This window comes from Thunnus maccoyii, chromosome 24 (assembly GCF_910596095.1).
Source record: "Thunnus maccoyii chromosome 24, fThuMac1.1, whole genome shotgun sequence".
Classification (NCBI taxonomy): Eukaryota; Metazoa; Chordata; class Actinopteri; order Scombriformes; family Scombridae; genus Thunnus; species Thunnus maccoyii.
Window position 1 is genome coordinate 19,856,241 of NC_056556.1, and position 121,896 is coordinate 19,978,136.

Consider the following 121,896-nt stretch of genomic DNA (forward strand, 5'->3'; position numbering starts at 1 on the left):
TTCTGGCCTGAATCCCAAACTGGTTCTGGTTTTGAGCTGTTTATTGTTGATGCTGTTGTTTCATTGGTTGGTAGTAACAAGTATGTTCCAATTAAGGTATTGTGTGACATAGATGCTAAACACTCATTTATTATGGAGTCAGTGCTGCCTTTTTCACCCACTATAGAAATGGGGGATTTTGTACTGATGAAGAGCATGGAGCTGGGCTTAATTCCTGTGCCACACCATAATATTGTGCTGGATTGTGAGCTGGTACAGGGCATGTTGTTGCTGTTGGGGTGCGCCCCATGTTGCCACTTGACGATATGGTTATGATTTTGGGCAACAACCTGGCTGGTAGTCCTGTGTGAGCTGATATGCCACAGTCTCCTGTGATTATTTCCAAACCACTAGCGTCTGGGGAGCTGGATGAGAGTGGTCAGAGTGATCCAGGTGTTCTTGTTGTCTGTGCCGTGACGCATGCACAGAACCCTAGGGTGTCTGCTCCAGACCTGCCTGATCCAGGTGTTTTCTTAGAATGTCCACAGAGCTGTGACGTATCTGATCTAGACCTGCCTGTGTCGGGGTGTAGCCAAGGAGTGGTGACTGCACAACATGCAGTTTCCCTGCATCTTCCTTCAGTTGTTTCAAGGGAGGAATGGTGGAAGAGTCAGTGGTCTGATTCATCTCTGTCTGATTTGTGGCATAATGCTTTGCTGGTAGCAAAAAGAGACTTTGCTCATCGTTATTTTGTCCAAGAGGTTTTGCTGGTGAGAAAATGGAAAGTGAGTTTTCAGGTTGTTGTGCTGAGTAACTCCCGTGATGTGGTGTTGCAACTGTGCATGATGGTTGTGGACATCTGGGGATAAAGAGAATGACTGTGGCCTGTGCTGTTTCTTTTGGTCTCAGTTGAAGCGTGATGTTTCCAAGTATGTCAGGTTGTGCCATACATGCCAGCTCACTGGGGAACAGGGTCAGGTTGTTGAGCCTGCTCCTCTTTCTCCTAGTCTAGTCATTAGCCAGCCATTAAATTGTGAAGTGGTTAGTTTTATTTTTAGTAGTTAGTTTAATTTGATTTAGTAAATAATCTTTTGTTAAACATTGACATGGTGTGTTTCCCTTTGTTGTGGCCACTTTAGCCAGGATACCCCTACATAGAATGATCAGAGTGGACTGGTCAAGTCTTACTGAAAATGGTAAAAGTCTACCTGCATCAGGGTGACCAGACACTGGATACCTACGCTGTTCTTGATGATCTGTCGACGGTCTAAACACATCATCCTCTTCTCCGCAGCTGCTAGCAAATTAGGGCTGCAGGCAACACCAGAGGACCTAGCTCTTAGAATTATAAAGTAGGATATTCAGTACCAGGAGCCACTGTTTCATTTCACATCTCATCTGCAGCATGGCCCACCACAAGTTTCCAGATTAGCAATGCCTTCACCGCAGAGACACTCAATTTAGCAGACCATTCTTACCTTGCAGCATTGTTACAGGAACGATAGAAGCACCCCCAACAGCTGCCCATACCATCCTCTGAGTATACCCTCTACTGCTCATTGGACCAGATCATCTGCATATTACCACATTGATTGTACCTACACACTTGGGATGGCCTGGAGGGCCAGCAGCCATAAAGACAAGGCTTGGATGGACTCTGCAGGATCCTTCAAGACTAGTTGAACAACTTGTCCCAAATCAGCAGTATCTCCTCAAATTGACAGATCCACTCAATGTCAGACTTCACCAAGACATTGGGAGTATGGCAGATGGACATAATTCCATGCCACAATGAGAAGCTCATGACTAGATCCAGAGAGGAGCAGGCAGCCCTTCACCTGCTGGAGGAAAAAAACTGTTTGCATGGTTTACGATGCTGCACTTGAGGCCAAGACGAGATTTTTATGCCCCTTTTATGGAGTACCCAGCAGTGCTTATCCAGAGAACCACACAAGGCAGCCATACATAATGCAGAGATACAGAAATTGATTGATGCTAGATATTTGGTGAAGCTCAAGACAGAGGAGGCCAAAGTAGACAGTCATTCATGGTAGATTGCCCACCCCATGACAAAGTACAATGGGAAACATTGCACTGTCTTGCTCTTTCCAGTCCAAGGGTGTGATCCTAATTGTGTACCTGCTGCCAGGATCCAACTTAGAACAATCCCTCCTGGGAGTATTCCTTTGCTTTAGGAACATACCTACACCATTAGTGTTATATATAGGCGATATATAAAGGCGATATTCAATCAGATTCATCTCCTCCCTGATGATAGGTCTTTCTTCAGATTCCTTTAGCATGGAAAGGACACAACTGCAGCCCCAGAGATACAGACAGGTGACAAATTAAAGGAAAACCCAGTACAGGCCTGAATGCCTGACCCCTACAGTGAGGGGATCCAGTGGCTCTGTTATGCTTTGGGGGGCATTTTGCTGGCATGGTTTGGGTCCACTTGTCCTCTTAGAGGGAAGGGTCACTGCAAATCTATACAAAGTTGTTTTGAGTGATCACCTTAATCCTATGATGAAACATTTCTATCCTGATGGGAGGGATCTCTTCCAGGATGACAATGCCCCAATTCATAGGGCATGGTTTGATGAGAATGAAAATTATGTGAATCATATGCTATGGCCTTTGCAGTCACCAGATCTAAACCCACTTGAACACCTATGGGAGATTTGGACTGATGTGTTAAACCAAAACACCAAATGAGGGAATATTTTTTTGAAGAATGGTGTTCATCCCTCCAGAGGAGTTCCAGAGACTTCTAGAATCAATGCCAAAGCTGAGGAACACCATTTTTCAAAAAGATATTCCCTCATTTGGTGTTTTGATGATGGTGGTGGAGAGTGCTGTCTAACATGTACATGTTTCACCATAGGACTGTCATTAGGCTTTTTCACAGAATGTGCTGAGTCTACATCAATTAAGAAATCGGGACTGGTAACAAAGCTGGCTGCCCCTAAAAGGGCGTCCATCACAGACACTTCAAAATATTAGTTCATTTCAGACCTACAGTCCCACTTTTGCCTGTCAGTAGTTTTCAGTTGGTCCCTACCTTTGTCAGTCACCTGACTCTCCACTTTTCTGCACATGTGTACCTTACGTGTTGCTTCTCCAAATCTACCCATTTTACACCTTTTGTGAGCCACCCTCAGTTAAAGAGATGGTTCAAAATGTGCTAGTCAAGTGTTTTGGTTACATGGCCTATCTAAAGACAATGGGCCTCATGCAAGAACCACTCATACCAACACATTTGTTTTCAGTAGCATGTAAAGAGAATTTGTCACACTCACCATTTTTTTTAGCCATGGATTATGGTCATAGATGTTCAACATTTTTTGAAATGAATTAAGCACTACATTTACATATCACACTGAAGTCACAGGGAGGTCAGGGTGGATGGCGGGTGTATAGCACACAGGACTCTAACACCAGAGACCAGGGTGCCTGCTTGTGTTTAGGTTTAGGCAATAAATGCACTTACATTAAAGTGGAAATAGAAAACTTTTTTGCTTTAACTTAACATTATGAAGTAAATGTTGATTGCACAGTGTAATCGCCATAGAATAATGACACTATCAATGTTTAGATTGGTTTCCTATAAGCAATGCTTTCACTATGCAAGTCAGCTATGGTAGCTAATGGGAATAAAGTCCTCTAGAAATCAATTAGCCAAGCTACCAGCCCTACAGCCATAGAATACCGGATCAGTGGATTTTTTTTGCTAATATGCATAATATGAAAAACAGTAATGTTACATCTACTTTTTGGATTTTGACTCAACAACAGCCTTGAGGGATTGAGATACACAATTCTACAATAAATGGTCAAGATTGGTCAAAAAACATGGCAGCCATCAACCAAAATATCTTGCAAAGGGTAGGGCTTAAAGAATTGGTTATAACTCATTAACCATTTGTCCAATCATCATAAATCTTGGTACATAATTTCAAGCAATGTTTGAGAATAGGTCTACCAAAGCATTTTGAGCATGACCAATAGGGGGCACCACAAATGCCAAGAACTTGTATCTGAAAACTCAGTGGACAGAATTTCACCAAAATGCTTCAAGTCACTGCAGACTTTTTTCTGTATTAAACCAAGAATGTTTTCCTGACCTTAACCAAGTGTTGACAATACCTAAATATAACATAAAGGTAACTAAGGGATAACTAAAGATAATTAGTAGATATTGTACTGCAAGATCAGATATTTTGGAGGAAAAAAGAACTGTGTTTTCATGACAATTTTGCTCATACATTCAACATCTTTGCAACTTGCCAAATATCTTAAACAACAATCTGTTATTATGTTGAGGACATAATTCAGCTAGCACTACGTTTTGCTGAAAATATAATTGCAATTTAGTATATGAACATCATTTCTAGAAGACAGGGTTATAGGAATAGCATGGGCAGAATATGCCCTCAAAACAGGTCATATTTCCAGGTCTACCACTGAGTTGTCCCCATTCCACAAATATCATCTCACTCTGTTTCCAGAGCTTCAAGTCACAACTCCATCCACTATTCTTCCACACATCTTGCCTTCATCTTTCTTCTCCACACTTCTGCTTTCTACCAGAAGCAGACTAACTGACATAACCTTTCCAGTCACTCATTTCTACCCAGGACAGAGATTGCAGCTGTTCACCTATTACCTGCCTCAACCAGCTTTACTGCATCTGCACCTGCACCCCACTTTCCTTATTGTCTATTGTGTCAAGAATGTTAAGGAAAGTCTTCAAGTTTTGCTTGTGCTTGGTTCTTGGCCTGTTTGCTTTTGCCCCTTTGCCCATTCTCACTGTTCCTATTGCTGACCTGTTAATCCATTAAGTAAATGTTGTCATAACCCTCCTCAATCTGCATGTCAAGAGGGTTTAAACCATGCTAATCAGACTGTTGCAGTGTAATCTGGTCAACATTGAGGCTACAGGATTTCTCCAGCCATCATGAGCACATCAAAGGGTCATTCTCCTAGCAGATTCAGCTGTATATCTCCCAGGCTCAACACCCAGGGCCTAAGAACCAGCCTCTTCTCTACTCATCAGAGCTCAGCCACTTCTGCTACAATGCCAGCAATTGGACCTTGCCTAATCTACTTTTAAATCTACACCTTATTCGCCAGAAATGTCACATTAGGTTAGGTTTATTCATCACAATGGTATTTAAAAAAAACATTATTCAGCATTGTACTGTTCTATTCCTACATCCTCTGGAGCCATTTTGACAGGATATACTTAATGGTATTAATGTGTGCTTTGTGATTAACATCAGTACTAACAATTCCATCAGCACAAATTATAATGGAACAGATTACATTTGTTACATTATTCCTTCCACTGAATTCCCTCTGTGTCACATAAGATATTTGCACAGATGCACTTCCAATGAAACTGACCTTATCTGCATTTCATCAGCGCAATGCTGGGTATAACATATCTGTCTCCTAAAAAAAACTTGTACAGAGGAAATAGTTATGTCTGTTGTCTTTATTTCTGTGCATTATACAGTGAAAATGATTAGGCACCATCTCATGTTGCCCAACATCTGGATTAGAAACTTTTAATGTAGTGAGTGAGTGAAACAACATTATAGATAGTCAGGTTTCAAACATACTTACTGGGCATACTAGCATGTGCAGAGAGCCCAGTATTTGTATTTGTATCTATATACAAAATTATTTGTATTTGTATTCGAATAAAAGTGGAATTAGGAAATGTGCGTCGAGGCAGATTGATGTGACTCCCCTTGTTGAGACCTGCTGCTAGACATAACAGTGGAGCAGAGGACAGAGACTGAGATAGCGATGTAACCGACCTGTGCTCTGGTATTTGAGATGGGTTTTTTTCTTCCCAAAAACAAATAATTTTTAAAACGGTTGTACGAAATAAATGTTTTTTAAAAACCCAGTATATGTGATTTTTTGAATAATGGATTTGGATTTGGGCACACCCCTAATACTTACATTACTACACTTATCCACACACATACAATGTCTATATAATATAAGAATGTACTGCTGTATAAAGGATATCACAAATTATCAATTAAAATAATAATAATAATAATATTACCAGCATTAGCTTGTATGAAAAATTTTGCACAATGTACATTTCCACACCGCTAATCTGTAACAGAATTATATCATATTTCCCTCTCTGTCACTCTGAGAACAGAATATACTGTTTTCCTTTACCTCTCTTTTCCATTACAGTTTTATCACCATAAGGCTACTGTCAATGAAAGTCAACACATGTGATGTATTAATTGATTTAGTGCTGTGGAGTGAGTTTATCAAGACAACAGGTAATGTTGGAGGAAATGTTAAGTATCATTACAGTCTTTTTTAATTAATGAAGGATAAATGAATTAATAAAATATCAGCTATGTAAGCACAATCAGCTCTCTCTCTCTAGCTTTGAACTGTTGGCATAAATCCTCATTTGCCTCTCATCAAACCACTACCCCCTAATTCCTCTATCGCTCCTCTGCATCCTACCCTCTCCCTCCAACTTTACATCCCTCTGTGCCTATTTTGATGCCAGCTCACAGGGCAAGTGCCAGCAACAACATCTGGGGCTGACACATACACATTCAGACACACACATACACAGCCACACACTACATGCAACATGGCAACTGCAGTATCCTCAAAAACTAGGCCATTACAGGGCGGAAACAGAGTAGAAGATGATGGCAAAGCTACTGGTTGTAAGGGTTGCTGATGGCACAGTAATATTATCATAATCATTAGGATGTTCAATTGTTTCTACATAAAGTTTTCTAGTTATCTAGTCTTCCAACGCTTTGAGTGGTCGGAAGACTAAAGGGCGCTATACAAGTACAGTCCATTTACCATTTATATATAAAAAAACATTCCCAAGAAAAGTGAAGCAGACAACTGATGTGCAAAATTTGGAACAAGTTAAAAAGAAGGTGTATGTCAAAGCCAATAAGGAGCAAGGAGATACAGATCATTTGTTGGATTTGAATCGATCAGGTGAATACATCAAATGAGTCCAGAAAAAAGATCCAACAAGAGGTAAAGGAATAGAGTAGTGACGCTTTAAATGATCTGTGATCCATATGTACACAAAAGGTAAGCCCCACATCTGAATATGCTCTCACGCTCAGAATGATTCATAGATCTGTGGATATGTTTTCTGATGCCATTTAAGCTTTTTATTTTAAAAAAGCAAACATTACTTTAAGTCCCCCTATTAAGCAATAATAATAAAAACAGTATAAAAACATTTAATAAATTGTTATCACCATCTCCATTGCACAGTTATCACACACTATAATGTAGGTGTAAGCATATGGTATAAGGATACATTTTTATTCATGTACAATATTTGTCAACAATTATAACCTCCCCTATGAAGACATATCTTATAATATGATAAATCTTGTCTTATGTGACACTGTTGGTAGAAAAATGAACACTACAAAACAAATGGATTTGTGCCATTGTACTTCTTTTTAAAAGAAAAAGCAACAAATCTGCAGCATTGCTTTTGTAAGCAGGTGTCACTGTATTAAATAGTGTGCGTGGAGGCAAGAGACTGTTTAAATATGGAGCCTTCTGCCAGTAATTAACATTCAGCAGGCTGCAGATGGATGACAGTGATCTACATCACATCTGCACAGCAGTGTTTCAAGTGTTTTCTTATCAGCATACTGAACAATGGGAATATTTTGCAGCTGACCTCCCTCACACTACAGGAAGACGCTGAACCTTTGTCTACTGAAAAAATAAATTCATGGTAGCCCTTGGCAAGTTAACACTACCGCATGATGTAGAAGGCAGATGATATGGAAGGTACAGGACAACAACCTGCCCACAGTGCTGACCTATGGATTCTGACAGCTGTCTGCAGAATCAGTCAGAGGGGAGTGAGCATGTCAACCTCTCAGAGAGAAGATTCAGGCAGAAAGTTTGATAAGGAGCAGCCCCAGGAAGAAGACAAAATGCACATTTCTATAGTATTTGTCTGTTTTCGGCCTCTATTGCAATGTGTGACATGTAGATCCAGTGACTGCATTTTATCATGTTTACTCTAGAGAAAGATTTTCAACTTAACACTCATGAGTGATGAGCATTAAGCATCAGCACATGAGTACTAAGCAGATGAACAAAGACCAGGTAGACAGAATTGCCAAGGAGATCACAGTATAAAAGGGCTGAAGGTTAGGGTGGACCCCATTAATCCAAACCTCTGCATATACACCTAAAAGCATAATCCATCTCTCAATGGACTTGACCACATGATTCCAAAGTGACCACAGCCACAACCTCTGACAGAGCTGAGTACAACTGTTTTACAGCCACCTTTCAAGCTTGAGTGACTGTTCGATACTAAAGAGATGTTTTATAAGAACTTAAAGGAATATTTTGACATGTTGGGAAATACACTTACTTGTTTTTTGCCAAGAGTTAGAGGAGAAGATCGTCCTTTCAATATAAGGCATTGAAGCCATACAAAAAAAGTGTAAAAATGACAATTTGTGGTTTTATAGTTGGTTATGTGTCAGACTATTTATAGACCAGGAGCCATGACTTCCTGGAGTCTCCACTGGTTGCCTGGCAATCTTGTTGTGATCAATTACATGTACGCATTGTTTGCTGTGAATCTCTTTAACTTCAACGTGCACCTTGTATCCTGAGCAGAAAAGGCTGAACGGCCTTTGCTGCAAAAAAGACTTCTTGTGTGGTCCCTGGGTTGCAGCCAAAGGGATGCACAGGTTGGCACAGTAAAACATTTACTGTAAGTTACAGTGAATTAAAACACATTGTGCCACGTCTCACACAAAAAGACATAATTCATACAACAAAAATAAAAAACTGACCACAGTAGTTCTAAAGTAACGAGGAAAATGAGTTCAGCAAGAAAATCTCCACAAATCAACATGCTACGTCATGCAAATGATATAAATACCAAGATAAATAATTTGCAATAAAACGAGAGAAGTTGTGCAGTACAAAAATACTGGTGGAGACATAAATTGCTGATATTTGATTATGGTGAAATTATATGGAAGGTTTCATATGATAAATCCTCATACAGTAGATACATACAAGAAATGGATGCTCCACACACTGCTGCTCAGTCACACAAACACACATTTTCCTTCTTACAGCACATGCATGTAAAACACACCCACATCCAAAATTCTTTATCCACAAACAATAATATACGTGCACATACACACACACACACCTTTACACCTCACAGATTTGTTCACAGCAGGAGCAAGAATGTAAATAGGATAGAATTAAGATAGCAGAGGGAGAGGAGACATAAGAGCTGAGGAGATGGAGGCGAGAGGAACAGACAAGTTGCTGATGGAAGGGAGGAGACATGGAGGAATCAGAGAAAATGGAGAAAAGGGAGAATGTTACATCAACCCCCTGATATTTTATCTAGAACTCAGAGCTGTCAATTATTCATCTTAATTCATCCATAACATGTAAATATTCACAGGTTTAAGATCTTTTATTAAGTAATATTCCAATACTATGACATATACACACTAAGCGGCCAGAAAAATTTGAAGGATTTGGCTGGCGTTGTTCTATATTGTTCCTATCGTCAACAAATCAAAAACATGTTCCTGCACATGCATGGTGGTGTCTTCCCTAAAAGGAAGCTCTCTCCTGAGGGTTACAATCTATCGCTGTTTTTACAGTTATTAAACAAACTACGGTGACTACTCTCTTCATAGACAAGGAAAATGTCACCCCGTGTAGTGGTGTGGCTCACTGACGTGTGTTTAATAGTTTTTGGACAACAACGGAGGGCTACGGCACAAAGAAATACCATATATCAGGCTTTGGATACATGCATGTTGGTTTGGCTCTGCACATGAGATTTGTTGACAATGAGAAAAATATAGAAAATTGCCAGCCTCATCCTTTAAACCCCCATTCAGCCAACCAACACTACCTCTGAATTGCTGTTCACAGTGAGGTGTCAGAGAGGGTCTCTTCAGCTTTGAGGCTGTTGTTTTTGTATTAATGTGTTGGACTGCACTACATTGAAGGACATGTCTAATATTTTACTTCTCCATATATGTAAATTAGTTGAAAACATCTTAGAAACACCTTTCAGTATCATGCAGTCTATTACAAGAATACCATTAAATACATACTTCAGTTATTTGTGTGGTAACTCCATTCTGTAGTAAGCTATGTTTTGAGTAGCAGCCTCAATAAAAAATGAACATTAATAATAAAAAAAATTCCATTTTTCTAGTCACCAAGAGTCTTCTAATGCTTTACAAAACTAAATTTCCTATATTTCTCTCCTCCTCCTTCCTACTATTTCTCTCACTATCTTTCCCTTCAGGTCTGTGAGTCTTTCACAACACACACTCAAGCACTGTGGGATCTTCACAACATGTCAGTCAACTGCTCCGGGGGGGATGTGAGAGCCGCACTACCTACTTACCATTTATTTAGCAGTTTGTTTGTATACAGTATGTGTATGTGTGTGCCTATGCATGTTGTGACACTGATGTCTCTCATATTTCTCTCGCTTTTCATGCCCTGTTGCTTTTACATTCCAGTAAAGACATGAGAAGAAGAGGGAATAAAAGAAAAGCATAAAAGAGAAGAATGAAGTGGAAGGCAAGGAGGCGAGTACGAGTTTATTCAGGTTTTTTAATCTCTGAAAACCGTCTTCACCACCTTCTCTTTCTACACGCATTTTTCCTCATCTTATCTTTTTCCTCCTTTGTTCTGAGGATAAGCTGCTGCACTCATTGTTTATATTTTAAAAAACACAGACCCTTCCACCATTTACACGGGTCATAACAACAAAACCCCCTTAGTCTGACTAGTTTTATCTATTCAACATGATGTTGATTAATGATGCAAATATCAAATTATCACTTACCTGCTGAAAATAAAAGCAAATGCAGCCCTAATTTCATTAAATTTACTCTCATTCAAAACAAATGCCACAACATTATGTCTTCTCCACACCTTTAACCTGTCAGTTTAGGTAGGCTGTGAATATGCTGAACATTATTTGATTCACAATGTTCCTTTATAAAATCAAATGTTTTTTGCTTGTTGCTTCATGTTTCATATTTCCAGAAACTTGTTCTCATTTCTTAATGTTCTCTTATGCATTTGTTTATGTATTTATTATTTTTATATTCTCTTAACATTAATTAAATGAATGGTTCATAATTCTTCAAAATGTGAAGGGTAATCAAGATGCCAAGTCAAACTCACTTTAAGCACCTTTTTAGGATGGCATATAGACATGACATTATGTGACTATTTGCTAAAATCTATATGACAATGTTACATGCGAACAAGCATTAATTATTAGGTTTATGCTTTTTCCGTTTCCTTAAGTGGCAATTATACTCAGGGTCATAATTAACCAGCCGTCCTTTATTAACACTACCTGCATTAATATATGGTCAAAGTCAACTCTTTAGAAAATGAATTTAGCCTTTCACTCACCATTGAAGTTCCAGAGGGGCTGAAGCCCCCCAATTCCGTTACTGTCGTTACTCATGTTGCATGGCGCGCGGAGCACCAACAGCCAACCTGAGACCTCTCCTCCGTTATTTTCTCTGCTTCTTCTCTTCTGCCTTTTCTTTTCCTCTCCCCAAGTTTTCCGCCAGCTGTCGCACCAAAATTCTTCCTTCTATAGTCCTTCTTTAATTCTGTACCCCCTTATTTACCCTCTCTCCTCTTAGTCCTCCGCTGTTTACCGGAGAATCAGAGTTCTCTCTGTGTTTTGGATCTTGCTCCTATTATGGTTTATCGTATGGTATTAACCAATGTGTGTATTGCAGTTTTCCACTCTGGGGGTAGATGCTATATTAATAAATCGGTTTGTCATATGAATATAATGATAATAATAATAACAACAACAACAGGATACAGATCAACAGCAACTAATCATTTATACTTCTTAATTACTCATCCTTTCCCCCGAAAATAAAAATCTGGGTGCACAGCTTCTACCGGTTTCTCTGTGGTTCTCTATCGCGCGCTCCAGAGGATTCCGTTCATTGAGAGCGAGCAAGCGAGAGAGAGAGAGAGAGAGAGAGAGAGAGAGAGAGAGAGAGAGAGAGAGAGAGAGAGAGAGAGAGAGAGAGAGAGAGAGACAGACAGACAGAGAGAGAGAGACAGACAGACAGACAGAGAGAGAGAGAGAGACAGAGAAAGGGGTAGGGGTGGGGGTGGGGGGACTTGTGATGTCATTTTCTTCAGCCAACCCTTAGTAACAGAGTCTGTGTTTGAGGTATTTATTTCTTCACAGTGCCGGTGTTCGAATAGTATAGTCTGTTACTGTAGCATCACATTCATTAACTCCTAAGAGAACTGAGAAGATTAACACTTTCTGATTGTCACGGAAAGTAAAGGAGTAGGCATACTATTCTACTGTGCTTTTCACTTAAAATCACAAAATTCAGAACAAAAATTATTTTTAATTGCAGTCCTCTTTACTAAATTGGCACCTCCTCCCCAAATAAGATGGTCAATAGAGCATACACAATATTACCATCACAATTCCTTATAGTTCCTTAAAATTAATGAAGTGTGCGAAAATTTATGGGGTGGTATCTATTGTAAATTTAACTTTTGTCACATTGTTGTCATTTGTCATTAGATTTAGATTGGCTGCCAAGCTTCAACAGGTCTTATTATGAGTCAGAGGACAGACAGAGGAGAGAGATTAGTCAAGTCAAGTCAATTTATTTATAGAGCACATTTGAAAACAGCAAAGGTTTACCAAAGTGATTTACAGAGACTGAGAATTACAATAAAATAAAAACAGGATCAAAAGAAAATGAATAAAAGTGTGCAATTAAAAAAATAAAAATGGGATAAAATCAAAAACAAAGCAACATTGCAAAGAGAATAAATACATTATAAAAACAGAGTGTGACAAGTCATGTCTGACTGTCGATTTTATTTCTATAGCGCCAAATCACAACAGATGTTATCTCAGGGCACTTTTCACATAGAGCAGGTCTAGACCATACTCATCAACATCAATAATAATAATGATGATGATAATAATAATAATACTAATAACAACAACAACAATTATTATTGTTATTATTATTATTATTATTATTATTATCATTACATTCAAAGACTAAGGAAAAGTTATGGGTCTTCCCAACAAACATTGAGATGTATGACTGTTGTTTGACCATAATGGTTCAAAAGTAGTTCCAAAATGAAAGTTGTGCTAGCGTGCGGGACGTTACCTGGCTGTCAGCAGGACATGTCTTCCCTGGGTGTTCCAGCAACATCATAATATGTCATTACTATCACCAACGGGCCTCTTCAGCTATTCGGCTAAACATACAGTGTGCATTCTACATCTTTAGTTAATAGAAGAAATGACATTTTACAGAAACACGAGTCAATACTGACAGCAGGCTAATGCCAATGCAAACTCCAGGATGTCAAACAGCCCTAAATCATTGAATGTTTCATCCACAGGATACACGGTATACAACATACATACATAACGAACATAAAAACAAACTTTAAAAGCAAACCTACCCAACAGCATTATTTGTGCACTATTTTTGTCTGATCTTGTTCCTGTTGCATTTCCAACTCAGAGAGTGCAACTCTGCACATGTCCAGTGCTCATCTCTTGTGCTGTGAAAACTGTGTATTCTCACAAGCACGGATGATGCTCTACTCATATCAAACATGAATGAAAAAGAAATCATGAAGATATGTGACTCAGTAATAAATCCTTCATAACTCTACTAACCCAAATAAAGTTCACACCATTGCTTAACTGTTATTGTTACTGTTGTTAAATCTATAATGCCCAATGACATTTATTCTATGTGGAGAGGACATCCCTCTAGGATGTTGGCTCTCAACCAGTAAGACCAAATTAAATATTTTTGTGTGAAAAATAAAACAACAAAACATTCATAGATCAGCACAGTGAATGTTTGAGCAGTATTTTAGGGGTTTTGAAGTCAATTCAATTCAATTCAATTCAATTCAGTTCAATTTTATTTCTATAGCGCCAAATCATAACAAAAGTTATCTCAGGGCACTTTTCACATAAAGTAGGTCAAGACCGTACTCTTTAATTTACAGAGAGGTAACAATTCCCCCATGAGCAAGCACTTGGCGACAGCAGCAAGGAAAAACTCCCCTTTAACGGGACGAAACCTCAAGTAGAACCCAGCTCTAGGTGGGCGGCCATCTGCCTTGACTGGTTGGGTTGAGAGAGAAAGAAGACGGGAGGGGGAGGGGGAGAGAGAGTCACAGAGAAGAAGAATAACAACAATAATAACAATAACAACAATAATAATAATAGAGATATGACTAGTAATAATAATAGCAATAATAGCATGAGAAGGTGTCAAGGCAGGACACCCACAGGACCATGCCACCATCCCTGCAGCCATGCCCCTCGACGTCCCAAACCCGGACTCCAGATTTCCCTGTGAGACGAGAAAGCACAAAAAATTGTACATGAATGCGTACAGATAGAGAGGAGGAGGAGAAGAGAGGAACTCAGCGCATCATGGGAAGTCCCCTAGCAGTCTAGGCCTATAGCAGCATAACTGGGGGCTGGTCCAAGGCAAGCCTGGTCGGCCCTAACTATAAGCTTTATCAAAAAAGAAAGTTTTAAGCCTACTCTTAAACATAGAGAGGGTGTCTGTCCCCGACAGGGGACAGAGGGTGTCTGACCGAATCCAGAAGATGGATCCACAGGAGAGGAGCCTAATAGCTGAACGCTCTGCCTCCCATTCTACTTTTGGAAACTCTAGGAACCACAAGTAAGCCTGCATTCTGAGAGTGCAGTGTTCTAGTCGGTTAATAGGGTACTATGAGATCTTTAAGATATGATGGTGCCTGACGATTAAGGGCTTTGTAGGTGAGGAAAAGGATTTTCAATTCTATTCTGGATTTTACAGGAAGCCAGTGCAGCAAAGCTAAAATGGGACAAATATTATCTCTTTTTCCAGTTTTTGTCAGTACACGTGCAGCAGCATTCTGGACCAGCTGGAGAGTCTTTAGAGACTTGTTAGGGCAGCCTGATAATAAGGAATTGCAATAATCCAGCCTAGAAGTAACAAATGTGTGGACTAGTTTTTCTCCATCTTTTTGAGACAGGATGTGCCTGATTTTTGCAATATTATGTAAGTGAAAAAAGGCAGTCCTTGAAACTTGTCAGACAGTGGATGTTTATTGAACTAGTCTTACCAATTGCTACTTAGCAACCCTTTCATTATCAGAAACTGTTTACTGCTTGCTTTTAAAATTTTAAAACTTTTGAAACTTTTAAATTATGTCCCTTTATCTGTCTAATCAAATAAAGGAACATGGTTTCAATACGAATGGGTGGGCCGATGGGTGGGCACGCTCTCAATGATTGGTGTTTCATTCCAAACAATGTGTTCCAGCATCTATCCTCTTTACCTGCACCCACACACTCAACACAAACCTCTGTAGCAGTTTACATTCATTTTTTTCTACAACATCACCAGCTAACAGCATGCTGGCCTATTACAACCAGCAAACAACATTTCAAACTAGCCAGCATGTTGCTATCACCACCAGCATGCTGCTCAACCCACAAAGCAACAGCCAAATAATCACTCTCTGCTAGGGTTAGAGTTCCAGCTGTAAAAAAATCACCCGGACGTTGCTCACATTTCTGTATTTTTGGGCTCATAGGGCATGCTCACTGGAGACTTCTGTTCCCTCTGGCTCTTGGTTGCCATGGTTGGGCAACTTCTGGACCTCCCCTCTCTCTCCCTCTTCCCATGTGATTTCTCCATGGTAAAGAGGGATAGAGAGAGACCAAGTCGTCCTTAATCACAGCTGCCCACAACTGGTCCTGACCTGGACTACAGGCAGGGTTCAAGGCAATTTTACCAGCTTTCTGCTTTTGTCATCTGTGTCCTTCCTCCTCTGTTTAGCCTCTCTCTTTTTCCCACCAGCTGTCTTTCTTTTAAAAGGTATGGGTCTACCAGGTACAGGTATTCAGGGGTAATTGTCACATGTCCAGTGGTAGGAAATAAAAGCAGGCAGCTAAAATTTCAAACTAAGAGCATGCAAATAAAACCACAACAATAAAAACAATTTAAAACACGATATATAAAATCATGCAATATAAAAGCGACCACAAAGCATACAAATATAAATGTAAGAAAACAATTAAAACATACCTCACTACATGTGACACATTCACTTGAATGGGGATAAAATAATTTAATTGCATGGCTCTTCTACACTTGAGAGTCATTTTGCTAAGGTTGTGATGCTCAAAAATGTATTAACCATTTTATCGCTGCTCCTTTTCCGATGATTGTGCGTAGGGAAAAAACTTTTTGGGCCAGTGTGCATCACATGACAGGTTAGGGTTAGAGGTGGAGCGAATCATCCATTAATTGGAAGATAGGCAGTTTGATCCCCGGCTCCTCTAGTCTGCATGTCGAAGAGTCCCTGGGCAAGATGCCGTACCCAAAATTGCTCCTGAAGGCTTTGCCATCAGTGAGTGAGTGTGTGCGTGAATGACGATGAGCAGGTTGGCACCTTGCATGGTAGCCTCTTCCATCACTGTATGAATGTGTGTGTGAATGGGTGAATGTTGGCATGTAGTGTAAAGCACTTTGAGTGGTTGGAAGACCAGAGAGGCACTGTATAAATGCAGTCCATTCCGTTACAGTTTAGCCACTATGTCATAGCCCGGCACTGTTCTTGGGGGCTTGCCTGAACCACCATATAACGAATAATCTTCTACCCTGCCCTGACAATCAACAATTAAGAGACCACAGTGTGTTGTGTGTGACTCAAAATATTGATAGTATGACTGATAGTATGAAGCCGCCACTTAAGATGCCACTTGGAGACACATCTTGCAAAGAGAATGCTGTTGATTTCTTCAATTAAAAAAAACAACTATTCAACTGTCGTGCACAACAGAGTTGCTTTATGAACACAGCATCTGTGTATTCAAATGCTCAACTCAACCTCTAGCCTATAGAGTCATTCAGTGTAAAAAGCTGCACACTATAGCTGAGGAATTAATGCTTCCTTTGATTAATATGGTTTCAACCATGATTGATGAAGCATCATTGCCACAGCAAACAAAATCAAGACCCCTCAAAGCCCAGATTTGTTCCACATTGTGCAAGGAAATGGGATCCGAACACAGCTGTTTTGTTTCACAGTGAGTCGTGATGGCTTTCATGTGGGAAGGTTTTATCCAGGGTGTTTGAATTATTCTTTAACAATAACAACTTCCTCATGAAACTTGCATAACTCAGTGACATGTTTCAGAAACTCAATGAACTAAATCTGCAGATGCAGGGCACCAACACACCTTTCACAGCTGGCAGAAAAATCTGGCATAAAATCACATCATTCACAAGAAAAGCAAGTGAAAGAGGGGAATATAGACTCATTTGAGAGCTTGAAATCATTCATTGAGGTATACAAGCTGCAGAACACAGTGATCTCATGTGTGAAAACTCATATCTCTGCCCTACAAAAACATTTCCCAGTGCAGGATCCTGTAAAATATGACTGGATGTGAGGCCCCTTCGGTGCAACACCAGCTGTTAATTTCAGAACTGCAGAAGACCAACAGTTCATTGATGTCATCTCTGATTCAACAATGAGGCTGCCATACTCCTGCCTGTGTGAGGTTTTTCTGCAGTTGCCTCAAGCAAGACAAAATACAGATCAAAGCTGGACATTTAAAATGAGCTAAGAGAGGCTGTCTCACAGCCGATTTGAGAAGATCTACAGCACAAAGCAAGCCCACACAGGTCACTGAAAAGATTGCAGGACTAGAAGTGTAATTCTTGCACAGAAAATGCTCAGGTTCTTGTTTATTCTCAGGGAGTTGGTAAACTTGCAATTTTTTGTGCAGAGAGGAAATTTTGAGAAAATCTGTTGAAAGCAATGAATGCTGTTACACAGTAAGATTGATTCTGACTCAAATATATACATACATTTAGAACATACATGCTTCAATGTCAATGTGGGCTTGAAAATATTTTTGATTGTCAGGGATTGAAAGCCAGCCAATAGAAACTCTGGAGGTGAGCAAAAAGACTACATGACGAGGGGTTTTCCGGTCTGTCAGTGCTTTGCTCTGACCATTCTGTTCAAAACACATTGATGTCAGTTTAGAACCAAAAATGCTACCTGGGCAGTAAAAGATTCAGGGCTTTACTGGAAACATTCAGGACTTCATCATTAAGACCTACCAGAGTACACCTTCTCCAAAAACTAATATGTTATTCAATTACATCAGTTATCCTTAGTCATTTTTTATCAATCTTTTATTGAGAATCTCTTAATTTTTTCTTTTATTTGCTGGTTTAACAGTCTGACAGCCTGAGAAGTTTTGTGAAGACCTGATCAAAGATTATTGGAATTAAACCAAGAGATCTTGGTTCTTTTTAGGACCAACAAACCACAAGGAAATCAAAGAGCATATTGAACATACCTGAGCACAATTTACCTGGTGAATTCTTATTGCTCTACTTGCCTTTAAAACTAAAACTTTCGTGCCTCACCTGATAACAGGAAATACTTCATAATCAGCTCTTATAAATCATAGTATTCATAGTAAAAGCTCTGTGATTTCTTTGTAATAGTCATATCCGTCAACAGAATGCTGCATAAATCATTGGTTTAAATTACTACAGACCTGTCACCCTGACATTCATGGACATGGAATCCTTTATGGATGGATATCTGCTGGATTACATCTGACAACACCTTGACAGTGCAGGGACATAGACAAGGGTACCATCTGGACTTACCTCTTAAATTGCCTCCACCATAGCAGTCAAAAGAGAAGCTATACAGTTTTTGGAGTATTTTGTTATATTTTGTCATCACGCAGTGGACTTTGAGAACCAGACATAAATGGCCTATGATGATGTATGATCATAGGCAATAGGGAATTGGGAATGGGTCATCGATAATTACAAAACAATGTTCATATTGGTGCATTCTGAAGACAAAGTATTGACATCTTTAAGAAAACAACTAGTAATTAAAAGCTTAAATCACATTAGTTTTTGTAGACAATCAAATTGACAATATATTGTCCACTGTCTATCTAAAATAAATTGTGTTGATGAATCAAACTGTCGGCATGTCAATGCATAACACTTAAACAACCCTGCCTCAAATCCTGAAGGCTTCCATTTATTTCTGTTTTGTTCAACTCTTATTAGTGCTTTCTATCTCACACTCCCTCTGTCTCTCAGCCTCTACTCTGCACTGCGCTGAAATATTGCCATTTAAACAGACACACACAAAGTAGACTCTTGTGTACTGTTACTGTCACTTCAAAGCTAACATGTTAATTAATCCAATTAAGAGAGGAGGAGGACTAAGTGCAGAGGAATGGAAAACAGGGTGAGGTGGGATAAGAGACTGTAACGTCAGTGCATATACAGTATACATAAATACTCAAAAAATAATGGCAGATATACAGTACAGTACTAACAGTATTTACACTAGCTCCACACAGAACTGGTCACGGGTCTCAGCTGAACAGTGGCATTTTAAAGCAGAAGCACTGTTCACTGAGTCCGTAGAGTTTAGGTAGACTAGGAAAGTAAAAAATAAGCATGGTAGATAAATTTGATAAATCAATTAGAGAAGTGAGATAGGTTGTGATAACTAGAATTATTGGATGGATAACTGAGATAAAGTAAGTGGTTAGGTGAGATGGGTAATGGTCAGAGGGTTAGGTGAATAAAGCAGCTAGTGGATGGAGTAGGGATAAGACCAAATCTAGGATAAGAAAAAAAAAATACCTTCCCTGCTCTCTCAAACAAATGAGACTACCCTTTCTTCATCAAAAAGAAAAATTTTAGTACCCTCCCTGATTTCTAAAGCAACCTCCCACCCCTACTTTCTCTCCAGTACATTTTGTATAGTCCCTAATTACAAGGGTGACAGAGATATATCAAGGAATCCCCTGGTTGCACCTGATGTTGCTTAGATTAACAAAGTTTGGCAAAATGATGAAGTTGCTACTGCACACCGTCTCCCATACACATTTGTTGCAAGTGTGGAGTTTATACTTAAGGAGATACACTCTCCTTGCTTTTTAATATTGCATTTGAAAAATGGGTGTAGGCTTCAACACTGAAAGACACACCATATCCTATATGCCCTTAGCTAAGGAACAGGTACAATTCTCTGGGATGGCATACAACCTGGACTGGGAGTTCTTTGCCATGCTAGCGGCATCGCCCTTTGGATGACAAGGTCTGCCTGCCACTTAGGTCCAGATTGAAATTGTTATGGAATTTTCCATCTTTAGGGGTTACTAATTGGGTTACACTGGGTCAAGCCTGGGCCTTGGGGTCACAGTGTAATTCTTAAGCAGGAAGGGGACATTTTCTTCTCTCCTTGAGATTCCAGCTGTCTGTGATGTTTTGGGGAAAGCAGAAACCTCTCTGATAGGGAGTAAATCAGCATCGCCATGGTCACCAAGGTCGGGGGAGGCTTTCCTAGACAACATAGATAGGTGGAATGTGAAACCAGAATGTGCTGACAGTGACCTGAAGTTCCATGCAATGTGACCTGAACTGACATGGGTAAAATGCAGTTCCTTGTTTAGAAACTAGTGAACCAATTAGACTAATTTTTCAAATTGTAGGCTGATCTCCTTAGGTTAAAGACTAAGACTCAGACCGTCGGGGGCAGAACGGAAGGAGACAGCATCCAAAATGCAGATGACTTCGATGTTCGATGTTTCAGTTCTCCTTGGGCAAGTACTTCAATAAACATTTTCAGCTTTAAGACATCAAAGGCTCATGTGCACTTTTCTCCACTGAGGTGCTGACCATCGCTCAAAATATCCACAACAGAAATGTCTCAAGAACTACTGGATGGATTGCCACTGAATTATATGATGTGCAGATATCCATGGAGCCCAGAGGATGAAGTCTAAAGACATTGCTGATCCCCTGACTTATCCTCTAGTGCCACCAGCAGGTTGACAATTGTACATGGTAAAATGGCAGTCCACCCAATCCAGATATTGCATGGATTGCTGTAAATGTGGTACACACATCCAAGTCCTCTTTAGGATGAAATGTAAGATTTTGGTCATCTAACTTTTACTCTTGCACTATCATCTGGTCAAAATTTTAATTTGTCAGTTTCTTTGGTATGTCACCAAATACCTGCAAATCTAATAACATTCCCATCAGCTTCAGCTGAGCTTTGTCTTAAGTACTAATTAGCATGCTAACAATTTAAACTAAAATGGTAACCATTGTAAACATTATAGCAGTTAAACATCATCATGTTAGCACTGTCAGTGTTGTGTAGTGTGAGCATGTTGCCATATTGCCAGAAGCATTTAGCTCAAAGCACAGGTCTTCCCAAGTACAGCCTCACAGAGCTACTAGCATGGACTTTAGGTGAGATGGTTGACAGGCGGGTAGATTAGGTAAGTGACATAGGTGATTATAACTGGGTTAAGTAGATTTGTTAGGGGGATTAGATATAGAAGGATAGGAGATAGATGATTAGGTGAGATATGGTAGGAATTAAGGTGAAATAGGTGATGAGCAGAGGGCTGGGTGGATAATTGAGCCGACAATCAGTGGGCTAGATTAAGTGAATGGCTATGGGGATTATAAGTAAAATGAGGCAATTTCAATTTGGAGATTATGAATGGTAGTTTAGTTAGTCCCAATTTAGGAGAAGAGACACAGGCAAAAGAGAGAGCACAAAGAGGTAATTCAGTTAGCCACTTCTTACAGAGAGTTAAAGAGACATAATATTGATGGGTGAAGGTCAAGAACATATTTCTCTATCTTTCTGCTGAAGTGTTTACCTGTGTTGTGAGCAGGAGGGAGTAATAATGTGTGTTTGTTTGTATGTTTGATCAGACAAGCTTACATAAAAAATTCTATGCTCTACTCACCTCAACTCTGACATGCACACAGATACACACACAAACACACACACCGTGTGTGTCATTATGGATTGAAGTGGGCTGATTTTGGCTTAGCCATTATCTTCTTACACAACCCACTACAGTGAAGAGAGTCTCGGTGTGTGTTAGCACTCACATTACTCATGTGCTTATGTGCCATTTCAAGTCATTTCTAAAATTACACACTAATAAAATTGTGTGTTCTGTCTATCAGCCCTCTGACACTTCTCTTTGTCAGCAGGGCTGGTGAGCCTGATAGTTAAGTGTGTATGTGTGAAACAGAACTGATACAATTGCTATCACTTTGAAACCACTGAAAGAAAGCTTAAGCCCAAACCTGGTGGCTGGTGACTCTCTCTAGGCTCATATTGTCTTTATGAAAACATGGACACTAGCATGAACATTTGCTATACATTATGTTGAAATAAAATAAATCTGACAATGCTCGTAATAATGATTTCTCATACGAATGTAAATAATGCATTGTTACACAGAGCTTAGTCATGCCTTTCCAGTGCTGTTATACATACTTCAGGCCAATCACCAGATGGCGATGTAATAACCATAGGAAACTTAAGTATTGACTTTCATAATGCCAATGTCACATGTTCCAAGTACAGAATAGAATATTATACTGTAATAATACTGTAATATGTCCTTGGTTGCCCTGAGGTGCAAAACACAACAAACCAAAAATACAACAACAAAACTGAAAACACATTAACAAAACTGAAAATACCACAACACAACTGAAAAGCATAGCAACTTTTCAGAAAACATTAACAAATCAGAAAACACAACAAAGTCAAAAACATGAAAACATTCCAAAAAACACAATAAAACTGAAAATACAACAACAAAGCCGAAAACACAACATTTCAGGAGACTCATTAAAAAAACCGAGGACACAACAGCAAAACTGAAAACACAACAATAAAACTGAAAACACAACAACATACTACAAAGCAAGTTCAACATACCCAAGATATGTTTTTGTTGTCTGCCCAGAAAGCCAGTATCATGAAGCTGCTCAGTCAACTCTGGGTTTTCCTATCCAGTTACAAGCATGTTCATGTTCATTGTTAATTACAGTGACATCATCAGAATCATGAATGAAGTACTTCATATGATATTAGATGAAACATTGATACCAAGTAGCTTACCTGCAGAAAAATTCTGTTTTAGGGACAGCGAAAAGCCATATTCTATTAAATGAAATGTAAAAGATAGCCACTAGAAATAATTTCAACATATTAAAAGTAGACTAAGACTTTAAATACAGGTAGGTATTATTATATATGACTTAACCATAGAGTGAGTATTTTTACTATTTAGTTGCTATTTAGACAAAGAAACCATTCTGAATATGTCACATAAAAAAACTTAAAAGTAATGCCAGACTGTTTCTGCTACTGAAGCAAAGAGTGGAAAAGTAGTTAATGACTGATGAGGTCTATCTGATCCAAATGTTGCATTTATAATCATGGGAGCCAATTAACAGTAAACTCCAGACAAAAAATGAGAAAGAGACTCAGCAATGGTGTTGGAGTGACTGGGAACATGAGCTGCACGGAGAATATATTGGTGTCTAACAGAGTGCCAGATTATGGCAGCACATAAACGGCGTGATGGATGGGGAGCTGAAGTGTCTTTTATTGTTTATGTCTACGACTGTGAGGTTGTCTGACTGTATGAGGATGGACTTGCAGGACCATGAGTGGCCCCACAGAATAGCGGCAGATATTACGGGGTAGATTTTAAAGAGAGTGGATGAAGCAACCTGGCATTCATTTGCAAGCTCTGGGGGCCATTCTGCTGCGAACCATCTTCTGTTGTAGAAACCCTCAAATGGAAGAAGGAGCAGTATCGGTGTATAGATGGATGTCATGTAGGTCAGTCAGTTGATCATCATTAAAGAAGGTGATCCCATTCCAGTTGGTGAAAAAGTTGAGCCACAGATAATGTTCAAACTGTTCAAAGAGATGGAAGTCAAGAGTGATGGGATGGAAGAAGTGATGGATAGCAAGTGAGAGATAAAGGCTCACCCTAAGGGAATGATGCATAGAGTGAAGTTGAGGTGGCCTAGGAGGGAGAAAAGTTGGCATTTGGTACAGAATGGACCACAGAGAAAATTTGAGATCAGAAGGCTGATCCAGTTGAGCTTTTCGACTGGGAGTGAAGCCTGAAACAGATTGGGGTCAAGAGTGATCCCAAGGATCTCAAGAGATGTGGAGGGGCCCTCTGTTTTCTCTGCAGACAGTGGAAACCCAAAGTCAGAGAAAACTGGAGTCAGAGTATAACATTGTGACCCCGGAAAAGTCAAGGAGGACGCAGACACCAAAAAGTAGATTGCTTGACTTTTTACGAGCACATTGTATGGATCACAGACATAGCAAGAATCACATGCCATCACTTCCTGTATATAGACTTCCTGCCAGGACTTCCTGTCAGGTAACCCACACCTGGAGCCTAGAGTTCCCTCTAGATAACACCAGAAGTCTCAGGATACTACATCCCTCCCTTCTCAGGTTTGCAGACAACACTCACTGCAAGAGAAAATAAGACAACAAAGTTGAACTCACTTCAATTTAACTCTCAAATTGTAACTTACATTTTTGGTGTGTTTTAAACTTTAAGAACTTAAAATGCAGGACATGTAAATTTGTATCTAACTACTTAGAATAATTTTTAGCAACTAAATTTAATCAACAGTGGTATTCTCTGCAGAGCTGATAAATATTCTTTTTCTTTTCACTGTTTAATTAAGGCCTATAATAATCAGGAGGGCGCCTCTCTCTAGTAGAGCGCCTTAAGGGTGGTGTTAACTGTTCCTGCAATACATGTGGGGACTCACTCCCCAGCATAGGTGGGTCACTCTCAGAGTCTTCCACATGGGTTGGAGAGTCAGGATCCCGGACCTCAGGGGACTGCGCTTGTTCTGGCATCACAGGAGATGGGATGCTCACAGCCTGAGGTGTACTGGGATCTATATCAGGAGCATCACTTAGCTCTCGCTTCCTGATTTGGTCAGTATGTCTCCTCACGACCTGTCCATTTCTGATGAGGACTGTACATGACAGGGGACAGGGGACCAGGGGACCTGTATAGTCGTACATGACAGGAATCCACTTGGGACCATATCCATAGTTTTTTGTAAATACTGGATTCCCAGGTGAAAAACTTCTGAGCTTGGTGTGTGTGTCATGATTAACTTTTTGTTTCCACTGTTTCTTTTCCACTTTAGACTTCATGTCTGGGAGTGACAGATCAAAGGCAGACTTGGGCCTCCATGACACCAGCATTTGAGCTGGGGACAAGCCTGTAGTTGAGTGTGGAGTGATTCTGTATCTAAAAAGGAATCTGGACACTTTTACTTCCAAGCTCTCATTTCCTCCTTGCATCCTCTTCATCCCTTCCTAAAAGGTCCGAAGTGCTCTTTCAGCCAGTTTGATGAAGGATGGAAAGGGGCTGAAGTGACATGCTTTATCCCATTTTTAGACATGAAATCAGCAAACTCAGCACTTGTAAAACAGGTAGCATTATCACTCACCAACATCTGTGGCAATCCATGGACACTGAAACTTTGTCTGAGCTTTTCAATGGTTCCATGAGAGGTTGCTGTAGTCACCGGATATACCTCCATACATTTAGAATGGGAATCAACCATCACCAGAAACAGCTTGCCCAAAAATGGACCTGCATAATCCACATGGAGTTGAGTCCAGGGCTTCTCTGGCCATTCCCAGGGATGTAAGGGTGCTGTAGAGGGAGACATGCTATTCTGTTGACATGCATCACACTGGTTTACTTCCCTCTCAACATCTTGATCCATCTGTGGCCACCAGACATATGACCGGGCCAGTCCTTTCATCCTAGACATCCGTGGGTGGGACAGATGCAGCAACTTTAACAGCATTTTCCGTCCTTTCTGAGGAATAATAACACAAGCTCCCCACAGAACACATCCATCTCTCACACTGAGCTCCAAGCGTCGGGTGAAGTAAGGCATGAGTTCAGGCTCCACTGTAGAAGGCAATCATTTTAGCACATACTCATGCACACATGAAAATGTCACATCTTTAGCTGTCCAGTGTCTTACTTGTTCTGTGGTCACTGGTGCATCATCCATTCCATCCAGCATCAGCACCAGGGCCTCCTCTTCCTCAGCAGGAAATGTTTCTGGCAGGGGAAGCCTACTGAGGGCATCTGCATTTATATGCTGCCTTCCAGGCCTGTATACAATCTGATACTCATAAGCTCTGAGCCATACAGACCAACGCTGAACACATGGAGACATCTGAGGAACAGGTTTAGTTTCATTGAACAGGGAGATCAGGGGTATGTGATCAGTTCCAATTGTAAAGTTTTGGCCATAGAGGTATTTGTGGAACCTTTTAATTCCAAAGATCACAGCCAAACCTTCTTTATCCAGCTGTGAGTATTTCTTCTCCGCTGGTGCCAAGGTGCAAGATACAAAACCAATGGGTTTTTCTGTTCCATCTTCCATTCTGTGGGACAACACTGCCCCCACGCAATATGGTGAGGCATCGCAGGCTAATAGTAAAGCACTCTCTCCAGAATAATGCACCAAGACATCAGCTGACTTCAATAAGTCTTTGGACCTCCTGAGGGATTCCTCTTGATGTTCCCCCCAGCTCCAAACCACATGTTTCCTCAGCAGATGATGCAAAGGGGCCAGCAAAGTGGAGAGATTGGGAAGGAAGCGGTTATAATAATTCAACAAGCCCAGGTAGGCCTTGAGCTCTGTCACTGAAGTTGGGGTGGGAGCATCAACAACAGCTTTTACCTTGGTTTCCACAGTGTGAACTCTGTTAGCATCCACTTTATGTCCCAAATACTGAACTTCATCAGCCAGCAACGTGCATTTGCTTCTCTTTAATCTGAGACCAGCATCTTCTAACCGGGTCAACACCTCATCCAGGGTCCTGAGGTGCCTTTCTCTGGTTGCCCTGGTAACCAGGATATCATCCAGATACACCGCAACGTGGGGAATTCCCTGGAGAACCCCCTCCATGGTTCTCTGGAATATTGCTGGAGCGGAAACCTTTTAAAGTTCCCAGCTCCTCTTTAAACACTCCTTCATGCTTTTTAGCACTTGCTTCAGGGTCAGGGGCTGTGAGTGGTTTGCAGTGTGCACTTGCTCCAGGTTCAGGGACTGTGGGTGGTGTGCCAGGTGCTTTATTTCAGCCCAGTCCAGTTTAACATGCTTCAGCCACCATCTTCCCAATAAGTTTGGACCTGTGCCTTTAACTACTATGATGGGCAATATCTTTTCTTGCTGTTTGTAGTTCACTTTCACATACGTTTTCCCCAGCACCTTTAGCTTTTGCTTTGTATATGTTTTCAACTTCAGGCGGGTTTTCTTCAATGGAGGGGCATTTTTCACTTTTTCTTTGAATGTTTTCATATTCATTATGGTGAGTCCACATCCTGTATCCACTTCAAATGTCATTGGTTCACCATTTAGGTCATGCATACCTTGTAGGGTGGCACCGCCTCCTCTTCATCCTCGCCCAAGACACTGTATAATGGGAATGGCTGTTCCTCTTCATCACTCCGTTCTGCCACTCTGGGAGAACAATGATGCACTTTTCTCTCCTGTGTGAAGCATCTTCCACTTTCTCTGGGTCTTCTGTCAGTTCTCCTTTCAGCATTTAATTTTTTCTTATTGGGACACACTCAAGCTATGTGTCCAGTCATTCCACATGCATGACATTTTTCCTTTTTGAACCGACAGTCCTCAGGTGCATGTGTACCCTTGCAGCAATAACAATCTTTACCTTTTTCTGCTCTCCTCTGGCTCTCTCTCTTCTGCCCCATGCTCTCTGATCCACCAGCCCTCACTGCATTACAGGACATGGCTCCTGCTTTAGCCTGCAAATCCTGCACATTTTTGTTGGCAGATTCCATTGCTTGTGCTAGAGACAGGGCACTTTCAAATGTGAGATTGGTCTCTGACAATAATTTTCTCTAGATGCGGTCATCATTTATTCCACATACCAGTCTGTCCCGTAACATTTGTGAAAGTGTCGCTCCATAATTACAATCTTGTGCCAGTTTCCTCAACTCAGCCACATATTCAGCCACAGATTCAGTGGGTCTTCTCACGCATTAATTAAATTTAAATCTCTGGACAATTTCACTTGGTTTGGGGTTAAAATGGTTCTTTAATAAAGTTACCAATTGTGCAAAAGTCTTCTCTCCAGGTTTTGCAGGACTTAGGAGGTTTCTCATCAAACTGTAAGTTTGTGCTCCCACCACACTGAGCAAAATGGACTTCTTTATATCTTCTTTAGTGATAACATTTGCAGTAAAGAAGTGCTCCATTATTTCACAGTATTCCTCCCAAACTTGCACCTTTGAATCAAATGGTGGCAGGGATCCTATTGTTGTCATCTCACCTGCATGTGTCTTCCTCCCTTCCCCCAAGGCCTTTGTTCACCTGGAGTCCAATCATCCAATCAAGCAATCAATCCCCCTTCCACAATGGCCAGAGAGCAGGGCAAAAAACACAAAAACACTTTATCACTTAAACACAGATTATCCTCATCACCAATATAACATTGTGACCCCGGAAAAGTCAAGGAGGACGCAGGACACCAAAAAGTAGATTGCTTGACTTTTTACTAGAACATTGTATGGATCACAAACATAGCAAGAATCACATGCTATCACTTCCTGTATATATTCTAAAGTCTGGAGTGATTCCAAGGACCTCAAGAGATGTGGAGGGGCTCTCTGTTTTCTCTGCAGACAGTGGAACCCCGAAGTCAGAGAAAAGTGACCCGCTTAGGAAGCGGGTGGTGATGAGAGAGGGGAAATAGTGAGGAAGTCATCCAAAGGATGGACGAGCAATGGAATGTTATGGTTGTTAGACAGGATCCAGCAGAGGGCCTCTGACAGGGTGTCGAAGAATTTAGGGCTGCTTTTGCACTTGAAAGTGAGCCTAACAGCAAAGTAATATGCACATCACCAGCAGACGCCGAAGAAGGAACTTTGAAAGCGCTGATAATGTCAGCTTTTGAGAGCCAAGACCCTTTGCCAGCGAGTTTGATGAGGGCAATGGCATGGTTGATGGTGGTGTAGTGAAGGGAGAAAGTCTTTGCTGCTGCTGAAATCAAGCTATTAATGCTGGGAATGTTACTGCTGTGTGGTCGTGAAATATCAATAATGATATGTTTCTTTCTATCTGTTGGCATGGGCTGGTGGAAACTTTGGACTTGGTCCTGATTTCGTCCGAAAAGATCATCATCCGATGGGGATAGTGAGATGAAATCCATGCTCGAGATGAGGTGAGTATATGGATGATGTAGCTTCGTATGATAGGTAGTAGCTCCATTGTTTGAGTATGCTCAAGGCGATGTTGAGTGCTCTTGGTTCAGGTGCAGAATATGAGAGCAAAAGAGGAGGAGAGGGTTAGGTTGGTATTTATAGGAATGCTGGAAGTGCTGCAGTTGAGGTGTGGTCCTGCTCCTGAAACTTTGTTAGATGAGCTTCAATTAGTGTCATAAACAATCTCTCCATTTGTTAGAAGCTCTGTTTTAAAACCAGAGTGGAAATAGAAAGCCTGGAACAATAATATGTTTCTACTGATCCATAAAAATATACATTGCACTTTTTTATTTGTCACTTTATTGTAAACTCAGGACTTTTGTCCATGTCAGGATCCTGCAGGAATGATGAATGAATTTTTTTCCAGAAAATTTGAGATCAGACAGCTGATTTGGTTGAGCTTTTCAACTAGGAGTGAAGCCTGAAATAGATTGGGGTCAAGAGTGATTCCAAAGACCTCAAGAGATGTGGAGGAGCTCTCTGTTTTCTCTGCAGACAGTGGAACCCCGAAGTCAGAGAAAAGTGACCCGCTTAGGAAGCGATTGGTGATGAGGGAGGGGAAATAGTGAGGAAGTCATCCAAAGGATAGACGAGTAATGGAATGTTATAGTTGTTAGACAGGATCCAGCAGAGGGCTTCTGACAGGGTGTCGAACAAGTTAGGGCTGCTTTTGCACTTGAAAGTGAGCCTAACAGCAAAGGGGAGCGATCGGGGTGTTGACAGATTGTGATCTGATCCTCTGATGTTAACCTGCTCTGGAGCAGGTTAGCTATTCAGTGTAAGTTACCATGGTGATGTACCCTGGTAAGAAGTGAACCACCATCTTAGCCCTGAAAACCCAGAGTTAAACCTGAAGTTAACTTGCTAACCCCACATCCTTTTTGTAGTACAGACCTCTGGTCAGCAACACTAAACAGCAACCATGGTTGCACTGAGTGGGTCTGTATGGGCCAATCATTACATCTTGTCTTGACCCTCTTACTGTACAAGGTCATTTTCACTTTCCTCTTTGTAACTCCTCAGCTGTCTTGTCTTTGTCTTCTTCTTCTTTCAAGAGTTTTTTTAAGATTCAAAGGGACATTTTGACATTGTGATACGTTGAAAGAATATTGAGAATAACATCGCAACAACCTTAGTTGAAATATCCCCTTAGACTCGGCTTATAATTTGTGTACAGACACTGTGAAGAAAGTTACAAGTTTTCCTGAAATGTTTTTGTGTTCTCACTTTTGTTATTGTATTTTTTGATTTCTTGTTGTATTTTCACTTTTGTTGTTGTGTTTTCTGAAATGTGAAGGTGTTTTCTGTTACACTGTTGAGGTTTTCAAGTTTTGTTAATGTGTTTTCTAAAATGTTGTATTTTTCACCTCAGGGCCACTATAGTATTACAGGCTACAACATAAGTTACAGTATATACATTATGAACATGATGTAAATTAAAGGTATACATACTTTATGTTGATTTGTGAATACATATGTGGCAAAGTGTAAACCATTGTTTATTACATCATATCTGGATTTTATCTGCATATAAGACACTTGAAATGACAAGTGTAAGTGGGGTCAAGCTTTTAACAATTGACCTGGACAGATTTGTGCCAATTGCCAGACTCTCTTCAACTCTGAAACTTTCACATTAATGCTAATGAAGAGAGAGACAGACAGAGATACATCAGTCTGTATTATGGCTGATTTAATATTTATTTTTAGTCATTCTTGAGAGAAAGAAAGAAAGTAACCACATGAAAACAATGAACTCATCTTCAAAGGGACTTTGGGGGACCCCACTGATGACAGTAAAGCTTGGGACAAAACTGGAAGCCTCAATTGTGATCTATTAGATTCATTATTTAATGCTGAATTTACAGTGATATTTATCTGGTCTGGTGTCTTTCTTGTAGTGCATTTCAAGGACCATACACTGTAGTCATGAATGTTTATGAGTTAAAAATGTATGTATTATAATGGATGCCGTTTTGCTCTCTTTCATAGATTTAGTCAAAAGAATCGGTAGTAGTTTGTAATAGTTGACATAGGAGACATTTTCCACCTGCTTTGCCTTCTGTGATCAAATATTTTGTGTTTCAATACAGCTCATACACACACACAGAGGGTGTGTTACTTTATTTAACATGTATTTGCCTATATAACTTGCCCAAAATTTGACTTTAATCATGTTACATTTTGTCTGATTTTAAATTATTTCATGAGACTAAAATTTAGATATGATGCATTTTCAAAATAAACCATACAAGAAATTGAATGAAAAATAACCAGTAGTTGATGTGGTACACTATTTGAAATATATATATATATCAATCAGTCAATCAATTTTTATTTACATAGTGCCAAATCACAACAAAAGTCATCTCAGGGCACTTTTCACATGGAGCAGGTCAAGACCGTACTCTTTAATTTACAGAGACCCAACAATTCCCCCATGAGCAAGCACTTGGCAACAGCGGTATGGAAAAACTTCCCTTTAACGGGTAGAAACCTCAAGCAGAACCCGGCTCTTGGTGGGCGGTCATCTGCTTTGACCGGTTGGGTTGAGAGAGAGAAAGAAAGAGGGAAAGGGGGAATTCACCAATTCTATTCACCTTGTATATGCTTCCTTTAGGTAATATTATTAGGAAACACTCCATAAATTTTCATTGTTATGCAGATGATTATATTTATCAATGAAGCCTGATGAAACCAATCAGTTAAACAAACTCCAAGCATGCCTTAAGGACATAAAGACCTGGATGACCTGCAATTTTCTACTATTAAACTCAAATAAAACTGAAGTTATTGTGCTTGGCCCTAAACACCTTAGAAACACATTATCTAATGATATAGCTACTCTGGATGGCATTACCCTGGCCTCCAGCACCACCGTAAGGAATCTGGGAGTTATCTTTGATCAGGATGTTTCCTTTAACTCCCACATAAATCAAATTTCAAAGACTGCCTTTTTTCACTTACGTAATATCACAAAAATCAGGCACATCCTGTCCCTAAAAGATGCAGAAAAACTAGTCCACACATTTGCTACTTCTAGGCTGGATTATTGCAATTCCTTATCATCAGGCTGCCCTAACAAGTCTCTAAAGACTCTCCAGCTGGTCCAGAATGCAGCTGCACGTGTACTGACTAAAACTAGAAAAAGAGATCACATTTCTCCCATTTTAGCTTCGCTACATTGGCTTCCTGTAAAATCTAGAATAGCATTTAAAATCCTTCTCCTAACTTACAAAGCCCTTAATGGTCAGGCACCATCATATCTTGAAGAGCTCATAGTACGGTATTATCCCACTAGAACACTGCGCTCCCAGAATGCAGGCTTACTGGTGGTTCCTACAGTCTTTAAAAGTAGAATGGGAGGCAGAGCGTTCAGCTATCAAGCTCCTCTCTTGTGGAACCATCTTCCAGATTCGGTCCGGGGTGCAGACACCCTCTCTATGTTTAAGAGTAGGCTTAAAACTTTCCTTTTTGATAAAGCTTATAATTAGGGCCGACCAGGCTCACCTTGGATCAGCCCTTAGTTATGCTGCTATGGGCCTAGACTGCTGGGGGACTTGACATGATGCACTGAGCTCCTCTCTCCTCCTCCTCTTCTCCATCTGTATGCATTCATGTAACATCAATGCATGTCACTAACTTTGCTTCTTCCCCAAAGTTTTTTTTGTGCTTTCACTCAGGAAACCCTGGGTCTGAGCCTTCGCGGTCCTTCACAGTCCTGTTGGCATCCTTCCCTGGCTGCTGCTGTGTCATTGTCATTATTGTTATGATTGCTGTTATGATTGTTGTTATTCTGCCCCACCCTCGTTTCCCTCTCTCTTTCTCTCTCTTAACCCAACCGGTCAAAGCAGATGGCCGCCCACCAAGAGCCGGATTCTGCTTGAGGTTTCTACCCGTTAAAAGGGAGTTTTTCCTTACAGCTGTTGCCAAGTGCTTGCTCATGGGGGAATTGTTGGGTCTCTGTAAATTAAAGAGTACGGTCTTGACCTGCTCTATGTGAAAAGTGCTTTGAGATGACTTTTGTTGTGATTTGGCGCTATATAAATAAAAATTGATTGATTGATTGATTGATTGATTGAGGGTGGGGGGGGGGGCAGAATAACAACAATCATAACAACAACAACAACAGCAGCAACAGCAACAGCCAGGGAAGGATGCCAACAGGACTGTGAAAGACCGCGAAGGCTCGGCCCGAAACCCAGGGTTTCCTGCGAGATCATTAGAGCCATCTACGATGTTCTTCCCAGTCCCTAGAACCTGAACCAGTGGCTTGGGAGGGACCTTGGGCACTGGAGATCATCACAGCTGGTCTCAGGCTGGATTAGATCTTGTGGTCAGCCTCACAAAAGGCCCATCATAGAACTGACGGTGCCATGGGAGGATGCAGCTGGTGAAGCATACAAATGCAAAAAGCTGAAACACTCCAATCTAGCAACTGAATCTGAACAAAAGGGCTGGAGAACACAGGTGCTCCCTGTGAAGGTCAGCTGCAGGGGTTTTGTGGCCATGTCAACCACCAGGCTGCTGAAAAGTATGGGAGTCTGAGGACAGGCCCTCCTACATGCTATCGCAGAGGCTGCTGAATGAAGCAGCAACTGGTTCTGGCTTAAAAGAAACAACAAGAACTGGGTGGGAAGATAGCCATCAGTCAACAGGAGGGATAAAAACAAAGGGGGGTGCACTTGGATGTCAACGTTGACACCGCCCTCTGGAGGTGTCGTGGGCCTATCAGCGAAACGCCAAGGAAGGAGGGTGTCCACCTGATGACCCCAGTTAAGCCTCTACCCCTACCCACTGCTGGTTATGATTTATAGTCTACATAAACAGGACTGAATCATTGACAGAAGAAACCTGGATTCGACTGATCCTTTTGAAGTTCTCTTGCTATGTGAGCATATCAACAAAACACCAAGGAAGGAAGGTGACCACCTGATGAGGACTGCAGATTATAATACAGGATTGTTAAACCAAGTCCTATGAACTCAACAGAAATTGTTTAACAACTACTATAGAATTGTCTTCAATATTTTACATTATAATAATCACAATTCATTCACCTTTATCACCATCTCCAACATAATTATCATTACTACCTCCAATGAACTGTACTCAGGGTATGGTCAGAGATCAGAAAACCCCTCTGTGATGTTATGGAGTGCATGGACAAACAATGTATTTTGTTGTTTAATTTGGAGGACTTGTTGGTACATCCTGATATCAATGTTAGGTGTGGTTAAAATTGCAACACAGCATACTTCTGACCACAGCCAGCAACGCAGTTGGTTTTTGGTCAGAAAGTGTGCAGAGGTGCAACAGATTTGAAATTTTTAACCAGAAGAGTTAAGTGGAAAAATTATCAAGTTTAATTTTCAGTTACTCTTTAAATAAAAATCTTTTTGCAGGCTCTGACAAGAGGGCACGCTGTTCTCTCTGTTGGTCATGATATTCATGGACAAGATAAATGATTACATTTATATAGCGTTTTTAACCAAAGAGCTTTACAATTTTGCTTCTCATTCAACCCGTTCTACTTCCTAAATCACAGCCACCCCAAGATAGTATGGGTAAGCATTAAAATGCAAAATCCTCACCTGTATGGGTTTGTCTATTACAGGATTAGTGACCTCTCTGACAGCTATCCTCATACCTAAAGCAAAGTTTACCACTTTGTGAGCATGGGTTTTTGTAGGGACTGGAACACCACCCACCACCATGTATGCATCACCAATAGTCTCAACCTTTAGGAAACCAAGGCAATTCAACCAATATGTGATCAAGCAAACCGAAATTCAAATGTACAAATAACCATATAGATAATACCAAATCTGTAAGCTTTTAATCTAAACACAACCATCTACCACATACAGTATGATTCATCCATAATCACCACCAAATTAAGCATACACCAACAGAGACACTTCACCCAAAAACTCTTTCTGTTCATTTCTACCTCCCTATTTTTAGGGTTTGGGTTTTGATAGCTGATTCCTTTTTGGATCGGATTACACGTTGATAAAATACCAGAATTTCGTGCGATGTGACACTTATCAATCGTTTAAGGGACCCTTTATCTCTTAACATATTAGCATAAGCACATAGCAACAAGCACTGTACTGATGCTCATTTCATTTTCAGATTGAAGCTACATTATTAAGTACACAAGTAGTATTTATGATTTCTCTTGACTGTAATTTACCAGGAAACTCATCCAGTACAATAGTGCATTTTAGCGTCAATACAGTGCCTTCCTTTTTTGAACATGAGTAGCCTTTCATAATCTTATCTCAAAATATTAATTTCAAACACTACAATATCTGTCCTAAACCTTCTGTGGGGATAACTAATAAAATAAATTGTCCCTGTGATATGTCACAGATATGGAAGATTTTAAATGCCTAAATAAAAAGAAATAAATGAATAAAGTGAAATACAGTACACATTCATTTATTGTGTCATAATTAAATGAAAATCATATGTGAAATGACAGATAGTTTTTCATGTTGACATGAATTTTCCATTCCACACCCAAATAAAATCTCAACACAGAAAACTAGGTGAAGAGGAGTATTGTATTTCAGTGTTGTCCAGCAGAGAGCAGCATAGACATGCCAATACCAAACAAAAATCTCTGTCATTACCTTTCATGAGGAGGTTCAAGGGAGCTTTTTCTAAGTGGTGGAGATGCATCATCAATGCCAAAATGTAAAAAACTCAATCACAGCTTTGAGAGGAATGTGCCGTTTGAGACATACTGGTTGAAGTATACATGCCTCCTCCCATCAAGAGCATATTGATTGAGAGAAAATGAAATTTCCCTCACTGCATTGGTGCAATAGATGTCATAATACAGACCCCAGGATCATCTGGATCTCAATATTATAATTATTAAGGCACTTTTTCTACAGTCTTACTGGCCATGGCAGATGCTGACTACATGGTTTGTGTGGTTGATCTTGGTGCCTAGGGGCACAACAGTGATGTTGGTACACTTACCTCTCCAATATGTGTTTGTAGGAGATGAAGCAATTACCCTTCATCAAAATGAGGCCATACCCAGACAAAACCTTTCTGAGGAGAAGCAGATGTTCAGTTACTACCCGTCTCAAGCTTGCAGCATAGCAGAAAATGCATTTGGCATTTTCTCATCCCAGTGGCACATCTTATCTGTGAGTATGTGGTGTTAGCCCTGAAAAGGCAGAAACAGTTGTGAAAGCAACACTTGTGCTGCACAGCTTTATTCGCAAAGATGTGAGTTCATTGAGAAACAACCCCACCTCAAGCACCTGCCACATCACCACAAACACCATCAGCCTGCACCTGATAACTTGGCTGGGCACTTCTGCAGAGGGAGGAACACCCTGGCTGCATGAAACTCACAAACAGCACCACACCCGTCCACCATGGCACTACACATCAGATAATCCCATCCAGCTTTCTATCAGCTACTGACTCACCATCATCCATCATCTTGTAGTGTATATTTCAAGCTATTTATATCCTATATATATATTTTGTAGCTTAAATAAAGATTTGTAATAGGCATGAAGCATGAGTAACAGGCAAGTTTAGCTAGGTTAACTAGCATATTTATATTTGTTGGTCCATATCCTGCTAGATAATCACAGTTTGAAGCTGATGTTGCTCCAAGCCCAACTATCTTATTGATATCTTTGCATACTGGTGATGTCATATAATTCAGGATATTCAGACACAAGTTCAATTAGCAGTTTATCCTAAACAGATACAAAGTAGATATAAGGCCAGGTTAAGTTGTCGAGTATCTGCTCATTTCTTGGGTGAGAGAAAAATTGAGAAGCAGCTTAAAGGTAAATTAGGTCAGGGCTAGAGAATGGTGTCGCCTCTCAAGGGGCCTAATAGATTTATGGGACTCTTGATTGGTCAAAACATCATTTAACATTAATGCTGGGCCTTGGGTAGCAATGCTCACCCAACTTTTGACACATTTTACTGTGTATTGCTAGCTGATAGTTTTAACTGATTTGTTCTGTACGATTATTGTCATGTCACAAACTATTACATTTTAGAAAATTTGGTAAGCTAAGACCTAGAGTATCCTTTTATACCTTTACAAACAGCATCACTAGGCAAAACATCAAAGACCTTTGTGTTTCATCATAAGTTTACCTTTTCTAATCAGCATCGAAATAGGGGAGAACGGTGTGTATAGAGGCAGTGGGTAAAATGAGCCACCCCCTTTATCTAGGTAACCATAAACAAAAGTAATCATGTGACCACAAATTAAGAAAGTATAGTTCACATAACTCAATCCATCTCGGACTCAAGCACATGGAGAGAGTAGTCAGCAAAACAGAGCAAAAAAAAAAAAAAAATGTCATGCCAAGTGAATTCATCATGTTACTATCAATCAATCAATCAATCAATTTTTATTTATATAGTGCCAAATCACAACTAAAGTCATCTCAGGGACTTTTCACATAGAGTAGGTCTATACTGTACTCTTTAATTTACAGAGACCCAACAATGCCCCTATGAGCAAGCACTTGGCGACAGCAGTAAGGAAAAACTCCCCTTTAACGGGTAGAAACCTCAAGCAGAACCCGGCTCTTAGTGGGTGGCCACCTGCCTTGACTGGTTGGGTTGAGAGAGAGAGAGAGAGAAAGAAAGAGGGGGGAGGGAGAGGGAGAGGGGGACGGGGAGGGGGAGTGAACAGAATAACAACAATCATAACAATAACAATAACAGCAGCAATAGCCGGGGAAGGACACCAACAGGACTACTAAAGATATCAGTCTTGTATCTTAATTTAAAAAGATAAGTTTTGGACATTATTACATTTAAGTCAGTATAAGCTACAAAACAAAGTCATAAACTTAGCATAACTGTGGATCTGAGCCACTGTGTGAAACAGTTTTGTCAGAATGGAGGTTGTTGGGTAAAACGTGCCAGTTATGTTTGGGCAAGTTGAGTCAATGGCTCAATTTACCCCCAAAATTATTTTCTGATATTCTAGAGACTAGAGACATTGTTCATGTTTGATCCCTGTTACAAGTGCTACAATGTTGATGAATAAATACCTAATTTTAAGTTTAAGCCACACACAAACATAGACACACATACAGACAGGTGATAAATTAAAGGAAAAGCCAACATAAAGTAAGGTGTTGGGCCACTATGTGCTGTCAGAACAGCTTCATTGTGCCTTGGCATTGATTTTACAGTCTCTAGAACTCTTCTGGAGGGATGAACACCATTCTTCAAGAAGATATTCCCTCATTTGGTGTTTTGATGATGGTGGTGGAGAGCGCTGTCTAACATGCATCCAAAATCAGTCCAAAATCTCCCATAGGTGTTCAATTGGGTCGAGAACTGGTGACTGTGAAGGCCATAGCGTATGATTCACATTATTTTCATACTCATCAAACCATTCAGTGACCCCTCGTACCCTGTGAATTGGGACATTGTCATCCTGGAGGAAACCACTCCCATCAGGATAGAAATGTTTCATCATAGGATAAAGGTGATGTCTCAGAACAACTTTGTACTGATATGGAGTGACGCTTCCCTCTAAGGGAATATATTTATAATAATAATAATATTTTTAATTTTATAATTAATTTGTTTGATTTTGTTTAATTTTTAAATCAGTATTTAATGGTAGCACTATTTACCCGTAGAGCGCTCAATTTACCCCATCCCCATGCTCATTTGCCTACCTTGGGGCAAATTGTGCCATAGGACTAACTTTTTTTGATGGCTCATTGTTCTAAAACCATAATAATTAGATAACTTTTTTAATTTCCATGGGTACACAACAACCTGAGGTATATATAGTAACTATTATTTGAAACAAATACACTTTCACTTTGCAGTAAAATCATCAAATGTAAAAAGTGGCTCACGTTACCCCATTCTCCTCCTACTAACTTATCTTTTTCTTTATCAGCAAATAGGAAACAAAAAGAATAAGACTAATTTCAGGCTGTAATATCACCTACCTGTATCCTGGAACAATATTGGAATTTTAACAATTGTATTATTCACAGACACATTCACACAAACAACTTTATAACTTATTCTGACAACAAAATAAAGTGCTAAATTTCAGAAAATCAAGATAAGGGGAGACATGCTGTGAGTCTACTTTTGTACCTGTAAATTATTTATTTAAAAGCTAAATAAAAACTTCTTGCTTTCATCAATTGTAGTTAACATTATACACTGCAAAATTCATCCATTCTGTAGTCTAACATTCAGGTAATTCTAGCTATCTACCTTGCAGACATCTGTTAGCATTAGCTAGTCTTCCTCCATTAAACCAGCTGTTTACTGTAAGTTAACACTAGCTAGGTAACACAGCTTAGCTGTCAACACCAAGAATTGGGCCAAGAAGAACCTCTAGGTGTCTATTTGTGCAATTTCCTGCAGCACAATCCATAAATTTAAACAGCAGACAGTCAACACAAATATGACTAAAAGTACAGTCAATAGTGGTGTCCCTCCAGTCAGCTGGCCCACAGGAAACTGTTTTCATGTGAAAGGCTGTCTGTCATGGCTGCCATCAGCTTATGCCAGCCAGAGCCGTACAGAAGAATCTGCTGGCTGATACGCGTTCTCAGGCGCCACCACTATTACTGCGGTGGAACTGAACACATTTACACTGACAGTGACAGCAGAGATGTTTGTGTTAATTGCGGTCAGCAGTCACCCCCTCCGACAGATGAAGGTGGTCTTTGTGAATATGGAAGTTATTCAGTCTCTAACAATAGTCTGAAATTAATTAGGACGCAGTCTTTAAAAAAAAAAAAAAAAAAACAATAACACACTGCTTCTGTTCCGACCTCCACAGTCTGGATGTGCTGTTTGGAGTAACTTTGAGCTAATTAAACCCAGTGGGAATGACTTGCTAGTTTATGATTTAATAAATCAAACTCCATGATTTCTTGCATTTTAAACAGTATAAAAGCATAAGTTAATAAAAACATTAACATGGGGCTGATGGCAGCTCACCATCAGCTCCATGTAGTCAGATCACTCGGTCAGAATGTGATTGAAACATAAGGATTTATGGAGATACATAAAAGTACACCTGATTTCATGGAGCAGAGGCTTTGGATGTATACTTCCCATTTTTCAGAGTCTTGTTAGAGCAGCTGATAACAGAAGCTCACAGCAAAGTAAAGAGCTGTCTGTAAAAACTGGACAAGCAGTTAAATTTTGCTGAAAAAACATTAGCTAAATCTATTAATTTGCTAGATGGGAAGGAGCTTAAATGCTGTAAAACATAATGTTAATATGCTGTGATAGTTATTGATAAATCAAAAATATAATAGAAATCATAATTGCAGCTGATTTCAACTTCTTACCTTAGAAAAATGCAGTGAAAGGATTGCGATCATACAGCGCTGCTCCTACTCGCTCCCTATGTTTGGAATTATTCATCGTCTCCACGGTCCACTATTACAAAGGATTTTTAAAAAGAGATGTCGCCACTCTCCATTAATCACTCTGATGCCAGCGCTGTTAAACTCTGTCCATGGTCCTGCACTCAAAATTGTTATTGGACATTTGATTGTTTTTCATTTTGGCATTGATGATGTGTCTCCATCACTTGACGAAAAAGCTCCTTTGCACCTCATCATGAAAACTAATGATAGTGCGTTGTATTTAGTATCGGCATGTCTATGCTCTCTGCTGGAGAACACTAAAATGCAATACTCCTCTCCGCTTTGCTTTATGTGTTGTGATTTGATATTAATGTGGCATGGATAATTTATGTCACAATGAAAAACAATTCATTCAGTTATTAAAAACAAAAATCAAAATAATCATTACTTATGACCCACTAGAAGTGTGTGGCGATGTATGTATCTACAGAGACTCTGCACTCCTCTGGGCATCAACCCTTGGCTAGTGGGTGTGTAGCCCCCAGCTAATCACAACACACGGGATGTGAGGTTGGGACTCATAGCATAGCGACCAGGTTTCATCACTTTCTCCGTCTCTCTCCTCTGCTCCACTCTGCTCTCTGTCTCTGTGTCATGGATGTATAAAGAGCTGCAGGTCTGTGTGTCTGCTTGACTGAGGGTGGGGCTGAGCTACAAACACTCAGAGCGAGAGTGTCACAGCTGACAGGATGAAGCTCTGCAAGATATGTTTTGCATTTAATTATGACAAAGTAAATGCATACATTTACACAAGGAAATACAAATAATAATGTGTATTGTATTCCACTTTATTTCTTTGTTTGATTTATTTTCATTTAGGCATTTAAAATCTTCCATACACAGGAGGGATACTTCGCTATAATAATAATAATACCTTGTAGATGTTGTGTATATTGGTGAGTCGGTCGAACCTGGAGTACATGGAGTTTAGCATGTGAACAATATGAATGGGCTCACAGGCAGCACAGACGTTTGTGAAGGTTACCACATCACTGAACAAAATAGCGCACACCTCATATTCCCCTGAAGAAGACAGACACTTTGACAGAGCAACATATGGATATGATGAGATAGACAGCTGGGTTGATTAGACAGACAGACAGACCTGCCTCCACACTCTTAACATCTTTAAGCTGATTGGCTATGTGGCGTGGCAGCATGGCATACAGCAGAGTCTCTGTCTTCTCCTTTTCAGCCTCTAGGTGATGTGACAGGATTCTCAATTCCTCCTACAGACAAACATACACAATATGTATTTCCCTACATTCCCTACAAATTCCCTACAAATAATCTATAGCTGCCATACAAACCTCATATTTCTGCATTTAAACTGTAAAAACACAATACAATACAATACAATACATATATACAGTACACACACACACACACACACACACACACACACACACACACACATATATATATATATATATATATATATATATATATAAACTTAGCACAAAAAGTAAGGAAATTTGTGTTTGGTAGATTATTTCTTTGTTGTAACAATGCTTCTTGGCAAGAAATCTCATACCATTGGAAAGCCTGTTTATTTCCTTTTAAATGGTGCCACATTTGTGAGGAACATGCATTTGTGGGATGAGCAGCAGAGCTGAGTATGTGGCTTTCGCCCATGAAAAATTTGCCAAATCTTCTCTGCCAATGCCAAACAGCTTATTTTGCTGTTGCTATTGACTCTTGTTTTGAGCTTCTGGCACCTGTGAGCATGGGCCCTGCTACAGTGGTCAGTAGGTGTTTGCTCCAAGAATCATCATGCCACGTTTGACTGATCTGGATAGGGCCTGTGCGATAGGGCAACTTCAAGCTGGTGTTCTGCAAAACCAAGTTGCAGCATTATTTAGAGTGAGCCCTAGTACCATCTCCAAAGTGAAGGCCAAGTTCCATATAACGGGGGATGTCAGAGACAGGCCACGAAGTGGGCGTCCCAAGAAGACAACACCCCAAGAAGACCGTTTCCTCACCCTGTCAGCACTTAGGTACCGTAGGCTGTCTTCTACAGATTTGCAGTCAAGGTTTGCAGGACGATATCGCCGACGGCTATCTGCCTAGACAATCCAGAACAGACCACACGCAGCCAATCTCCTGTACGCTATGCTGATTGCTGCACCGATAGAGTAACATCTTTTGTTGGAGGCAGTGTGATGGTGTGGGGCAGCATCTCCCTCACTGGAAAAATGAGGCTTGTCATCTCCCTCCAGCTGGCCAGCTCCGCTGTTAGCTGATGAAGCTAAGAATGTCTCATATATTTGAAAATGAGCACGGGGCTGGGGAAGGTGGCCGTTATCATTCTACCATTTATATAAATTTCATGTGTAGAGACCTCCCAAACAGTTGACTGATTTTAAACAGCAGATAACAGGTTGAGCCATTTTCAACCCATGAAATGCCAGTTTTTATAAATTTGGTGTCATTGTCAATATTAACATCAGCACTGATGTGTTAATTGATGCGTTTGTCAATTGACACGTGTATCTGCCATTCTCCAGAAATAATAAGAAATTGGCCTGAACAGGCACTTTTTGAACAGGCACTGCACTAGTTTCATGTGAAATTCTACTGTAGCTCATGTCATGAATGGTCAGATCATATTGTAATTGATGTACCAGCAGAATTTGTACTGTTACAGACTAGTCAAGTCTAGGAGATTCAGTGCTGAGAACTGATACTAGTCCTAATCTGGAGGGTGTAGAAAAGGAGAAAAACGTGGAAGGACACAGAGGTAGAGGGACTGGTTTCCAAAATTAGAGAGAGACAGCTGGGAGGTGGGTTACCTTACTGAGTTCCCAGGCCAGCTAGCAGTTATTAGGTCCCTCCGACTCGGCCTCACCAGTGCTGGGCGTTGCTCTTGTGAGCAGCGAGCTCCGTCTGGCGTTTCAGTTCAGTTTTTGGTGGTTGGGGGATGGGTCCCCAAAGAACAGAGCTGGTTTTACACAAGGGTCCGTGAGCAGGAAAGGTGTGAAGCTGTAATGTCCCAAAAAGCGCTTCTAAAAGGACATGTCTTCCTTTTAACTCAACTCGTATCACTCACTCAACTGTTGCGCCTTTCCAGCTGAGCCTCATCACGTCATTAAGTTACTCCAGTGGCTGTGCGCGCACCTCACCATGACGTCCTTTTTGTCAACACACAGCTTAACCACACCTCCTTGTTATCTCCTCCTTAAACCAGTCCAGTGTTCAGGGAAAGGAAAAGGAAGAAAGAGGAACTATAAACCCCGCCCCCAATCACTCCTAACATTCCTCCCCCCTTACATCAAAAAAAACCCCATCTGGATCCAACCTGTTTTTTTTTCTTTTTTTGTTTTACCCTTTTTATTTTTATTCTTAATCATTTTCTCTTTTCTTAAAAACAATTATGTAAACATCACATTAGCACCCTCATTAGTGACATGTCTAGTCTCTGATCCTTAGTATACTAGTATATCTCATCACTAGTGACATGACTAATGTCTACTCTGGAGTTGTGACTAACTATCAATGTGAAAGACTACACCAATGTATAATCTGATCAGTCTCTTGACCATTGTCCATTAATACACATGCATTACTATAAATGCTGCACCCCACAACTTCTCAACACATGTTCATCCCCTTGACAGGGTGTTGGCGATAACATTTTCTTTGCCTGGCAAATGCACTACTGTCAGGTTATATGGTTGCAAAATTATACTCCAACGGAACACTCTCTGACTGGGTGTTTTGAACTTGGATAGAAATGTCAATGGGTTGTGGTCAGTGAGAACCACCAGATCACCTACAGCACTACAGACATACACCTCAAAGTGTTGAACTGCCAGAACTAGAGCCAGGGTCTCCTTCTCAATGGTAGAATAACGTTTCTGATGGCAATTCAGTTTCTTAGAGAAGTAGGCAACTGGCCTATCTATCCCTGACACATCAGTCTGTAGTAACACCGTCCCTACTCCAACATCACAAGCATCCACTGTAAGCTTGAATGGGACAGAGAGGTCCGGAGCCACCAATACTGGTTTACTAGCTAGGATGGCTTTAACCATTTCCAGTGCTTTCTGACAGTCTGCCGACCAGCTAAACCTAAGTCCCTTCTTCAACAAGTTTGTGAGTGGTGTTGTCACAGCTGCGAAGTTGGGGACAAACCGCCTATAAAAACCACACATGCCCAAAAGGCTCATTAGCTGACGTTTTGATTTTGGAACAGGCAGGTCTAAAATGGCCTGCACCTTGCCAGTCCTTGGCCTAACCGAACTTTGACCAACCTGGTGCCCCTAGTATGTGACCTGCCCCTTTCCAATCTCACATTTGGGCAAGTTGATTACCAACCCTGCTTGCTTAAGACGTTCAAACAACTCATGTGTTGCACGTGATCAGACCATGAAGAACTATAGCAAACCACATCATCTAGATAGGTTACAGTGTTCTGCAATCCAGAGGTTACCAAATTCATTAACCTCTGAAAGGTTGCTGGCGCGTTCTTCATGCCAAACGGGAGAGCCTGACAGCGATACAAACATTCCTGTGTCACAAAGCCAGACACATCTCTTGCCCTTTCCGTCAATGGGAGAAGCAGCCGGGTTCTGCTTGAGGTTTCCTCCTCTCTTCCCATTAAAGGGGAGTTTTTCCTTGCCGCTGTCGTCAAATGTTTGCTCATGGGGGAACTGTTGGGTCTCTGTAAATTAAAGAGTACGGTCTGAACCTGCTCTGTGTGAAAAGTGCCCTGAGATGACTTGTTGTGACTTGGTGCTATATAAATGAAATTGAACTGAAAAAAAATTGAATTGAATATTTGCAAAGACTCAAACTTGTGTGCTGTTTTGACAGAGTGCTCCCCAGTAGGACAGCAAAAAGAAACAAACTAGGGGTTTCATCCCATTACACTTTTAGTTACTGGATATTTTGCAAATGAGTCCAGGAGAAGAATGCTGAAGAAGAATCTGTTTTTGTTTCATTTTTTTTAAAAGAACAAATCTGATTAAGATAATTTTGGATATGTTTTTAAATTATTTATTTATTTATTATTATTATTATTGTTGGCTTAGAACTAGAATCTTGATCCACACTCCACACCAGTTTGTGGTGGTAATACACCAGTTCATTGTTTGCCAACTGAAAAAAAATGATGGTAATGAGTTTGTGGGGGCTGAATTACGCCATTGGAGAGAGAGAGAGATAACTGTCATTGGAACACATTTAGCTGAGTAAAAACCTCATGTTAGCTTCAGCTACAGAACGTCTGTAGCATAGATTTCATTTGAGCACCTACTTGACAGGTAACTACCCGACCACCACAGGTGGGTATAGTGTGTGAGGTGGGTGCGGTTAGTGTGGTGAGCCAAGGGGCATGGTTGCAAGTAGCTTGTACTGGCTCATGTGTAATTGTCACAGTCCATGTATATAATTTTCTGTGTGCTTTTACAAACATTATTCCATTGTAAATGTCGATTAACAAGGACAGAGGTGAATTTCCCCTCTGGGGCTCAATAAAGTTTAATCTTAACATTGGAAAATAAATCAGGACATGAAAACGCGAATGGATGCATGAAATCCCCACCCCATGACTACTGTTATGTCGCTCTCTCATTCACTACTTCACATACAACAGACTGTCAATAGATTATGGGGACCAGTAAATTGAGATTTTGGACATGTATAAATCATCATAATTTTGTGTTTTTTTTAAAGCCATTGTATAGAGCATTAATCTGCACCAAAGTTACCAACGTTTTTAGTTCCCACAACCAATCTTTCAACTTTTCCCAACTAATCTGCTTTTGACAAGATCTTGAAGACAAAGTAATTCTAAAAAACCTTTATAGATTGAGGTTAAAAAACAACAACAAAACAAAACAAAAAACAAAAAACAAACCAAAACAAAAAAACAACTTTTGAGTGAGAATGAGGAACAATATTTTCATTTGCAAAAACTTTTAACAGTGTTTACAGTTTAACATCAAGGTCTGTGTAAGATATAACTTTAAAAAGCAATATGTTATTGATGATAGATCATTTTTAAAGAACAATAACAGCGATAACAAAGAAGGTATAATATCTAATGGTAAAATAATTCACTTCGTGTGTTACACATTTTATAACTACAATTGCTCATGTTGCTACTCATGATATCTTTGTCTGTATCAATGACAGGCACAGTTATTAGTAATTTAATGTTGTGTGTTAACATGCTTATTATTTAACATACTTTACTTAATATACTTATCAGCTTTTTCCTGCAGGGACCACCTACTAGACCCAGTAGTGCCACCAGAACACTTTACCAAATTAGCAGATGGCCAACAAACAGTCCAGCAATTATTTCAAAGACAGGCACCCTCATCCAAAAATGCCAAAGACCTCAACTGAGCATTAATTTACTTAATTTCCAAGAACATGATGCCGATCCAGATAGATGAGAAAGCAGGATTTCTGAATTTAATGAGGACTGCAGTTCCACAGTAAAAAGTACCAACAAGGAAGTTATTTTGCAAGACTGAAATTCCAAAAATGTATTATGATGTGAAAGCTGATGTTGACAAGAGGTTGTCTCAGGGAACTACCAACCTGTGGACCAGCAGTGGAAGTGCTGGTCAGTCTTTCATTCACTTCACAGTCCACTACCTCTCCAATGAATGGAAACTGCAATCTAGCTGTCATTTAGATTCAGTTCTTGCCAGAAAACCACACGCATGAAAACATCTGGAAGTTTTTTGAGAACATGCTAAAAGAATGGGGCATTGACAAAGGTCTGTGTTACTATAGATAATGCTTCAAGCATGACTTTACTGAACTTTGGCTTGGTTGTTTTGGGCACAAATTAAACCTTGCCATTTCAAAAGTCCTGAAAAACAAAAGTGGACGCAGCTGTCATTGCATGCCGTCACCTGGTGCAGGGTTTTTCCTGGAGCTGGAGACAAAGGAGAGAGCTGAAGAGCAAACAAGCAGCTCTGAACATCCCTCAGAAGTTCCTCATCCATGATGTGGTGACCCGCTGGGGATCAACGTACAAGATGTTGGAGAGGTTCATTGAACAGCAACAGGCAGTATGTGTCTCGTTGGCCACAGAAAAAGGTGCTGATGCCAAAGGACACAGAAATTGCAGTAATGGAAAAACTGTGAATTTGTGGGACCCCTTAGTCATTTCACTGATATCACCTGTAAGAGTACGAGAAGAAGCTGTAGAGAGTTGCATCCAGTTCCAGTACTGCCACAACAGCAAGAAAAGGCCTGGCTGGGTTGCTACAGAAAATAAACTCCTCAAGAAACCAGCAGATGGCTGAAGAATACAGCGGCATCACCACAGAAGAAAGGGCTGAGGTCAAGGTCTACACATCTCTGCCCTTCATTCCACCAGCAACAGATCTGTTGTTATGGTGGCATAAGCATGCTGTGGAATTTCAACACCTGCTAGGATTGGACAAAAGTTTCTTAACATCCCTGCATCTAAAAGATCAAAACTGGCTCCAGAAAGACCTCAACTAGGCAGCCACAGCTGGATTATCACATAGCTAGATTAAAAAAAGATCTGACAAACCTTAAGTATTTAGGGACTGTAAATGACAAGGGTGTGAAGTACATACACTGTATAGGAAGGTTTATGTGAAAAGTTAGTAGTTTTACTGTAGGTGTCAGTTACACAACAGATGAATGTGAAATGAAACCAAGCACTGAATTATGTTAGTGCTGTTTATCTTATAATTGCACTTCCAGGCATTATTAAGTGTTACACACACTCCTACAGAAATGTTGATAAGTGGAGCGTGTATTTATTTTATTTTTTAGGTATGTTATTTTTAAAAAGGACATAATGAAGTACTTTGTTTAAATGCTCATTTGAGTTTTCTCTTACTTCGTCATTACTATTTATGCTGTTAATTGATGTTGTTTTAAGTCTGTTTATCTTAAGGCTGTTGCGTCCAGTCCAGCAAACACTGAAATGTTTAAGCACAGCTAAATTGAATTACACTCAAATTGAGCACATTTAACATATGAAGTATCTCTATGCCTGGGTTCACTGATCATTTGTTATATTCAATAAAATCCAATCCAAAACATTGTGTGTGATGAAATTTTACAATCTTTTGGCACGATTGTGTTTCAGCAAAATTTGGATGAAGATTGCGATTATACCATTTACCACATTATTTTTGGTCACAATAATCATGGTGTGAAATTTTGATACCTAAACATCTCTATTTACGGGTTACCCCAAAACCCTGCAAAACAAGGGGAATGTCCAGATAGGATATGCCACTGTCACAATGAGACATTACATGTACTCACACAAAAACACATATGGTCATCCCGGGACACTTCAACTGCAACTCTGCAGCATTCCTCTTCACAAAATGAAAACACAAGGTTGATGGACACCTTCAGCATACACATCCTACATCCATCCTGATTGGTCTCTTTGGCTCAGGGAACCATGTTCTGTAAATACTAGATATAATGGTAGCTGGTGGTCTTGTGGCTCCACATACTCCTATCGTACCCACTCTGGGTTTACTAGGCTTTTGTCTAGCTTTATCTGTCAGGTACCTTCCTTGTCCTCTGATATCTGGGACTGTACCAATCTCGGTCAAGCACTCCACAAAGTCTGAGTATGTGCCAAAACTTCATCAATAAAGCATGTTCATCTCATATTCAATTGGCAGAGTCTCATATAATTGAATTGGAAGATTACTGTAAGTATGAGATTGAGACCATTTTCATCCCTGCCTGTCCCTCTGGTTCAGCCTCTCCTCTCCTTCTCCATCCCACTTCATCCAATCACTGATGTGTTCAGACCTTCTATCACACATCTACCCATTCATTGACATGCCATTTTCAACTGTGTCATTACACACACTCTTGGTTCCTTCTCTTTCTGTCTTTTCCTTGACCCACCTATGCTCTGCTCTCCTGTCATATGACATGATGTGGCCATGGTGTTTTGGTCTTTATCTACATGTTCAGTCCTATGCCTGAGACAAAAAATAAAATTTAATCTCACAAGTTGAAGTATGTTAAGGCACAAAGGTCAGGCTTCTAACAAGTACAGGTAGCATATGTTCCTTGATGTTCATTGGTCCATTCAACATGTTTCTATCTTTTATACTTTTTTAAAATATTAAGCTTTTTCAACAATTTTTTACAGGAGAAGTGAAGAACTTTGGCAATATTACAGTTTAGCTTTGAGCTTTTTTAGCAATGCATTTTAGCTCATAGATTCCTTAGGTAATGCAGATCAGCTTCCAATTCTAGCTATTTATTTCACATTTCTGCATTTGCAGTAATGATTTGCAACTCTCAGTTCTTTAGGCCAACGCCTTTTCTGTTCCAACATGTTTAGCAATTCAGTTCATCTGTATGATATTAATACAAATCATTTGTTCTTTCTGTCTTTTCAAGGCAATGTATCCCAACTTCCATCTTTGACAGTATTGAAGTTTAGCTTACAGCTTTTCTATCAATGTATTTCAACCCTTAGCTTCTTTAGGTAATACAGTTCAGCTTTCAATGTTGCTAGTTTTGCATTTCAGCTTCCAGGTTTTTCAGCAGTGCAGTGCAATGCATTTGAGCTTTCAGCTTTTTCAAACAAATGTCTTTTCTGAGTTCTGCATTTTCAGCAATGCTTTGCGATTCATTTCAGCTGTCAGCATTCACATGCATTTTCTGCAGGAAATGCATTTTCTAGTATGAGCATCAGATCAACTTTTAAATGCATATTTGCACAAAATGACTGTGTGGACACACTGGATTTTGAACCCCATCACTTACACTGAAAGCACATTTGAAGGGGATCTTTTAATAGCCAGTATGAACAGGAGGAATGATTACAGTGAGGAAAACCTCTTTCACTGTTCATATGGGCACTGTTGTTTGACTGTTGACTGTTGTTTTAAGACATACTTGATAAATTGTGAATCTATCCTTTAATGCTGGGTGAAAAGAAGCAGATGCTTGTGTGTATTGGAGGACAGACGTGGTTGTCAGCACCCTCCCTGGTCTTATAATGGGAGGGACTTTGGGGACACTCCTAAGAAGCTTAAATCACATTTAATAGGAATTGTTATAAAGAAACATAATGTGGCTTCCTCTACTACATGACATAAATATAATCTTTATTTCTGTTTACACATTTTTGATGGTTAGTTCTATAACGTTCAACAGCCTCTTGTATGAGAAACATTTTGTTCGAGGCCACAAATGTAATATAAGGACCAACAGAAAAGTTGTTGACCAACAATACACAGTGATTTACAAATACAGTACAACTCTTCATTTAACAGCCCAACTTAGCTCTGCTTTGCTGTGACCACTGAAACAAATCCAGTTCAGAGAAACTTGTCTAGTCTAAAGTTAGACTACAGTACTGGTCAGCTAATGTATCAGGCTGAAATGCTACTATATCATACATGTCATCATACATGCATACATACATACATGTCACCCACTTCTGATATGATGGAGAGACTTTTGCAATCCTAACAACCTGGCAAAAATATATTTGCAACCTTGTCATGAATAATGTGACTTTTTAAGTGTGATTTTTCAGGTAGAAAATCTGTATTTTCGATACAAAGATATTCTGCATAATGTGAAGCCAGGCCGGTCTTCATGGTTCTCACTGTTGTTCATTTGTGTATATATTTGTGTATAACTAAGCCACCAGAGTGGAATGGTGGACCTGATATTTAAAGGACCAGTGTGTAGGATTTAGTGGCATCTAGTGGTGAGGTGGCATATTGCAACCAACTGAATACCCCTCCCCACACTCTCCCCTTCCAAGTGTGTGAGAGAACCTACGGTCGCCGTGAAAATCGCGAAAAATGCAAAAGGCCCTCCCCAGAGCCAGTGTTTGGTTTGTCCATTCTGGGCTACTGTAGACACATGACGGTGCAACATGGCGGGCTCCGTAAAAAGGGATCTGCTCTCTATGTAGATATAAAGGGCTCATTCTAAGGTAACAAAAACACAACAATTCTTATTTTCAGGTGATTATACACTAATTAAAACATACTTATGAATATCATATTCCATTTCTGCCAAGTCTGTTCCGCTAGATGCCACTAAATCTTACACAAAGGTCCTTTAATGGGACACAAAAAAGCCTGTCAATCTGAAGTGAGAATACAGTCAAATAGTTTAAACATGTAGAATCTGCCAGTCCCACTATTTTGTGTATGTCTATGTAGAGAACAGGGGGCCAGTAGAAGCAGCGGTGAAGACAGGGCCAGTGTAGAGTCCTGGTCCATCAACAGGAACCTAGGACAAAAGAAAACATGTGAATATAAATGGGCAGAGAATTAATAGGATATTTTATGATTTTATGATATTTTTTAAATGAACGCCTGGTTTGTAAATGATAAGCAGCACAAAGTTTGTGTTAAGTAAAGCCATCGGGACACATTAAGTCTGCGTGGACATGAAGCACAAACAATCTGGCCACTCACATGACAATAAAATTAGACCTATAATAGGACTAAAGACTTAAGTTCAGAGCTTTTTCAGACTTTTATCCTGTGTCTTTTTTTTTTTTTTTTTTTTTACTTCCAATAGGTTGAGCAGGTAGTGTGTGAGGCTTTCACACCCTCTGACATCCCTGTTGGATGTTAATGACTATCTATCTAGGACAGGAAGGAATGGTAAATATTTATGTTGTTATTGACTGATTTTATTTTTATCATAGTTGAAATGATATTAGCTTGATTATTAGTTTTTAGAATTTATAATTGTTTGACATCAGTTGACATAATGTGTTGACATATCAACAACACTGTTACACTAAATATAACAGGAGTCTATCGCCAAGCTAGCAGGTCTGTGAAGCTGAAGGCTTCTGTAGGCATGCTAACATGCTTACAATGAGTTTTTCAATTTCAGCTAACATTCCAAGATGCACTTGAAATGGAAAACACGAAAATAAAAAGGAAAGAAAAGCCTTCTGGCTTTGTAACAATATTACAAAGTTTATTATAAAGTTACAAAAAATAAACATAGTTGGGGTGGCTGTGGCTCAGGAGGTAGAGCAGGGCAGGCGCTTCCATCCCCAGCTCCTCAGAGTTGTCCCTAAGACACCGACAGCGCCTTGCATGGTAGCTCCACCAACATCAGTGTGTGAGTGTGAGTGTGTGAATGAGAGACAAATTGAAAAGCGCTTTTTCCAAAAGGTAGAAAAGCACAATAACAGTGAAGTCCAGTGTTTTCATGATTAAGATTCTACAAAAATGTCATATTTTTTATTTTATGCATAAATAGAGCCATTGTTGTTGATGGTGTCATCCCTGTTTCCTCGCTCTTCCTCTGTTCAGCATTTCAATTTTACATGTTAGCATGATTACATTTGCTAATTAGTACTAAATTACAAAGTACAGCTGAGGGTAGTGGGAGTGTCATTAGTTTTGCATGTATTCAGTCATTAGCCAAAGAAAAGTCAGGGGTCACCAAAGTTATTACAGTTCATGTCTGAACCAAATTTCATGGCGATCCATCTAAAGACCTGAAACTTTATCCATGTTACAAGTCAAGTCAGATTTTATTTATACAACCCAAAATCACAAATCACAAAATTGTCTCAGGGGCTTTACAATCTGTAAAGCATAAAACATCCCCTGTCTTAAAAGATTACCTCTCCCAGAGCCTGCAGGGCAACTGTAGCTGCCATGGCCTTGGCATGTTTCTTATTGGGACTAGCTGTCTGAGGTTGGTAGTCCACACCATTCACTGTGACCTGGAGACAACACAACATCGATGGATGATCAAATGTCAGAATTTAAGCATTACAGGATAGAATAAATAAAATCAGCATGTGAATGAGAACAAAAAATCCGTCTAGCTCACTGATGTTGTTAGAAACTCAGATCCAAACTGGGTTGGGTTTCCAGTTATATACAGTGAGATAGGAGTATTCAGGGAAACAGTAAAAACAGACAGAAAGCGTATCTTCACTGCGCTCATTGACTGGCTTTTTGGGCCATTGGCTTGATCTGAATCTGATCAAACAGACTTAGAAAGTTAATAGTGTCCCAATTTTTTTTCCAAGATAAGCAAAATATGAACAGAGTGAATCAGATGTAACACCTTCATTTTGCACAGACAAAGACATTTAGATATATACAGTGCAAATACAAAAAAATATTATAGCTGCAAATTAAACATGGTCATTTGCAGTCTTTTGTCAGTCCAAGGTTAGGTGGTCTGATCTTGCAGTGTATTACAGAGCCTGCCTGACTCATTTTAATGCTCTGAGGACAGTGTAAATATCTTAGTATAAAATACTCTTTGCCTCCAACTGAATTTAGCAATATTTTTTTCCAACAATATAAGTTCCAACACTTATTATTCTAAAAACATCTAATTTTGTTCAAGAGTCGGGCAACATATGTACTGAAAGTGCCTTTCAGTGATTTCGGGATTATTTTTGTCAGGTGAAGTAAGAAAGAAAAACAAAATTAAAGCCACGAGAATTTCTTCAAATCAGATGTAGCAGAACTCAGATGAAGCAGTGAGATGAAAAGATGCAGAAGCTTTTAGCAGTGAGGACAAACTTAAAACGTCAAAAACTAAATGAAAAGGAGCAAGACTGATGCACAGAATCAACATGACCCACCTTGAAGAGGAAATTCTTGCGGTGGTCAGGACCGCTGTGATGGACCATGACAAAGTCTGGCTGCATTATCCGTCTTTTATTGCACAACTCAATGAGAGCAGACACCGGGTGCTTCCCTGTACACAGATAAAAGGGCATAATGAGATGAAGGGGCCAGTGACAGCCTACTGAGCCACATAATTTGCATCCAGAGTGGCTATCTATATTAATAAAAAATGTAATTCTAATACATGTAATTATCAATTTGATTATTGTAAAAGTTGATATTGTTTATTGTTTTTTCCACTTTGTACATGTATTATTTCTATAAAGATTTAGTGAGGGTGCAGATTGCAACCAATCTACATATGGAGTACAGTGTGAAGGTTATAGCTATGCAACTTTTGCAAGACAATATTCATTTTTATTATCACTGAACATGCTGTGATTGTGCCTGCTGTGTATGTGTTACCCATCAGATCCTTGGTGACCACCAGTCCTCCTGTCTGTTTCTGTGGCTTCTCTCCTTCAGCAACTAGTCCTGAAACACACAAAAATCATCATCATCATCACCATCATTAGCATTAGTGCCATTATTCTCATGATCAATATAAAGCAGTCTCCCTAAAGAATAGTGTGTATCAGTCAGAATGATTGGGTGGAATTTGTACAGTGACAGCAATGTGATACCAGTATTTTCCACTGTATCAGGCACATTTGCAGCTTCACAGTAGTGAGAGGAACTTGTTTAACTTTAGAAAATTGTATTAAGCAGACACCTGTATTTTGACAGTAATTGAAGTATCTTCCTGTTGGCTGGTGGGGTAGAAATGTTAAAACAGTTTTGGTTTTACTGAGGCCAAAATGTCTTTAGCAATGCCCACCACCAGAATTTATTTTTGGCAGATGAAACTCCAGCATTTCAAGGTCAAAGGATAATAGGCTCTTCTGTTCCACCTTTCCCTTTTCCCAACAGGTACTGAAGAAAGTACTGATGAGTCACTGGAACAGGTCTGGAGGAGCTATGACAGTCATATGGATACTGGTATGTAAGCACAGCTCAGGATCCAGAGTAGGGATGTCTACTAGTTTCGGTTAATTTTGCTTTTGGCAGACCGACAACCATTAACTGGTGATTAACCAGTTAAATTTTGAGAAAAGTTGTGATGTAGCTTTCATTTGTGAGAGCTGTCCAACAGTCAGTGGTCAGAGCTAGCTTGTCTTCCCTGGTTAGCTTGACTTTTAGCTCATCCTTCTTCTCCTCAAAGTGTGTTTCAATGCGTTTAGTCACAATAACTCTCAATGGCACAACGTACTCGGGCTCAAGGTACCAAACTAGCTCTTTCAATCCCTCACCCTCTACCACACAGATTGACAGCATATCTCAATCATTCAGCACACCAACTGGGTGATGGCCTCGGACCGGCGTGCACAGGCACTGACCTTGGTCCGAGTACCACATTAAGAACAAGCTCCCTAACCCTTGGACATGGCAGCTGGGTGCTTGTTCCTAATGTGGTACAGCATAATGCTAGTACCGTATTGACCCATATATAAGGCAACCCTGGTAATAAGACGACCCCCCCAAATTTTCTAACAACTGTTTTTGCAAAAATTACGTTACTTTTTGAATATAACTTGCATCATAATATAGTTACATATTCACACACTCTCCTACCAGGCTCTTGGAAGTGGTCAAAAATTATTTTCTCCAGCAGCTATCATTTATAAGACTGCCTGTTTGTCTTTCTGAGCTCCTTATCATCTGTGACAGTGGTATTTGACAGCTTGACATATTCTATTTCTGCAGTAGAGATGTCAGAAGATGATTTGGACCCATTTTCACTCATCATGAATTTATTTCCTCTGCGGCAGAAGAATGCTACACAAGCCAGGTTAAACTGGACTTATGAAACACTTTTTAGGGCTGACTGACCCTGACACACTCACAATAAGCAGACTTTAATACACTTGCTAGCCTAGCAACATTAAGGCTACAAACAACCCATAATGCAACACTCACAGTGTGTAGGAGTCAGTTTTACACTCCTGTACATTATCCATTCAAAATTATGTTGTGAACACGTAACTGTCTAGCCCTTAGTGGAGTGTGTATGCAAATTAACCTATAGAACGACATGCATAACTGGTCAAAAATATTCTCAGCGGTTAACCAGTTAATGGATTGACATCCCTAATTCAGAGGTGAAGCTATTGAGTTTTGCCTTCACTATGCTCTCTTTGTAAAACGTATGTAGTCTGTAGCAAGCTGTAGACCACAGACAATTTGAGCTGCAGAAAAATTCTTGATTATCAAAAGCTGGATCACTGGGCTGTTGCTCTAGTATTCTGTGGCTTCAGACCTTTGCGGTCGACTTTAAAGTCGATAATGATTGGCTCCACAGTGCCCTCACGGTTCCTCCCGAGGCCCTCTCCCGTCTTCCAGCCCATCTTTCTCATCAGGAACTCCCCAACACCCCCGGAGACTGGTGCTGCCCTGAGGAACTGGTCCTAAGCGAGACACAAACAGGCACAGTGAGACAGAGGGAGGGGAAGAATGGAGGGAAGAAAGAAAAAAAGACTATCGGTAGGAGTTGTCAAATGGAGAGTTATGATAATGAGGGGAAAAAAAGGATGACTTATGCATTGGTGGAAAATCCCATCCTGTTAACAGTTATCTCCATCCCCTTCTTGCCCTGGAAAAAGAGAGGGGGCCCATGATGGGGACCCCAACCCTAATACACAGAGGAATTCCTACAAGTTCCCCACAAACCACACCACAACAGAAATCAGACCACACTTAACCAGATAAGACACATCTGAACTAACAGCCTGTGCCACACTGGTCTGAGCCGTGCCGATTATTCACCACCTGTAATCCCCACAAAAAACAAAAAGCATGCTTTAGGATTACAGTTGGCAAGTGTGTGTATGCAGACACACAAATATCAATCAGCCAAACAATCAATTTTATTTAAAGTGCAGAATCTCCATGCAGCACAGTCCCAATACACTTCACAATTAAAGAGAATACATAGGACAAAACATACAGCAACCAATTTATATTAATAAAAATTAAAATAAAACAACCGCATTAAAAACATCAATGTTATGGAGTCAGGGGTCAGGTGTGCAGAGTCAGGTCACCAGCTGCCAGCCATCATCATCATCCTGCTCTGCTTCAAATACCTGGTTCCAACCTCAACACTCCGCCAGATCGTAGACTCAGTTACACTTGTTCCCTGGCCTGACTCCTGCCTCCGTCTCCCTCCTGTTCTGCTTGGAACCTACTCAGGATCATCTCAGTTCCCCCAAGCCCTGCGGACTCACCCTGCCCTGCTTCACTCTGCCAATTCCTCTGCTCTGCCCTGCTCAGCTCCCTGCTCCTGTCTTAGCCTCAGATTCCGGCTGTCAGCTTCAACCCCTGGTTCCTCCTCTCCCAGCCTCTGCCTCCATCTGGCCACAAAGACTCTGCTGCTCCTTTTTTCTCCTCAACATCCAGTTGTTAATAAAATCTTTCTGATTCCAATTCCTCACCTCTGCCTCTGTGTTCTGCACCTTGGGTTCTCTGTACTATCCTGTAATGGTTACGGTTGTGAGTAGCATTCTTCAGATGCTTGGTTAAGACTGGTGACAAGGTTCATAAATTCCACTGATCTAGAATCTGAATAGTCATTTACATGCAAGTTTAAATCACCCAGTAAAATTACTCTTACCATATTAACCAGGAGCAATTGACTAGCATTCAGACAACTAAGACAGAAAATTAGGATTGTGCTTTGGAGATCTATAAACACTAATGCAAGACTGTGTTGTTGAGTTCTGACAACCATGGCTAAATTTTCAAAGGATGATAAATCTCTGAAAGTGCATTCAATGCAGGTGACCAAGTCAGAAAAGATGGTTGCTATTCCACCCCCTTTCTTGCCGTGTCTAGCAGAAAATAAAAAGCTATAGTCCTGGGGAGAAGCATCAATAAGTGTCGCTAAGGCAGTAGACTAGAGCCAACATTCAGCAAGTAATAGAAAATGCAGACCATATTGAGAAATAAAATCACAAATATAAAAACTCTTATTAGTGAGCGATCTAATGTTCAACAATACAAACTTCAAATCATCTGAGGAGGACATGGAAGGTGCAGAATCAAACTTCTTCAAGCTGATTTTGCAAGTTGTTTGTCCTTTCTTTGATGTACAGTGTAGGCACTAGCTTGAGTTCTATTACGTAGGACAGGTATGTTGTGGTGGAGGTCACTGTGTGTAAACTGGGAGGGGCCATGCTCAGGTAGATATGGCACGGATGTGGTAGGAGACAGGAAACACAATTAACCAGAGATGCAATTACCTGAGTAGAACACTTCTCTACCACAGTAGAGTATCAGGGGGCAAAAAAGGTGGAGATATTACCTAGCAGGAAGTGAGAACCTATTTTGCTGGGGTGGACACCATCATGTGCAAAAAGGAAGGGTCTGGCCCAGAACAAGTTAAAAGTGTCAACAAAAATGATGCAAACAGCATTATAGTAGACTTTAAACCATTCATGAATGGAGAACAATCTGGACCAATGCTCCATCCCCTTTGCAGTGAATGGGAAGAGGGCCAGAGATCAGGTCAGAGAAGTCGGATTTTAACTCCTCAGATTCACAGTGACCCACATCATTTGTTCCCACATGGATAACCCACAGTATCGCTTGGGATGTCTGTCCAGAATTGTTGGAAATATCTGCTGCAGTCCTTGCACACTGACACCCGGAAAGCACACAGTCTTTGAGTTGCAGAGAGACCCAGGCAGGGCAATGTCCCGTACTACAGAGTCTCCAACAACCAGAGTGGTGATAGTGGGGTCCATGATGTCCGTGGGTGGATGTGGCGGTTGAGGGATAGGAAAACAGTTTGATCCCAAGTTTGCAGAAGTTTTTGGGTGAGTGCAGGGAGGCTGAAAAGATGGTCTCAGAGGCAGTCTTGGAGGGGACTGTCGAGATGCAGTTACCTCCTAGCACCTTCCACCTCATGGCTGATGCTGGCTCTCAGTGACATCTCTGTCACCAGCAGGACACTTCAAGGGAGAGAAGCAATTAGTGGTTGGCAGGGATAATTGGACGGTCTGCCTCTCCTCCCTGACCTGTGCTTGAGCACTACCTGAGTCCATGGAGTATATGGTTGAGGAGTGGAGCAGCTGCCAGAGGCAGAACTGTTCCAAGCAATGGTGGTGTCCATGATCTCAGAGGGCCTATGACAGTGGTGAGACCATGGGCCAGTGTTGTCGAGAGTTTCATTACCATAAGTTGGGGAGTTCAGGACTGAAATATGGTTAGCCTGGGCTGTAGCAGTCTTAATGTAGTTAGAGAGCATAGCTTCTTTCTTTCTAAGCTCTTCTGAAATCCGCTGGATGTCCTCTTTTAGGCAGCCAATATGTTTGTTGGCCTTACTGATCAGAGCAATATTGGGACAGTCAGTGGTACATGGCAAATCAACATGAGCCATTTTGTGAATTTGTGAAGAATCACAGAAATATGTCAAAAAATAAAATAATGATCAGCAAGTAGAATAATCCAGTAAAATCCACTCAGAGTAATCCACAAAGAAAGAAAAAAGACCACAATCCATTTACAATATGTATGTATACATATTGTCATGACTCTTGATAGCCAACGGTCACTTGCAGATCATGTAACACAAACATTTACATTTCTCTATTCATAATATGCATATCACCTATCATTTACAACAATGTTTATATACATAGTAGTTAAGGATACAACAGTATAACCCTGAACAGGAGAAAAGTTTGAAAATAAATCTTGGCCCAATTTAGTGGGGCAAGGAACATATAAGTCAGGGGTTTTAAGAGTGTGGGCAGCTGCTCAGACAAAATTTTGACGTGTTTATCAGCAGGCCACCAAACTACAGTAAGGAACTTGTGTCTAGCCTTGGATAATGAACTGTCGTTCTCAGCAAACATGGCCGCAAGTAGCTTGCTCCTGTGGATTCCTCCTGTAAAAAAAACATCAGGAGGATTTTCCCCTTTCTTACTAGGGAGGCAGCCCAGGTCATTCTGGCTCTTGCCATCTCCCACCTGGACCATAAAAGTCAGCCACCAGCCCTGCATGCAGCTAATCCTAGTTACTGCCCATCTCCTATCTTTTCAGCCTACATTTCCACATCCCATGAGAGCAGTTACTAATGTCTTATTTCAAATGCTCCTTTTGATGTTTGGACCGGGGGGTCTGCATCATAAAATGTTTTATAACTTTTTTCATTGGTCAGGTTGTGCATAGGTGTGAAATTGGCAGAGCTTCAAGTACTCAAAGTACATTCAAATTCTTCTCCCTACATTTCTATTCTTGCCAGTGTCTATCTTCAGTGCTGATCTTCCCAGAGCATAGAAAAACAATTTTATGCATGTGACGTCATCTCAATTCAAAAACTTTGGGACAAGCAGGTGGGGCCAGGCAGAAAGACATTAAAATTGTGCATGTGCCAGTGGGTCCAAAACAGTAGAGTTTTCATTGCAATGAATGGGCACCATCTCGAAGAGTGAGCCAGCTCAAATAAAACATACATTGTAGCATCTCTGCCTACACATGCAGTGGAGTTCACAGCAACAAGGACCGCAGTACACAGGGGAACTTTTAGGGAGAAAATGGGGAAAAGCTCAAAGAGAATGCAATAAAATCTGTCGATCATTTGATCGAGACCACTCATTGTACCTTACCAGAAAGATCATTTAGTTTTACCTTCTTCAGCCATGCTTGTGGTCCGCTGGTGGATAGTTCCTCCGAGCTGAGGACCTGGGCTCCTGTAGAACCAGTGAAAAGACCAGGAACAGTGTTGGATTGGGCCCATGCATCAACCTATAAAAAATTTAAATATTAAAAAAAAAATTCCATTACATCAGACAATCAAAGAACTGATCACATCTACTAGTATAACTGAGTAGACATTCTGGAAACGTTGTGCAGAGCATCCGATTGAATAGAAAGAAACATACAGCAGAATTGACTACTAACAGCAGAACAGAAGTTTAAAGCTGAGCTTTGGAAATATTAATATTGTAGCTAATCATCACTGAAGCTGCAATGATTAGTCAATTAACTGATTAGCTGATCAACAGAAAATTAATCAGCTATTAACTATTAGATATAACTATTTTGATAATCAATGAATAATTTTGAGAAATTTTTTAAGAAACAATACCAACATTTTCTGGTTCCAGCTTCTTAAATGTGAATATTTCCTGGTTCGTTTAGTCCTCTATGACAGTAAATTGAATATCTTTGGGTTGTGGACTGTTGATTGGAACAAGACAAGACATTTTAGGTTGCAACTTGGGCTTTGGGAAACAATGATCGAAAACTTTCACCATTTTCTGACATTTTAAACCAAACAACTAATCAATTAATTGAGACAAAAATTGAGAGATTAATGGATAATGAGAATAATCATTAGTTGCGGTCCTAATCATCATGTTCCAAAACAGCTGGCTCGAAAAGGAAAAAAAATAGATTGGTTAGTAGATGTAAAAACACTAGAAATAAACTTGTGTACATTGAGAGAAGTGACAGTGAAAGCTGATCCAGACACTCCTCCATAGCCCCCAATACTTATTGTGAAATTTGTTTTTGTTTATAACCTTGCTTTCTATAATTAACAACATAAACAACAACAATAATAACTAGATTTGCAAGCAAGTATGAAGGGGTTAAAACACCCAGTGCAATTTGGAATCAAAGGTGCACCATCACAGAGTCCAAGTTTGCACTAAAACTAATCTCAATAAATAATTTTGCACCTCATTCATGAGTGTTGAAGTATCTCCAGGTTTAGGTACTGTTCTCTGCAACTTTTTTTTACTCTAAAAGGTAAAAAATAAAACTGTACATTAAAAGTACAGAAAACTACAGTACGGGAAAATTTTGAATGTGTAGATTAGTAGGTATTAGTGGAAGTTGTCTTGCCATAGAAATGTCTTCTTCAAATTTGCTTCAACATTGTTTCTCTACTTAAATTATATTATCTATATTTCCTGGTTCAAATATTGGGTTTGAAGCCCTTTTGGCTGTTTTATCACAGGGCAAAACAGGTTCAAATTGGGAAACTCTGCTCCACCTGGGCATCTCCTTTGGTTGATGTGTGACTGGCAGTCACTGGTAAGAGCTCTTCATTAACTTAATGTAAGGGATCCTTATCAAAAATGTTTCTTTATGTTCTGTATTTGTTAAAAAATGATCAGCCCACATACCATTATGAGATTTTTTAAAACCCTCAAATATTTAAATTAGCATCAGCCTTAAAAACCTGTATCAGTATGACTCTAGTAATAATAATCTAATAATGTAATGATTTCCAATAGTTATGTAATATTTTGCCTGAACAAAGCTAGACAGAGTCAATAGCATGGCAGACTCTAAGTGTTGTTACTTTGTTCATTATCTTAATGTTATTTAACTTTTGTGAGTGTATGTATTAATAATGATCGATAAGATATATGTATTATACCTGTTCTTGTGCCCGGCTGAGCATGCAGATGGCGCTGACATCATAGGGATTCTCCGCCAATCGCCTTTGAGCTTTAATCCTCTCGGTTACAGCCTGAGAGATATCCACAGGCTGCAGGGAGAGAGAACAAATGAATGTGAATTTAAAAAATTCAGACTTTACAAGCTGAAAGGCAAAGAGGTAGGTGTCTGCACACTCATCTTACGCCCGGCACAAAGTGGCGCCAAGCGCGACGCAAGTGTCTTTGTTAGTTTAAGACTGATGCAGTTGTCATTTTCCCGTCCAGTGCCCATGTTGTTTAAATAGCAAATGCACTTGCGCCCATCAGAGCACCCATGGGCATGTTGGTCTTAAAATGAGGTGTGGTCAGGCGTATTGTTGGTGCATTGCTATCTTGAGGCAGCAGAGAGCGATTGTGCTATTGACCAACAAAAACCTGGTCTGAAGTCAATGACACAGTGTTTCACTATTATTTTAAGGGCGCATTATCAAGACAGTAATATGCGCCTACATAGGCGGGTGCACAACGCGCGTGCACTCTGCTTTTTACACACACACGGATGTGAAGCAGTGCACAAACATGCAAAAGATTACAAATAAAAGGATTACAATGTGAAAGATTATTATTGTGTAGGCTACATCTTCACTTTTTAAAAAAATAGATGTCATAATGGTTAGCCCTAATATTTATCAGAATTAACTAATCGCAGTAATGACGGATAAAATTGTCTAATTATTTGACCAAATCGTGGCAATACACGTAGGTATTTAAACAGACAAACAACAACAGATCAGACACAGATCAACTTTCCTGCTGCATCAATACATGATGACATGAGGAACACATGAGGAAATAAATGAGGTGAAAACAATGATTCAACTAAAGAAGGAAATAAATCTGTACAGCTTCTAGCTGCTGCCAGCAGCAGGATCAGCACCTTGGAAATAATCCTGATAACTGTGTTGATGATTCTTTTCATGATTAAAATTAATGATTTAATTTTTGAACAATATTTAACAAATATTCTTTAACATTTTTGAGAATAAAGCGATCAGGTTTCCATACTTTCAGCAATTAAAACCTCACTGATTTTACCTGTTATTCCATGACTGAACAAAACGATTTTACAGAAACCAAAGCTGTAATTAAAAAATAAACCTTTTCAAAAATAAAATGAAAATACATTCGCAACAAATTAACAAACAGGACCTTGAACTGGTGGTCTAGGGCCATGGGAGGGTCCAGGAGCAGCAGTGTGCTCGTTATGGATCATGCGCTTTAACTTTGCGCACCAGCAGATCCGATTCTTCTGCAGAGAAGTGTCCCTTCTTACTACTTGGCAAATATGCCATCATAAGAGCAATCAGCCAAGGTGCAAGCACACCATGCTTTTACAGGGAATGGGAGATGATACTCTGATTGGTTTATTGCATGTTACGCCCAAAACACACCCATGATTAATTAAGAGACTATGGACAACCCCTCTGAACCATGCGCCTGGCGCAGCGACCATTTTTCTGCCGTTAAAATAGCAAAAGTGGATTTGGACACACCCTAACTGCACTTGCACCATGCGCTGCAGACCATGCGCTTTAGAACGTTAAAATAGGGCCCTCAGACTTTTGACAGGTTTACAAGCACAGACATGAGTATACAGACTTTTTAAAGCTGAGTTAACAAGTACAAACTTACGATATTAAGATGACAGATATAAAACTCAAACTTGTGTAAATGATGTAAGTATCTTGACTGTGACCTGCATGTGTACAGGAAGTCATGCATAAAGTGGAGAGTTTGTTGCATGCTGAAACACAGATGTTGGGTTATTATGAGCCTGAGTTGAGTTCATTAAAGTAAACACTATTGGTGTAAAGAACGTAGTTTATCTGTGATCCGTACGGATTTCACTCCACTGTTCATCACGCATGTGAACTGCGGATTAACTGCAAAATTTAATGTCTCATTGGAGACAAAGTAAACAAACTGCTGTAAGTAATGGACAGACAGCGTGTTGCTAACAGGGATTTTGAAGAGCAACGACCAAACCAGTGTTACGACCCTATAAAAACAGCTCGCCCATAGAAGGCCCAACATAATTAAAAGTCAGGAGAATTCACCACAATTAAACCACTTTATTAACACAAACAACAACAACTACTAACAAAAGCTGGTGAGCCAGCCAAGAAGAACAAAAAGAAGAGGAGACACGCAGACCAACCTACAAAGGGCCATAGGATCTGGGCTCTCCCCCCTAACCTAAATCCACATAAGAACTAAACCTAACAGAAATAAAGCCACAAAAGAGGACTACCAGACCCACCAAATAAACCAAAAACTAACAAAGACAAAGCTAAAACATAGCAGAACAAACACAAGAACAAAACAGCTGCTGCCAAGGCTGGAAAATGGAGAAGAGAGAGTCACATTCCTGCCCTCTTTATAGGTCCTCCCTCAATTATCAGATCAGGGCCACCTGGGAGAAAGCACACACATGGTAAATAGAATTATTAATTATTATACATATCCCATCCAGCAGGGGAGGAGTATGTAACACCAGCATCTAACGGGTCTGAAGTGACATCTGCAGGTATATTTACACACTGTTTAATGTGCTGCAGCTGAGCAGCTAATTAGCTATCTAGCTGCTGCCTGACGTTAGCAGTGCACTTTTCCCTGGGGGAATGTTTGTCTGGTGGCTCGTTCAACAAGCTAACCTGCAAGACAAGACGTGTGTTCATGTTTGTAAGTTATCATCAAGTCACGCTATTGTTTCCTTCACTACCATGTTTAAAGGGGGAAAGTATCATGCCTCATATTGCACTTTAATTTAACAAATGATTATTGAGTATTAAATGTTTTACAGAATAAATGGAAAACAAAGTTATATTTGTCTCCCTTTTTTTTTTTGCTGATCCGAAAATGCAGGTGAATGTCTGTGAGTGTGTGTTTGTGTGTCTGTGACAAGATGGTGACGTGATCTGGCGTGATGACATCGAGGATTTGGGACGCAGATATGACTATGGGAGGAAGTCACGTCACGCAAGAATCAAGTGGCGGAAGTTAGGCGGTGTCTTGGTTAGACAATAGCAAGATGGCGCTGCCTGGTGGTCGGCGTCTTGCACTCACCCAATTCCGTGTAAAACACACGTGTCTGATGGCGGATAAGGAGTAGTAGTAGTAGTAGTAGTAGTAGTAGTAGTAGTAGTAGTAGTAGACACAGCAGTAGTCCCGAGCGGGACAAACACAAAAACAGTCTAGCGTGGTGAACACAACTAAACAGGCAGCAAACTTTAAATACTACAGCAGGACAAATAGACTCGGCGGTCTGTTAAGTCACACAATAAACAACAGCAATAAAGCTTAAAAGCTAAAAGCTAACAACAGCACTGTGGCTGAAAAGAACACACATTCTAACACTGCCTCTGCCCAGACTTAAGTCTCTTACTTGGTCGCTTCAGAAAGCAAGCAGGGTGTGTGTGTTAAGTCCGTGTTTCGGTCCGGCTTGGTTCCTCGGCTTGGATGTCGACGGTGCCGTATGCGCTGTGCAGGTCTCACAGCAGGGTGATTCTCGGCGCTGTGGCAGAAAAAACAGCAGAGTCGACTCAGTTGAAGAAGAGCGAAGCAGAAGAGTTATCGATGTCTTCGTGAAGAAAATCTGTTTCTTCCTTCTGCAGGAGGTGAGAGAGCTGGTTGCAGCAGTGGTCTCTCTTGGATCCAGGGATGTTGTTTGGGTTAACATGGCAAAGTCTCGTCTCGTCCGGCGGGGGGAGTCTTCAGTGAGGGAAAAAAACACGTGCGTGGGGTACTCCCTTTAGTCAAGCTGACTCACAGAGGGACCAAAGTTTCCACTGGCTCAGTTGAAATGGAAAGGCGTGTTTCTCTGGGTGTCCTCTGGTTTTAAACGGGCGGTGATGTCCTGTCAGTGTCATCATGACGCTCCTCTGCGCAGGAGTGTCTCTGCCAATGAGAGACTGTTGTTGAGACCATTTCCTGTTTAGCACCTAGGTGCGAACTTGGTGCATGTTGGGATATGGAGTTTGTGAGCAGCATCTTGGCGCCGTTCCTTTGTTTCAGGGGAACAAAGGAAAAGAGGCGCCTTGTGGCCAGGCCTCAGGATTTACATGTGGGCCTTTCTTTGTGTGACCCCATGGTTGAGGCACAACAGCACTAACTTGTCCACTTCTACTATCCCTTAACAATACTTGTTCCTACCAGCTAAAACTCCTCCAGCCAACTGCTTGTCCTGCTGTCAGGACAAGCAGCCAGGCCAAAGGCGAGACCCGCTGGAAACGGCCCGGGATTTCCTCTTGCCAGCTGTTATGCCACTGAGAGTATAAACACTGGAGGAACACTTGAACTCCACTTCCAATCTGTAGACATGGCTAACGTAAGGAAGTAACTGCTGTACATATGTTAAACTCTAACTATGCCACACAATCTCAACCTTGCTCAACCGAGCACATTACCAGATCTGAAGAAGACCGCTATGCAACCCAGCATGCTCACCCTTTCCTGCAGAAGAGGGATCAAGGATAATCTCTGTGTCTCATTCATCCTTAAGTGAGTCGACTCTGGTGTTTTCTCAGCAACACCGGCAAGGATCAGCTACTGTGAAACCTGCTGACAGAGGGTGAAGATGCCCCCCCTCCGTCAGCAGCTGAACCAGACCCGAAAGATGGACTGAAACACACCCAACTTGCTTCCTTAAGTGACACAAGTGAGGGGCTAAAGTCTGGGCAGAGGTAGGTTATGAAATTGTGTTATTTTCAGCTTTATTGCTGTTGTTTGTTGTGACATTAACAGACTGTGAGTGCGGTTTTGCTGCTGAGAATACTGTGAAAGTATTATTGCTGTTTGCTGCTTGTCTGGTTGTGTTTATCATGCTAAACTGATCTTAGTTTGTCCAATTGCTTGGACTGCTTTGTGTTAGCTCGCCATCGTGCGTGAGACTGTGGGTTGCATTTTATTTGTTGAAACAGACCACGGCCTAATAAAAGCAAGCACCACTTCTCCTCACAATCGCTGAGATCTTTTGTTCTTTGGTGCTTCCACCTCCTTTCTCCTCTCACTAATCATGCTGCGGCGATCACCCAAATTATAACTAATGATGGTTATGTCAATTAACATATTACGTAAAACATGGTATTGGTAAACAATGGTTGAATGATGATTTGAAAGTTTTGCATTTCTTTGTCATTTGTGTTATTTACATGACTATATGATTTGTTTTATGTATCATCTCAAAATCAGACATTCATATTCTGGATTACGGTATGTTATGTAATGTGATCGCCCATATTATGTTTTTTACTCACCTCCACACCCCGCCAGCCCAGTCAGCCAGTTATATGGCTCTGTTTTACCGCTCACTCAGAGTCCAGCCTCTTATGTTGTTCATATCAGGTGATGAAAAAATCATTATTGGCGTCTGACGCCGACAAGTGAGGAACAGGGGAGAAGTTCAACCTCCATTTTGTAAGCCTACCACTGGCATTCTGTGATGGCATTCTGCCATCTTGCTTAAGTCCATGTTGGTCCATGTTCGTGTTGTGTGCCCTCGTGCAGCTGGGAAAAGCATCTTGTCCTCTCCAAGGAATTATGAGCCACAGCCGGGGCGGCTGTGGCTCAGGAGGTAGAGCGGGTCGTCCACTAATTGGAAGATTGGCGGTTCGATTCCCGGCTCCTCTAGTCCACATGCCGATGTGTCCTTGGGCAAGACACTTAACCCCAAATTGCCCCTGATGGCTGTGCCATCAGTGTATGAATGTGTGTGAATGGTTAGCTTCCTCTGATGGGCAGGTTGGGACCTTGCATGGTAGCCCCTGTACCCATTCAGCGTATGAATGTGTGTGAATGGGTGAATGTGATTCGTAGTGTAAAAAGCGCTTTGAGTGGTCGGAAGACTAGAAAGGCGCTATACAAGTACAGTCCATTTACCATTTACCAAATTATGGACCTGGACTAAATTATAAAGAATTTTGCTTTTGTCTTACTTTGCACCAATATAATTTTTTGAACATTCAACTGGTGGTGTGGTTGAGATTATTTTATTTTAACTAAGTGTTCTTCTTGTGGTTTATGGTCATTTACATCCTGTGTTTGAAACATTACTTGGGGTCATGTGTAGACTTAATACATGCATCCTTTGTGGGGTTTGATATGGTGTCTTACTCAGACTTTGGCTGGGTTAAGTTTGTTCAAACCACTACAATGCATATATACGCTCCTACACGCACACACACACATTTGGTGGGCAGATAACTCAGTTAAGAGCTCAGCTCTGTCCCCAAGTTATCCTGTTGTTAGAGACACATGATAAGCCGGCAGATGGCATTAACCATTGTCTCTGTTCAAGTCTTGCGGTCACCTCCTCTGACCTGATTTCTCACGTGACATATTCCCCCCCATGTGGGTCACGTCCGCCATCTTGCTTCTGCCCTTCCTCTCTCTGTCTCTCTCTCTCTTCTATCTATCTTATTAATTGAAGCATTATTGATTTAAAGTTGATACTGCTAATGTTAATAAACTCTGTTGTGCACTTAAAGAGAAGTTTCCTGTGACTGTTTGCATACATGCTGTGATAGTAGCTTGGTGATAGGGTCAATGCTCTAATTCAAACCTTTACTGTTCATGCTATAATGTTAATATCACTCATATGTTGACATTCTTGGACACCCCCTTTTGAGACTGTTCTCACTGTTTGATTATTTGTCCCTGACCTCAGGGTAGTGCCCCATTATTATCAATTCACTTAAATACTTTTATTCTATTATTATTCTGAGTCCCAACAGTCCCGATCAATAGGCTTCCTATACTGTAAAGCATGTGCAGGAAGTGCTACCGTCGTCCTCCCTCCACCCCACAAGTGGATGCGTCCATCCATGTAATGTTGGATGTCAAGCAGGAAATAATCAAATCAAGACAGAAAGAGGGGAGTTTGAATTGAAAATAACACTAGCTTATTCAAATGAATAAAGGTACCAAAAAGCAAAAAGGTGGAGCAGAAAAGATCATCGATAAAAAGAAAAAATGCTGCAAATAAATTAACATATTTTTTCAAAAAAGTGATGCCACTGCCATGCAAAATCCACCGCCAAATGAAGAGGAGGAGGAAAGAGTCTGGACAGGTTGACTCCAGTGGGGAGCACCGGCAAGAAGAGGAGGCCAAGGATGCATGAGAGGTGTATGACAACCTACAGCAGGTGATACTGCTAACATTAGCACAAGTAGAGACAGTGTTAACAACAGAACTCCAGACCTGACCCTCTCTGTTATGCAAGTGGCATACGAGCGCAGCTTTTCAACTTCAAAATTCATCAATAGATTACAGAGCACTACATCTTGAAGCGTTCATGCTTATGGCTACAGAAAAAGACATTCCTATGGCTTTGGGCACTGATGGAATAATTGACAGGATGGCAGAGAAGAGTGCACTGACGAGGCATCTTCTCTCTGCCTAAGGAAGGACATGCTATTTTATTTGCTGCTTAAGGCCGCTGTGCTATGCTGTTCTTTTAAAATGATGTCAGCTGATTAGTCACTCTGGGTCCACTCCAATAGGGTGCAGGCATGCTGCTTGTCACAACCTGACAATAGCAGTGAATGAACGTTTAAACATGCATGAAATCCTGACTGTTAAGGCTGATGTGTGAATTGCATCAGATCAGCTGCCAACGCAATGTCAGAAGATTGACTATAAATAGCTCTCACATTTCCAAATCATCATAGGAATGCTTTTGTCCAGTGTGAAAATTCAGTTTTTGCTGTCTCATTTCATGATGACAGCACTGCATTTTGTTATAGACTACAATCATGACATAAGATTATGTCATATTTGACATAAACTGCAAATCCGATGGGGACATCGAGCTGGAGCAAATCCACAATACAATGAGACGGAATGGATTCATGCCTAGCACGCACAAACCAAGGCCGATTGTTTCTGAGATTCAAGGACAGATCTGCAGTGCTGGAGAAGGCAAAGTAGCTTAAAGGAACGAACAAGGACTTCACCGAGGCTGTCTGACAAAAGAGAAGGGACCTGATGCTTGCCTTGAAAGCTGCATGAAATCAGGGGGAAATTGCGTATCTAAGGTACAATAGGCTAATTACACACCCTGCAAAGCCAAGGAGAGGTTGATGGTAATATAGTTTATTCAATGCAATTAACTGAGTTGTACAATGACGACCTAAGGTGGACATCAATATGGACAACTCAGAACTGCTTAATCTTCCAAAGAAGGGGCTATAAATTGCTCACATAAACATTTGCAGCCTGAGAAATAAACTGCAGGAGGTTGGGAGTCTGTTGCATGCTAACAATATACGTATATTAGCTATCTTAGAATCACATTTTGATCAGTCAGTTGATGACATTGAAATAACAAAATAAGGCTAAAAGATTTACAGAAAAGACAGAAATAGTTATAGAGGCAGTGTTGCAGTTTACGTTCAAAATCATATCCCCATGAAGCAAAGGGAGGACCTTATGAAGAAGGACATCAAAGTTTTATGGATACAAGTACATCTGCCTCATTTAAAGGCTATTTTAATAGGATGCTGCTATAGACCACCTAATGCTAACTCTATCATATGTGAGATGCTGGACAAAGTCTCAGATAGCAATAATGTATGCATATATCTATTGGTTTACCTGAATATTGACTGGTTTTCTTCAACCTGCTCACTTAAGAAAAAGCTTATGGCTGTAACCGGTGTGTGTAATCTGTCACAGCTAGTCAACCATCCAACCAGAACACATACTAATAAAACTGGGAACTCCTCTGCTACATGCATTGACCATATTTTCACCAATAAAGCTGATCAATGCTCAAAAGCTATATCAGTTCCTATTGGGTGCATTGATCAAAATATAGTATATATATAATATATAATTTACAAGGAAAGCTAAAGTTCCAAAAGCAGGTCAAAAACAATTTATAAAAAATCATACAAGAATTTCAATGAAGATTCATTTATAGAGGAGGTGAAAAAATACCATGGCACAATGTATATGGAGAGGAAAACCCAGAATTAGCATTAGATTTATTCATGAAGCTATTCCTTTCGGTAGCTGACAGGTATGCTCCTATTAAAAAATGTACTGTTAAAACAGCTAAGGCACCCTGGATCGATGATGAACTGAGAATTTGTATGGTTAATCGAAACACCATAGAGAGAAAAGCATTTGAGTCTGACTGTCTGGTTGACTGGCAGATTTACTGTAAACTCAGAAATCAGGTCACAAATAAGGATTAATGAAATTAAAAATGACAATAAGCTATTGTGGAAAACATTTAACAATGCCTTGGATAAGGGGTCTAACAATGCATCTACTTTTATTGAAGTTGATGAGTCATTTATTACAAAGCCATATCACATAGCTCAATAATTTAACAGTACACAGTTATGTACAGAGCTATGTCAATATGGAACTCCTTACCTCCCACAATCATAGAAATTAAGAGCAAAATGCATTTCAAAAAACAGCAGAGGTTATCAAATCATCAATTCAAATCAAGTTTATTTATAAAGCACATTTAAAAACAACCAGAGTTGACCAAAGTGCTGTACAATAAAACAACAAAAGTAAATTAAAACAACATAACAGGTAACAGCAAAAAAGGAGTAGAGATGACGTAACAATACTAGCCCATATGCATACACAAATAAATAAGTAATAGTAAAACATAAAGCTTTAAGGACACTCAAAGGCCTGAGGGAATAAGTCTTAAGGTTAGCCTTAAAAGTGTCTACAGAAGGGGAATACTTAATTGCAAAAGGTAAACTGTTTCAAAGTTTTGGCAAACACATGGTCGCCTTTACCCCTCAGCCTCGATTGAGGGACAGCTGGGAGCAGCTGGTCTGAGGATCTGAGAGATCTGGGGTTGGAAAGGGGGAAAAGGTGCTCAGAGATGTACTGGGGCACCAGGCCGTGTAAAGCTTTAAAAACAAATAATTGAACCTTAAACTCAGTCCTATACTTGACCGGTAGCCAATGCCGAGACACCTGTACAGGTGTGATGCTGTCTTTCCTCCTGGTACCAGTTAGTAGCCTAGCAGCAGCATTCTGCACTAGCTGTAAGCAAGACAAGGATGACTAGCTAATACCCAAAAAAAGAGCATTGCAGTAATCCAGTTGAGAGGAAATCAAGGCATTTGTGACAGTCTTCAAGTCATTAAATGAGGGTAGTGGTTTAAGTTTGTGATATTTCTTAGCTGGAAAAAACAAACTTTGACAACAGAGTTAATTTGTTTCTCAAATTTTAATGCTGGATTGAAAATGACACCAAGATTTCTGGCATGGGCATGAAGGTTAGGGGCCAGGGGCCCTAACCTTCAAGCATAGCCCTAAGCAGAAGCCCATGGTTCACCAACAACCAGTTCACCTGTTCTAACAGGTTCTCCCCACTCAGTAACACACTCGCTAAGAATCCAACTCTGATTATTGGCAGCTCCATAGTGAGTAAGGTGAAGTTAGTGGCACCAGCAGCCATAGTCAAATGTATTCCTGGGGCCAGAGCGGGCAACACTGAATTAAATTTAAAACTGCTGGCTAAGGATAAGCGTAAATTTGGTATGACTGTTATTCATGTCCGCGGTAACAACTCCCGGTTATGCCAATTGGAGGTCACTAAAATTAATGTTGAGTCAGTGTGTACATAAGCAAAGACAATATCAGACTCCATAGTTTTCTCTGGGCCCCTACCAAATCTGACCAGTGATGATATGTATAGCCACATGTCATCATTCAACCGTTGGCTGTCGAGGTGGTGTCCAGTAAATGATGTGGGCTTCATAGACAATTGGCAGACTTTCTGAGGAAGACCTGGTCTGATTAGGAGAGACGGCATACATCCCACTTTGGATGGAGCTGCTCTCATATCTAGAAATATGGCTGAGTTTATTAGCAGACCAAAACCATGACAGCCCAGAGTTGAGACCAGGAGGCAGAGCTGCAGTCCTACACACTTCTCTGCGCTTCTATTAGAGAAGTTACCTACCCAAAACCACATAGAAACTGTGTCTGTCCCCCAACCACTAAACCACACATCTAAAATAAACAAAGGAGGAGTCATTCATAAAAATCTAAAAAAAAATTAACACCACCTCTGCAATTGTACAACAAAATAGGAGGATTAAATGTAAATGGAATGGTAAATGGACTGTACTTGTATAGCGCCATTCTAGTCTTCCGACCACTCAAAGCGCTTTTACACTACGAATCACATTCACCCATTCACACACATTCATACACTGACTGGGTTCAGGGGCTACCATGCAAGGTCCTAACCTGCCCGTCAGAGGAAGCTAACCATTCACACACATTCATACACTGATGGCACAGCCATCAGGAGCAATTTGGGGTTAAGTGTCTTGCCCAAGGACACATCAGCATGTGGACTGGAGGAGCCGGGAATCGAACCGCCAATCTTCCGATTAGTGGACGATCCGCTCTACCTCCTGAGCCACAGGCGCCCTGTGGACTCTTAAACATTAAATCACTATCATCTAAAGCCGCATTAGTAAATGATCTAATCTCAGATCATCATATTGATTTATTTTGTCTTACTGAAACCTGGCTGTGTCATGAAGAATATGTCAGCCTGAACAAATCCACTCCCCCCAGTCATATTGATATTCACATTCCACAACATACTGGCTGAGGAGGTGGAGTTGCAGCCATCTTCAACTCAAGCCTAATAATCAACCCTAGACCTAAATTTAATTGTAACTCATTCGAAAGCCTTATTCTTAGTCTCTCTCACCGAACCTGGAAGACTTTACAGCCAGTTCTATTTGTTATAGGTCCATACTCTGAATTCTTATCTGAATTCTCAGAGTTTTTATCAAACTTAGCCCTTAGTACAGATAAAGTAATTATAGTAGGTGATTTCAATATTCATGTGGACATCTATAATGATGGTCTTAGCACTGTGTCTTAATCACACCCTTGATCTTGTTCTGACTTATGGCATCGAAATTGAACATTTAATAGTTTTTCCACAAAATCCTATTTTATCAGACCATTACTTGATAACTTTTGAATTCCTATTGCTGGGTTACACGCAATTAGACAAAACTGTCTTCACTAGATGTCTATCTGATAGTGCTGAAGCTAAATTTAAGGAAACAATTCCATCAGTATTGAATTAAGTGCCATTTCTTAATACTACAGAGGACTCTTATGCTAATTTTAGTCCCTCCAAAATTGATAATCGTGATTGTTGATAGTGCTGCAGGCTCACTGTGAATGACACTTAACTCCACTGCCCCTTTAAAAAGGAAAATAATAAAAGAGTTTAACTCCATGGTATAACTCCCAAACCTGCAAATTAAAGCAAACATCGCGAAAATTTGAAAGGATTTGGCGTTCCACCAAACTAGAAGAATCTCACTTAATCTGGCAGGATAGTCTTAAAACATATAGGACGGCCCTCTGTCATGCCAGAGCTGCCTATCATCATCATCATTAATAGAGGACAATAAAAATAGCCCTATGTTTCTTTTCAGCACTTTAGCCAGGCTGACACAGAGTCATAACTCTATTGATCCATGTATTCTTATAGTTCTCAGTAGTAATGACTTCATGAGCTTCTCTAATGATAAAATTCTATTAATTATAGACAGAATTCATCACCTTCTGCCCTCAACAGGCACCCATTTATCCTCAAACACAGGAACCTTAGAAGCAGCTGTGAAACCTGATATATATTTAGACTGCTTTTCTCCAACTGACCTTTCTGAATTAACTTCAACAATTTCTTCATCCAAACCATCAACCTGTCTCTTAGACCCCATCCCAACTAGGCTGCTTAAGGAAGTCTTATCCTTAGTTAGCACTTCTTTGTTAGATATGATCAATCTGTCTTTAGTAACAGGCTATGTACCAAAGTCCTTAAAAGTAGCTGTAATTGAACCTCTACTTATGAAGCCTACTCTTGATTCAGGCATTTTAGCCAACTATAGACCTATATCTAATCTTCCATTTCTCTCTAAGATCCTTGAGAAAGCGGTCGACAGTCAGTTGTGTGACTTCCTACATAAAAATAGTTTATTTGAGGATTTTCAGTCAGGAGTTAGAGCGCATCATAGCACAGAGATAGTACTGGTGAAAGTCACAAATGATCTGCTAACTGCATCGGATAAAGGACTCTGTGTTTGTCTTGTTAGATCTTAGTGCTGCATTTGACACAATTGATCATCACATCCTATTACAGAGACTGGAACATTTAATTGGCATTACAGGAACTGCATTAAGCTGGTTTAAGTCCTAGTCAATTTCAGTCTGTACACATTAATTATGAATCTTTCAAGCATGCCAAAGTTAGACATGGAGTTCCACAAAGTTATGTGCTTGGACCAATACTATTCACCTTATATATTCTTCCTTTGGCTAATATTATTCGGAAACACATAAAGTTTGAAATGATAGGAGATATTATGTGAGTATGTGTGAGACTTTAATATAACTTGTCTTTAATATAACTTGCTAAGGACAGCAGCACAAGGAGGGCGGACGGGGGGGGGGGGGGGACTGAATTAATTATGTTGAAAAGTACTTTTGAAATTATGTCAGCAAAGTATTGTGCCCTCGCAGCTTGAAAGGATTGTTGATAGTTTACAAAACAGCTTCTCATCATGTCGTATAAAACCTGTCTTTTTTCCATTTTCTCTCTGCTTTTCTGCACAATTGCCTAAGAGCACAAGTATTGTCATTAAGCCAGGGTTGAGTGGGACAGCAGAGTCCAAGATGTCTATGCAAGCAGAGTTAAACTGGGTGATTAGCTCTTCTGTACTCAGGCAGGAAGAACAGGTGTCGAAGTAACGGGATAGGGAAGAAGCGATATAAGCATCAGAGAATTTCCTAGCAGTAGAGTGGTTTATTGTGCGGTTGTAAGAAGCAGGTAATTGAGGTTTGGGAACAGTATGCAACATGGTGGAAAACCTGATGTACAGATGATCTGAGATCCCCAACTCCCCTACAATCAGAGAACGAATGGTCAGACCAAGTGTAAAAACTAATCTAAAGTGTGGCCCTACTAGGGCCACCTTCCTTTTTCCCAAGTCTGCTCCTACTATGTTCTCTACCATCCTTAGTTGTTCTCCTTCTGTGTTGTCAGCCTAAAGTTCAAGTTCAAGTTATTTTTTGTCATGTACACAACAATTACAACAAAGCAGTTGTTGGCAACGAAATTCTTACATCTCAGGCTCCCTCCAGCAATGCTCTTACAGATATATATAAAACACATGTATAAAGAAGAATCAAATCTAGTTAAGAGTCTAAGACATAAATTGTGCAGCAGCTAAAATATAGGAATAAAATATAGTATATATAAAATAAAATGACAGTGACAGAGACAGAGTGTCCCTGTAACCCTAGTAACTCACTCTCACCTGCCTGCGTAGCACAGCGCGAGAGGAGAGTGAGAGATGCTATGCTGCTGACTGAGATTACACTGAGCAGCATGCATGGGAACAAACTATATCGATTTTTATGTATATTTCTTGCATTTCCCCTAGTTGTCCAAATAACTTGCTAGGTTTGTTGCTAGTTGCTTCTTAAATAAGAGTTGTTAATTGTCTAAGAGGGTCTGAAGCTTGCAAAATCTACCTGGTTGTACAAGCTCATAATTCATATTCATATTAAATATTTCGGCAGTAAAAAAAAAGACCCGGGGCTGAAGCAAAAGACCCTTGGCTATAGCCCAAGCGGGCCCTAAACACAACCCTTTCCATAAGTAATAAGAATTCAAATGCTAATAGACTGGAGACACACTTACTTTAATGTGATGCAACAAGTCCTTGGCTCTTCTGTGTCCCAAGAGTTGCGACCCCAAATACCTGGCCCAGACACAGCCATCCTCCCAATAACAACTGTGGCTTAGTGGCTTCATTTAGGCTCTCATCAAACATCAGCACAAACAGCCCAGCCTTGTTGATGATATTAACAAGCTGTTCTTTAAAGTATGGGGCTACACCGAATTAGACCGCGTACACTCTTTTGTCTTTTCCACAGTGAACTTCTTGGCTATTTCTGAAACCTGGAACATAGCTTGAAAAATATCTGAAATCCGGTCATTGGAGTTGAGGGATTGGTGTTTTGCTGCGGTGTTGAGGCACCACAGAACCTCTGTGGGTAGTGTTGGAGTGGTATCCATCATCAATTGGGGGTCAGCAGTAAATAGATGATGAAATTGGTGGCTGTACTTGTAGTAGCTTCAGCTGTGGTGGGTAGGGACAGTGACAGTGGTGTTACACAGAATCGGCAATAGAGACCTGCATTTTGCGTCCCATAGCAGCTTTGTGGCTAGCACTTAGCACATGTAGGACTGGATAGCATCGAGGCTGCACTAATCGCCTTCTGACACACAGAGCAGTACGGCTCATGGTTATTCCAAGAGACAGGCCTCAGCCATGGTTCCAACTCTTCTCCTCCAACCATTCGTACAAAAACTCGCATTTCCCCACTAGTCAACTATGTTGCTTAAAATCCGGGCGTAAAGAGACCTTTGCACACTATCAAGCAGCAGTCAGTCAGTCAGTGGGTCAGTGAGGGCATTAACGGTTGTCCTTTTCAGATGACGTCAAATCTAGCTGGATTCCATTATAAAACTACGCAGAATCCAGAATGCAGTGAGAATTATGAGATGAATATTCACTGACTGAATGTATATGAAGCTTTATATATTTTTTAAATTTAAAACAGAGATTACCACATTATGTGCAACATAAACATGTCATTGCAGGAACTGCTCTAACAACCTACAGCTATCTGATTAATGTGCAGTCAAAGTGTTATAAAAAAACTTTCCACTCGCAGAAAGAACATGCATAGAGCTGAAGGTGAATTCATACTGTGTAATATTTGAATATGAAAACAAAAACCACTGTTCAAAGAAATGACTGATAGCACATAAAACCATTAACGACGTTAGTGTCGGAGAGTACAGCGGTGTGGCTCATTGACGCATTTTTATAGTAATTCTTCTAATAATTTCTGGACAACAACGGAGGTCTAAGGCACAGAGGAATAAGATACATCAATCTTTGGATACACACAAAATTCTCGTAAGCAGGATCAGTTCATTGTTGGTTGGACAGTGGTGTTGCACATGAGATTTATTGACAATAAGAAAAATATAGAAAATAGTCAGCCAAGTGCTGAGAGTGTTTTTCTCCTAGTTTAGCTTTCAGGGTTTCTGAGACATTGTATTTATTGGGCCCTATGCCTGTATTTGTCAGTGGTTTTCAGAGTCCCTCCTATAGTCAGTTTGCAGCTTAGGAATTATGCCAATAACAAAACTGGTACCAAGTATATACACAGTATACTTCTCCTCACCTGCAGTGGTGGGTCAGGAAAAACGCTGTCACTTTCTGCCACACAGACTGGCTGTTCCACAACCCCCGGTAACCCTGCAGCTGTTGCAGTTTCACTCGATGATGTGGTGGATGTCGCTATCGGAACAGTGGTCAGGGCCTTTCTGGAGGCAGCTGCAGCTTCATCTGCTGCTTTGTCAACCGGAACCCACTCTCCATATGCACCCAGCGCCTCACCCTCCTGGACAACATAACAGATTACATTACTCACAAGGCATTATGAAATTATTTTACAATGGCATTCACATATATCATTTGTCACATTTGTAACAGTAACATAGATGCGCCTTTGTAAACAGTTAACGTATTGCTTGTAAGCATTTAGACAGTTACAGATTTTGTTCTTACACATTCAATTTTAAGTAAAATAATGGATACTACATTGAAGTGAGCAGCTTTAATTGCTTTAATCAGCTCTAATTTAAGTAAGTTTACATCAATAAAGAAAGAACTGTGTGGGAGATACAACCCCTTTAACCCATAGTGCCTAAAGTTTATGGGTTCAAAGTCAAAGTTGACTGAGAGTGAGGTGTTGCTGTCTGTCAATATGAGGAGTAAATAGGTGACCATGCAAGTGAGGAAGATAATAATGAGGCTGGAAAAAAGCACAAATTTCATTTGAGATTGACAACTGACACTATAAAAAGCAGACGCATACAGGAAAACTGGTAAAATGGCAATCGAGCTGGTTGACCAAGGAGCACAAGTCTTGTGGATGAGCGGAAAACCATTTGCATGGTGAAGAAAAAACCTTGACCTGCACAGCAAATCAAGAATGTACCAAGATGTACAGTAGACTTACATGTTTCCTTGTCAACAACCAATAGAAGACTATATATAGTATAGTACAATATAGATCTATAAAGATATATGTGACACTGATAATTATTTTAAGACACAAGCCAAAGATTTGTGTGAATGCTTTGAAGCACATGGTGGTAGCAAATCCTTATTAGATGAAAGCTTCAACAGAATGAAACAAATCAACTTTGATGTTGTTTAATCTAGTAACGTGTCACTCACTGACACTTATCTGTTGCTTTCTCCAGACTTGACTTTTTTGGGAGGAGAGCAGGGGAGGGTCTTTTTCAAGTCTATTTATTTCTTTTCATTTAGTGTGTGCCATGACTCAAAAGTGTGTCTGTTTTGAGAAACAAAACAGATATGGGTCTTTATAATACTAGTTATTATTATATTCCAACAGAGCATGTCATTTTTCACTTGCTTAAAGCAGCTCCCATATTCATTTTGTTTCACATCTTCACAGAAAGTAGTGTAATAAAATAAAGTAATAAAATGTAGAATGTCATAATACTATGATATTAGTTCAGCAGCACATATTACCAGCTATTTCCATATGGTGCTAAATCCAGGCCAATAAGTTTGATAATTTGAAAAAAAATAAATTGTTATTGAAAAACTAAAATTTGAAACTGAAAGTTCAAGTTTTGATCTTGAACTTTGAAAAATACAACAATATATCCAAATTAAAAATAAATGCTGGAAAAGTTTTTTCAGGTTAAATATTTTAATAATAATTGAATAATTTTGATTCAGTTCTGAAATTCTTTTGAATAAATTATTTATTTTCATTTTTCACTTTCAAATTTATTTTTGATATTTGAGGTCTTATTTTTTACAGTTTCAAATCTTAGGTTTTCAGTTTCAGATATTTTTTTCACTTTCAAATCATATTTTTTCAGTTTCAGACTTTTGGCCTTAATCAGACATGGGGGGCATGGCATCAATGGGGAGTGGCATGGAATCATGAGTGCCAGTATAACAAAGAAGGCTGAGGGCCTTCCTCAATCACGTTGCCTTCAGGAAATGTAGGTGCCGTGAGAAGTATGACTCAACACTTTCTGTGCACCATATTCACGTGACTGGCAGTGAAAAAACCTGATGCCAGTGACAAAGTTCCGTTTAGCCTGCTGTTTTAGACCGTACTTAGCACTAATTGCAGTATAAGAGTAATAAACTATGGCAGATTGTGCAATTCAACAGCCACACTTTAAGAACTAAGTGTGCTGGTCATAAGAAAAGAGAAAAAAAAAGTGGAGTGATAGTAGGTCTGCTGTTCAACATCTTCCACTGTGAAGTACCTGCTATATTCAAAAACTAAACTTTGACACAGAGTTACAAGATCCAAATCAAATACACATCTATTCAGACCTTCTTACGATGTTGAGATCCTGAAGAAACTGGAAACTCCTTGGCCATGCCTGCATCACTACGCACTGCTGGACGAACTGTCGTGTTCTGGAAAGATGAGGAAAAAAGAAAATAGATGAGTTCAGCAGCTTTTCAGCATCTAAATTCACACATTAGTAGAAATAGTTGGCATGTGTGCTTTAGATGAGGATGTCAAGTGTTAATTATTCTTGTTTTTCACCAATGAGTTGCATAACTATATTAACATTTTTATATCAACATATTTACATTTCATAAATAAGGTATTCACCTATTTAACACTAAAGAAGAATTCACTAACTGGTTGGCATATATCAGGACATCTTAAACAGATGCACTAAATCATGGTGCAAGGTACAGTATCTCTTGACTAAAATGTCAATATACTTTCACAACAACAGTGCTTTCCTCCTGACTGAGGGAAGCCACCGTCCCTAACAACTAGAATACAGTGCCAGGGGCCTGAAAGATGGAGAGACACAGTGATCGTCTTCAACAAAGTGGCTGAAAAATAGGCCAAGTTAACCCATAACTGAGTAACAGTAACGTAATAAGGGTTGTTGTTAACTCGACTTCTTCGCTGTCTCTCCTCTGCTGCGCTGAGCTGTGTGTGTGTGTGTGGAGGGGCAGCCCCACCCATGGTGAAACAGAGAAGAGTGAAACTCGGCGCAACCATAACTGACTGCAAAACGCAGTGAGAGCACTGTGCTGAAATGAAATGAGTGCACATAATTAGATAAAAATCATAAATAAACATAGTCTCTACTGCATTTTGCTGTCATTTATGGTTATACTGAGACTCTCTCCTCTCCTCTGTTTCACCACGGCCGGGGCTGAGCGCTCTGTCTGTGTGTGTGTGCTCGAGTTGATGACAACTAACTTGTTACGTTATTGTAAGTGCAATAAAAGTTTTGCGAGTACAAAGCAAATAAGAGTAATTTAATCCAAGTTGTAAGTCTTTTTCCAAAAATGAGTCTTGAAAAAGGGAGGGGGGGTCGTCTTATAATCAGAGTCATCTTATATTCAGGCCAATACAGTATTTTAAACTCAAGGCATCGTCTTTCCTCATAACTATGTCTACAAACCCCACCTTCAATCCTTCTGGAATGGACAGTACCTTTAATTAATTAATTAATTTATATTTAAAAGGGACAGTGTACAGCTCAAACATAAATGTCAACATTGGATGCACCGTACCAGATTATAGCTTCAAGCTAGTTCGCACACACACACACACACAGTTGTGTTTCCGTAACTTCAGAGGACATTACATTGACTTTCATTTCCTGGAGACTTATCCTAACCTTAACCATAACCACCACATGCCTAACCCTTACCCTAACCTTAACATAATGCTAAACTAACCTTAACTTAAGTTTTGTGGAATTTGCTATTTAATAACTTTGTTATTTCTGAGCTGTAACGTAAAGTGCTACCATATACTTCACTGTCTTCTAGGAAGGGTTTACCAGACATTCACATACATTCACAAGAGACGAAACTGTCATTTGTGCTAATATGTAGATTTATATAAGACACAGTGTAGCCAGTGTGTGGAAGTTACATTGATGCTGAAGCTGATGGCTTTTTGCTCACGAAGAGCTGATCCTCCAAAGGGTTTCCCATCATCCTCTTCATCTGATACATGTGGCATTGCCACTGGCAGCTCTCCTTTACTGTCCACAATCATCTTGCATTTCTACAAACACATATAGACACAGAAAATTAAGCACTGTCTGCTAGCATTGTAAAAACATTGTTTTACCACACCACAGTTTGGAAGTTTCTCATGGTTGCTGCTTACTCGGTCCACTATACCGTAGTGCGCATCACAGAGTGCTATGGTGAAGCTCAACATTAAAGTTGGGTGTGGTCACAGGCCCCATCTGACTACACCCAAGTGTGTTGCTGGGTCTGAAGTGCAACAGACTTGGCACTTTCAACCTACAGAGTAAGATTTAGTGTGGAATTGCTCTTTATCCTATGTAAATCCAGAGCATTCAGAACTTTCAAGGATGTGTTCACAATTCTACTATTCATAAACAATCAAGCTTCAAATCAAGCATAACTAAGGAAAATATGCATTGGCTAAGCTCAAGCAAAACAATTCAGGGTCCTCTGGATAGTTCTAATTCTACTGTTTACCTCTCTCGACTGTTGCAACATTGCAGAGGATAAAATGACTGATTGATAGAACAAGAGAGTACATCATCAGCATATAAAGATATCTGTTCTCCTGTGTTTGCAACACATGTTGGGTACTCAGAACTCTGACAAATATGGATGAAAACTTCTATTGTGTCTTATCAAAAATTAAAATAGCAACATACAATATATTGTGATATAGTATATTTGTTGGAAATTCAACTTTGAATTTATAGATAAAACATTAAAATATTTAATGTTTTGGCAAATCAAGAGAATGACAAATCATGGCACTTCACACTGATTCAAAAATCCTGCTACCATAAAGCAGTCCTCCTCATTGATTTGCAACATTGGATACAACAGCCCAATACAAGGACAGATGTTACAAAGGGATCAACTATCATGGTATAAACAGTAAAGCTCTACCAGTTGACAGTCCCTAGCATGTCATGATATTAATTGTCATATTGTAATTCACATTATAGATACACTGTGGTCAAGGCAGATGGCCGCCCACCTAGAGTCCGGGCCTGCTCGAGGTGTCTTCCCGTTAAAGGGGAGTTTATCCTTGCCGCTGTCGCCAAGTGCTTGCTCATGGGGGCATTGTTGGGTCTCTGTAAATTAAAGAGTACGGTCTTGACCCGCTCTGTATGATAATAATAGCTCTGAGATAGCTTCTGTTGTGATTTGGCGCTATATAAATAAAATTTAATTTAATTGAAAATTGACTTTCCAGATACTTAAAAGTTTCTATGTGTAGAATTTGAAAATGTCTGGCTTTGGAGACCGGTAATTAGTTTTGAGTTAGGTTTGGCCTCCCAAACAATTGCCCATGATCAGTGATGGTCTATGATTTGTTATTGTTAGTGACTTTGTCTAGTTTATGAAACAGTAGTACATATTCGTTACAGACTAGAAGTTAGAGAATGATTTTTACTTGAATAGCACATTTGATTTTTTTGCTGTGTGCAGTGAAACTCCATTAAATAATACATTGTTAACATGTATAGTACAAGCCGTGTAGTTTCTGTAGCCTTACATCAGTGAACTCCTTAATGCTGATGCTGTTGGCCTGCTTTGCTACTTTCCGCTTCACTTCCTCCAAAGCAGCAATGTTGGGTTGAGCAGGGACAGGAGGTGGTTTGTTGGTAATAGAGGGCAGTGGGAGCAGTGAAGACAGAGTGCCTATGTTAGACAAGGCTGCTGTCATGGTGGCTACAGAGATAGAGACATGGAGAAAGACAACAACACAGGAGCCAATGAAAAACAAGTACTGTAGCGAAGGGTTAGATCAAAGCTTATCAACTGTTTGTCACAAAAGATGACCTTCAGAACAAATCTGTAGTGTAAACATGAAATCAAGCGAAACTGCCCCCCTGAGATCAATTAAGTTAGACATATTGGATATATAAATATTAGAAACACCTTCCAATATAATGGAATACAATTAAACAGCAGCACAAACTAACTAACCTCCAAAATCACCACAAATTTAAAAAACGCCTCTCTAAAACTATTTAAACAAAAACTAAAAATTATCATCTTTACGAAGGTTACATTAAATAAATCATAATTTAATCATGACAAACAGTTTTTCATACCTTCCTTTTAACTATGAGGTTGACATTTTGCTTTCAGTTCTATCATGGTCAGTTCTTGAACGACAAAGCTTTTATAGGGATGACAATACAATAGCTAGATTAGTAATTCTAGAAAAGAAACGGCATACAGAAAGGAGACAAGAGTCAAAATCATACCTGCAGTCATACTAGCCATAGCAGCATTCATGGCCATACTTGGCAGGGCCAGGGGAAGCACTGTGGACCTTAGGCTGGCAGGGATGGGCATACCTGCTTTGGCACACATGGCAGCAGCATTAGCCTTGGCAATTTCCAACAACTGGTCCTTATCTGAGGAAACACAAAGAATAAACATAAATACAATCAACAAACCAATGAAATTAATAGATTTATTGACGTGATAACTGTTTTAAGCAAGTTTCTTGATACTGTGATGATCTCAACATGTTCAGATATCTTTTCCCAAACCAAGTTAATAATTGCTAACATACATACATACTCATTGTTCTAGTTTTGGAAAGTTGAGCAATTGCTCACAACTTCCTATATTTAAACTTACCTGTGGTTAACAAAATTCAGAAAATATACCTATAGAGGGTATAGATTATAATTTTCACATGATATCACACTCCTCACTGAGCCTGAGTGGTTAAAACATACAAAATTGTTGCTGTTATGAATTGGCGAAGCTGTGATATCAAGAGTCAAAGAAACCAAAATCTTGAAAAAGCAGCTCCATTGGAAATGGAACTGATCGGTATGACGTAATGGATTGTCAGAATTTAGGGACTTTGAGATGTAGCCAGAATATGTAGCTCAACGCCAGGCAAGTAAGGTTATACTAAACAAAGCCTAAAGGCATAGATGCCTACAGCTTCCTTAAAGCAGCAAAATCATGAGGACATCCAAGATGCCTATGAACAGGTTTGTAAAAGTAGTAAAATTTAAATATGCTTCATGACTATTAATGTCATTGCACATCAGATGCAAAGCAGGTATGGATACTGTCACTTAACACATTTCACCAAGTTGTTTAAGTTAGTTATAAAGTTGTGAAAAATGTATGCATCTTTAGCCCCCACAAGCTACAAAATAGTGATGATATGATGAACTTAAGAAATACAACAAAATTAAGGACGTTTACTCCCTTCTGTAAAAGTGGTGCATTCAATGTTAGCTAAGTTAATCTGAGTTTCTAGTGTCAAATTGATCTGCATTAACTATAATCAGCAGTAATGTTGTTTGTGGTGTTGTGTTTGTGTTATTAATGTCAGACATTCAAGTAATGCCTAATGTACAATTATATATTCACTATTTCCTTTCCTTGTATTTTATGTGTTATGTTTGCTCAACAGGTGAATATGTGAATAGGGACAGTGAATGCAGCTTCATTTACACAAATGTTGAATGTTAATTGTTTACTAAATGTCATTATTATTGTCATTATATTTAGGCAAATAGTTAAGTTCAGGCACTTTTTCAGCATTTTTCAGTATTTTTGGAGGGAGGGAGGGAGGGAGGGGATGAAGGAATGTTAATTGTTAAAATCTTTTACAAACCAGTTCAATTTTTTCAATTCAGTTTTTATGTATATAGTGCCAAATCATAACAGAAATGATCTCAGGGCACTTTTCACATAGAGCAGGTCAAAACCATACTCTTTATTTTACAGAGACCCAACATTCCCCCTTGAGCATGCCAGTGACCAATACACTTTATCTAAAGCTTATGTGTTACTTTTTAGAATTGTGAAATGCATGATGTCTTCCAAGCCTCAGTATTATGATGTGATATGTGAATTATATTAAACTAATTTGTTGGCATATAGTAATAGTATCTTAGCCATACAATATCAGCATTTTCTTATTGCCTTTTATTACTGAAGCAATTATGCCTTCTATAGAGAGGTGGTAATAGACGAATATGGAGGCGAGAGAGGCAGTGTTTCTTTGTCAGCAGTATTAAGCTGAGCTTCTACAAGTGATGTCAGCCAGAGGACTAGGTAAGAGTTGGGCTGGTTAAAATGTGAGGAGAATTTACTGAAATACACATCATTTCTTTGCATGTACCATTAATTAACTGTCACTTGTTTGAACCAACCTCAGTCATGGGTTTGTTTTAAATACATACATTTTAATATCCCTTTAACAGTGTTGCAAAAGTAGTCATTCCAGGCATATATTTATTTAATTATTTGCAAAAATTGCATTTTATGAATTTGGGCCCCTGCCCCTCTAACATCCTCTGTACATCCCTGGAGTGTAGCCCCTGAGAAACATATGGCTTTATAAATAATAATGCCAAAATGCAAATAAAAAACATAGAACAAACAGCATTACAGGTAATCTATAACATTCAAATAAGTGATTCCATATCATCTGACCCAGTTCACTGATGCGTTGAGGGCTGTTGATGGAAGTGCAGTGTTTCCGGGTGGGTGATCTATTTTTGCGGAGGATAAGTACAGGGGAGTGACTTGGCTCTCGTTTCCAGCGGTCCCTCTGGCTGTATGTTGCTCTTCTCCGACCCCGTGACACCGACCGTGAGCGTGACCTTCGTGACCTCCAGCCCCCTGACCTGTACAGACAACATGTAGTTCAATTTATTTGCAATAACTATGAACCAAATGTGAGCCACCTGCGGAGAAATTCGGGCAAAAGTTGTGCAGGGATGCACAGCAGCTAAAGGAACTAGCCTGAAAAAGAAATGAAAATAAATTTTAAATTAAAATAAATATACAAATGCATGTGAAGGTGCTGATTACTGTAAGATCATTTGCAGAGGGGCAACGAATGATTATACACATGATTATAAAATATGAGTGTTATCATTATACATTCCTTTTATCACAAAATAAATTGAAATATTGTGATATTACAGTAGATAGATAAATAGAAAATAATTAGCTTAATTTTGATGTTTTAGAAAGATCATAGCTGTCATAGATGTAATTTAGACATCTTTCATTAAAAAAATGAAATACAAAAATCTATCATCTCTACTACTATGTCTGCAATTTTATTTTATATTTAATCTTCATTTTTGCCGTTCTGCCTACTCTAACGGAATAATAATGGTGATAGTGGTTTACTTTTGCCAGTGTTACGGCGGTTACACTTGATTGAGGTTGAAATGGGAATGCGCTGACATACTGGTAACATGACTAGATTATTAAATTAGTTACTAAATGAGATTCTCTGTTGCAGGACTCCTTGTTCTTCTTGTTACTGAAGACAGTTCTTTATGACTCTGTATGACGCTGTATGTTTGGGCTCATTCTCATGCTGCAGAATAAATTTGGGACTGAACAGACACTTCCCTGATGGTGTTGCATAATGGATAAGGATCTAAACATCTGAAGTGCCTAAAACTTTTGCGCAGTTTATGAAGCCAGAGTCATGAAGAACCATCTTCAACAACAGGAAGAACAAGGAGTCTTGCAACAGATGGTATGGCTTCCAAACAGTCTTAATCTCAATATCATGGAGTCTGTCTAGGATTACATGAAGAAAGAAGTAGCTGAGATGCCTAAATCCACAATAGAATTGTGGCAACTTCTCCAAGATACAGGAACAACCTACTTGCCAATTATCTGAAAAACTGTGTGCAGGTGTACCGAGGAGAACTGCTGCTGTTTTCAAGGCAAAGCTGTTCACACCAAATATTGATTTCATTTAGGTTTCTGCTGTTTACTCAACTTCGTAGCAAGTTAACTGATGAATAAAAATTATTCATTGCATTATTTTTGAAAGCATCCTCACAGCACTGTATACATGTATGCACATAAACATGAGCCAGTGTAGTGGCAGGTGTGTGTGTGTACGTATGTGTTTATAATGCCATGAATCAGAAGTGACACCAAGGGAGTAGCTGACCTACCAGAAACAGAGGAGGATAACAGACAGTATTTACATGGCAGTGTTGGGCTCTTGGTCCAGGTCACTTGTCATCCCAAATTGCTGTTTCTGGAGAATCTGTGATTGATCCAGAGCATCACAAACAAGCAGGAGGGTGTACCTTCTATTTTAATTTTTCAATTGTAAATAGTTTGGCATGCAATATACTGTAAAAAGGTTTGTGTTTTAGTAATATATTACTTTTTAGTTCCTAGTTGATTTGTTTCTGAATGCAGACATGTTAAAAACTACGCCATTGTACCATTTATTATTTGTACAAGACTTTCACCATCATTTAGAGTAATGGCATGAACAAATCAATTTTGGTAAATCAGTTACAGCCAAAGAATAGTGACGTTTTAGAGCTGTTGTAAGAATTTCTTTGGCTCAAGAATAAATACAGTATATAAAATACAGAATGTTGGATTATAAGTACTCACAAATATAAATGATGTACAGCTACACAGAGGGCAAGTTGATATGGCAAATATGTAGTTTGAAATATAGTTTGAAATGTGGTGGATGACTGTGGATACTTCACAAGTGGTGTTCATCTGATTCAGGGACAAGCCTCTAAATCCACAAATTGAATCTTTACATGCTAAGAGAAAAAAAGACAAGCTACTTTTTGAAAACATTCACAATTTAAAATGGCTTTTTGGATAAACTGGATGAACAATATTTAAATTTTGTATGTATGAATTAAGTGTAACAACCACCTCTTACACAGCAGTGAAGTCAGCGATACATTTTCATGCCATTTCATGTCCCCTGCTGACATGTGTCTACAACAGCCCCTGGGTGGTTGAGGTACAACTGTGTCATCCCATGCCCTAAAGACACCTTTTGTTACTATGGCCCTCTGAAGTTCTGGGATGCAGCTGTACTCTTTTGCCTCCTTCAGTAGCTGAAATATGAGCTTGAGAAGAACTGGAATACTCAAAAATTACAAAAACTGGTAGTGGTAGTGTTGTATTTTCCAGATCATTTAACGGAATCAAATCAAAATCAATGACTAAAAAGCATACATGAGTACAAGAAACCAAAGATCATCTTTTGAAAATAAATAAATTAAATGAATAAATAATAACTACTACTACTACTAATAACTACTACATATAGAAATGCCCCAAGTCGTCTCAATCAACACTGGAAAAGACGGGACAAGGTAGTGTGGCTATCCTGCGTTTTGTTATCACTGATGTTGTTGTATAAGTATCTGCTTGGTATCTGCAAGAAAACATATATTACAAAATTGGTGTCACCCTGCTCTAAGAAAAGAAATACAACTCATGACGTATTCTACTAACAAATGGGTATTATCTTCAGGTCACACAAAGCTGAAGATATGTCTGCTAATACAGCACTGGATTTTAATGATTTTAACTTTAATTATTTAATTACACAAAAATTATTAAATGATTGGTACAAGGGGAGTACCGACAGCAGCGCTGCCTTAGTAATAAACCATCAACATTATTGGCCAACAACAGCAGCCTTAGCATCATCAAGCTAATCTGCCATAAATTCTATTTATTAGTCCAACAAGCATAATCTTAGCAGCAGTGCAGTGTCGGTAACAAAGCTAACAGCAACTTAAGTCAGTAACAAAGCTTACTTCGCTGTAAGACTTATAATTAGGACATTTAATAGTGAGAAAAGAGACCCACGTTGAAATTATCACAACAAACACCACCAACCAGACCACCTGGATGTCAAAGCGCTAGCTGGGCTGCACCATTAGCCCGACTATAACATAAGATATAAACTACCTAATGACACAGGGCTCGCAATCACCTTACATGGTTTGACTGAGAATTTTTTTAAATATTGTGTTAAGTAGAAATCTAGCAGGGGTAATTACCTGTTCAAGAAACATTTTCTTTTACATCCTAGTGCGCCGAGATCCAAAGCTCTCTCCATTTTGGAAAAGCAGCTCTGACATTTACTCAAATAATAATTCATTCTTTTAGCTCACTTTTTCTTCTCTGTCTTCTTTTGTTTAGTCACTTTTTATTTGTAAACTGCTACCACAGGCAGTTTTTTCATTTCTGCTAGCTGAGTCTCCACTACTGTGTGTTAGAACTTCTTCCAGAGTCTTCCAGAGCTTTGAGCTTGGCTAGAAGAAGGAGGAGGGAGGGGGGGCTGCTCTTTGTGTGCATGAGGAGTGATTGACAGTAAGTTAGAGACTCCCCCTGGCTCTGACTGGTTGTTTTCATAGAGTTTCGGGAGATTTAACAAAAAGTGATTTTTATAAAAGTTACCAAAACCAACTTTAAGTACACAATCTTTCACACTGGATTTTTAGGCCATCTTGATAGCACACTGGTTCATGTTAAACTCATCCAGAAAAGTAAAGGAGCCAAATCTCCTGAAAATGGAATCAATTATTGGAATCATTGAAATTGACAACAGAACTGTCAATTAAATTGAGGGATGGGTCCATTTTTTTTTAAGGGTTTTATAATATTTTGTAGCTTCCAAGTAGTGTTCCACGTGTATTCAAATCCAAAAATTCACATTTTGGTCAAAGTATGTATGTTTTAGCATCAAATCCCAAGCCCCTCTAAAAACTTTTTCCCATGTGATCTGACGTAGGTTTCTGCATGATGACGTGGCTACATATAAACCCCCTTAACCCACCTAGCCAGTAGCCCCAGAAACAGATTAAGCACTCACTGTTGCTGCTGCTCAAAGTTTAAAAAATAAACTCTTGAGCTCTCCTCCCACCAGTAAATGGCCCCAAATCAGAGCAGAATCTGCTCTGCTCCCCGCACTCAGCAGCTGTCTGTCCCTTATTCCGTCAGGTGGATTTATAAAGATCGCATACACTCAGACTCATACACTCAGCGCTGTGACATTGCTTTTAGTATATTTTGACAATTTTTCAGGTGTTCCTATTTGAACAACCCGGAAAAAAATGCAGATGGAGTTGTCCTTTTAACATTCAAAAAGTTACTGTAGCTGTTGAGATATATGTAGTAGCGTAAAAACAACCAAATTTCTCAGTGAAATGTAGTCAGATAGAAATATAAAGAAAAGTATGAGTGTCTCAAATTTGTACCCAAGTACTTTGTTTCTTTCCACAACTGACACTGGGTGGGGAAAAGTAATTCATCCATAATTCATGACCAGCCAATACAGTTCACAGGTAATTCCTCATCTTACTCTGTAAATAGAAGACTACAATGGCCCAGACTGATTCCTGTCAGTGTCCAGAGAGTGGATGGAATATGCAATACTGCAAACAAATACTGTTACCATATTTCAACATAAAATTATTAGTATCGCTATATTTTGGTTCATTTGGCTTTAAGACTGACAGGATAAGGTAGATTCTGAAGAAAAAATCCAGTTACTCTACCTTGACCGTGATCTTTTCTTCCTTGAAGGGCTGCAGGATCTGGATCCCCTCTTGTGGCTCTTACATGGTGACTTGGATCTTTTCTGCTTCTTTGATGACTTTCCTTCTCTGTTCCTTTGTGGGGACTTGGATGGTTTCCTCTTCTTCTTTGCTGGTGATTTAACTTTGGTGGCAGAGGTGGACCTGGGGTACTCTGATGCTTTAAGCTGAGGGAGGCTGGGCTCAGTGGTCTGGTCAGGTTCAGAGGTTGCAGACTGGTTCAGCATGGACTGGGATGCTGCAGAACCTGCAGTTTTAGCATTAGATCATTACTTGGACATACTTTGAAGAGCTGCATAAAAAATATTTAAAAAGGTTTGTCTGTGTTTAATGTCAGGCTTGGCATAAAAGGTAGACACATATTTACAAAATAAGAGAAAATAGGAAATAAGACAAGGCAAAATACAGTAGGATCCAAACTTTTCAATAACACAAATTATCTTGTTTTTTTTCACTTCTAAAAGAACAATGATCATATTACAACTGAAAATTAAGTGATTAGGCCCTCAAACTCATAATCTTTTAACCTTCATCTCAATGATGCTCTGAGGCAACAAAAAACTCTTGAGCCACATTTGTTACATTTTTTCTACATCCCTGGACATCAAAATGGATAAGGAGGGCAGAAGGAGTAGCATAATAAAAGCCTGAGATGTGAGTACATGGCCTAAGCTAGAGATGCAATGATATGGAATTTCAGGGCCAATAATGATGTCCATTACTGATATGATATTGTTATTGCAAATGCAAAAAATGAAGAGGACAATAAATACTTATTTTCAGATTGACAACTTAATTTCATTAGTTATTATTATTATCATTATTATTATCATTAAGATTTATTTTTCAGGAAATCTCATTCAGATCAAGATCGGTTTTGCAAGAGAGACCTGACAATAGGTTACATATACACAGGATCACAATTAGATGGTTCATTCACATCACAATCACAACACAATCATACACACTAACAGACACACTACTTAAAACATAAACATTATAAACATTATGAACTATCATCTAATACAACTAGTAAAACTCTAAAGTCCCTCAGAGGAACAGTGTCTCTAACTTAAAGCTGTATTGTAGTTCATTCTAGTAGTGAGGTGCATAATACTGGAAACCAGCCTTCCGCTCTTCAGAGCCAACCTGCTCTGGGATCTGGCGTCATGATTATTAGCTCTGAGCTCAGCTAAAGACGTTAAATAACTTGGCAACTTAGATACACATTCACAGGCTTTACAAATTAAGACACAGGTCTGCTGATGATGACCTCTGACTTTTTCATATAACACAATGGTGAGTGCATGTGTTTTCTGATTTGAAAAGAGAAACAAGCTCTGTTCCGGTACAAGACTCCAATGTGAATTCTTAGTTTTTGAGCGAGATGTTCAACATGAGTTTTATAGGACAATCTGCTGTCTAACCAAAGTCCTGAGTATTTTTAATGCTGTACTGTGTCAATTAGTTAACTTACAGCATGAATAGGTGTGGAGACATCAACAGTTTGCTCTCTTGTGAAATGCACACGTTTAGTCTTTTTTTAGTTGAGAACAAGTTTTAAATCAAACAGAGGTCAGGAGGTCGTCAAAAGCAGACTGTATCTGTACACAAGATGGTATCATCCACATAGAAATGGACATTACAGCGCTGAATTGAAATATAAATGTTATTTGTGTATAAACTAAACATCAGTGGGCCTAATATTGATCCTTGAGGGACACCTTTATCAATAATTTGGGGTCTTGATTTGAAACAATCTGCAACAACAGTTTGAACCAAGCAGCATCTACCACGACTTGAGGTTGAAGCCAATGCGGAAGTACCTTAAAGTACAATGCTACTGACAGCCACTAGATGCTGGCTCCAAAAAATCCCTGGCTGCATAGATTCCCATTCAAAAATATTCAACTTCTCTGTAGAAACACAAAGTCAATATATTTTTTCAACAAGTCATTAAGGTTTAAATGGTAAATTATAGTCCTGTAATAGGTGTGCTGGTAGTCGTTTAGGAAATTATTACATTGTTAATAAGATTTGAAGATATATAGTAGCTTTGACAGCTGCGATTGACAGTTGGCTCACCTGCTGTTCTCCCTGGCACTGGGACTCACTGAATCAGACTACAGGCGCAATATTTTAGTAAGTTTGATGTTACTTGATAACTATACCTTCTGTGTTAGCATAATTTAGCTAAAGCAGCTAATGTTAGCCTAAGTGTGCACCACTGGGGGTGTCTGAGGTAGCAGGGCATGTTTTTGTAGCTGGGCTTCAAACCAGCTCCAATGCAAACCAATGGGTAACGTCACACCTTGTAAAATCTATCTTTATATACAGTCTATGGTTTGAGATTTGGATTAAAATCACTGACCAGGGCAGGTAATGTTTAAATCAAACTACTACCTCCCTTAGAGAAATAAACTCTGTCCAAATGGGGCTTTAGACTGATTAAGGTGATGTATATACTGTATATATACTACTTAAGTTTAGTTTACTTGTAGGACGCAAGTTCAGTGGGAACCTGACATAGGCCTCCTTATGGCTAATATAGATCCTTCTGGACAGGTAATGGTTTGTTTAGTTAACTTTGTGAGCTGGAATGTCAAAACTCATGATCATTCAGTGAAACGAAAAAGGTTATCACCCAACACTTCAAAGCTAATATTACTGTTCTTTAAGAGATGCATTTGTGTACATGTGATAATTTTAGAATAAGAGGGGCAAATGGGTGGGCCAATCCTACCACTCCAACTTGCACTCACAGGCAAGGTGGGTGGTTATTGTAATTAACAAGAATATGTGTAGAACATGGGTAGATTCAGACACTGCAGGAGCCATACATCATTGGAGTCGAGCAAGTATATGGTTTCTCACTTATTCTTGATAATATTTATGCACGCTTTGACTATGTCACTGCATATAGCCAATACAGAATCTAGCTACCATCCACTGCAATTTAATTAGGGATGTACAATATATTGGTGGCCAATGTATTATTGGCCGATAAGTAAGAAAATGGGTGAATGTGGCATGTAATGTTAAGTGCTTTGAGTGGTCGGAAGTACAGATTCCACGGTGAGGAAATTTTCCCACCGACTAATAAACTCGTGACAATGCAGGTGTTACCAGTTACACCAGACATTTTACAGAATAAGATAATCGTCAATGACACTCATCCATAGAGAGCTTACTTTGATGTTTAACATTAGATTTTTGGTTAATTCTTCCCCTTATTTAAGAGTTAGTGACAGTGGGCTTCAGGCTGCTGCCAGTGGGTCATCCTCCATGTACAGCCAGGGTGCAGCGTACACACATTGGGACGAGCCAGAGGACAACCGCCGCTTAGAACAGGAACCGGAACAATTCTCCTGCCATCCGGAGAGAGGCACACCGAAAAGCTGCTCGCTAACAGCTAGTGTTACGTTAGTTTACAGCAGCAGGACGGAGAAACAGATGTCTCACTCTGCTACTTTTTGCTGCAACTCTGCTGCTGCTGCAGATGCTCCCAGAGCAGACACTGTCAGTTTATAATTGTAGCATCCATCGTCCGACTAAGTATTGATAACCCGCTTAATACTTTACAAATTGGATTTTTTTGATTTGATGAACGTGGGTGCTGATACAAGAAAATGAAATAAATGAGTTTGTTTCTATAGAAAAAAGCAACAGTACAGTATGTGTGTGGTATGGTAACGTAATCGGTGTATTTCCCAACACCGTGTAACACCAGTAACATCAACCACCGCTGCAAGCCTAGTCGGAAGACTAGAAAGGCATTATATAAATGCAGTCCATTTACCGTTGGGCCCTGGCACTTTCGTGCTTGGGCCCTAATAATAGTAATCGCTACAAAAACAATAGGTTCCTCACACTTTGTGGCACTTTTTTCCTTTTTTTTTCTTCTTCTCATTATTATTTGAAATTTAACCTAATTTTAATTTTTTAATTCATTTTCTTATTCTTCCCTTTCTCATTTTTCTTTTCTTTCTTTTCCTTAGATATAAATACACACACACTCACACATGAACACACATGTGCCCTGCATAACCACTCTGATCAAGTATACTGTAACTGGCTTGCATGTTATCATATATTATTGTTGTTGTTTTGTCATATCTCCCCTGTTTAGATATACATAGTTTAGTATAAGATGATATTCGTAAACCTTTTTTCCCCATACTACTTCTTCTCCATCCATCTGTGTATTTTATGTCTCTACCTGTCTGTCATTATGTACTGTCATTCAAAATCAATTTAAAGAAATCCCTCTTTTTATCATAAGAGTGGAGTGTAAAACTGCATTGAGGCCAATAAACTGGGTTTATACCAACATGGGACAGGATAATGTCATCAAACAGGCCCTACCTTGTTTTTCTGATGTGTCCTCTGCTTGCGCTTGTTTTGTCACTGCTGGCTTGCCACTCTGGTCAGGGCTCTGCAGCTCTGTGCTTGACTCTGTCTGCACCTCTGCTTTGAAGTTTATTCCTGTAGGACTGGAGACCAGCTGGGGCAGCTGGAGGCCTTTTGAAGGACTCTGGGTGGATTGATCCAAAGCTCCCTTCTTCTCTGAAGAGCTACCAGCAGCCACATGATGGTTGGACAAAGCAACATCACAAAGAGAAAAGGCACTATTGTTATGAAGATATTAGTTAATATACCATGTAAGCAGCAAGACTGCTGCTTTTGCCACAGTATTTCCAGTAGTAGAATTATTATGCATATGTCAATCTACAAGCTATAACCAAACCATTACATTATTATACCATAGCCTTCTTTAAGCTATCAGACCCAAAATTGAGTATATGCTTGAGGATGTATTAAGATCCCTCACTAAGGATGGGTATGGTTAGGATTTTATCGATTCTACTACTCTTATCAATACTCTTCTTGGGTCTTTTTTATTACTGTGAAAAAGAGGAATAAATTCAAAACAGGATTGTATTTTTCAAATATTTTCAGTATACCACAATATTGTTTCTACAATAGTAGCCACAATGTTTACAACAGCAAAGCCACAATATGAACACAATAATGAGTGCTGTTCACAAAGAATGTATCTATCAGTCACTACCACTCTTTCATCTTGTTCTCTATACAGCTAGCATGGATAGACTGCTAGGCAGGCACCGCTGGTATGGGGAGGGGTTGGTTGGAAGGGAGGCTGCCGTCTACATGCCAGTAGGAACTTACCAAATTTTAATATACTGCACATGGAAAATTAGTGTGAACACTCATCCTACAAACAGTAAGTTTTAGTTTTGCTTGTTTATAACACAATACTATGGTATACCAGCAGTAGATGGGAGACTGCAGGCATAACCGCTGAGAGTATTACTTTATGCTTGTTAAACAGGTGTTTTGATAAATAACTCTCACTGACTTTTTCCTCTCGGAGATTTTATTGCATTTACAGTAACGAGTATACTGTAGTTTAACTCAAGCAAAATGTATCCACATTTCACATGATATCATCGTCTCTGCTCTGTTGCCTGTTCTGTGTTTGTGTGTGAGGTGGAGAAGCTTAGCAATGCCCTTGTGCAAACACAAGCACCGACATAGAGAAGAGAGGTGAAAAGTCTGCATGTGCTTTAATGACAACAAAACCACATTTTACACTCTGCTAATCTCTTTCTTTCATGTACCAATAGAAGAAGGAACCATAAAAATAGTTCTTACTAATTTAGAACTGCTTCCAATTCAGAGCCGGGTGTTTGGGGGGAATCTCTGACTGCGTTGGTCAATCAAATATGTGTAAGTGCACATTTCCTGGCAGCAAAACTGTAGAGGATGTGTCCATCTTAGTGTCACATAAATTAAACAAATGTGCGGGAGGTACAGTGTTAAAAGAAACAGTTTTAAAATACAATTTTACTTTCCCTGTTTCAGATTGAGATCGTCGTTGTACAGAGTTTTATGTCAATGATTTAACATCTTATGAGAGCTATATGATATTCATATTCTTAGGAATATGAGTATCCTCCAAGGATTATGAGTAAATGCACAAGGAGAACTCAATGTTTTGAATTTCTCTCAATAATCACCTGATGATAATCCACTGATGGTTTTCTGTTCATACCTGGACCAGGTCCTGTGGCGCTGTGAACTGGACAGGGAACGACTTCTAGATCTTCGGTGGTGGTGTCTAGACCGAGAGCGAGATTTCCTCCTCACTGAGCAGGAATGTGAATGACAATAGGAATGTGACTGTGAACAGGAACGACAACTCCTCCCGTCATAGCTTTCCTCATCTCCTCTTTCTTTATTGGAGCTGTCCTGTTAGGAAGCAATAAAGAAACTTGTATCTTTTGTCTTTGGACTGATGTCCAAAATATGTGGCATCAGTTTATCAGTCAACAAAATGCTGTTTGCATTCATTGCATTGTGAGGACAGCAGTCTGTTCATAAAGTCACCTCACACCAAAGTCAGACCCCACAAGTATAGAAATAAGACTTGTTTCTTAGGTTAAGATTGGGGATAAGCATGCAGTGTGTATATTTAAAGTAATATTATTTAATTGTGCCAATTCTTGCCCGAAAACAGAAATAAAAAAGTTTAAAAAGTATACAACAGATTTTTTTACATTCATTTCTAATCACCAGGTTTTTGTATTCCTCAAATACAAAAAGGTTGGCCAGCCATTAGATTGAAAGCACAGCTAAAGCTTCTTTTTATATTTTCTGGTTTTACTAACTGTATCATTTATGGTAAGTCTCACTTTACACCTTTTTGTCGGCCTTGGGGCCCTACATGCTTCGGGAGAAAACACATCGTTGTTTTCATTTCATTTCATTCATTTCTAAGTTTCTAATTTCTAAAATTATAACTTCGATGAGGTCTGTAGATTTCAAGAGCATGACAGGGTACAGCCTTGATCATTCAAACATGGAAAATATACAAAACAAGACACATTCATCCCAGATGTGTAGTCCAACTGAACTGTGTAACGGAAAAGAAGAATCTGGTCAGAAAAGAGATCAACATGCCAAGGAGCAATTTGAGAGAAAGAGTAACCTTTAAATTTGATATGTGAGCTTCTTGGATCAGTCCTAAGTATATTTAAGTAGCCTATCTGCTAATAACAAGTCAGATCCAATATTCATATTTTTGTCCTACTCATATTTAAAGGAAATTGATTGAATGAAATACAAATATCATTAGAACTATGTCCTGTAAACATTATCAAGCCAGCAACTGTCTGTTTTCCTTTTTTGTTTTGTTTTTACTGGTTTTTTTATGTTTTTACCTGTTTTGGGATGATATCAGGCAGGTCCTCTCGTCGCCTTGGCAATGGGCTTTGACCACATTTACTATCCCTCTGCTTTGACACGAATTCTGAGTCAGAATCTGATGAGTTTCCCCTCCCTTCACCTTTCCGCCTCCTCTTCTTCTTCTTCTTCTTTCCTGTTGTCCGCTTGTGGCATTTGGACTTAGAGTTGTTATCCTCACCTGGACAAACAGTTCAGCAACTCTGCTATTACAACATGTTTTGTACAATAGAACTTAAACCTAGAGATGATGTATAGATAATTATATCATTTTGGGGTCTTGGGGAGTATTCCCATAAAAGATTTGAGCAGTTTTTAAGTCTCTTCTTCATCTTTCCTAATGAGCATTTCACTATATCCTACAGTGATGCAATCAAAATCATGAAATGCATAAATCTACAGAGAAATACTGTGAAGAGCCAGAAAGACGAACAGACTTACTTTGCTCCTTATTCGCCACTGTTGGTGTTCCTCTTCTATGAAGCAAAGATAAAACCTGAGTTAGGCACATTTGAAAAGCGGGTATTAATAGTAAAATGGATGGAAACCAACTTTTTTTGTCCACAAATTTCCAAAATAAACCTAATCATTGACACTATTTTACAAGCCAAACTGTGTATACACAAGTTAGTATGCTATAAGGCCCATTAGTGCACAGGGGAACTAAGCAGTACCAGGCCATACCATTTCCTTGGCACCCCATGACTGAACCTTTTATATGCTTGTCTAGTGTCTGTTCTGCTTCAAATGCTTCCAGAGAACCTGTGGCTATCACCTTTGATTTTACATCTATATACTTATGATAGTTATGCATAGTTTCAAAACCAAAGATGTTCAAAGATTTACTACCACAGAGGGCGACTGAAAGGGTCAATTCAACTTTCACTTTATTCTGCAACCTTACAGGAAGCACAGCTAGCAAGATTAAATGCATCATATAAAGTTGACATATTATGCAGATTCAACATTGTGCCAGGCCAGGCCGACTAGCCAATATTATCTTATTCCAGATATATGAGAATCAGCAATTAAAGATATGTTCAAATACATTTGGAAACAGTGGACCAGATTTACTAAGAAAAAGGCGTGCAAATGTGCAATGTAGTTTTCAATGAATTGAAAGCTGCTATCTGCTTGTATTCAGCACCTGATTTAAGACAGCAGCTTATTCCATGTTCAAGCCTGGGTACAGCCCCCCCAGACACATACTGCATGAAGAAAAGCTCACAGGCGCACAGATAATTCAAATCATAAGTAAAGCCCTGGCACTCCGATTAGAAATTGGATGTCAGGATTATGACAATACAAAAATAATCTTGTGCATATCAAAAATGTTGCTAGATCAGGACCAACCCAGGCGTTTTTATATTTACATTTATAATAGGTAAAATGTAAATCCAGATGTTTGCTCCTGAAATGACAAATGTCAAATAGTGTGCTCCACTAAAGCTTTGTCAGGGAGTCCGTTTCAGTTAATGATACGACAGCTCTCAGCAATGGAATATGGACATTATATAATTATAAAACTGCCAACTTGCTACCAGGTAAATATCAAATAACATGGCAAGCCAAACCCATTAGAAGGAAAGCAGTAGAAGATAACTAGCAAACACTAGTTAGGATTTCCCAGATAAGCATGACTATGAAGCTATTTGTAATTCTTATATGAGGCAATGATGTATACAGTATATGCTAGTTATGTAACTATATGCAAAAAGATGCCAATTTAATGTAATTTATTGCAATAGATACTTTTGTTATTAATATTACATTATGATTGCCACTGATGCCACAAAACCACAAATCAGATGACAAAATTGAAAATACTTTCCTAAAGATGATTGAGTGTTTGATGAATTAGAAGGTACAGTTGTGCTCATAAGTTTACATACCCTGGAAGAATTTGTGAAATATTGACCATTTTTTTGGAAAATATGACTGATAATGCTGAAAACTTTTGTTTTATTTAGGGATAGTGGTCAGGTATTTTCACATAATTGTGTTTGCCCTTTTTAAATCATAATGACAACTGAAATCACCAAAATGGCCCTGATCAAAAGTTTACATAACCTGATAATAAACACACAAGTTGATACACACAGGTTTAAATGGCTATGGAGGGTAAGTTTCCACACCCGTGACTTGTTTGATTGTAACTAGTGTCTGTGTATAAATAGTCAATGGGTTTCCTCGCTCTTGAGAGACCCTGCACATTTCATCCAGGGCTGCTCTGACTTTACTGGATATTGAGCCATGAGGAAAGCAAAAGAACTGTCAAGGACCTGCGAGAAAAGGGAGTTGAACCAGGAAAATTGTTCAGATTGCAAAGAAAAAACCCACATACAACTTCAGCTAAAAGTTGCATGTGGTTGTTTCAAGATGAACAATAAGGAGGTACTTGAACAAAAATGGGCTGCACGGTCAAGTTGCCAGAAAAAAGCCGTTACTGTGCCAATGCCACAAAACAACCCGCTTGAAATATGCCAAACAAGCACCTAAACAAGCCTCAAAACTTCTGGAACAAAGTTATTTGGAGTGATGAGACCAAAATTGAGTTTTATGGTCACAACTATAGACACTAGGAATGGTACACATCTTGCAGATTCTGCCAAGGTGTGTAAACTTATGAGCACAACCGTATGTAGTGTACGATGAGGAAGTCTCTATTTCTCAGCTAGAAATATACCTAGATAGCTTTAACCTACCATTGACAGGTGCACTTTAATATTAGGCACCTGCCTAGGGCTCATAACAGCTGTGAATTTATTATGATGTTTAGATTTAAAACATATACAATTATATAGAGATGCAAATTTTAAGCAATTATTCAATTGATAGTCGGCCACATTAACAATAAATAGTCAATTAATCTTTATAATTTATCACATACAGTGGACAGTTTTCCATAATCAAACCATTTTTAACCACTGACATGACCTACAGTACGCAAAATCATAGTACATTAAGAATTTACAGAACAGACAAGTTACTTGAATTATAAATTAAAGAGCAAAATAAACAAAATAATGACGTCATTTAAAAATGCGGAGCTCTGATCTGTCACTATCAAACAATTGCTCAGACAAAATCCAAACGCATTAAACATAGAAAACAGCTTTCCCTTCAGATTCTGTTATGCTGTTGATGGCTGGAGGCGATAAAGAATCCAAATTTTGAACCAAGTTACGTAAGTGCTCCTGACCAAGACCAAGGTAACATTAGTGTCAGCTGTTGCCTTCAGTCTGTCCTTCCCAGCATGTCTGTTATATTTCCTCTTCTGAATATAATGCTCATACAAGTCCATCTCATCCTACCATCATTCAGACTCTGACCCACACATTGTATATTTCTCAGTAGCATCTGTCTTACACGGAACTACTCTGACTGAAGACTGAAAACGTGATCACTGTTATTCATCTGTTTCTAAATAAATTAACATGACCAAACTCTTCATGATGAAGGAACATATCACCCAGTGAAGCGGTGTGGTGCTCATTTACATATTTATGGTGTACATTTATATGTAGGGTAAAGTTTCACCTGGGTTGATGTTTAGTTCCTGTGTCCAATTCTGCCCCAGACTCTGAACTGCTCTCCTTCTCCTGGTTCCTTTTCTTCTTCTTGCTTTTGTGTTTTTTGTGCTTTTTATGTTTCTTCTGTGAACCGGTGCACCTGAAGTCTCCTTGTTTGTCTCTCTCTGAGATGGTTTTCTCTGCTGTAACCGTTTCACTGCAAGCACCCACTCCTTCAGCAGCACTGATGTACAATAAGAGATCATTGTTATTATGGCTGCCAACACAGCTTAGACCAAGTTTGTTAAATGTTCTGTAACAGGAAACGTGGGCTTAGATGTGTAAATTAATTCAGAGGCGTGTTCCAAGAAGTTGTTGAGTTTAGAGCTGCAACAATAAGTCAAATAATCGATTCATTGCCAACGATCAAATTGATCACAAACTATTTTGGTTACTGATGTATCATTTTGAGTTAATTTTTTAAAGAAGAAAATGTCCAAATTCTCTGCTTCCAGTTTCTCAACTGTGAATGCTTTCTGGTTTCTTTAGTTCTCTGTGAGAATAACCTGAATATCTTTGAGTTGTGGACAAAACAAGACATCATGTTGGGCTTTGGGACATTTTATGGACCAAGCAACTAATCAATATTGCTAGTGAAAATAACTGAGTTATCAGGATAAATCTGCTGAATAAAACCAGCACATGGGCCTAAAATATCTTATCTTTAAAACAGCTGCCAGGAATTAAAGCCTGGAGCTACAGACAGGTGACAAATTAAAGGAAAAATTGGAATAAATGAGTGGAGAAACATAATGAATGCAGATACTCCCACACAGGTGCAATGCATTGTGACATGTATAAAAATATTGAGCAGGCCCAGATGATTCTGATTTTCTATCAAGGTGGCAAGAGGAAAAGAACTAAGTGAAATTGAAAGAGGATTCATTGTTGGGGCATGGATGGCAGCAGCTTCAGTCACAAAGACTGCTCAACTGGCGAGAGTTTCAATAAGAACAGTGACTAAACTGACATCTGCATTTAGATCTATGGGAAAGACATCATTAAACACCTGCAGGAGATTTTGGACCAATGTGTTAGACAGCACTCTAAGCCACCATCATCAAAACATCAAATGAGGGAACATCTTTTGGAACGATGGTGTTCATCCCTCCAAAAGAGTTCCAGAGACCTGCAAAATTAATGTCAAGGCACACTGAAGCTGTTCTGGTGGTACGTGGTGGCCCAACACCTTACTAAGATATTTTACGTTGGTTTTTCCTTTAATTTGTCACCCGTCTGTACTTCTTACAGGGAAATGATGCTGAACCAATATCATATGAGATTTAATATTGCATTTCAGGTTTATTATATGTGGTTATGGCTCAGGAACTTCAGACATTGAAAAGAGAAAAGCTTGTAGGAAGGAAATCACACATTTAGTCTCTATTTCTGGGCACTTGGGAACTCTAAGACGCATACAAGAATCTTAATGTGCAAGCAGGCAGGAAGAAAATGCTTCTTGCCTGTGTAAATGGAGGACCATGCATGCACAATGTAAATTAGCTTCCTAAACCAGTACAACTGTGTTCGACATTATATCTCCTTGTTTCCACATTATATAGACATGGGACCGGTTTACTCCTGACGAACTACTGTAAACGGGGCTTTACTGACATCCCGCAAGCCACACCAATAGCACAGTTAACGGCTCTTTCCCAATGTGTAAATATAACTATAAATATATAGCTACTGTTAGCTTGTACGGTAACATTTTGTAACAAAGCGGCAACCGGCCACTATAGCTGGAAACTCCTGCGTTTTCAGTTTGATTCACTGGCTAGCTACTTTATTTCATTTAACTATCACTAAGATGAAAGCGAAACACAACATTGACATACGTTTTTTCTTCATTCTGGTCTTCAATTTCTCTGATCTTATTCAATATAAAATCTTGGAATATTTGCTCTATGTTGGCTGCCATGTTTACGTGTGCATCTGATTGCAGGTCCGGGTAGGAACTGTTATCTGCAGTTATGATCCGGTCTCGTGTCGCTCTTTTTTCCCTGTTCAGACATTGACCCAGTCGTTATACCTATATATATACAGTCACAGAGCACTTTCTTAGGAACATAAATATATCATTTTCACTTTCTATTGCCGTTGTCAGAAAGGAGATAATTCTACTTTGTTTATAATTGAGGTCGTAGTAGGTCGTGGTGGTGTACTGGAGTGCACTATATTCAGTGTTGGGGTCGTTATTCAAAACATGTAATGCATTACACATTACTCGTTACATTTTTTTTTAAAGTACTGCATTACTTTGATTTATTACTCCCTGTGAAAGGTTATTACTTACACTACTCGTTACATTACTTTTGCATTACTCCGCAACAACGCCTGAGATGCATTGTCGTGTAATTGCCAGTTACCAATATAACGTTAAACCTTACATATGCCCACGTATCAGAGCAAATCCCTATCTTAATAAGGAGGACATAAAAAAGAAAAGGTTTTACTGTCTTATGATGGTGGCCGTCCGTTCCCTGTTATCGCATTTTGCTGAGTATGTTTCTGGAAGACGGAGACTCCACTGTAGAAACAGGCAGCATTTTCTCTACTGTGTACGATGCTACAAGCCTATTCATTTCTGCTTTTGTTAACGTTAACGTTACTTGTTGAAAATCAAGCTTTGGCTGCTTGCTTGGGATCGGCATACACTCAGCTTGAGCATCACTCTAGGTCCGGGAGTCTTTGGCTACTAGCTTTGTGTTGACATGTTGCCTTTACAGGTGCTTGGAGAGATTTGATGTTGTGTTCACAGCAGTGGATAGTTGTCCCTGGCCTGGGCACAACTTGCACTTTACCATCACATTCTTGACTTTCGCATAACAAATTCGAAGTAATGTGCATACCTCTACCCTTCAAGAGTTGTAGACCACTCTGCCATTTTTGTCTTTATTCCCACACATTTGTGTACGTGTGTGTCGGAACTATAGCCAAAGTCACGTCATGAGAGGTCAGGTGATTGTTCTGCAAGCGAGCATGAAAGGCACCAATGATTATTTTTTTTATGCAGATAATTGAAGAACCTGTGTAACGCGAGCAACGACAGAATTTTTTGATTAGTAACTCTAATGTTATTACTGAATGTAGGAACAGTAATGTGTTTCATTACTGCGTTACAGACAAATGTAATGTGATTACAGTAACTTTATGACGCGTTACACCCAATACTGATTATATTGCATGGTGCATTAGTGAATAGTGCATTATTGAAAAGTCTTTCTAATGTTTTGCCCCCCTCGTATTAATGGAGTGGACAAAATATTAGGAGCATCATTCAATATAATGCACCCCAGTACACCACCACCACCTACCATGACCTCAATAATAAACATAAAGTAGAATTATCACCTTTCTGACAATGTCAGCAAAAATGAAAATGTATAAGCTTCATTAAACACACAATATGTAATTTAAGGGTCTCTCAATCAAAACAAGAGCTAAAGACGAGTGTGATGACGTTGTGAAGTAGCATGGGATCATAGGAGTTGTTGTGTTCATTGCTGAACAACCAGCTTCTCCAGGTTAGGATTACTCTAGTGTGCATCATTCAGGATCTTTCTACCAGGAGCAAATTATCTGTAGAGGTCTCCTCCTCTCCAAAAACATACATACACGGGGAGTAAAACCAGTAAAAAATACTGAATAAAACTGTTTCACGTAAAAAATCAGTGTTTCTCCAATGATGTTCAGTGAGCACAGGACTTCCGGGAAGGGCTGCTAGCCGAGCTGCTCCTAACATTTGCCCAGCTTGTTTCTCTGATAACTTAAGATCCAGATGTCTGATGACTAAAATCCTTCATCTAGTTAAAAGATATAATTAAAAACGACCAAGATCTAAAAAGTTTATAATAAAAATGTGGGTTAAAACTGAATAAAAGTCAATATATAACTGTTTCTGTCGAACAACCACACCACCAATGTGTTATCTTGTAGGTGTATACTCTTTGGTAGCAGAAGTGTAATGGACAAACACAAACCCGATGCATGCATCTTGTGCGTGTATACTCTTTGGTAGAGGGGTATGACGCCATTGCCAGGCAACCAAATGAAACGGACCGTTACCTTGATTACGGTAAATTACAGATTATTACAGATTTCTCTGGCTTTGAAAATTTTTGGAAACATTTGGGATAATGTAACTACACAACTGAACAAAATATATAATATAAGTTTAGTTGTTTTTAGATATTTACATATTCTAAAGTTAGTTACATATTATAGCTTTAAAATAGAATTTATGGCAGAGCTGTTGTATTGGATTACATTAGACGGCACAGATGTTCCTGTGGTAAGTGGCTGGTGAGTATATATATGTAGACAAAGAGAGATAGGCAGTTTCACAATTTTAATTTTTTCAAGTGTGTCTAAAAACAACAGTGAGGTGTCCATATGAGCAGTGAAAGAGGTTTTCCTCGCTGTAATCCTTCCTCCTGTTCATACTGGCTATTAAAAGATCCCCTTCAAATGTGCTTTCAGTGTAAGTGATGGTGGCCAAAATCCACAGTGTGCCTACACACAAAACTGCAAAACTGTTTTGTGTGCAAAACTGCATTCAAAAGTTGAACCTGCCACCTTCAGTGGAGAAAGAGCTTTAAGACGTAGATCAGGTGGAAGGCAAGATGAAGGAGGGAAAAGGAATGAATAATTTGTCTTTTTTCCAGCAAAACCTGGTGAGTGCTTTTATTCATGGATTTTAGATAGCATGTTAGATTCAAATACAGAAAACATGAGAACAGTGTGAGACTCATTTAATTATGGTTATGGAGTCACAGAGAGGACCATTATGTTATAACAGTCGTTAACATCTCCAGCTCATGTAGAGAAAGTGGATCACTTTAATCTAAAAGCTCTCTCTCCAAATCTTTAAAACGCATGCTCTCTTTATGCGTGCATGCTAAACGCATATATCAATGCTGGTGGTGACGAACATCTATAAAAGGCCTATGTATGGTTAGTCTGACGGCTTGCTGCCATACCACCCTGAACATGCCCGACCTTGTCTGATCTTGGAAGCTGAGCAGGGTCAAATTCAGTGCCCCATATCGCTATTTTCCAAGCTACACATAATACAGCCTCTATGCTTGACTCAAACTGTTAACTCACAGTCCTTCAGAATTAACGTTTCCCATCACTCAACATCAGACACCCACTGAACATACAGTTAGGAGGTAGTAGGCTAGCGATGCAAGCATTGACACCTGGCCAATCCTAGCACTACACCAGGTCATAATTACTACATGCACTAGACTGCATCTGTCACTCAAACCTAACTATGTGTCGTTCTTGGGCACCTGACATTACTACCAATTGTGTTGTCATGGGAGGACAGTCTCTTATGAACTATTACTTACTGGAAATATGAAATGTGATGTGGGAATACTGACAAATTAAAAATGTGGTCAGACGTAAATAAATAGACATGACTGAAATTATTGGTACCCTTGCATTTTATTAAAATAATGCACCATTCAACCTGAACAGTGTTGAAATTAAAAGATATTTTATTATCAAGGCATGGCTATGTTTGGTTTACACTGGAACAAAACAAAAAAGTTGTGAAAATAACTGAATTCATGTTTATTCTATTAAGACATTCTAAAATAGCCTGGACAAAATTATTGTTAGCCTTTAGAAGTTGTAAGAAATAATTGATTTATACTGATACTTTAAGCAGACTTTTGTGTTTTAATTAGTATAACAGGTGTTTTCAATCTTATAATCACTCATGTAGCCAGTTTAAAAGGAGAAAAATGCTCACTCTGCTGTTTTGTGCCACTGTGTGCATCACACTGAACACGGAAAACAGAAGGAAACCTAGAGAGTGGTCTGACGATATTAGAAAAAAGGTGATAGCCAAGCATGTTCAACATAAAGGTTACAAGACCATCTCCAAAGAACTTGATGTTCCTGTGACCACTGTTGCCAATATTATAAAGAAGTTAAAGGCCCATGGAGCTGTAGCCAACATCTCTGGATGTGGTCACACAAGGAAAATTGGCCCGAGATTGAACAGAGGGATTGCTTGAATGGTTGAGAAGCAACCAAGGAAAACTTCAATACAGATCCAAACTGATCTTCAAGTACAATCTCTAAAGTACAATATTTTCAACTCACACCATCCGTTGCTGTCTGAATGAAAATGGGCTCCATGGTAGAAGAAGACCCACTTCTAAGAGGGAGACACAAAAAAGCCAGACTGGACTTCCATTACACAGATGAAACAAAATTAGAGCCTTTTGGTAAATCACACCAAGTCTATATTTACAGAAGAAAAAATGAAGCCTTCAGAGAAAAGAACACCATGCCTACTGTAAAACATGGAGGAGGCTCAGTGATGTTTGGGGTTGCTTTCTGCCTCAAGCACTGGGTGCCTTGAATCTGTGCAGGGCACAATGAAATCAGAAGACTATCAAGGCATTTTGGAGCGAAACATACAGTCCAGTGTCAGACTGGGCTGTATGCTGTACAGTGTCTGACCTGTCATAGTCGCAGGTCATGGGTTTTCCAGCAGGATAATGACATACATCAAAAAGCACCCAAGAGTGGGTGAGAAGAAAATGTTGGACTGTTATAAAGTGGCCTGCTATGAGTCCTGATCTGAATCCCACTGAACATCTGTGGAAAGAGCTGAAACTTGCAGTTAGGAGACAGCACTCATCAAACCTGAGAGAACTGGAGCAGTTTGTTCATGAAGAGTGGGCCAAACTACCAGTGGAGAAGTGTAAAAACCTTATTCAGAGTTACAGAAAGCGCTTGACTGCAGATATTGCCTCCAAAGGATGTGCTACAAAATATTAAGTTAAGTGTACCAATATTTTGACTATGCCATTTTCATTTGTTTTATTGTATTTAATAATATGTTTAGTTGTAAATCAAAAACAAAGTTTCAGTTATATTCAGTGTGAAACAAAGAATGATGGATACCATATACTTCTGTCAGTTTCAACTTAATACAGAGAATTTTTTTTTTTTTTTTTTTTTTTAAAGGTGGAAGGGTACCAATATTTTCAGCCACTTCTGTAAATGTAGATTTGCAGATATGTAGAAACTACAAGTATTTATTTTCTGACTGGCATTCGTTTATTTATTGACTTGAGCATCATCCTTTTTCTTTCTGTATTTATCTCAGCATTTATTTATTGATGAATAAGTCCCTTGTAGTCCTCCACATCTGTGCAGAACTGTGTAAAGGATTCCTTTTCCCCTTACTTCTCTTATATTTCTCCCACTGAGAAATTAATGAGGTTCTTACCTAAAGCCTGCACATTGTCTTTACACATAACGCTGACAACCCCATTGATAAAGGACCTATAACTGGGGAGAACTGTTGTTTATGGCCATACCACCCCTGGATGTATAATAAGAACCGGATACATTGTCGGAGGCAGGACCCCGTTCATTCCTAAGAAAGTTGCTCAGTGGCGCATGAAGCCGGCCGAGCTGGCTACTTCTGGTTTAGCCCTCTGGCTAACTTGAATGGGGATAAAACAATTGAATTGTGCGGCTCTTCTAGACATTCAAAATGTGGTTGGACCGCACATATCAAATTATTATAGTGAAACGAGTCATTTCGTAGGGGTTGTGACTCTAAAAAAAATGTATCTGCTGATCTACAGACATATCTTTAACAATGTAAGTCTATGGGGAAAAGTCTTTTTGGGCCAGTGTGCATCACATGACGTTGAAATTACATAGTTTGGCTGCTATGTCAAATTTGCTTCAAAGCCCAGTGCTCTTCCTGTAATCAGTTCTCTTTATACATCCATGATACCACCCTGAACACACCCGATCTCATCAGATTTCGGAAGCTAAGGGTCAGCATTGAGTGTATATAAATATGGATGTCATGACAGCTCCCCAAAAGTGAAGCCAAACACATCTCAATCGCCCACTGGTGGCTGGTTACAGTATAGGTCATAAAACCCGCCTCCTCCATGTTAGCGGATAGGATATGAGCCAAACTAAAAAGTCAAAGTACATGTCAAATAAATTTTTCCCAAAGATAATTTCTGTTCTTGTCACGCTGATGTTTGTTCAAGTGCTAAGTTTTCTGATGAGTTTGTTTTTAATTAGTTGACAATATAAGAAGGGGATGTGACGTCATGATTGAAAGCTGTGACAGCTGCTCTCAAACCTGTCAGGCAGCGGGACGATTGAGGGGGCATGCCTGACTCTACCGCACAGACTCTGGCTCCAAATGACACCACACAAGCAAGATTGCAGCTCCCAGAAAGGAGATATGTATTTTTTCACTTTTGCATAGTGACAGGAAGTGGAGACACGTCCATATTTACATACACTAAATAGCTGGGCCTGGTTAGTACTTGGATGGGAGACCTCCTGGGAATACAGGGTGCTGTAAGCTTTTTCACTTCTCTCTTCAAACAGCAGAGGACACTGTTGCTTCTTGAGAAGAGACAAAGAATCTGCAGTATTTCACCTTTAAGTTTTTCAGGCTGTGGTGCAGCTTGAACTCTAATTAGTCTTAACAAAATGCACCATCATAACAAATGAAATACTGGATAAAAGTTTATGTGTGAAACAAGCAAGACAAACACATATTGTAACCATACATTCCTGAAATGTGACTATTAAAAACTCCCAAACACTCAAAGAATGTCACAAAGAACTTCCTCAGCATTACCTTTTCTGGAAAGTAACCTCAAAAATTGCACTAACAGTGCAAACTTTATAAACTGGTGACAGTTCTGTCTGTTCCGATAGTAAGGACACTCAAACCATCTAACAATGCACCAGTGATTTATTTGGATATGTTTCATAGATAAAATTCCATGGGGGGAAAAATACACAATTTATGCCAAAATAATAAAATTAAAAGCAATTTTAAACAAGCTACCTAGACTATGAGTAATAAAACCAGAACAATTGAAGCAGTAAAAGTTCATAGCTTTAAAAGAGATTAAAAGTACAGTGAAACAGCTAGATCTGTTTTTAAAGGTACTGTAGAAGAAACACACAGTAAAAGACACAGTAGTAGTGCAGTTCTTATGTGCAACAAAATGGAAATTTCCATCACACGCTTTCTAGTTCTTCGAAGGCAAATAGTTCCAGGAACACACAGTCACCAAGACTTTCTCTGTCACTTCTTCCAAGTGTAGCTGAAGTTGTTCATGGTGATGTGTGTCAGAGCAGTGTTGCCCAGGCTGGAGGGCTGCTGCAGCTGCTGGATGGAGGCAGGATGGACACCACAACCAGACAGGTCCACTGACCCACCTGTACGCTGCAAACACAGTGTCTGCTAAGTGGTGCAATACAGACATACAGACATATGCAATTCTCTTGGAAACAGACGGATAATCTCTACCAGTATTCAAATGACACACATGAAACATGGAGTCAAGACGCACAGATCTGATGTGGTCATGCTTGATTGACATCTCTGTGATGCTCTAGTTTTTGCTTCACATGTGACATCTGACACCTGTATGAATTCTTAAGTATTTATCCAACTTTTTTTGCTTTCTTATCAACCATAGTATGTGAAAGCACTTGTGGGAGTGTCAAGGACCTCTGAATGATCAAATGTGCAGTACAGGTAACTATGGTACATGTCTTGTCCCTACATCAAAAGTATTTGCCAGTCTTACCTGTTGCTTGTCATTGATGTGTATGTTCATGACAGCTGTAGGTGTGTGTGAGTAAAGAGCAGCTGAGAAGTTTCCTTTCTGTGCAGGTCGAAGGAGGTTTGTGATGGTGTGGAGAGAGGAGGGGAGGATGGGTCCTGGAGGAAAAATGAAACAAGAAAACATTTAACTACACGAAAAGCTGCCTACAGTAATGATTTTGGTTCAGTGAATGAATAGAAATAGAAAACATAAGCTGTGCAATTTGAAAACAATGGTTGTTAGATCAATGAGATTGGATGGTGCAGCTGTGTACCTGTGATCTCCAGACTGCTGATGTTCTGGTAGGTAGAACCAACCTGGCTCTTCACATTCACACTGCGGGCCTGAAAAAACACAGACTCAGACTGATGCACACAAACTAACAGCTATGTGTGTATACACTGTAGGTGTGTGTGTGTGTGCCTCCATACCTTCAGTGTATGCATTGTAGCTCCTCTGAAAGCAATGGGAGCCAGCAGTGTAGGGGGTAACCCGGCCTGGGAACCAGCTGCTGCCACCAAACTCTTGCAGTTGATGAGGAAGTTGATTAGGGTGAAAGTGTCTGATCCCTCCACACACACCACAGACTCTGGTTTATGGTCCAGAGACACTGTGTGACCCTCCTTACGACTGGACAAGCAGTTAAGGAGTTTGGACTGGTGGTTCTAACTGAAATATGGTATGAAACACAAACATGACGGCTGACAGGCAGAGTCAGTGAAGCAGGAGGATACAGTTGTATAGTGATGCTATCTGGCTTCTTGATTTTGTCCTGGACTCCCATCTCCTTCAGCCAGGAGAAGTCTTCATCATCGCCTGTCTGACAGTCCTCACCCTCCTTCAGGTCAGAGCACCTGCAATGAAAATCATGCCAATCATTATAATCATAGGTATTATGGGTGTGCCTGTAGGTATTAGGGGTGTGCCTGTAGGTATTAGGGGTGTACATTATTTGGCAAGGCACAAATAGTGTTTGTTTTTTTTTACGAATATTTGTTTCATACAAATATTTTCAAAATTGTTTTTGGGAAGAAAAAGTACAAAAGATCCTATTCTATCAGATCATTTTTTAATAACTTTTGAATTCCTATTACTGGATTACACACCATTAGACAAAAATGTCCTCACTAGATGTCTATCTGATAGTGTTGTAGATAAATTTAAGGAAGCAATTCCATCAGTACTGAATTCACTGCCATGTCTCAATACTACAGAGGACTCTTATGTTAAAGTCCCTCCCAAATTGATAATCTTGTTGATAGTGCTGCTGGCTCATTAAGAAAAACACTCGACTCCATCGCCCCCTTAAAAAAGTAGATAATAAAACATAAGAGTTTAGCTCCATGGTATAACTCCCAAACCCACAAATTAAAGCAAACATCGTGAAAATTGGAAAGGATTTGGCGTTCCACCAAAGTAGAAGAATCTCGCTTAGTCTGGCAAGATAGTCTTAAAACATATAGGAAGGCCCTCTGTAATGACAGAGTCGCCTATTACTCAGCATTAATAGAAGAGAATAAAAGCTGCCCTAGGTTCCTTTTCAGCACTTTGGCCAGGCTGACAAAGAGTCATAACTCTACTGATCTATGTATTCCTATAGCTCTCAGTAGTAATGACTTTATGAGCTTCTTTAATGATAAAATTCTAACTATTAGAGACAAAATTAACCACCTCCTGCCCTCAACAAGCACCGTTCTCTCCCCAAACACAGGCACCTTAGAAACAGTAGTAAATCCTGACATATATTTGGACTGTTTTTCTCCAGTAGACTTGTCTGAACTAACTTCAATGATTTGTTCAGCTAAACCATCAACCTGTCTCTTAGACCCCATCCCAACTAGGTTGCTTAAGGAAGCCTTACCCTTAGTGAGCACTTCTTTACTAGATATGATCAATTTGTCTTTAGTAACAGGCTATGTACCACAGTCCTTTAAAGCAGCTGTAATTAAACCTCTTCTTAGGAAGCCTACTCTTGATTCAGGTGTTTTAGCCAATTATAGACCTATATCTAACCTTCCATTTCTATCTAAGATCCTTGAGAAAGCAGTCTCTAATCAGTCCCATCATTTTGATGGAGGGTACACAGACCCCCAGTCCTCCTGCCAGTTAAAAACGAACAACTTTGGTCTTTGCAAACGGAAATGATGTATGTGTTTATTTGCATATAGAGCGGGTGAGTGAGATCCAATCACAAGTGGTCATTTAAGACGCATGTGGAGACGCATGTTAATACCTGGTGAGCTGTCCACTTGTGATCGGATCACCCAAGACAAATGTTAATGCCAGATGTAGACAGGGCCTGAGAAACAGACTTGACATGTACTGTAGGCTGTTACAAGAGTTCAGTGTGGGGTACATAGGCATCGCTTAGCCTGGGCATCTGAAGCTGTAGAGATAAAGGGATTGAAGCTGAAACATTGGCATAAAGATCCTCTCACGCTGAGCCAGGAAAAGAAGGTGTGTAAATGTCTGTATGGGATCCAAGTTAGGTAAACATGATATGAGCAGAGCACAAGTTATATACATTAGGGATGTGCAGAGAGCCCAGTGTTTATGTTTGTATCTATATTTGTTGAGGCAGCAAAATTATTTAGATTTGTATTCGAATAAAAATGGAAATAGGTGTAAAAATCCAGTTTTTATGCTTTATCCTATTTTTATGCTTTTAGTTTTAGGATATTTAAGTGTTAAAATGAGTGTTTATGAATAAACTATCTTACAAAGGAGGTCCCCACACCATGTCTCCAACAGGACTCTCCCAGATCATAGGCGACTGCGCTGACTACTGAGCCAAACCGAGTGCATCGCCAACCCTCGGACAGACCTCTACTTATTTATACACCCATAACACAGAGACAGCACAGTGTGTAACATGTGGAGAAGAATGTCAAAGGCCATTATTGCTTTGCACTTTTCATTTATTGCCTATGTTTTTACAACCTAACTTTGTGGAAAGGAGAAGGGTAACAACAAGTTATGAAGCATTGTAAGCACTTCCCTTGCGTCAATAGCTCAGCTTTATCTCTGGGGAACACCCCCAACTCTGAGAGTGATGTCCAAATAAGGAAATGTACGTCATGTGGCAGGTTGATGTGACTCCACTCATTAAGAGCTGCTAATAGACATACCCAGCAGAGCAGAGGAGAGAGACTGGGATACCAATGTAAAAGACCTATGTGCTGTTATTTGACATTTTTTTTCTTCCCGAAAACAAATAATTAAAAAAAAATTTGTTAAGTATATATATATTAAGTATAAAGTATATATAAAGTTATAAATTTTCGTAAAGAACCTACTATTTGTGCTTTGCTGCATAAAGTATTTGGTTTTGGGCACACTCCTAATATACAGCTAACGTACTTTGCATTGCACTATAGCCAGCTAACCATTAGCAGTGATAGCTTAGTGCGTCCCCTTGGCTAGTGACACCAAACTAGCCTAGTCTTGTGTTAGATAGCAAAAAAGTTTTATTTTATTGGTCTGGTAGTCCTACAAATAGTGACAAGACCTGGGGCAAGGTTTATGACCCATCCAACTTTTTTTCTGATTCATGTCATACATTGACAGCTAAGTTACCACACGCTTCCATAAAACAAAACTTTAGGCTACTAGCTGAGCTGATGATGTTAAGTCTGTTTAAAAGGTTTGCTCACTCATGAGAGGTGTCAGATTAAACTAGGAAATAAACACTGAATCTAAATGATTTACATGTATCACACACACATCACTATAAGTCAGTGTCAGGTGTAATATACAGTATATTGTGTAATCATATATTGTGGTTCATATCAAGTAGGTCCATCAGCATTGATTTCGCCACCAAATTATTAAAGTTTACTCAGTCACTTTGAGTAGTTAGCTGTTTTCAACCTTCATTCATGAAATTGCCATTGAATTATGGGTTTTCGGGATTTTCCATCATGTAGGCCTAATAATAATGGTAGTAGGTATCTGATATGATTTTGGTTTGAGACATTCAAGTGGCTGGAATATTCATGTGCAGATTATATGGTAAATCAAATCCAAACCCTTCTTACCTTCCCTAATTTTCAGCTATGTGCAGCTCTCACATGCAAGAAAAAAATGCATGGAAACAGTCTATTCAAAAGTGTGTTTTAAATAGTTTTTTGATGGAGAAGAATCTGGGCTCAGCCCCTGATGGTTAACAGTCCAGCTAATGCCCCTGGTGGGGCTCTGCAGATGAGCTTATTTATTTCTCATTTTAGGTAAGTTTACTGAAGAAAAACATCGGTAATAATGTATTTATATGATATATATATTATCTATTGATATTAAGGGCATGACAAATTAAAATACCAAAGTCAATCACTAAAAAGAGAATAGAAATGCAAATTGAACTTACTCCTCTTCTTTTTCCTTCTGCTCCTCCTCCTCTCCCTGGTTCCCTGTCAGGTTCTGTTGCTCCCTGCTCTTCCTCCCCTCCTCCACTAGAGGGAGACTGAACTCTATACCTGAACAAGTCAACGCAAGCAGAAAACATGGAGGCAATTAATGATGCAGTCACACATTTCATTACATTAAATAAGTGAAGAATGTGAAAAGACTTAAGCTTTAAAGATGACAATGTTAAAAGTCCAGTTTGAGATTTGTATTTGTATAAATGACGCAGTCACTGCTTTGCTTACTTAAAAATATATGAATGAAAGTTAAGATAAGTTGTTGTTTTTTTAAATTATAAATGGCGGCATATAAGATAATACAATTCCAAAACCAAAGACAAAAATCTTACAGTTGACCTGCCATCTACTGTGTATTATCAAGGAATGCATGAGATGACAAAATCAAGCAGGATGTTCCAAATGTAGCGAGAAAATGTATTCAAGTGCAAACTGTGTGGCAATGTTAAGTTGTACACAAATATACATTACTCTACTCTGTGAAGACTCACCTTCAGCCTTCATTGCCATTCTGAGCCCTCTAGTTGTGGGAGATATCAAGGCAACGATGCTGTTCGAGCCCCCAAGACCTGCTGCCCTGAACAACACTGTAAACTACCAGAGCAGAACAGAAATTAAGTCCAGCTGTTATTAAAACCTTTATTATTTCAGTTTAATGAAAACAAAAACCTTAAACACTAACACCTACCTGATAAGAGCAGACGTAGAAATAAGGACACAGTCTGGCCTTAAGTAGACTGTAGAGGGATGACAGACTGACTGACCTAAAGCAACAGAGAGAAAAGGCTGTGAGATGACTAGCACTGTACATTGTTCAATTGTTAACTTAAAGTTCAATTGAAGTCTTTTTTCAAGTCCCCCTCTACTCTACAAAGTGTTTTTCTTATTGTTCTGTCACTGGATGTAACACTTTAAAGGACAGTTTCATAGTTTTTCAATGCTTCGAAACAGTGAACCATTTTCAATAAAATTGCTTAGTATTGATTCAGTGCTTCAGAAAGCTTTGTTTCCCCCATCACTAGTTCATACTGACCATTAGAAGATTCTTACATAATGCACTTATAATGTGAGTGATGGGGGACAAAATCCACAGTCCTCCATCTATGCAAAAATATATTTAAAAGTTTATATGAAGCTTCAGCCAAATGAGTCAAATCAAGTAGATATCTTTCAACGTTAGTTTTTAGTGCCAAAGTCCCTCTTTTTGTTACTCTATTTCTACCACAGCTCAACAGGGAAACACTGTACAAGGAAACCCAAAGAGGGAATTTGATGCTGAAAAGACTGTAAATGTGTCAGATATCCACATGATATGACGAACTCAGACTGCTGAAGCCTCATATAAGCTTCACATCAACTTGCATTTTTGCACAAAATGACTGTATGGACACATTGTGGAGTTTGGCCTCCATCACTTACATCAAAAGCAAATCTGAAGGGGAACTTTAAATAGCCAGTATGAACAGGAGGAATGATTACGGCAAGGAAAACCTCATACCTCTGACTGCTATTTTAAGACACACTTGAAAATTGGGAACAGAACACAGGACAGTTAACAGAACTTTTTCATGGAAAAAAAACATATACGCCACAAAGTATTATCCAAAGTAGAGTATTTTAACATATGAAAGTATGATGGAGGACCAGTGGAACAATATGGCCAACAATTATATAATATTTCATTATATCAATTTTTGTCATATACTTCCCAGTGACAGGATTTTACAACTCTGGCGAGTTATCATCGTAGCAAATATCTGATCTTTTGCCAAGATGATTGCAAGGTAAACAGTAGAAATACGCTGCCCTTTAGAGGTTTTTCTGCCATAAACTTGTAGAGAGAAGTGTTGTGTGACCGACCAATTTTGTCATCAACCCTGGAACCAATGCCGCCTCACCATTCGCTCATGAGACTCTGCTGCAGTACTGTATCTTGTGCCCAGGGAGTGCTCTTTCCTGTAAAGCTCCTCTCAGCGTTGATCCTGGGAAACAGAGAGATCCAGGGCAGGGAGGGATGTTGCCAGTAGACCAGACTCTGCTGGAAGGCACAACGAAGCTCAGAGCAGGACCTGGGATCCTTCAGGGGGGCAGTGAAGATTCATTGAGTGGCACTTAACATGGCATTACACAGTAAAAATCATCTTCTTGAAGACATGGGGATAATTACTGTAATGCCACATAATGACACTAAAACTATACCTGTAGAGTGTGTGGCAAGGTACTAAACTGAGCTCTGCAGTGCTGGCTGAGCCCCAGAGCTTCTTCCTGAGCTTTGGGCTGCTCTGCCCAAGACAGTGAGAGTGGGGAGGTGAAGAGGAGACGAGTCTTCAGGCTCCAGTCTGCTGGATACTCTGTGCAGACGGGAGGAGCTATGGAGACAGGAGCAATGGCCCGGGGGCTCTGGGAAGAGAGAAATGGAAGACGACATTTTTAACATGTATTTTATATGGGTTTGCTACACAATGTCAAATACAATGGAGAGACAGATATTTTTTATGGATATGTCAAGTAATTGTGAGAAAAGTACCTTCAGCAGTGGACTTTCAACATCTTCCTCCTCTTCTTCGAACAGAGAGTCATCTTCAGAGAAAGTGAGACACTTCTACAGCAGATGTGCAAATGGAAATTATGAAAATGCATGCCACCCCTTAACAAAATTCATTTTTCCCTAATGATCTTACACACATTAATCTTATGAACACAGTAGTGCTTTCTCAGACATAATTAGACGCTAAATGCAACAATAACAACCACAGAGATGTGGGATTCTTCTCTGGTCCCTGGCTTAAACATTCAGCATGTTCAGCACGTCCTGAATAACATCTATCTCTAAACAAGATATCCATTTCAATTCCAATATCTCGTCAAAAATTTTGAAATTTAGTAAATGTTTACTCTCTAACCAGCGAAAGCTGATAGATGTAACCACATATTGTCAAAAGAGCTTTAAACAATTGTTAGGTTCAAGTCTGCTCACTACAAACATAAGGAGGCGATCATTTGAATAAAGTATTAACTTTTAAGAATGCTTCAGTTCACGTAATTGTGCACACAGGGTTAATAACACGTCATGTCGAGCATTCTTAAAAATGTGACTTTCTCAAAGGAGAGTTCTGTTGTGTGCATTACCTGGTAAATCTACCTCTAACGGATAACGTGCGTTTCCTAGAGTTTGTATCTTGACAAATTGACTATCTGACTCATTTGCTATTTTTGAACGTGTTGTTCCGCTCTATCAACACAACTACACTTTTAAGCGTAGCATTAAATAAATATACCAACCTTGCTGGAAATATCTTGGCGTTCCTGTTTCTCGGCCTCAATCAACCTTGCACTGAAAGGTAAAACTCCTTGACTCTCTTTCTCTGTTGACATGTCCTCCTCTCCCTCCTTTTCAGTCGATTTCTGCAGCTTGTAACTGTCCCCAGCTTCTGCACTTCCGTCGTCATTATAAATGAGTAATTTCTTTTTCGGGCTGTATGTATTCTCAATGTTTGCGAAGGGGTTTCTGCGTTTAATCCCTCCTCCGGAGCGGTTTTGGTTATTGAAAAGCGGCCCCGGGGAGAAAGGCCGGACACAAGCCTGGGGTGAGCTGCTTTGTCCGGTACTGCCAGCGGAACCCTGGCCGCTCTGGCTAGGGAAGACTCCGGCGTCGCTTCGGGCTCTTTTCCTCCTCATTCGCATGATTTCAGCCGGTCGCTTGAAGCTGGGCGAATAGCCTGCCTGCTGAGACATACTAAAGATATGTTGCTTATCAAAAATAGTTGAAATTCAGCGACAAATTGTCAATAAAACTAGATCCGCCGATGTTTTGTTGTTGAGCCTTCCGCACTATACAAATTTGGCGCGTCGCATGATGACGTAAAGGTCCCGCTCATGTGGCGTTCCGGTCTCATGGAAAAATGGACAATGCAAACGGCTTAGGAACTATAATATGGTCAGGTTTAAAGCAGAATGTGATGAGGGAAATGTACCACTTACGAAATGACAGGAACGAAATACTACGTGATTTCACCACGCAAGTCACTTAAAACCCCTTAAATACCATGACTATACATATTTGTTAAAAATAATGAATGTCATGTCTGGTTTGGCGTAAAAAATGAATTAAATGTAAAATAACATCACTAAACGTGAACTAACTATACACATATTTATTAGAATTATACAAAGTCAATCCGTAATATCTTCATGAACCTAGCGTAACGTGTAATGTCTGCATTTTACAAGTAGCCTAAACGCATCATGTCCCTAGCGTCAAAAGTATGAAAATATAGTTAACTGGTCTTTTTTTTTTATATAGAAGTGGATAAAAATATTAAATAAATAGATATATAAACATTAACTAAGTAACAAACGCTAACATTTCTCTAAAACAACATGATTAAATATTTTCATATCTAAAGGGGTTTTTTTCTGTTTGTTTTTGTGTGTGTCTAGTGTGTATCTGTTTGATGTGGTTTAACTTTAACTTATATTAAACATTTTTTAATTTTTATTTACATTTTTTAATTTACTTTGTTAATATTGACAACACATGTATTCTTGTCTTGTCTCAATTACAGGTGTTATGTTCAGTAATGAAACAACTAAGGCATGATTTAGCTTAAAGGAGACCTTTTGATTGCTCAT

At 39.6% G+C, this 121,896-nt stretch overlaps 2 protein-coding genes and 1 pseudogene across 3 annotated transcripts; all 3 read right to left on the reverse strand.

Annotated features, from left to right (window-relative positions):
- Nucleotides 1-24,445: 24,445 nt before the first annotated feature.
- On the reverse strand, nt 24,446-28,415 carry LOC121891642 (annotated as a pseudogene).
- Nucleotides 28,416-51,858: 23,443 nt separating this feature from the next.
- LOC121892131 (protein SON) lies at nt 51,859-105,751 on the reverse strand. 2 transcript variants are annotated; one of them, XM_042404975.1, is made up of 20 exons: nt 105,671-105,751; nt 103,183-103,398; nt 100,084-100,118; nt 99,621-99,823; nt 98,453-98,649; nt 96,742-96,950; nt 92,338-92,623; nt 87,461-87,654; nt 85,255-85,407; nt 84,537-84,712; nt 82,914-83,048; nt 81,332-81,418; nt 79,122-79,340; nt 62,779-62,889; nt 61,017-61,133; nt 56,644-56,791; nt 54,753-54,821; nt 54,302-54,417; nt 53,321-53,422; nt 51,859-51,957 (listed from the first exon to the last, which is right to left on the reverse strand). In XM_042404975.1, exons 7-20 carry the CDS (start codon nt 92,601-92,603, stop codon nt 51,880-51,882), a joined length of 1,971 nt encoding a protein of 656 aa, XP_042260909.1. In that variant the 5' UTR covers nt 92,604-92,623; nt 96,742-96,950; nt 98,453-98,649; nt 99,621-99,823; nt 100,084-100,118; nt 103,183-103,398; nt 105,671-105,751; the 3' UTR covers nt 51,859-51,879. The 2 variants fall into 2 exon arrangements, with proteins under 2 accessions (XP_042260909.1, XP_042260908.1); XM_042404974.1 differs by lacking the exon at nt 105,671-105,751 and adding an exon at nt 105,053-105,153.
- A 6,212-nt stretch (nt 105,752-111,963) lies between these two features.
- On the reverse strand, nt 111,964-121,137 carry LOC121892094 (protein downstream neighbor of son homolog). Its single transcript, XM_042404897.1, has 12 exons — nt 120,547-121,137; nt 119,792-119,866; nt 119,464-119,664; nt 119,163-119,341; nt 117,953-118,028; nt 117,756-117,858; nt 117,210-117,318; nt 113,581-113,700; nt 113,278-113,476; nt 113,121-113,190; nt 112,829-112,962; nt 111,964-112,461 (listed from the first exon to the last, which is right to left on the reverse strand). Exons 1-12 carry the CDS (start codon nt 120,997-120,999, stop codon nt 112,321-112,323), a joined length of 1,860 nt encoding a protein of 619 aa, XP_042260831.1. The 5' UTR covers nt 121,000-121,137; the 3' UTR covers nt 111,964-112,320.
- Nucleotides 121,138-121,896: the final 759 nt, after the last annotated feature.

What these genes read in the sequence shown, in the direction of transcription:
- LOC121892131 (XM_042404974.1), bottom strand. Translation starts at nt 105,135, where the DNA reads ATGGCAGCCAACATAGAGCAAATATTCCAAGATTTTATATTGAATAAG. An exon ending in CCATCAGCTTCAGCATCAAT is followed by an intron (nt 81,419 to 82,913) that starts GTAACTTCCACA and finishes TCATCTTTCCAG; the next exon opens with AACACGACAGTTCGTCCAGC. An exon ending in TTCCTGACCCACCACTGCAG is followed by an intron (nt 62,890 to 79,121) that starts GTGAGGAGAAGT and finishes CTCTCCCTGCAG; the next exon opens with CCTGTGGATATCTCTCAGGC.
- LOC121892094 (XM_042404897.1), bottom strand. Translation starts at nt 120,999, where the DNA reads ATGTCTCAGCAGGCAGGCTATTCGCCCAGCTTCAAGCGACCGGCTGAA. An exon ending in CAGAAGGAAAAAGAAGAGGA is followed by an intron (nt 113,701 to 117,209) that starts GTAAGTTCAATT and finishes TTTTCATTGCAG; the next exon opens with GTGCTCTGACCTGAAGGAGG. An exon ending in ACATCAATGACAAGCAACAG is followed by an intron (nt 112,462 to 112,828) that starts GTAAGACTGGCA and finishes CTGTGTTTGCAG; the next exon opens with CGTACAGGTGGGTCAGTGGA.